General features: G+C 35.7%; 5 protein-coding genes and 1 pseudogene across 11 annotated transcripts; 3 read left to right on the top strand and 3 right to left on the bottom strand.

Annotated features, from left to right (window-relative positions):
- Positions 1-26,632: 26,632 nt before the first annotated feature.
- On the bottom strand, positions 26,633-36,586 carry LOC132190836 (zinc finger BED domain-containing protein RICESLEEPER 1-like; annotated as a pseudogene).
- Positions 36,587-39,968: 3,382 nt separating this feature from the next.
- LOC132190156 (SWAP (Suppressor-of-White-APricot)/surp RNA-binding domain-containing protein) lies at positions 39,969-47,360 on the top strand. Of its 3 annotated transcripts, none has more exons than XM_059605060.2 (5): positions 39,969-40,056; positions 40,478-41,095; positions 41,210-41,582; positions 45,691-45,959; positions 46,220-47,360. In XM_059605060.2, exons 2-5 carry the CDS (start codon positions 40,546-40,548, stop codon positions 46,972-46,974), a joined length of 1,947 nt encoding a protein of 648 aa, XP_059461043.2. In that variant the 5' UTR covers positions 39,969-40,056; positions 40,478-40,545; the 3' UTR covers positions 46,975-47,360. The 3 variants fall into 3 exon arrangements, with proteins under 3 accessions (XP_059461043.2, XP_059461042.2, XP_059461041.2); XM_059605059.2 differs by having other exon boundaries at positions 41,204-41,582; XM_059605058.2 differs by having other exon boundaries at positions 40,478-41,582.
- A 2,561-nt stretch (positions 47,361-49,921) lies between these two features.
- UTR7 (UDP-N-acetylglucosamine (UAA) transporter family) lies at positions 49,922-58,719 on the top strand. Of its 3 annotated transcripts, none has more exons than XM_059604659.2 (8): positions 49,922-50,267; positions 50,371-50,557; positions 52,008-52,113; positions 52,217-52,462; positions 53,506-53,616; positions 55,067-55,225; positions 58,009-58,152; positions 58,408-58,719. In XM_059604659.2, exons 2-8 carry the CDS (start codon positions 50,517-50,519, stop codon positions 58,570-58,572), a joined length of 972 nt encoding a protein of 323 aa, XP_059460642.1. In that variant the 5' UTR covers positions 49,922-50,267; positions 50,371-50,516; the 3' UTR covers positions 58,573-58,719. The 3 variants fall into 3 exon arrangements, with proteins under 3 accessions (XP_059460642.1, XP_059460641.1, XP_059460639.1); XM_059604658.2 differs by having other exon boundaries at positions 49,922-50,290; positions 50,385-50,557; XM_059604656.2 differs by having other exon boundaries at positions 49,922-50,290.
- Positions 58,720-70,522: 11,803 nt separating this feature from the next.
- Positions 70,523-74,878, top strand: CSLC5 (Cellulose-synthase-like C5). Of its 2 annotated transcripts, none has more exons than XM_088510567.1 (6): positions 70,523-70,907; positions 71,169-71,935; positions 72,565-72,873; positions 72,965-73,255; positions 73,371-73,484; positions 73,620-74,878. In XM_088510567.1, the coding sequence occupies exons 2-6, from the start codon at positions 71,213-71,215 to the stop codon at positions 74,262-74,264; spliced, it is 2,082 nt and encodes a 693-aa protein (XP_088366693.1). In that variant the 5' UTR covers positions 70,523-70,907; positions 71,169-71,212; the 3' UTR covers positions 74,265-74,878. The 2 variants fall into 2 exon arrangements, with proteins under 2 accessions (XP_088366693.1, XP_088366694.1); XM_088510568.1 differs by lacking the exon at positions 70,523-70,907 and adding an exon at positions 70,919-70,940.
- A 28,203-nt stretch (positions 74,879-103,081) lies between these two features.
- On the bottom strand, positions 103,082-108,954 carry LOC132189636 (putative cyclic nucleotide-gated ion channel 14). Its single transcript, XM_059604386.2, has 8 exons — positions 108,846-108,954; positions 108,562-108,725; positions 107,886-108,462; positions 106,589-106,801; positions 106,196-106,497; positions 105,345-105,456; positions 104,498-104,734; positions 103,082-104,051 (listed from the first exon to the last, which is right to left on the bottom strand). The coding sequence occupies exons 2-8, from the start codon at positions 108,579-108,581 to the stop codon at positions 103,314-103,316; spliced, it is 2,199 nt and encodes a 732-aa protein (XP_059460369.2). The 5' UTR covers positions 108,582-108,725; positions 108,846-108,954; the 3' UTR covers positions 103,082-103,313.
- A 9,301-nt stretch (positions 108,955-118,255) lies between these two features.
- On the bottom strand, positions 118,256-125,204 carry RSZ22 (serine/arginine-rich 22). 2 transcript variants are annotated; one of them, XM_059604017.2, is made up of 7 exons: positions 125,072-125,204; positions 124,064-124,162; positions 122,569-122,657; positions 120,766-120,988; positions 120,466-120,579; positions 119,280-119,844; positions 118,256-118,779 (listed from the first exon to the last, which is right to left on the bottom strand). In XM_059604017.2, the coding sequence occupies exons 2-6, from the start codon at positions 124,150-124,152 to the stop codon at positions 119,808-119,810; spliced, it is 552 nt and encodes a 183-aa protein (XP_059460000.1). In that variant the 5' UTR covers positions 124,153-124,162; positions 125,072-125,204; the 3' UTR covers positions 118,256-118,779; positions 119,280-119,807. The 2 variants fall into 2 exon arrangements, with proteins under 2 accessions (XP_059460000.1, XP_059460002.1); XM_059604019.2 differs by having other exon boundaries at positions 120,466-120,570; positions 125,072-125,198.
- Between the last annotated feature and the right edge of the window lie 18,975 nt (positions 125,205-144,179).

Here is a 144,179-nt window from a genome sequence, read left to right as displayed (position 1 = left end):
TCACATGTGGACGAGTATACAATATTTACCACTTATAGGAGTTTGTGCATAATATGAAGGCTTCATCCAATGGTCAATGACCAGTTAGATGTGCATCCAAGGGCTAGATTAGCTTAATGAGGTACGGTTTATTTGACAATGCCCACACGGTATGAAAATAACCCACCGCTTCACATTCAAATTTCAAAAGATGGATAGCATTTCCGTGGTTTCAGGAAAAAACTTTCTCGAAAGTTGAGTTATCATTTACCAAAAAAGCCCGGCTTGACAATGAAGACAGTGTTGCGGTTTCCAATGTAGCTCATGGTATCGTGCATGGTAATCCAACGGACAAGAGTAATTGTTTTTTTTTTTTTTGGCTAACAGTCAATGAACCTGGTCAGGTGATCCAAGGGTCACTAAAATGGAGTGGAACCAGATCAACGGTTAATACTTTCAAATATTATAAAACACAATTTTAATAAAAAAAAAAATCAGTCGTTCAACTGTTAACTCTAATATTTTCATAAAAATAGTATAAAACATAATAATAATTATTTATTACACTAAATAAAATAGTTTAAAACACATATTTTATTGTCATAATATTAAAATTGAATGATGATATCTATAAGAATAATGATAAAGTCATAACATACACCCAACAAAGACCCAACTTCTTTCCTACGTGTCACTTTTTTTTTTTTTTTTTTTTTTTTTTTTTTTTTTTAAATTGAAACATTTAAAACATAGAAGCCTCATTTTCTAAAAACCAAAAACCACTAACCCTCTCCCTCCCTTGCTTACTCTCTCTCATTCCGGCCACCGACCACCGGCGTCACTTACCCTCTCTCTCACCCCGACGCAAGGGTTCCAGCCACGCTCTCTCTCACTCCACCCGTGAGTAGTCTCTCTCTCTCTCCTCCACCGGCCACCGACGAAGGTCTCTCTCTCCTCCACCAGCGGTAAGTAGTCCCTCTCTCTCCTCTACCAGTTTCTTTTTAGGTTAATTTGGAGAACAATATAAAAACACATGCAAACCTGCAAAATCTAGGGTTTTCGAACGATTTGGGTATTTCTTTGTTTAATTTATGAATACTATTGAGGTTCTTTAAAGAATGTTAAAAGATTTGGGTATTCTAGATGGCTGATATAATAGACCCGAAACACTGAAGGAGATGGAAAAAATAAAAATAAATAACAAACCGGAGGGGGGAACTACCTGATGACCCTCTTTGACACAAAAACACACCAATAAATCTGGTGCCTCCCATAATGAGAATTTTCTTGGTGCTTGATGCTGAGACATGTAATGCTCTTTTCTTTTCAACTGTCACCAAAATTAGAAGATTGAGAGGGGTTAATTAGTTTGAAACATATGAGAAACAACAATACTAATATTTTCCAACCTTTTTTGTTAGTTTTTGGATGAATATATATTTTCCTACTCATTAAGGTCGATATGAACTAAGAAAGCATACAATTGGTTCAAGCAAATTGTGGTGAAGCAAGTGACCTGTTTTGCATGTGTTGCTAGTGTTTTGGGCTATATTTATGGGGTGTTTAGAGATAGTAAGCCCAACAGATATTTGCCCTCTAAGTTTTCTAGTTTACAAACTGAGTACCAACAATACCTGACCAAACTCAAAACTAAAAACAACCCCGCAATGTCTATATGCCATCCATTTCTCTCCACACTTTGGACAACAACTTATTGAGAAAGTTGAGAGCATAGCCAGCATACCAACTTGGGTGGGCTTTGTTTTTTTCTACACTACTGCCTTATGTTAAAAGAAAACGAAATCTCTTAACATTTCCTTAGCAATGCAATATTATTTATTCTTGATGATTGCTGATGCATTATTTCTGTTTAGTATTTATGAGCTACTTCTTTAATATATATGATGTGGTATTTTTGTGACCAAAAATATCAATTATAAAAATTACCATTCGCAATAGAACGAATCCCGTAGGATAGGGCTATATTGAGGGTGTCGAACCTCAAGGACTGCAGGGGTTTTATTATCAAAATTTAAAAGATCAAAATTAACTTAATTAAAAAACAGAATTGATTTGATTTTCTTTAAAACTAAAGTGTATGAAAATAAAAGAGATTTAAAATAAGAGAGAGTGTAGGGTATTGACTTCACCTCTATCCGCACAACAATGGTTAATCATAATTAATCCTAGAAATTCATTCTATGCATGTTATAAATAAACAAGAAACTACCATATTAAAGAATAAGCATAATTTATCTTCGGTTGGCACAGATCGTCCACCTAACCACTAAGATGCGGTACGACCCGTCTTCCCTAGGTATAAATTATCAAATTCTTTAACAGGATACATATAATCAATGAATAAGTATAACCCATCTTCGGTTGCCACAGATTGTCTACCTAAATTACACTAAACTAGGGTGTAATACAATCCGTCTTCCCTAGGCATGGCCTATCAAATCCTATTGATCATATGTCAATTAAACCCATTGTATAACCATTATTCTCATAATCACAGAAAATAAGAATGATTTGAGATCAATAAAAGTAAAATACTTTCTAAGACAAGAGAAGAATTTCACAAATATTGATTTTGGAATTTAAGAACAATTGCATTTAATATGAGGAACATAAATCAATTGTAGCAATCCTCATAGTTATACAATCAACATACATAAATTGAAAATCTAAAAATTAAATACAATTAAACCATTGTGCTTGGATAGGGTTACATCAACATCCCACGAAGGGGTTTAGCCACTCATGATCTTCTAAGCTCCAAAGACAAATTTCTGATTTCTAGCTTTAGGAAGCGGTGTGTCCTTTTTTCTCAATGCATAAAGGCCAATTTATAGGGCTTAGGAGAGTCCTAGAAGCCCTAGTAATCCTAGAAATTTCGGAGATTTAAGTCCAAGTCCAATTAGGATAAAGAAAACCTAAGTCCAAATCGGAATAGGATTCGACCAGAATTGCGTTCCTATCTTGCGGGGCGATTTTGGCATTGCAACGCTCTGAATTAGGAAAATGCTATTTCACAATGATTTGTAGCAATTTGAGTTAGCTTTCCAGTACCGTATGAATCACCTCAATCGGATATTTGAGCTGAAAGTGATGGCTAAAATACCGATATGTATGCAGAATCCAAATTTGAATCCAATCCGATTTTGATTCCTATTTGAGAAATTCCGAATTAATCCCTTCCTTTATTTGATTAAACTTAATCACAACATATAGGTCATATGTTATGATTGGCTAAGCTTGATCATCTCAAAGTGTGCTTTTAAGCCCAAAATCAATGAAATTAATTGCATCTTTATTTATAACCTAAAAACACAAAAACAAAACAAAATCAAACAAATAACAACGCTAAGAAATTAACATATGCAAATTAAGGGGCTTGAATGTGCAACATTCGACGCTTATCAATATATTCCCTTTTGCTTCAAAAAAATTTGGGATGTTTTTTGGATTCTTCTGTGAATCTAGAGCTTGTATACGATGAATCTGACATAGTTTGTTGTAGAGTGGTCTTATTTGTAGCTTCTATGCAGAACTTGTCCTAATGTTCTACTAATGATGCTTGCTGGGTTGTTTGGACTTGTGTTTATTGTTCAACATGGAGCAATTATAGGCCCTTCGATAACTACAGTTATGATCGCTCTTAAAGATTTGTATGCAAAATTTGTTCCGAACATTTTTTGACCATTGGCCATTTGGTTTAGGGTATATTTTTGACTTTTCTTCCAAATTTTGTATGTCGTAACAAGTTGGTGATTGTGGCTTCTTTCTTTGGGCTGACAACGAGATGACAGCTTACGAAAAAAAATCATGCAACGCTTGAAGGAGATAAAAGAGCAAACCCGGGCAGACATTGGTAGACTTGAAAAATTGTTGCCTACCGAACAGGCACTGTATAGAGCACATCTAGAAAACATGTTTCAGTCTAGGGATGAGATGTGAAAATCTATGGTAGCGAATAACCAGTCTAGAGAGGTCAAGTTTAAGTTAAAACAAATGACGTATCAGGTAGTGTTGGCTTTGCTTTTCTTGCTGGTGTTCCTTTATGTTGGCGGTTACAACACAGCTAGTAGTAACAAGTTGATGTTAAAATGAACTATGTCCCTCTAAATTGTAGATACTTAACCGTTGTAATTTATATCAGCTTGTGTTTTGTATTAATTGTGCTACTCTTTTTACGCAATCATTGCAATTTACTAGCCACTTGTTCTTCATATACAACGTATGGACATTATTTGTGCAGAGTTGGGACATATACTCTTTTTTCAGTGAAACTCCAATATTAACATAAAACATTTTTTAATTTTAATTTAGATTATTTATAGTTTATTTAATTTATAAATTATTAATTTTTATATATAAGTATAAGAAATATAAGTATAAGCAGTTGTTAATGCACGTATGAGCCGATGCTTATCGATTTGGATTAAATTAGCGAGTTCGGTTAAGATTCCGATTAGATGATCCTAACTCCAAAAAATTTATATATGGCAATTATTACATTCCTTGTTTTTTCTTGAAATTAACAATAGAGAAGCCACACAATAAACATAAATTACTCTTCATTCGCGGTTGTCCACATGTGAGATGTCATTGCCTCTTGGACTATAATCATCATTTCCTTGCTTTCGCGGGTTCGGTTTGGTGGTTGTCCATGCGCGACGTATGAAACGGGTGTCATGGTAGGCAATTGCGCGACATTGATCCAATCTTGCCCGTGATGTTTCATTAGGGCCGTACGAAATAGTGGATCATCAACACCGCAGTCTTTACGAATGAAGTTGTGCACCGCGCAGCATGTGACCACAAATAGTCGTTGATTCTTAATCGGGTATGGATGCATATTGTCAAAGATAGGGAATCGGGCTTTCCATACTCCAAAAGTTCTTTCCACAGCTGATCGTAATGAGGAATGCCTATAATTAAACAATTCTACTGCATTCTTCGGACGAGGTTGACCTTGGCGGAAATCTTCCAAATGGTATCGCTCGTTGCAATGTGGGGGTAAAAATCCCTTGTAGCATCCGTAGGCTGAGTCAACCAAGTAAAAGTAATCTGCAGATAATCAAGTACAACATTATATCACATAGGGTTCCAATGTAGATAAGGAATTGTAAACGTATTACAAATCAATAGAACCAGACACAAAGACATGCCTCCGTATAGTACCTTCGACTGGCATGGAGAAAAGAGCAGTGGGATCCTCGATACACTCCTGGAAAATTCACGAGTCATGAATGCTGCCCTCCCATCCAGCATAAACGTATGTGAAGCAAAGGTCAAAGTCAACGACGCACATGACATTCTGTGTTATTGTGGACTTCCTGCTTCTGTAGGGCAGAATGTTCTCACCTTGAACACACGCTTTAACGTGAGTGCCGTCAATCTCTCCAATGCATTTCTGGTTACAACAGTATTACCGAGTGTAAATCAGATATAAGACACAAAAGACAATAGATATATGACATTGGTGATTGTAAAGTAATGCGATATGTTATACTGTGGCGTACCGCGAACCATGGATAGTAACGGCCATTTCGGGCAACGTATGGATGAGTCAACTCCATCATAGCTGGAGGTATAATAGTTTTCTCAAGCCTGCACAACGTTTTAGCTGTCCGATTAACGTAAACGCTTATCGTGTGCAATGATCGCTGTAGCTTATCCGCTACCACCCGTTGCGTGTGGCATTGTGCCATCACTAGGCAAAATGCTGCAACTTGTTCTGTGATCTTAACATACCGACTGCTTTGTAAAAATTCATTGCGTTTCAGTGTGTTGCACAATTTTAAGAACGTCTTGGGCAACATACGAAATTGCTCATAGCATGTAGTTGGGTTCGGATTGGTAAGCACCCAATGTACCCACATCGCCCCAGTTAGCTTGGAAGTCTGCTGTGGAATGCAAACCCTTGTGCATGGGTGCATAAAATGGTAGTAACATTCTTCCACGATCATTGCCATGCGCACTAGTAAATTCTCTAACTCGAATCGTATACCCTCAAAATTACACTCATCCTCGTCGTCAGTGTCGGATGCATCCAAGTCGGGCAATTCATCGATATTGTCCGCCCAATGACGTCTATTACCAATGTTACCATTAGACGGGCCAGCTGCATACATATCAACATGCCTACATTTAAATGAGATGAATAATATCACATTCTAGTCATAACATTCGTAAACGTCATCATGCTATATTCAATCTATAAATATTAATAACAAGCAACCGGATACGACATATTGGAAAATAATAGTAGGTTAATAACATTAATCATTAGTGTTAAAAATGTTCCCCTACTCCATAATAAGCATCCATAATATAGCATAACGTTGTGTCTCTAATATTGCAATCAAACTGATTTAAGCGGTTAGAATAGAAAATAGTCAATAGACACATAAAAAACTGCAACAGAAAATATTAGCCTAAAACATAAGCTTCAATTGTCGCTGTCTGGATTAATTGCGTTTAACCAATGACGTATACCGTCGTCATTCATTTTCAACAGTATCCTTGCCCAAGTCTGATTGCGAACCTTCTCACATGCTTTGACATATTTTTCCGTGGGCAATAACATTTCAGCTGCCAACACATTGATACGGACCATGATGTCTTCCTCAGGATACTGGTTGGGAGGGGGCTTATAAGAACCACAATTGCCGGGTGAATGGCCATCGCTAAGCTTGCACCTCTGTAAATAGTCCGATCTCAAGACATCGTACTCACTTCGCAGCTCCGAGATAATTTGCTCACTCTTGGATGAACGCTTGCTAGAGTTCGATCCATGCAAGTGAGAACCTTCCCTCTTCAACTTCCCTTTTCCTTTTCCTCTTGCCTTGTGAGATGATGCACAATGGGGCTCCGTGAGGTCTATGATCGCCGCAGGGTTGTTGAGATCGATGTCATTCTCTTCACAATCGCTGCCCGGGGGTGATTGTGTGCTGGCATACCTCCACTTTTCAGTGGATGTTGAGCCGTCAAAGATGTAGCATAGGTACTTGAAGTTCGTCAGGGGGCCATTTCGGAATCTGTAGTACTTCTTGAGGCTCGTTGTCTGCGAAGAAAGAGCAAATAAACAAAAAAACACAAGATAAAACACAAATATAACAAATAAGTACGTCAACTCGCGTAATTAAGGAAATATTAAACATAATATTAGTGGCGTACCAGTCGGATGTGTTCCCATTGTTCCGGAGTTCACGTGACAGTCCCCAAATCATCATTCCACCCACAGCCGGTGCCTGCCTTACCTCGGACAAATTCCGAGAAGTACACCCAAAGCTCCCTAAGATGCTTAATTTTGTCGCCAACCTGTTTTTGTGTGTAGGCGGTGGCATCCTTCAGCCGTTTGTTTAATTTTTTTGTGATGTTCGGCATATGCTTCCCAAAGGGATGGCGAATTCCCGTCATCTTTGTAGTTGCAAAGAATATGTACCAAGATATCCTCATGCTCTTGTTCCCATTTCACATTTGCTAGCGGGATGGGATCTTCTGGTGGGGATGGGGTTTGCATCCCATGCTTTAGAGGAGACTTACGGGGAGTGGTAAAAAACGACATCTACGAATATGTATAGAAAACAGCATAACGACGTGCATAAATGATGTATGATACTTATCTACCAACCACAGTCAACACAAAACTAATATTTTACTTAGACACTCGAACTAATATATACGATTACGTGAACTGTGATATGACATATTTACAATAAGTAGGAAAATAGGTTAGGCACGACCAATTTATAAATGAAGCAAGCTTTGGTATAAAATAAGAAGTCTACCTTGAACTTGTTGGAATGTCGTTGTCGCAAGTTATACCCGCCGAATTAAAAATTCAACGAGGCCAACATTAATGCCGAGTAAGCAGAAAGTGGTGGCATATTAATCATTATTGACATCTACACCCTAATACCATAGACAACATACAGATACACATATTTATCATACTTATGGCCAATTTTTTCATGGCCAACAAACAAAGTGTCATTTATCCATTTGCTGAAAAAGTATATGAATTTATAACATCTCGAGAAGCTACATATTATGATTACAGGTATAAAATAAGCCCAAGCAGATAAAGTGATAAAATCTTCTTATAAATCAAATCCAACATACATGCATACATGCAAAACCGAAGCTACATATTTTGAGTATATAACTCTGTATCTTTATACACTTCTCCAATAAGAAGACAATTGAATCAAACAAAATTGCATATACACTTGGAAAACAGCAAACCGGCCCAGGACAGAAGCAAACAAAGTCTGCAATCCTTCATTTCTCAAAAGATTCTCAGCCTCTTCTGTACCAAGCAATAAATGGCTGGAGCTAAAGGGAAGTCCATGCTTCAAGAGGTGGATATATATATATATATACCGACTTGTGATACCCACTATGTTGTCATTGAAACATATGTCATGCAATAGTTCATTTTTTTAAAGATAATAATGTCAAAAACTAACAAGATTCAAAGCAGCTCTGACCTCACAGCCAAGTGGCATGGACCATTGAGCTAAGATTGGTGGTTAAATAAGTTAGAATATTGGTGACCTTGAAACTGAAGGAGACCCTCAATCAGTATCATAAAGCATTGGACTTAGAAAAGATAAGCAAAGAAATAATTAAATTGGGTACCTTCTGATCAATAATTAAATAAATGCCTCATTTCATTTTGACGTGAATATGGTTGCTTGACCACCAATGGTAATTAAAATTTCCTTAATTTTGTTTAATTGTGCAATTGAATTGGGTGTTTTCTGCATAGCATTTATTTAAGGTTGTGTTCCACATTGTTTATTTAATTTAATCAGAAACATTATGTGCAAAGATACAAAAAAGAAAAAGATTGTGTTTATGTTGCGTAAGAAGCTGCACCATATTATTTTAGTGTGAATTTTTTTTGGAGGATGGATTTAGCCTTTAAATGTCCAGGGAAGCAAAATGATGTGATTTGTCATATTGTGGTAGCAGGACATTTCCTTTCTATATCCCTGTAAATTGATAGCAAGTGTTACCATATCTAACATATTGGTTGCATTACCCAGGCAAAGACTAGATGTACAAATTTGAAAGATGCTGTACCTTCTTATGATTGCCACTGTACTTGCTCAAGCATTTATCAATCTATTTGTACTGTGTTTTGCTTTTGCTTCAATTCACAAAATACAGAGATTTGTGTATCCATTGAGTGCATCACACTGAGTAAATTTTTTTTTGTGGCATCTTGAATGTTTTCATAGATAAAATCGTCTTATGAAACCAATGGCCAGCTATGATTGGGCTAAAGGAAAAGTTGGAATATATCAGATAAGAAACTTCATAATCCTTCTTAAAGAAACGGCAAGTCTTCCTAATGCACCAAAAGTTAGAACCACCCTATTCAAAAGCTCTACTTAGAAATATCAGCAAAATCTCATTTGTGCATACTTAATTAAGTTTGATAACTTTTCAATTGAGAAGCTTGGTAGTACTACTCTTCAAAACATAGCATATATATATATATATATATATATATATATATATTAATTATACCATGATACACAATAATTCCCCCTTCAAATTCTCTGAGAAACCCCACATATTGGTAAAACTTAAATATAATTGAGAATGATACAATTAATTAATCTTACATACTTCCAAACCAACAAAATTAAATTCTACAGAACCATAACAAAAAGCTATATGCAATACCTTAGATCGTGATCGTGTGGGTGGAGCCGTGGCTAGAGCTCTTCTCCACCGAGACTTGCGGCTGGCTTCACAGGCAGTGTAATTTCTAGATGGGTGCTCTGGATTTTTGGGAGGCAAAGCCTCTAATATACCCGAGGAATACAGCTGGCCAGGTCCAGGCATTGTGGGGGGACCTGATACGCATGGGCTGGACGCGTGTTGGGGGGGAGAACTTCTGCAAACTAGGCGCAGGGGGGTGGGGGGCGAGAGAAATCTCTGGGCTTTCCCTCGCCTGCTTCGGACGCGTGGTAGGGGGGGAGAACTTCTGCAAACAAAGCCCAAAATCGCAGGGGGGCAAGAACTCAGAAATGGGTTTCCCTCGGCTGAATCGGACGCATGTGAGGGGGGGGGGGGGGAGAAATTTTGCAAACAAAATCGCAGGGGGTGGGGGGGGGGGGGGGGCACGAAATCAGAACTGGTTTTCCTTAGGCAGCTTCAGACGCGTGTGGGGGTGGGGGGGGAGAAATCGGAAATGGGTTTCCCTTCTTCGCAGCTTCGAACGCGTGTTTCGGGGCACTGTGTTCCAATGACGGTGGGTTTTTTCCCTTCTTCAGCGTGGGAAGCACACAAAGCGCAGGGGGTGGGGGGGCCTTCTTCAGCGTGGAAAAATCCAGCATAAACGGTCGTGTTTCAAGCAGGAGGAAGTAGGGGCGAAATAAGAAAAAAGTGGTAAATTTTTACACCAAAAGCAGAGCCTTGACCCAGACACTGAACAGTGTTTGGGTCAAGGCTGTTGCCAAACAAACCCTAAAAATTATTAAGAAAGTTCTTACATTAGATCACAAAATTCGATCTTCTAGTCACTTACCTTTTCACATTAAAACATGTTGGATTATTGACACCAGAAAACAACAATGATTTTTAACCAGCTAGCAAATAACATCCTCACAACCATGTTATACATGGTTAGTTCATGGGATCCAACAAGCAGAGCCCAAACATATCTTAGACTTTCAATATCATAATGGGACATCAATAGAGAATAAAGAAACCTCTGAGACTCACCATTCGTAGCTTCTCCTCAACTCTTTCCTTCCTTATTTGCTCAAGCTCAAGTATCAGAGCTGCTTCGTCATTCTCATCATCATCGCTTTCATCACTAACACATATAAAACACATTAAAAAATAGTGATGAATCCGAAGGGTATATCTTATATCGTCATGCAGCTATTATTTATTTATGACAAGCTAGAAATAGCTATTGATCTGCCAAAAAGACAAAGTTACATGACAAAAAGACAACTATTGGAAGACATTGCATAAAGAAGGAAAATTACATGACAATTTCTCAAAAAGACAAAATTACGTGTCAATTTCTCAAAAAATATGCCAACATCAAATGCATAAATTATATTAAATTTTACATGCTCTTAGACGTAATGACATGTATCAGATAACAGATACTTAAAAGCTCATCACAAGTAATCGTAGACAAGTGTTGTCGATGGATGAGAACGGTATAAACTTCATTGAAGATGGGCTGCACAAGCATTTCAATCATTGAGTCTTTTGGGATTACAGCATTGGCGACACCTATCATCCAACCAAATGTATGGGGCATGTTGATATTGATACCATAGGTTAGATGCCGCAAAAGGTAAAGCAATACTACTTGGCTCAAAGGTAGAGGATATAGAGACAAGATGTACTGTAGATCAACCTAAATAAGAAAATTAAAAAAAAATTAAGGCAACTTGTTTTAAATATGTAACATTAATAACTAAGATAACATGTTGATGAATTTATAGATCTAAGAGCATAGCTAGTATACAATAGACACATTAGAGATTCGGAAGGCTGCAGTGAAGGATTCTTCATATTTAGGTTGGCTGATCAATTTTGACAACTCAAATGTTGGATCAACCATTGTTGCTGCCATATTGATGGAGCCCTACATAATAAATTAATCACATGAAAAATCATATTTGAGCAAATGATATGTGCACCCAAAATCAAGTAAATCATCATATTAATCACCTGAGTTGTATTTGGCAATGAAGTTTGAGAAGTGTTGAGGTCATCTTGCATTGCGTTGGAATTCTACAGTTAATAAATATTTGTGAAAAGTTTACAATTAACAAAATGATTGATTTTCAATTAAAAAAGATAAGGTTATGTACCTTCTTTTTCCCCTTCTTGTTGACAGTGTTGTCACTTTGTTGCTTATTTCGTCCTTGGAATTTCTTACCTTGCGACTTTTTGATCACTTTTTCTATATTGGGGCATTACCTTGCGACTTTTTGAGAACTTTTTCTATAGCTGTGACCATTCGTAGTGAGGGTGGCCTTCCTTTGATTCTAGCCTTAACAGGAGTAAGCACCGTTTCACCTTGCACTGTGGTGCCCTCATTACTTGGAATGACCTCATCACAAGTTGGAATGACTTCATCACATTGATAGGGCGCAGCATGTGTTAAGGCATAGTATTTCTCCTTTAACATATTAGCACTTTTCATCGCTTCCATGAAATATTCCTCATTTTTGGATGTGAGCGATGCTAATTCTTCACAATTCTTGCAAACTTTGTCATATCTCCGGGCAGTAGAGTTAGTAATCAACACATCACCCCTACTCTTAATCATCAAATGTTTTTGATTTATATCCTTCCTCCTTCTATCAAGAATATATCTTGGTGGCAACATTGTAACTCCGCTCGTAAGTAGAACAGAAATGGAATGCCTGCATATGATTCCTCTTAACTTAAATAATGTACAAGTACACTTCACTTCAAATTCATCGTTGTTGAAGAAAACACTAAATGTTTTGTCGATCATGCGGTTTCCATTAGGTTCAATCACTCGATAGGTAGAAACTGCACCTTCACTTTTAAGAAAACAATTATTAACATTCGAACGTGGCTTAAATTCTGCTTAAACATCTTTGAATTTTGAATCTGTGTAAGCATCTTGAAATTGCGTCTCTAAAGCAAAGTCTGTTACACAAGGACTTGTGCAATTATAACAATCGAAATCAGCACGTGCCTTCTTCTCAACCATTTTCTTCAAAGCATTATCAAATTGATCAACAAATTCCTTTAGTGTGGTTTGTGCATGCATGTAACCATCAAAGAATGAATTCATGCTTTCACTCCAATGCGTTGTAGTCATTACAGCCCAAAATGTATCTTCATATATGCTGGCACCGAAAAAGTTTGCTCAAAATATAACAGATTCAACCGTGGGTGATTTTGAAGGTCATAACTCTCAATTAATTTTTTTCCAATTTTCCTCAAATTCATCAACATTGGGAGAGTCATACAAACATGTATTTAGGGCAATCTTAATGTCATTGTAATGCTCATGTCTTGAAAATTTCTCAGGGACTTTTCTCATAATGTGCTATAGACAATAGCTATGCCGAGTTTTTGGGAAAACTCTCGCAATTGCATTTTTCATTGCCCTATCCTGATCTGTTATAATTGTACTTGGAGCTCGATAGTTCATGCACTTCAACCACACCTCAAACAACCAAACAAATGTGTCTGTATCTTCATATGATAGTAGTCATGCCCCAAAAAATATGGATTGACTCCTACAAAAGGAGCAAATGGCATATCATACCTATTAGTCAAGTATGTGGTGTCAAATGTAATGACATCTCCAAAATATTCATATGATGCCCTACTTCATACATCAACCCAAAACACATTTCGCAACCTACTATCATCATCCATGTTTATCACATAATAGAATCGATCATTCAGTTCTTGCATTCTTACAAAATAATCACAAAGGGCCTGACCACCTTCTTTGCCAAGCCAAAGCTCTCTTTACTTGTTAATAAAATTCCGACAATCCCCCCCCCCCCCCCCATTTCAACAACCAATAAGTTTAAATTCTTATTTCAAACGTATTCCAGCCCTATCATTAAGATCAAACATTTTTTTCACATTATCATTTATATTCTTATAACACCTATGAAACCTTACTTCTCTTGGACTTACAGGATGGTTATGCTCAAGCACCACTTTCTTCATATGCCACGTTCCATCATCCCAAAAATTGGCACAAATGTTAGCATTATACCCTGTTTTCTCAGTTGATAATTTGGTCTTTACACCCTTACTTCTGCTGTTTTTTACTTGGTCATCATGCATGCATGTCAGGACCATGTAATATCGATTACCATCTGGTCTCTTCTTTATAACTCTTTTTAACACACCAAAACCAACTTGCCTAGCATACGCCTTATAATATGAAATAACTTCTTCATGTGAATTAAAAGTCATTTACTCAACTAGTTCTTCCACTTTTTCATTCCCACCAATCATCCTTGGTTCTTCAACTTTTTCATCCACATCCAACTCTTCATCCGAAGAAGTGATCATTAATTCATTTGGTTCTTGTTGTGCAAATTTTAATACTCGCAAGTGCGAAGTTGAATCCACAGATAATTGTATTTTTGAAAGAGCAATTTAAATCTAAATTAATTAAATCCTAACCTAGTTCCAAAAGGGTTTTGAATTTTGGTTTTAAAAATTAAAAGACAAACATAAACTAATTAAAATAAACTAAGAGATAAAATACTAAGGTTTGAGAATTCACACTCACCGAATCATAACAACATATTTCCATGTTTATCAATATTAATCTGAAGTTCTCACAATTAAAATCTTAGATATATTTTACTATGCTTCAAGCAATTAATCAAAACCATCCCATGTATCCATTCATTGCACAAATCACAAGAAGAATCCAATATCAATTAAATCATTAGATGTATCCATAAATCACAAAAGATATCCAATTTTAATTGAAATACCAAATGTATCCGTAGAACAAATCACAAGAGATATCCAATTATTTAGGCAAATAAAATCAAGCAATCAATTATGTGAAATTATCTTAAATCATCAAGTGTATCCTCGAATCACAAAAGATATTTAAGAATCACTCCACACATTGAAAAGAAGTAAAACAATTGAAATATTAAACCCAATAAAATCAGATAAATAAAGACTTACATGAAAGTATTGATGTTCTTCATCGGTGTAGCTTCATCCCCAACCTTAGTTCGGAATTTAGCTCCACATAAAAATAAACCCTAAATCTAAAGAAAACCTAAACTAAAGGAGAAAAACTGTAGAATTTTGCTCTCTAGAATTCTCTCTATTTTTTCTTGAATGCAAAGAGGTCTATTTATAGGCTTAGAGAAGTCCTAGAAGCCCTATTAAACATAGATAATTCGGAGATCTGTCTCCCAGTCAAAATAGAAGTTTGAAATTGGAATAGAATTCATCCAAATTTGTGTCCTTTTATTTCAGGGAGATTTTGGCATAATAACCATTCGAATTAGGAAAATTCTATTTATAATAAACTGTAGTATTTTGAGTTAGCTTTCTAATGCCAATTGAATCACTTCAATCTGACATTTAAGCGGAAAGTTATGGTCAAATACTAAGACATGTGTAGAATCTAAATTTGAATTCAATCTGACATCTTATCAAATCTGAAATTTAATCCAATTTGATCTGATTTAACATTTTTCTTAGATTTGGTTAAACTTAAACACATCATCTAGGTTTTCTCAAAGTATGCTTTCTTCCAAACTTTGCATTTTTTCCTTTAAAGTTGTAGTTTTTCTTCAACAATCTACAAAACACTAAAAACACAAAATTAACACAAAACATTAAATAACGACACAACTAAAGGATTAACTAATGTAAATAAAGGGGTCCAAATATGGAATATTTGGCACTTATCAAATACCCCCAAACTTACATTTTGCTAGTCCCTTAGTAAAACAAAACGAAAAATAAAATGAAAACAAGAAACATAAATCCTCTTTCATGGGAGAGACTATTGCATTTAGCATATGCAACAAGCCTTTTAAACCCCTAGGCATCCCTAGTGGATGAGTGAAGTCTTGTGAGGACTTAACAGGAATGATACCCACAAACATTGTGCACTATGTTGTTAACAAGAAAGAATTTTCACATAAACCATGGTTCTTATTCATGAGCAAGCTTAAAAAGACAAACACCTATATCACAGTCAATAGGAAATCCAAAATCAAATCACTCATATATGAACAATTGAGACCTCATATGTTCTGAAAAGTGTAAAGTGTAATTAGCATACAATCATGGAACTTTCAGTTTAAACTCAAGACAAGTTCCATAAAATTTGTAAGAATCTCTAACATATGAAACATCCAAGGCAAGATATGCATTTTTTTTTTCTAATAGGCTTTGCAATGTCTAACTCCCTTAAGCTTTCTAATTGACCCATGTAACAAGTGTTAGGCCAATGACTCCTAAGTCAGGTGGCTTTAAGGCACTAGATGTAGAACATCCCTAAAGGCCTATTAACTTATGTCAAAAAGGCTACGAAGCCAGACTAGCCATATCATAAATCAACACTGAACTTCACACCTTTTGACACAAACACTCAATGCTTAATGAGGCAAGAGGTCCAGTTACTCAGCGGAAAACTCAACATAATCTTTCTTTTCTTTTTCCTTCTCTTTTTTATTTTTTTATATCTTTCAAGCCAATGGTTATTCATCAATAGGTCATCCAACAAATCTCAAAGAGAACAAGCTTAAGCTCAAACATCATACCTCACAGAAAACATGCTAATGTGCTCATAAAAATTTATCTCAAAACAAGTGAAATCTCTTTTACCCAAAAATAAGTTAAAGGACTTAGACTCCTAATGACATAATGATGTGTTCAACCCTTTAAGCAAGCTAATGAAATGCAAATCACAGTTACAGTTTAACTCAAACTTGACAATAACATAGCACAATTGAAAAGAAGTAAAACAATTGAAATATTAAACCCAATAAAATCAGATAAATAAAGACTTACATGAAAGTATTGGTGTTCTTCATCGGTGAGGCTTCATCTTCAACCTTAGTTGGAAATTTAGCTCCACATAAAAAATAAAACCTAAATCTAAAGAAAACCTAAACTAAAAAGAGAAAAACTGTAAAATTTTGCTCTCTGGAATTCTCTTTATTTTTTCTTGAATGCAAAGAGGTCTATTTATAGGCTTAGGGAAGTCCTAGAAGCCCTATTAAACCTAGATAATTCGGAGATCTGTCTCCCAGTCAAAATAGAATCGGAATAGGATTCATCCAGATTTGTGTCCTTTTATTGCAGGGCGATTTTGGCATAGTAACCGTCCGAATTAGGAAAATCCTATTTCACAATAAACTATAGTATTTTGAGTTAGCTTTCTAATGCCGCTAATCACTTCAATCCGATATTTGATCGGAAAGTTATGGTCAAAATACTGAGACGTGTACAGAATCTGAATTTGAATCCAATCCGACATCTTATCCAATTTGAAATTTAATCCAATCTAATTTGATTTAACATTTTTCTTGGATTTTTTTAAATTTAACCACATCATCTAAGTCTTCTCGAAGTATGCTTTCTTCTAAACTTTGCATTTTTCCCTTTAAAGCCGTAGTTTTTCTTCAACGACCTACAAAACACTAAAAACACAAAATTAACACAAAACATTAAATAACGACACAACTAAAGGATTAACTAATGTAAATAAAGAGGTCCAAATATGGAATATTTGGCATTTATCAGTTCTTCAACTTCTTCATCCACATCTATCAAAAAGGGATACAAAGTTAAAAGCCATCTTCGTGTGTCAAAGCAAAATGATAACTCAAACAAAAGATGAAAAGTCTAACCTATTTGAGGGCAATCTTGCTTGAATAAAGCTTCATCAGTTGGAATACGTGTATACAAAGATTCAACTTCGCCCTCATTGTCCATTTAGGCAGCCATAATGAGTAACTTTTCCACTTACCTAATGCATAATTCAAAATAACTTTTAAAACTCATCTTCACTCATTTAATAAATATTTTAACATGATTGAATCAGTGCTTGCCATTAAACTTGACAAACCATAAACAAGAATAAATTAAGCAAAGAAAACAGAAAATTAAACTAGTGGAATAATCCTATTGTATATGTCATCTCCTTGACTTAATTTAGGTGGAGATGGTGAAATTGATGATGGTGAAATTGTTCTAAAACCTCACTAAACAATATCTTCTACTACCTTAAGCTTAGACATAATAAGATAATGCTATATTTGAAAACTTTAAAGAGACAATTTACAAAGCTCCTAATGCAAATAATTAATCACTACACTTGGAGCCTCAAGAAATGTTGATGCAGAGAATTTAGAAAATAGATCATAGAAAATAGAGAAGTACTTGTGTAACGTCCAAGAAATTTATTAACTGGTAATTAACTTCACTGTTCGTTTTCCAGCCTTATCCTTCGCAGAACAAGACTTAGGAACCTCTACTCCCTAAAAGAGAGGATACTAAACATCGGAAAGTATTAAAGTTCTATAAACATTAATCATTACAACTAGAGCATCTACCAAGGAACATCAAAGTAGTTGAAATACTATACATATCATCTTTACAAGGGATTCATACTATACCTTAATATGCAGACACGCATAAAAGTTCTAAGTCTACAACATAACGTGACGTACTAATTACCATGAGCACCTGCCCAAGCTCATAAAAAGAGAAATAATATAAGGGTAAGTCCGACGACTTAGTAAGTATAAATGCACATGACGTACTCGTCATTAAATAGTGAACTCAGTTGTTTATAAAGCACATACAATATTATGAGATGACAGTTTATCATGGATGTGATATAGATATAATATATGCTTAGAATCATGAGTAACAGTAATTGTTCAACCGTATAGTCTACCCGAGATATTACCTCCTCTCAGCATGGTTGGCGCTGTCCCGAGGTATCTGTAATACAACACCGGTGTCCTAAATATTGTACGCTACAGTACATAACAACTGTGGCACGACCGAGTCCGACCTCGGGTGGCCCACACCACTAATGATGTCCGTCCTATAGTGACCATCAATTAGGGAATGGTTGCACCTGGTCACGAAACCATTGAATCCAAAGCCCACACACACACACATTTGACCAGAAAGTTAACCTATATAGTAAGCCCATGGCTGTTATCCCGCACGTATCAGTGTACCATGTCATACGATGCAATTAATTTTATTAGTCTTTTACATGCATAGTTTTACAAGCCTCATTGTTATCTTATTAATCAATACACGTTTTCACAAAAGAGAGTTCATAGCAGTTTCAAAATGTATTTCATGAGAGTTACAAAATAGGCATGTTTGATATATGTAAAATAGATGTGCAATGCGGGAAAAGTAACAACAAACATCCATGTGAGTTTGTACTGACCTGGGTCATAAAGCTCCTCCATAAAATTTCTTTGAGGCTCCATAATCTCGAATACTGAGAAAATCCCTATTATTAGTTTTAAATCCAACTAAAACGAATGTAAAACATGAAAACAGAGGTTATCGGATGACTGGCTAAAGTGGCATTCCCTGGAACACTTCTGACCGTACGTCCGGGTATGTGGCCGTATGTCTGCCCAAAAGGTTCAGGTAGAACCTCATTTGGTTCAACCGTCCTCTTATTCTCCCAAACTGGTTCTAAAGCTACCAAAATGATTCCTCGGACCTCCTATCTCAAAACAACACCTCCATGCAAAAGGAAATATGCTCAACAGGAATTAAACGCTAACCCATGCTTAAACCAAGATTAAGGGCAACAACATAACTAAAAGCTACAAACTACCAACTAAGTTAACTATGAAAAACACTTAAACAACATAACAACTAAAGAACAAAATAAGCTTAGAAGATTACCTCCTTGAAGCCAAAAACCTTCAAGAATCACATTTCCTTCTCCAAGACTCACAAAACTCACAAAGGCACTCACACAGGGTTTCTGGGAGCCTGGGGGCGAAAATGAGGCTTAAATGTTGAAGGTATAGGGTATTTATAGGTGAGAAAAAGCAGAGGGCGCTACCAACTATTTTGAAAAATAGCAAACGTCCGGTACTATTTACCCAGCGGTCCAAAGGCTGTAGCATACGTCCATGTATTAGTCAGGAGTAAACCCAAAAGTAGAGTACGTCCAGTACTATAGGGGTATACGTTCGTGTACTATTTGCATAGTACGGTGAACTATTGGCAGAGTACGTCTGGTGGTCCCCTAGCGTACGTCCTCACTTAAAGACAAGAGAGTAGATACAGTGGTCCTCTGGCGTACGTCCGATCAGATTCCATTACTATAATCACATTCCACATTAAATATTTCCATTACTATAATCACATTCCACCATCATGTATCTTCATCAATAAGTTTTTTTTTTTTACTTGTGCCTCTCTCCTCAATCTCTGACCTGGTGATTGCACTGCAAAAGAAGACTAATTTAGTAGCCATTTATCTTCACAAATTTTTATTCGGGATCCATCACCCATACACTACACCAATCCTGCCTTTAAAAGATCATTTGCCTGCAAAATACTTTTCCAAGCATCAGATGACCTATTACCCAACTTCAACTCCAAAAAATGCTATTGTAGGTAATAGCTCACTTTAAAAACCGATGCTACTAATGAATTTAGTTGTTGAATCAACTACCGCCCTTGCTTAGCCAATTGAGCTTTATTAAAGCACTCAAGTTCTTTGAATCCCATGCCACCCATAAATTTAGACTTCCCCAACTTTGCCCAACTCATCTAGGAAATTTTTCAAACATTTTCCTTATGTCCACACCAAAATAGATGTATCAAATAATTAATGTCTCAACATAGCTTTGGGCAGCATAAAAACACTCATGCTATACGTTGGGATAGCTTGAATTATAGCCTTGATGAGAATTTCTTTTTTAGCTTGTGATATGAATTTCTCCTTCTACCCATTAATTTGTTCTCATATTCTCCCTTTTATCCCCTTGAAGGTGTGATTTTTTGACTTTCCCACAATTGCCGGTAGGCCCAAATATTTTTTGAAATTAATAGATACTTGTACACCTGCTTGAAAAAGAATAAATTCTTTAACTTTCCTTTTGAAATGCTAATTGAAGAAAATAGACGTATTCTCCTTATTCAGTTTCTACCTCGACACTTTTCATATGTTGCTAGCAACTTGTTAATACGGTTCCATTCCACATCATTTGATTTGCAAAACAACAGATTATCATCCACAACAAATAGGTGGCTTAATATTATTCCCCTCTCATTATAGGGATCCTAGACAACAATCTCCCTTTTTTTGCCTTATGGATTAAAGAGTTCAAACCTTAACGGCCATGGACTTACTGAATCTTAAGATAAGACTGTAGTGGTGATCGTGCCACGCTAGGGTCTTAGTGACAAGCTTTGTAAAAGGGGTAATAACAACTTAAGTCTAAAGACTTAGTAAGTAACCTTACGATTAGGCATAACATGAGCTTTATATTATTAGGCGGAAATAAACATGCAGTTTTAGCAAACATTTAGAAAAAGAGGTATTGTCTTCATTAATACACCATAAAAGTATGGTTTAGTGAAGGGTGGTGACCGAATGTTAAGGCTGTACGGGGCACGAAACAACCATTAGATCCAAGGCTCGTATAACAACACACACATTTGACCATAGAATCAAGTATATATAGTAAGCTCATGGCCGTTATACTGCACATACCAGTGTACCACGTCATACAATGCATCTTATCAACATGTTATTAAAGCAATTACCAAGTTATTAAAGCAATTACCAAGTTATTACAAAAAGTAGACATGCTCATATCATGGGCGTGGTCAGTCAACTGACATATCTCACGTTTTTAAAGAAAGTGTTTGTAAGTGATTACTTACCTAGTATGCTCGTTTAATCCCTCAGACATCACAAATTCCAGCTATAACGAAACATGACCTATCGTTACAAGCAGTACTTAGAAAATTCTACGAGGTTCCATTTAACTAAAAAGAGCTACCAAGACCTTTGAACATTTAAGGGCTAATGAGCACAAGAGCCGGCCTCTGGTCGAGCGCTCGTACCCAAGGACGAGCGTTTGTCCAGGGGCTAGGGTTTTGGCCAGAAGTCCCAAAAATGCTTATAGGCTCCTTTTTAAGGCTATGGGTTGGTATTTCTCTTCCTATACTCAAAATAAACACGAGTACCACAAGTAAACACAACACAAGGAATGAAAGAGGTGTTTAAAGGCCTTTTGAAAACATTTCTCTTTATTTTTTAAGAATTAGGCACACCCAAGTGCAAAACATATCACCAATCAACTTTAAAAGGAAACAAAGGTGGTTTGAAAGCTTTCTCTTTTGAAAACATTCTAAGAAAAAGGGTATTATAACATCTTTAAAAATCATAATATTAAGAGAGTAAAAACGACACTTGTGTTATGCCAAATACCTACCTAAATTAATAGGCAAATACTTAGTACATTTTACTCGCAAGTGCATAAGATCAACCGATAGTATAGCAGACAAATACGAGATCATTCCCACAAGGATTGGTAAATTATGCTTATAAGTAAATTCCTATTTAATTGAACAAATAAAATTCAATTGTCATGATTGAATTTAATATAAAGAAATAAAATAAAAGAATAACTAAAACTAAAAAGAATTAGGGTTTTGATATCCACTACTAATCAGACTAATTAAAATAACAATATGCCAATGCGCCAATTATACCGGTATATCTAATGTTTGCCAACCTAAGGGCATAGGTGTCTACTCCTTAAACTATTGATTTCCTTAAGCAACGAATTAGGCATGGATGTCTACTCTAATTCTTTTCTTTCTTAAAGGATTTAGCATGGGTGTCTACTAAGTGGTTCTTTAAGAAAGCATAAATCTATGGAAATCGACAAACACACGAGGCCTACGGCATGGTTGTCTACTCCCGGTTCCCCATGTTGATTAACCCAAGAATCCGGCGTGGATATCTTTTGTTACTCTTATTAAACCCAGGACTCGGTCATCCAAATTGATTTAACTAATTAGTCCATACCACATGTATATGTTGGCCGGACAAACACATATGAGGAATACAAGATAACATGTATTAATCAAGTTAAATACACCAAAATATAATTGTAGCAAAGGCGCCAATATTGCAATCATAAATAGACATGATTAGGGCTTCAATCTAGCCCTAATTAAAAATATAAACTACATAATGAAAATAAAAGGTAGAAGAGAAGAAAAGCCCAAACTCCTCTTGATTTAGCCTTTAGTTCCTTTCCAAAGCTTGTGCCTCTTTTCTCCACACCTATTCCTAGAGGCTAAGAGGTCTATTTATAGGCTTTAGAAATCCTTGTTACGTAAGTAAACTTAGGAAATTCGTAGGGTTTTACTCCTATTACAAATGGGAGTTGGAAAACCCTAATATGAAATACTAACAGTCTGGCCACACTCTTGATGTGTCACCTGCGCATAGGTGCGATCGATTGCAACCCGTGTGCGCTCAATCGCATGTGGCCGCTTCATGCTTTGTCTTCTCTGGTAGTGCGCTGGATCACAGTTGATCGCACTGGCAGGACCTCCAATTTTTCTCAAATTCTCTCTTTAAGCCCAAATCTTCTAGATTTACTTCCTTTTATTCCAAAAGCCTACAAAAGCATGGAAAACACATAAAATAACTAAAATACACAATTTAACAACACTTAAGGAGTTAACACACATAAGTTTAAGGGCTAAAATATGAATATTTTGGCACTTAACAACTTGAAAATCTTAAAACTTCAAGATATTAACAAGTAAGCTACTAAAATCAAAAGGCTAGTAACACATAATAAGAGGGCGTAGGGGTTACCTTAACAAGCTAGTTTTCCAAGAACGCTCCTTTCTCCAAGGTTTCCCATAAGGCTCACTCACACTTCAAGGGACAAAGTGATAGAGTTTCTCTAGGGCGGAGGGGGCAGAATGAAGGCTGGGCACGAATGGGTGTGGCTATTTATAGGAGAAGGAAGCTGAGGGCAAAATGTGCATTCTGTCAAAAAGGAACGAGCGCTCGTGTGTTCCCCAGTGACGAGCGCTCGTGTATTGTTACAATGAGCCCAAAATCCTTTTTCAGGCGTGTGTTTGTTTTTGGTAATTAACTGGGGGTCTAAAAATGGTCAACGAGCGCTTGTGTGTACTATTCACGTGAGCATTCGCGTACTATTCGCAAAAAGCCAAAAGGGTTCAGAATACGATCTTCACGAGGGTGGCGTGAGATTCAGACGAGCGCTCAGTGTGGTCCCGAGCGAGCGCTTGTCTAGAGAAGGTGGACTTGGGCTTTTGCTTGCAAAAAGGCTCCAAAGGCTTAAAGAGGGTCTTAGGGTTTTTGTGTTGGCCCTGTTTTTCTATAAATATTTGGTTCAAAGGATTTTAACATTTTCATAAATAGGTGATAATTTATCGGGGTATTACAAGACCATACTATTGAACTATCATTGTTACTCATGATTATAAGCATGTACTATATCTATATCGCACCTATGGAAAACTGTCATGACTAAACTTTTGCATTCTTTATCAAATGGAGTTCATCACTAAACTGGCATGGGTATTACGTGCATTAATCTTCACTAAGTCTTTAGACTTATACCCCTTATTTTTATGTTTTCCCCCAACACTATGAATAATTGCGTGGTTTAGCTAGCCTAGAGGAGGATGCCTACGGACCTGACTTGGGTGATTGCTCAGGACCTAATCCGAGCTGTTTTTTAAGACATGGACCCTGTTTGGTTGATATCCATGTGGGAGGACGGAGGAACCACACGGGAGGCAATGATCAAGATTGCCATCTCTTTGGCAGTGCTTAAACTTAGGATTTGATCTTTATCTTATTTTAAGGAAATGATTTGGGTTGTAACTTATTTTGTGATGATCGGTCTTTGACCAGTACATTGATGACCTATTTATATCATGATGCTTTATCGTTACTCTGGTGAATGCATGTGTGGAATGTAGCTGTTACTTTCTGTTCCTATAGTTTAAAAGTCTTCCGTTGTATTCTCTCACTTACAAGAGGTTAAGATCCCTAAGTCTTGTCCCGAGAGGGATAGGACTGGGCGACGAACCGTGGAGTCAATTACCAGTTAATTGACTTTTCATCGGGGTCATTACAAATTCAATGACCATTCTTGTAATGTCTTCGTTTTTAAAACTTTGAGTATTTGTGTGTAAAACCTTAAGGGTTGTTTGAGTGGTGTTCCCAGTGTTTTAATGTCTTCTGAGAAATTTCCTGGTTTTTCGTCAGAACGAGATATGTAACAAGACGGGTTTGAAATCACCTGCTTGACTCAACTTGCCAAGAATAATTCCTTGTGCAAGACCGAGCTCGAGCTCGACTCTTAGGCGAGCCGAGCTCCTTATCGGGTACCCGGCTCGCCCAGCTCGCAATGTACAAAATATTTTAAAAAAAATTGTTAATAAATTAAAATTAACAAAAAGAATGGATTACAAAAATTTAAAAATATATTCATATAACTTATTTTAATCAAATTCTCTAAAACCACATAACAACTTACAACTAACAAGACAAACATTTACAATTACAACTCCAAAATTTTCCAAAAACAATTACATATCATGATATCAAATATGAAATATTATTACAAAAAAAAACCTAATGAATATTTGCAATATCATTATGATATATTGATATGCAATTACAAATCAAATAAAATAAAAAAACCTACAATCACTTTACATTTTGAAAATGAAATACAAACAAGAGTCTTTACTAAACAAGTGAGTACAACAAATAAAAAGTTCAATTTGCAAATGAAATCTTGAAATCCATAAGACACGCAGGGGTTGAACAACAGACATTAGCACTGGCGCAGAGCTGCATAATGCAATGCTTCCAAGTTCCAAATTCTAGCAAAATGTTGCACCATCTTTTTCTGAATATTGAGATACAAAAGTAAAATTAAATAAATTAAATATGATTGACAAAAGATTTGAGTCATTTGACTATTCAAAAGCTTACTTAGCTGTTAAAATTCCAACAAGGCAGCAAATTCATTTAGGGGTGAAATTTAAAACCGCCTAACCGCTATAACTGTTAACCACTAACCGGCTAACCGCTTAACCGCTTTGAAAGCGGTTAGCGGTTAGTGAGTTTTGGAAATACGCTAACAACTAACCGCTACCCACAAACCGCTTTTTTTTTAAATATAATATATATTTATATTATATATACATAGATTTCATATAATAAATAACAATAAGTTGTGAATTTATGAACTTTTTTTTGTTGATTGAAATGGGCCTCAAGCATCAAGTTCAACTATGTTGGATTTTTTGGTTACTTGTGAGTTTATGAACTTGCTTGTGAGTTTATGAACTTGTTTGAGTTTATGTATAAGACTACAAGTGAAGTAATGATTTTGTTATAATTTTATTTGTATATTATATGATGTGTAGATTTGTAGAAGGTGACCAACATGATTTTGGTATATAGCAATTTTTAATGCTAAAATGGCCATGAAAAGGGGGAAAAAAACATTTAAAATGATCAAAAAAAATGTTTAAAATGAGCCCAAAACCGGTCCAAAAAAAAAGCCCAAAAAGGGCCCAAAAAAGCGGTTAGAAAAAAGCGGTTAGAAAAAACCGGTTATCCCAAAGCGATTAACCGCTAACCGGGCGGTTAACCGCTACCCGGTTAGCGGAGGCAGTTAGTAAAAATTACTAACCGCTTAGGCGGTTGCGGTTAGCGGTTGTAGCCACTAACCACTAACCACAACCACTATTTCACCCCTAAATTCATTAATTACCAAAGTTTGGAAAAAAGGGATTTTTGAAATATCATATTTAGTGTCCAGCTAATTAATGTAAAGAATGATTTATAACTACTATATAGCCCTTGAATTAGTTCACTGGAAACCTTCGCAAAATCATGTCATGCTCTATTTATCTAAAATATATATATACCAAAGTAAATATATTTCTTAAAGGCACTTGCATAAATTCCCACCTGAAAACAAAGTATTATGACTTGACTAGGACGATGAGGAACAATTCCAAACAAGTATATGACTTGACCCATCCATCATATCATTTTGGGTATATCTTGTGAGCCAATTTAATAGTTCAATCCAAGCCTTATAAGGTCAACCAGGATATATGCTGCGGAGATAAATCCTCCACAAGGGAAAAAGGTAGCAGCATCATACCTAAGAAAAGAAAATAAAAAATTTAGAGTAATTACTAGCAAGTCATTTACCATAGAATAAGATCATTATCAGAAATAATACAGAAAGCATCAAGAAATACATCTTCCTATTAATGAAAGACAAGAAACACTAACTATGCAAGGCAGCAACTAGCAAGGCAGGAACTTTAGCAACTTCAGCATTTTCTCAATAACCTGAATGCACACTAAAAAAATGTTTGATATATTTTTACTCCCTTGCATTAATTAGTCAATGTGAAGAAACTTCATTTGATTAAAATGTCAATGGAGGTATGATTTAATTACAAAATTTAATTTTCCATATCATTAAAAATGAATTAACCTCAAGGCAGCAACTAATTGAGCAAGGCAGCAACCTGAATAAAACTATTACTACAAATTTTCTAAAAAACCCGAATACACACTTAAACTGAATAACACATGATTAATATTACATAACAATAACCATCAAAAGTGCAATAACAAATGAAATCCACAAAATATGCAGTTCAAGTTGTTCAAGAGACAATGGTCATATTAAAATATGCAGTTTAGTAATCAGCACAACAGTCCTATTACTTCAAACCAGCAATTTTCACTTCATAGTCCTCCTAATTTTAGACAAATATAGAATTAAAAATAGTTAGTACTTTGTAAATGCAAAAGAAAGCAATAATCATTAATTAGGAAGTCATACATTATCTTAGACAACAAAAAAACCTTTGGACCTTTAGTCTTCATGTCTTCAAGACTTCAAGAAAATGATATTCTCCAACAAAAGTCTCCAAACAAAATATACATTACAGAAGTTCTACAAGTTAAATCAAAATTAAAATGATAGTTCGCTGGCTACGGTATCGTTGGTAGGTTGATCTCCAATTCAGGTTCCTACTAAGGATATAATAAAATAAAATAAAATAAAAACAACATTTAGAACTTTGTAAATGCAAAGGGTCATAAAAATTACTCAATTGCAGCTAATTGCTAAAAAAAAGTACTTACTTTGCACTTCCTTTTCATCCCATATAGTGCTCTAACCCAATCACCCCCACATAGTAACATTTCAACAGTTTCTGCAAACAACGAAGCTCTATGAGGATCAATAACCCTTCCACTAACACTGAATGTGGACTCAGAAGTTATAGTAGTAATTGGTGTTGAAAATATATCCTTAGCCATTATAGACAAAAATGAGATACTTAAGGGTATTTGCCTTCCACCAATCCAAGGCATTAAATTCCACACCCTTGTCAATAATCAATAAATTTTCCTCCAAATATGCTTGCAAATCTGATTTGGTTGGCTGGCTGCTGCAATGTGTCAACAGTTCTAATGAATGAGTCAAATATTTCCCTACCAGTTTGAATGTTCTTCCTAGGTGCATTGATTGAGCTGCTTGAAGAGCATTCGCGTGTATTACTTTGCACATTATGTTCAATAATAGTTGCATTATATTCTTCAAGATACTCATTATATAACTCTTTTAGAACATCAAGGATAAGATCAATCTTGTTCTTCGCATCTCCCTCTTGATATATTAAAGGGAAACAAAATCGTATCATTGTCATTTTATTCCTTGGGTCCAACACAGCAGCAATTGACATCAATAAGTTGCACTCCCCCCAATATTTCAAAAACTTGACATGCATTTTACGAGCCATTGTTTTAATATACTCATTTTCATCTCCACACTTCGTAGCCAATACATATTTCATCCTCCACACTGATAAGCGCCGAATGTTGCACATTCAAGCCCCTTAATTTGCATATGTTAATTCTTTAGTATTGTTATTTGTTTGATTTTGTTTTGTTTTTATTGTTTTCAGGTTATAAATAAAGATGCAATTAATTCCATTGATTTTGGGCTTAAAAGCACACTTTGATAAGACCTAGAAGATATGATTAAGCTTAGCCAATCATAACAGATGACCTATATGTTGTAGTTAAGTTTAATCAAATAAAGAAAATGATTAATTCGGAATTTCTCAAATTTGAGTCAAAATCGGATTGGATTCAAATTTGGATTCTGCATATGTCTCGGTATTTTGGCTATAACTTTCAGCTAAAATATCCGATTGAGGTGATTCAAGTGGTATTGGAAAGATAGCTCAAATTTCTACAAATCATTGTGAAATAGCATTTTCCTAATTCGAAGCTCCACACTGCCAAAATCGCCCCACAAGATAGGAACGTAATTTTGGGCGAATCCTATTCCGATTTTGGACTTAGGTTTTCTTTACCCTAATTGGACATGGACTTAAATCTCCAAAATTTATAGGATTACTAGGGCTTCTAGGACACTCCTAAGCCCTATAAATAGGCCTCTAAGCGTTGAGAAAAAGGAGACACCGCTTCCTAGAGCTAGAAATCAGAAATTTGTCTTTGGAGTTTAGAAGATCATGAGCGGCTAAACCCCTTCGTGGGGTGTTGATGTAACCCTATTCCAGTACAATGGTTTGATTGTATTTAATTTCTAGTTTTTCAATTTATGCATGTTGGTTGTATAACTATGAGGATTGCTACAATTGATTTATGTTCTTCATATTAAATGCAATTGTTCTTACATTCCAAAATCAATATTGTGAAATTCTTCTCGTCTTAAAAAGTATTTTACTTTTATTGATCTCAAATCATTTTCGTTTTCTGTGATTGTGAGAATGATGGTTATACAATGGGTTTAATTGACATATGCTCAATAGGATTTGATAGGCCATGCCTAGGGAAGACGGATTGTACTACACCCTAGTTTGGTGTAATTTAGGTAGACAGTTCGTGCTAACCGAAGATGGGTTATACTTATTCATTGATTGTATGTATCATGTTAAAGAATTTGATAATTTATATCTAAGGAAGACGGGTCATACCACATCTTAGTGGTTAGGTGGACGATCCGTGCTAACCGAAGATAGCTTATGCTTATTCTTTAATAAGGTAGTTTATTGTTTATTTATAACATGCATAGAATGAATTTCTGTGATTAATTATGATTAGCCATTGTTGTGCGGATAGAGGTGAAGTCAATACCCTACACTCTCTCTCTTATGTTAAATCTTTTTTATTTTCATGCACTTTAAGTTTTAAAGAAAATCAAATCAATTCTCTTTTTAATTAAGTTAATTTTAATCTTTCGAATTTTGATAATAAAACCCCTGCAGTCCTTGAGGTTCAACACCCTCAATATAACCCTATCCTACGGGATTCGTCCTATTACAAGTGGTAATTTTATAATTGATATTTTTTGTCACAAAAATACCACATCAATTTTTGGCGCCGTTGCTGGGGATTGCTTAACAGTTTTATTGTCAAATTTTAAGGATTAATTTTAGCTTAATAATCTAATTTCCTGTTTTCCGTTGCTAACTTTAATTCTGTTTATGTGTTTTATTTTTATTTTTATTTTTTTTAGAATTCTCAAACAGGTCTGTAGCTGCCCATCTTTGTGACTGCGATCGAGCACAGCCCGCGTGCGATCGAGCGCACGTACGCACTCCACCTTCTGCGCTCAATCCCTCCATGCCTACACTCGCACCCATCGACGGCAGTACGCTCAAGCGTACCTTGCCATGTGATCGAGCGCATCAACAGTAGTCGGCATCCAAATTTCCAGCGCACCTAAGGGCCGTTTGTGAGTTTTTATTTTTATTTATTTTTATTTTTCTGTTGTTATTTTATGTTAATTCTATTAGTTAGTTCATGTGAGGAGGCATTCCAACACCCCATGAACCATGTTCATATTGCTATAGTTCTTATCATCATGTTAGAAATTGTCCTACAGCATGACAGCTTTCTAATTATTCTTATGAGCATATGAACAGACCGTTCTCTAGACCGGGGAATGACCTTTATTCTGATCCCTATAACCCGGCATGGAGCAACAAATCTAATCTCTCGTGGCAAGCTCAAGCTCCAGGAAATTATGCTTCACAATTTCATAAACTGTACCATCAACCATATCTACAGTTCAATGATCAATCATATTCCCCTCAATATCAAGCAACTCCACTGCAAAAATACCAAACCGAACCACCTCCTCCGATGGGTCCTGACTGTCAAGAAAAAATGTCAGCTTCTCAGGAAATTTTTTTAGAAAAGATGTCGAAACTTGTGAGCGAGGTGAGTCAGGTTGTTCAGGAGATGGTGAACTCTCAATCCATTGCCAAGATAGAAGCTTATGAAGAGGAGCCATCTCCCATCTATTGGCCTCCACAACAGCAATACAAAAAGGAGCCATCTTCAATCTACTCGCCTCCACAACAGCAATACCAAGAGGAGCCACCTCCTCTCTCAAATGTTGACTTTCAAAATAAAGTGATGAAGGCTATTAGTGAAATGAAGGAAGCTAATCAGATTATGGAGTCACAACAGGTGCACTATACCCCTCAATTCTTTGCCGAGATAGACACCAAGATGGAAGCTCATGTTGAACAAATCATCAACCACCTCAATAGGATGGAAGAAGAAGAGTTTCAAAGTCAGTCGGTGGCCAATCCTGATGGACACTACATGGAGAAAGAAAGTACTTCTTGTCATGAGCAAGCAATCACCACACTGAGGAGTGGAGAGGTGGTTGAAAACCACGTGGAAGAAAGGAAGGAGGAGCAAATTGAGGTCCTACAAGATCTACATCGGGAAAAAAGCAAGGAAGCGAGCACTAAGGCTTCTTCACCATCACCTTCTATTCCCGAGATGCCAGATGAGCCCCAAGCCCTTGTTCCAGGTAATCTGAAATCTTCATTTTTAGGGATAGATGACACTATCCCAGTCATTATTTCTTATGACTTACCAAGAGGCCAGGAGGGTAGTCTGTTAGGGCTGTTAGATGAGCAAAAAGAGACCATCGAGGTAAAAAAAACTCCCTAAGTATTCTCTCCATTTTATTCCAATTCATGATTCATTTTCGGATGAGAAATTGTTTGGGAATACTCAGAGGGATCTACCTCGATATGCTGACATTTGGAATTACCTATTTGTGGGTAAAATTTTTCTTTGGTTCAAGAGAAGAAAAGATTGGTACTTCAAATTTAAACTTAAGGGTCAGAGAACATTGCGCGCGTCAAGGATGTGGATTCCGTTGACTTGGCGGATTCCATATATTTTGACTAGATGAGTTAGTTTCATAGGATCGAGTGCAGGCCCTGTGCCCTTGAACCTCACTCCACCAGGGTACATGATCTCCATCCAGGTTTATTTTATCCATTGTTGCTTCATTATTTGATTACATTTTTACAACAATATATGCATTTGATTGGTATTTGGTTGGAGTATCACATTTTTTTTTAGGACAAGTGTGCTTCAATTCAAGTTTGGGGGTGTGCAATGAACCATGCTATTTCAAACAGTTCGTCCATCTCCCGGGTAAATTATTTCCATATTATACACACATTGGGGACAATGTGTAATTTAAGTTTGGGGGTATGGAGACACTTTACACACACTTTGTCCCAATTTTATTTTATTTTTATTTGTGAAAAATCAAAAAGAAAAAAATATATGCATGTTCATGTTTGTCTTAAAATTTTGGTTGATCTTAAAAATTGGGGGAAACTTCACCAAGGACCCCCAAACTTCCACCCGTTTTGAAATACCCCCCCTGAACTTCAAAATCTCTCAATTTAGTCCCCTGAACTTTCAATTGCTCTCAATTTGGACCCTTTCGTTAATTTTAGCCGTTAAAAATTAAAAAAAAAAGACCAAAATATCCCTGATTTTTGTTTTTTCAAAAAAAAAAAAAAACGTTTTAGAAGTTGGAATTTTATACAAAAGTTAGGGGTATAAACGTCATGTGACGTTTAACATCTGACGGAAGGGTCCAAATTGAAAGCAATTGAAAGTTCAGAGAACTAAATTGAGAGATTTTGAAGTTCATGGGGGGTATTTCAAAACGGGTGGAAGTTTGGGGGTCCTTAGTAAAGTTTCCCCTAAAAATTGTGATTTGATTTCATTGGTGAGCTTAAAATTTTGAACACATGATCTGATAATTGAGTTTTTCAGTTTGGTTACTTGCTTAGGACAATTGAGAATTCACATATTTGATCTAATCTTATACAAGCAAATTAGCACATAATTTGTGTGGTATGACATGAAGTCTGATGTGTGTGTTTCTATGTCTTGGGTGAAACTGGATGATTTATTAGATTGATACTTTGGCATATACATATGTGATATAAAAAATAAAATAAAAAATAAAAAATAAAAAGAAATCATTGATAAACTTTTTACTAAGTAACTGGCCATCTTGCCTTAAAGCATTGAGTGTTCACGTCAAAAGGTGAAAATTTTTGATTTGATTGATGTCATGGTTAGTTCGGTTTCATAGTCTTTTTGACTCGAGTTAGTAAGTCCTAGGGGTGTCTCTACACCTAATGCCCTAAAACCATTTAGTTTGGGAGTCATTGACTTAACACTCATTACATGGGTTAATTAGAAAGCTTAAGGGAACCAAACATTGCACAACCTAACGAAAAAGAAAAAGAAAAAGAAAAATATGCCATTGTTGTTCTTTCTAATAGGGATTTCAGTGAACTTTGAGATATGGAGACATTACACATTGGAAATACTTGGAAGCTTCATATTTATGTGCTAGTCCACCTTACATTGTTTCAAACTTGTGACACCTTAGCATGTCTTTTGTAAGTAATTAAATTTTAAAATTCCAATTCATTGTGAAGATGGAGTTTATCTTTTTAAGCTTGCTAATGAATGAAAAATCATGGTTTTAAGTGATACCTTAAGTTTTGGATAACATGAACTCTTGCATGATGTTTGTGGGTAACATTTCTGGAAAACCCTCATGAGACTTCACTCGTCCTCTAGGGAATGCCTATGGGTTTAAAAGGCTTGTTGCATACGCTAAATGCAATCGTACATCTCACGAAAGATAGACTTATCTTTTTGTTTTTCAGTTTATTTTTTGTTTTGTATTGCTAAGGGACTAGCAATATGTAAGTTTGGGGTGTGATAAGCGCTGAATGTTGCACATTCAAGCCCCTTAATTTGCATCTGTTAATTCTTTAGCGTTGTTATTTGTTTGATTTTGTTTTGTTTTTATTGTTTTCAGGTTATAAATAAAGATGCAATTAATTCTATTGATTTTGGGCTTAAAAGCACACTTTGATAAGACCTAGAAGATATGATTAAGCTTAGCCAATCATAACAGATGACCTATATGTTGTAGTTAAGTTTAATCAAATAAAGAAAATGATTAATTCGGAATTTCTCAAATTTGAGTCAAAATCGGATTGGATTCAAATTTGGATTCTGCATATGGCTCGGTATTTTCGCCATAACTTTCAGCTAAAATATCCGATTGAGGGGATTCAAGTGGCATTGGAAAGCTAGCTCAAATTTCTACAAATCATTGTGAAATAGAATTTTCCTAATTCGAAGCGTCGCAATGCCAAAATCGCCCCACAAGATAGGAACGTAATTTTGGGCGAATCCTATTCCGATTTTGGACTTAGGTTTTATCCTAATTGGAATTGGACTTAAATCTCCGAAATTTCTAGGATTACTAGGGCTTCTAGGAATCTCCTAAGCCCTATAAATAGGCCTCTAAGCATTGAGAAAAATGAGACACCGCTTCCTAGAGCTAGAAATCAGAAATTTGTCTTTGGAGCTTAGAAGATCAATGAGCGGCTAAACCCCTTCGTTGGGTGTTGATGTAACCCTATTCCAGCACAATGGTTTGATTGTATTTAATTTCTAGTTTTTCAATTTATACATGTTGATTGTATAACTATGAGGATTGCTATAATTGATTTTTGTTCTTGATATTAAATGCAATTGTTCTTAAATTCTAAAATCAATATTGTGAAATTCTTCTCTTGTCTTAGAAAGTATTTTACTTTTATTGATCTCAAATCATTCTTGTTTTCTGTGATTATGAGAATGATGATTATATAATGGGCTTAATTGATATATGATCAATAGGATTTGATAGGTCATGCCTAGGGAAGACGGATTGTACTACACCCTAGTTTAGTGTAATTTAGGTAGACAGTTCGTGCTAACCGAAGATGGGTTACACTTATTCATTGATTGCATGTATCTTGTTAAAGAATTTGATAATTTATACCTAGGGAAAACAGGTCATACCACATCTTAGTGGTTAGGTGGACGATCCGTGCTAACCGAAGATAGCTTATGCTTATTCTTTAATAAGGTAGTTTCTTGTTTATTTATAACATACATAGAATGAATTTCTGGGATTAATTATGATTAGCCATTGTTGTGCGGATAGATGTGAAGTCAATACCCTACACTCTCTCTTATTTTAAATCTCTTTTATTTTCATGGACTTTAAGTTTTAAAGAAAATCAAATCAATTATCTTTTTAATTAATTTAATTTTAATCTTTCGAATTTTGATAATAAAACTCCTGCAGTCCTTGAGGTTCGACACCCTCAATATAGCCCTATCCTATGAGATTCGTCCTATTGCGAGTGGTAATTTTATAATTGATATTTTTGGTCACAAAAATACCACATCACACACCTTAGGTAGGAATAAATTAGAAGTAGGGTAATCACTACCCGCGACAATATTGGTTACATCATTGAAGGCCGCCAATAATTGACACACATTTTCAACTTTCTCCCAATCCTCATCAAATGGCGACGAAAGAAAACCATTATCCATGTATGAATACATCGAAAAGACCCCTTTGAACTTAATTGATGTTGAGAGCATCTTATTTATACTATTCCACCTAGTTGGGACATCCAAAATTAATTTCTTATAGGCCAATTGCAATTGCTTTGCAATTTCACTAAACTTAATCAACCTACTCTCCGATGCCACCAAGCATTTAATTCCATCTCTAACACAGTCAACAATTAGAGAAATCTCATCAAGACCATCTTGAACTAGTAAATTGGTTATGTGGGCATAACAACGAACATGAAACAATTTTCCACCAATAAGCAAAGCTTTTCTTCTGTTAAAAACATCTTTCAATACTCTAATGGATGTATCATTTGCCTTTGCATTATCAACTGTGATGGAAGAAATTTTGTTCTCAATCTCCCATTCTTGAAAACTTTTTTGTAGTGCATCAGCAATGAGAAAACCAGTGTCTGGTGGTGGCACATTACAAAAGTTAAGCACACGCCTATTTAGACGCCAATTAGAATCAATGAAATGACATGTGACAACCATATAATACAATCTTTGGCACGAAGTCCACATGTCAGTTATAATGTTAACTTTAAGAACACCTCTCAACAAATTCCTCAATTTCCTCTTCTCTATCTCAAAAGTGGCAAAACAATCATTCTTTGCTACATCCCGACTCAGTTTTGCCCATTGCAGCTCTAAAGACTTTGCAAACCTATTAAATAATGCATGCTCTACAATATTAAATGGGTATTCATGATAGAGAATCATATGAGAACAAAGTTCTCTTGATTTTCTTTCATCATAGGTAAAGTTTCTTATGCTGCCCACAACATCACCATCCATAGTACCATCAATAGACAAAACATTTTGCTTCTTCTTATCTTTAGCACCAAGGAAAGTGTTAGATTTTTTTAAGTGCCTACCCAAAATACTTGTACAGCTTGAACTCGACACACTAAATGCCCTCTTACACCATTTGCATTGATGCTTTGCCTTACCTTTTATTTTCACCTCAATATAATGCTCCTAAACATGAAAGGTCTTCTTCCTCTACTGCCTCTAATAAGCAATCTTTTCTAGATTTTCTTGGTTTGGAACCTCATTAGAGACCATATCTTGAGCCACTTCATTTTCTGGGGAACTATCAGTACCAACATTACTGATACCAATAAAATCCTCATTTTCATACTCCTCCACATCCCCCTCAACATCCACCATCGGATGAAGTTGGTTCGAATCACCCTCCATGCCTTTTAAAATATTACAATAGCCTTAGTATGCAATAACTAATATGTCTTATAATAAAAGAGCATGATGTATGATCATTAATTTATAGTGACAATGGCATACAAATTAAAGAGCATAAACCATAAGGCAGAAAATATAATTTATACATAGCATATTAGCATAGCATAATACTAACTACTGTATATTGAGCAAGAGTATAATCATCATAATTAAAAATACATAGCATAATCATAATTCATTAATCATATTTAGAAATTTACATTACACTTAGAAAACCATAAAGTAAGGGAAGGTATCTTGGGTTTTATAATCACTAATCAGAGCAACAACTAAATAGCGAAAAAACCACTAAATTATTGTAATTTGCAAGCAAATAAATAAGTAATGATTAATCAGAAGTTACAGAATTTGCAAGCAAATGAGTAATGATTAAGCAAATGAGCAAGAACATAAACTATGAACCACAAAAGTTACTGAACCAATTTGAAAGCACTTAAACGAAAATAATAATAACACTTAACTAACATATGTTACATATCATCATATATCAATGTTACTATAAATTAACTAAATTATTAATTGCATAAGCGTATGATATAATATCATACATAGTAGCCGAAACCCTTTATAGAATTGTGACATGTGACGTGAACCCATACTTTTAAATAATAAACTGGTTTTTTTACTTGTAATTTTTAATAATTGAACCGTGCAACTGCAAGTCTGCAAACTGCAAAGACTTAACCAGTTTTTAATAATTTCCTTCTTCTATTTTTATTAATGAATTAAGTTTCTTAATGCCTTGACCTTTTGATCTCTCTCTTTATTAACTCATGGTCTCATGCAGTCACCCTAAATCAAAACACGTTTGTCTCTCTCTCTCACCACCAAAGTCACCCTATATGAGATTGAGATTTCATTAAGTTCACAAATTAATGGTTTTGTCATGATTTTAAAAATTTTATTGTGCTTAATGAAATGATATTTTTAGCATTAAGTGACGAAATTTCACTAATTTTCCTTATATGGATTTCATTAACTTAAAAAATTTATTGTAGGATATTATGGTTTCACAAATTACTACTCTCCAAAATTATATGCGTTTGATTTGTATTGAACTATTATAGATATCACACATTCACATTAACAATATTAAAGATTCATGCTAAGTGTTTAGTGAAATATTTTGTTATATTTTGTATTCATAAAAAAATAGTTTCTATTCATAAACCTGATGTGATGATTGATCATATGATTCATATTAACAATATCCTCTCTCTTTTTTTCTTAAGTTATCATTAACTTATCAACAATAACATCACATGCTATCAATTCCAAATTTCAAATGACAATGTCAATACTTAATTTGTGACTATAGCACATTACATGCATTGTTAATTTGCTCGTCAATTTTAAATTTCTAATTCTAATAATTTCATCTGGGATTATTCTAATCACATTGTCATTGTATATGACATGAATTATATGAATCGATATGATTCCATGAATAATATGATTAAGTATCATGATTTTCATTAAAATTATATGATTAATAATTCAAATTGTTGATTCAAATTTGAACTATCATCTCCAAGAGGTAGCTCAATCGGCTAGGACCACACTTAATGAAGTGGAGGTCACTAGTTCGAATCCCCCTCCCCCCTCTTGTGTGGACATGTCAAAAATTTGAACTATCATTAATTGTTAGGTCGTTTAAGATATAATCATATGATTAACTTTGTTCATTCAATTATATATTATATAGATACTTATAATAATTAGATATATTTATATACCAATTAATTATTGTTATTTAATTTTTTTTTGAGAAATACTTAATAATTAATATACATTGACTATTGTTAATTTGTTACTTAATACATAATAAGTAATATACTATATAAGTTATTTTTATTCAATTAATATATATATACATATATTTATTAATTAATTTGTATATATAATAAATATATACGAGCCGTACTATTAAGCAAGTCGAGTTTTATACGGGTTTGTATTGTTTAATAATCGAGTCTGATTTCGTGTCCACGAACGGCTTATTTAATAATCGAATCGCGCACGAGCCGAGCTTTATCGAGCCAATCTCGGGCGAACTCACGGGTAGCTTTGTTCACTTACAACCCTACTAATAACAAAGCCCTAAAATATATTATTTTTTAGATTTTATTTTAAATTTCACTTTTGACCTACAAAATTACATTACCAAAATTTCACTTTTGACTCTTGAAGGCTTTGCACCTTGTTTTGCACATTCTTGAGGTTTTTTCATTGTGGTATGATTACTTTATATTGCTTATTTTTCATATCTCAGCAGGCAACATAAAATAATGAAGAGAAAAAAAATTGCCTCAAACGAATGATTCTATATATGGCCATGTGAATGCGTTAGGTGAGAGAACATTCACATCTGGCTCAACAAAATAGCTTTTTGCTAAGCACTATAGCTCAACAATCTATAAATTTATTAATAAAAAAAATCATTTCTTTATCTCTCCTCTAATTAAAAATCATTTAAACTTCTTTCTCCTACTTCGTAGAACTATATAAAGAAAAAAATAATAAATTTTAAATAAAATATTAAAAGTTGATAGTTAAGTTGAGTCGGATGTAGGTACTTTAAAAAAGCTAATAGCTAAAATAGGAAAAAAAAAAGAAAAAAAAAAAAGGGTGATATTTTGGATAAATTTAGCTAAAATTTTGCTGAGCCCGATGTAAATGCTATGATAAGATTTTGTTTAGACCTTTTTTTTAATGAAATTTATTTAGACTTAATACCTGGTTATCGTCCCCTCATGAGTTTTTTTTTTTTTTTTTGACAAATTAATTTAGACCACCACTTCAGCCATACAAGATATTTATATAATAAAAATGTGACATATACTTAGGGCTTGTTTAAGATTACGTTTGAAGGATTTAAAAGTGTTTTTAACACTCAAAAAGTCTGTTTGAATAAAAAAAGTACTCGTTTGGTAAAAAAATTGAAAGTACTTTTAATGGTCAAAAAAACTTAAAAATAACCAAAAAGTACTTTTGGCGAAAGCTTAAAATTAAAACTTTTGCCCAAAAGTTATTTTTGACTTAAAAGCTCTATTTCTCAAATACAATCCCAAATAAGCTCTTAGACAGTAATGCTAAAACATATTTTTTGTGTTTCTGAATTAATGTAATTTAAAATTTATAAGAAATTATTATTAAATTTTGATATAATAGTGAGCATGACGCATGGGCTAAAAAAAGGATTTAGCAGACCAAACAATGCCTTAATATTTTATTTATGGGTCTGAGGTGAATAATAAAATAATTGTGGGTCTTTCAATAAATTTATAAAGTTTAGTTAAGTAGAGTACAATTCCAGTTTCTGGTTATTTCAAACGAAGCCCTAAAACCCCCAAAATCTACCAGACGGAGCAACAGAGTAGAAAGCTCGAACGATTGATAAAGCCCCAAAGGTATGTATGTGGCTGCTGAGAATTAAAAGCTTAGAACTTGGTTTTCTTGCTTTGCTAGGTACAAAAAATTTCGCAATTCTAAGCTGTTTCTGTCTGTGCGTTTTGTTTGTTGGGACTCCACACCTAATCACATACTCTCTGCGTGTTGAAAGTATTTAGGGGTTCAAAACTTGACCTAATGGCTAATGGGGGTTTGGAGATGAATTATAGATATATAAAATGGATATATAAAATGGGTTTTTGATGCAGTAATGGAGTTACGAATTCTCAAGTTAGCTTCACATAGAAAACTATCAAAAAATTGGCCATTTGTTTCAATGAGAGAATGTTGTAGCATTTTCTGGGTTTTTCCTTCAAGACAATGCACATAGCTCTTTGCTAGATGTTTTTTGAAGTTCTCTTGGTTTGTTTGTGTGTTTAGTGAAGGTAAAGTTGGTGATCTTCACAAGGGCTGCTGAGTTTTTCTCCTGCTTGTTCTTGGAAAGGGTGATGGATCGACAGCCTCATGATTATGCATCAGCTTCTGCTATGGCATATGCCCAACAGCAGCGGCAACCCCCTAACATACAGCAGCAGCAGCAGTTTGGGTTTCCTCCACAGCATCAACAATTTCCGCCGTCGGTGCACGGTCCTCCTTTCATGCCCCCACATCCTTCTCTCCAACAATTCCCTTATCACCCCCACCTGCAACAGCAGCCACAACAGCTCCATTCGCATCCTCCACCCCATCCTCACCTTCTTCATCTTCAGCAGCAACAGCAGCCACCGGCAGCTTTCCCTCCACATTTACCCCCTCCCCTTGTTCCTCCACCTTTTCATGGTACGTATGATGCACCTCCACCCCCAGCTGCTCCCCCTTCTGATCCTGAGCTCCACAAGCGCATTGACAAACTTGTTGAGTATGCTGCAAAGAATGGCCCTGAATTCGAAGCTATGATTCGTGAAAAGCAGCAAGATAATCCAGACTATGGTTTTCTCTTTGGTGGGGATGGGCATGGTTACTACCGTTACCGGCTTTGGTTAGCTACACATCCTCCAGGTGGCCCTTTCAATTCTCCTTTTCCATCGTCTTCTATACCTATGATGCATCCCCCTAATCCTATGATGAATCCATCTCCTTTAAATGCTCCTCCAATTAATGCCGCAGCTGCAGCTGCTGGGGTTTCAGCTTCAATGATGGGTGCTCCTCAAATGCACCAACCTCCTTTTGCGCCATTCTACGACCAGCAGCAAATGCATCCTCAGCCTTTTGGGATTCACGGTCGACCGGATTATGACCAGGCATCCAAGTCTTTTAGAGGTCTTTCTGGACCACTTCCATCTGATGTTGCAATGGAGCTCAATAATGTGCTTAATAGTCTTAATGGTACGAAAGAGTCGATTAAGGGGGCCAAAAATTGGTTCATGCAGAGATCTCCTTTTGCGCCGGCTCTGGCCGAGGCACTGAGAGAGAGGATTTTTGTCTTAGATGATTCTGAGAGGCAACTGCATATAATATATCTTGCCAATGATATTCTTTTTGACAGGTACCATTATATATCTGTACAAATCATGTTGTCTGAAAGTTTTGTGACTACTACTCATGCAGTTTTATCCTGTCACTTTGTTTTTTCCTTATTGTCACTCTATGTGCAAGATCTCTTTCTCACTGAGTTTATTATTTTGTTTTTATGTTTTACTGTTTGTGGGTATTTTGGGTGTGACCAATGCAGTTAACACGGGCAGGAATTTATAATTTGAATGACAGATGCACACACAAAACTTTACTCAAATGTTCTTTTTTTTTTCGCCCCCTATTCTTTTCTTGTCTTTCACTCAGTGAACTTTACTTTTTTTCATTGCTTGTTCTAAAAATGAATAACAAAGTCTTTGGACCTTAGTTTCTAGAACTAGGAAGTTTATGTTTATTTGTTCCCGTTGTCCATCAACTCAATTGTCTTCCATGAAGGTGGCTTTCAGATTCTGTAAATATCTTCCTAGAAACCACAATATCTTAATGTCAGAAGCTCTTTTTAGCTAAAGCTAAGGAGTTTCATCAAAGTGGCTGAAGCTTGGATTTCTAGCTTCCAAAGCGTCCTAAGTTTGAATCCTATTGCTGCCAACTTTGGGTGGCCACCCCTAGGGAGATATTCTGGTAGTTCCCAAAAAACTGGGTTTATGTGGGATTTGAGATTGCCTGTGGCAGGAAATGATTGGGTGCTGAAAGAACTCTAGACGCCTCAATAACCCTCCAAAAAACCAAAAAAAGAGTGAAAAGGCTCCCTCAAAATTAATGTAGTTTAGCTACCAAATTATTTTGAACTTGTGGTTCCACCTCCAAAAAAGTGCACAGCTTCTTCCATCTCATCTTGTTTAAATTTTAATGGTGAAATGTGGTTGGTTATTTAATGGTGAAAGCTCTTGGTTACCTGGTAACTGGTTCTGGTGGGTGGGGTTAGTTACTCGTAGGAGTTTAATTAACGGTGAGGATTGTTGTACAGTATGCGTTTGCGATGTGCAATTAATCTGAGTAAAGTTCTCCTATGTTATCAAAAAAAAAAAAAAAGTGGTTGGTTATTTAATCATATGTTAGGAGGGGTCCTTGCAGTTTTAATATTGCTCAAAAGATAAGAAAAAGTTGGGATGAATATATTGCTCTTTGCAGGTTAATCAATGTCAGAAGTTGTGTGTGTATGTTTTTTGGGGGTTGGGGTTTATGGATTGTTCACAATCCTAAACATGATTGCGTGGAGGAATGGACTTTTTCTGTTAGGTGAGTTACTTGTTTAATGTCCTTAGGACTGCCAATTCGTTTGAAAATATTGTCATATATAACCTCTTTTCACTTTGTACCAATAATCAAAAACTTATATACAAGGTTCTTGTATCTCTTGTTTGGTTTCTAAATTTTTAGCTTATTATAGCCCATTGAATATTTACCGGTATTTAAATCTCTCCTGGGGTAAAAGTTCTTGTGGTTTGTGATACAAGTCCTTGAGATTTCTTCATTATTTAAAGAAAGAATTCTTGGCTATGTTTGCTAACCTACTCTCTTCTTGTTTTCTATTTTCAGTTTGAATTTCCCACTCTTCTCAAATACATTAACAAACAATTCAAAATACAAAACACTTTTCAAAGCATAAAACACTTTTTATAAAAAAAATTTCATGTTAGGAATATTTTGACAAAACAAGTGCTTAACTTTTGCAGGGGTAGGAGATAGCTAATTATTTTTTTTAAAAAATAGAGTGGCCGTATGACCACCCTTAGTGGAGGAGTGGGATGGTTGCACGGAGGGTTGTATTTGAGTCGAGTCGAGTCGAGTATTGAATGTTCAAGCTTGGCTCATTTATTTTATTTCGAACATGAGTTGAGCTCAAGTTTATCACTGAGCTATATATTTTGTTTGAACTTGGCTCATTTAATTTTATTTCGAATACGAGTTGAGCTCGAACTTATTACAAGTTGTTCAATTGACTTATACATTTATTATATAAAGTAAATATCATGATTGTTTATCTTTTCATAAATCCATATTAATCATTAGTTAATTAAATACCATTAAAATTTTATCATTTGAGTTAATTAAATAAAGTAACTTGAATCTTAGATAATCTAATCTCAAGTTTATATGTATGTATATAAATTCGTTATGCACATACACAAACACACTCGCACGGGCACACACATATATCCATACATACTCACAAACACACTCATGTACACATAAATTTCTAACACTAAACTTACAACAACAATAATTCAAGTTATATCTATTATATTAGGAAGAGAATTCCCTTTTTTTTTTTTTTTTTTTTTTGATAAGAGGAAGAGAATTCCCTTTTACTTAAGATGTTCTTATTACAAAATTAAAATAATACTAAAATATTTGTAAAAATGATGTTATACGAGTTTATACAAGCTTATCCGAGCCGAGCCGAGCCGCGCCGAGTTTATACAAGTATGTCTCGTTTAATATTCGAGCATATTATTGTGTTCACGAGCGGTTCATTTATTTTTCGAACTTAGACTTAATCGAGTTTAACCGAGCTGAGCCGAGTTGAGTTCACGAGCGGCTAGGCACATCTGACACCCCATGGCCGCCCCCACATGACCACTCCATTTTTTTAAAAAAGTAAGAAGTCAATACTATGCCTGCTTTTTTTAAGTAAGAAGTCAACATAAGCAGATGTAATCCATAGACAACATTTTCTCAAATGTAGATCCCACCAGCTTGCTCTACATATTTTTTGTCCCGTTTCCCTATCCCCATTGGAGTTGCTATCCGTCTGGAGAATCTTAGCTTGATTTCTTGTGGGGCGGAGTCAGCGATGAGTTTAAATTCCATTTAGTTAGTTGATAAAAAAATTGTACTTTGTTTTCCTCAGGTGGCTTGGGGGTTAGAAACTTACTTTTGTGTAATCGAGCTCTCTTGGGAAAATGGTTATGGTGCTACGCCATAGAGAGAGAGGTTTTGTGGAGATCAGTTGTGGAGGTTAAATATGACAACATGTGGGGAGGGTGGTTTTTCAAATTGATTTTTAGGTCCTATGAGGTAGGGGTGTGGAAAAACAATAACAGGGGGTGGGGGGATTTTTCAAGATTTGTAAGATTTGAGGTGGGAGACCAGACCTTGAAGGCAGCTTTCTTGGTGCTGCTTAGTATTGCTCGGTATAAGGAGGCCTCAGTGGAGATGCGTATTTTGTTCTTTAATCTTTTGTATACTATCAAGGTGAGTCGAGGTGGTGAGGATAGCAAATGTTGGATCCCTTCCAAAAGACAGACGTTCAAGATCTGATCATTTTATCATGCGCATAGCCCTCATTCTGTCTTTTCTTTTCCTTGGAAGAGTATTTAGAGAAACAAGACCCCTCTTGAGAGTGGTATTCTTTGTTTGGACAGTAGCCTTGGGGAAGATTTTGACTTTGAATAACCTTATAAAGTTGCAAGTCATAGTGATGGATTGGTGCTGTTTGTGCAAGAAGAGTGTAGAATCCATCGATCATCTTTTGCTCCACCGTGAAGTAGCTAGAGATTTGTGGGTTTTGGTTTTTTGTCTTTTTAGGATTGAATGGGTCATGCCCTAACTGGTAGTGGAGTTGTTGGTTAGTTGGAAATGCCAGTATAGTAGCCGCCATAATATCGAAGTCTGGATAATGGTTCCTCTTTGCTTGGTGTATTTAGAGAAAATGAAATGCGCGAAATTTTGAAGATTGTGAGAGAACATTGATAGAGTTAAAAGCTATTTTGTTCAAAACTTTATATAGGTGGATTGGCTGCTGCAAACAGTTCTCCTTTTTCTAATTTTTTTTTTTTTTTTTTAATTTTTGGATTTGTGTTTTTTTTCTTCTTCCTAATTGGGGCCATCTCTTGTATACTTCATGTGTAATTGGGTTGCGCCCTTTTGTGTTTTCTAATAAGATTGAATTAATTTTATAAAAAAGAAAACGCTTTTTCAAACCAAAAACACAAAATACTTGCCGAAGTACACTAACAAACATAATCCTTAATATGCAATGTGTTGGACTATTATGTTACTTTGTAAGTTTTTCACTTTTTTGCTTAGTTGCATTTTGTTTTGTGGTTTACATATATTAAATTTCCTGATGCTAATTTCTTTGGTTCTTATTGACCTCTGCTGTACAAAATTTACAGCTTGCAACGGAGGACAAGCCCTGACTTTGATAATGAAGCCCTTGCATTCAAACCTGTTTTAGGTTCCATGCTTGGGAGGATTTATCACAACCCTCAAAATAAGGAGGAAAATCAGACAAGGTTACAGAAAATTTTAGAGTTGTGGGCTTCCAAAGATATTTATGATCCGAGTGCTATTGATGTTCTTAAGGGTGAGATGATTGGTGGAGCACCAGCTAATTCCTTTCCGGGGCCTCCAGCCACCAGTGGTTCAGCAGATCCAGCAGCTGGTAAGCTAGGCCTCTCTCTCTCTCTCTCTTGCTTGCAGTTCTCACATTGTCCAAAGCATGCCAAAGCTGGTACCCTTTATTGCCATGTTATAAGGCTGGGATTGAGGAGACAATTTGGTGGTTGCAATAGGACATGCCAAAACCCTTTGTATGTTTCAGTTAGGGCAGGGGGAATTGGGTTGTGTTTGGTTCAACACATTGGCCTAGATGTTGTTGTGTATTTGCTAGAAATATAGCACTTAATTTTTTATTTCATGCAGGATTTCCACAGCAAACGTCAAACCTTAATATCCAACAATGGCAACCTGACAGGATTTTACCAGATCAAGACCATCCTGATAAACATGCGGCCTCTGCCCAAGCCATGCCACCATCTGTGCTAACCCAGCAATTTCTCCCAAATTCAGTCCCTGGTGGTGCTTTTGTGGGATCCATGCCCATAATACAATCTTCTGTTCAACCAGGGAACCAACAACCTGCACCCCATTTATTGCCGGGTCCGACTGCTACCAGCGGTGAAAAATTGCCACCATATCCATTGTTTCCACCCGGTCTCATTCCTGGAATGGTCAGAAAGATGCAGATTGGTAGCGGGGTGCCCTACTCTCCCATGAGCCCTTTAGACATACCTACTGTAATACCTCCATCTAATGTACCTCAATCTGAAGTTCTTGAGAGTGTGTCAAAATTCTTCAAAGATATTGGAGAGGTGAACCCTTCTGAAGGACCCATTACTTCCGATTCAAGGGATGAAGATGATGAATATGAGAGAGAACCTCCAGTACGAAAGGGTGGAGCGTGCATCCCTCCTCCCCCAAACCTGCAGGTGGACCAAGAGACAGGAGCTTATGCTGATGGAAGTGTAGATCGGAAAACAGGATCAGGAAGGCTGGGACTTGGGGCCACAGCTAACCCAAATGAATCAAGTCAATATGATGATGTTTATTCTTCTTACAGGAAACAAAGAAGCACCACGTATCACTCATCCATGAGTGCGAGAGCTGCAGCGAGGTAAAACCCATGCAATTATTAATCATCAAAGATTGGAAGAAAAGGGGAGCCGATGACTTTTTCGTCGATCACTTTCCTTTACCAGCAGGCCAAGTTCAAATGGCAATTTGGTATGGAGCAACAAACTTGGTCAATCTATGTTGCCATTTAGATTTCTTCATTTTGAGAAATGTTGATGCTGGCATGTACCAGTCTAGTGTGCCATCTAGAATTTTGATTCTGAGAAATCTTAATGCTTGCTTGTACTAACCATGTTGTGTTGTAAACATGCTGACATGTTGGGAAGCTTTCTTTATATCATACAAACTTTCTTTTCATCTTATAGACATTTTGGACTTGATCTAAGATGGATGATGAATGATTAAATAATACCATTCTTGGCTTAGACCAGATAGCTGAATTGTGCCAGGAGGCCCAGGACTTGCAGGCTTGCAGCCTAGCTGTCGTTAAGTACTTCCAATTTGGAATTTATTGTTTTCTTTTCGAGGCTCACTTACTTTTGAGAAATATCCAGTTCAACTTTGATAAATTTGAAAGAGCTTTGTTCTAACTAACATATTCTTTTTTGTAACTTTTATCCCCTCTTAAGTGACTGTATTTCAATAGTTGAATGTACTTCCCTTTGGTGATGATGATAGGATTGAGCCTGTTAAGTAGTTGCATATACAACACATTGACACTAATATCCATACTATCAAAAACTATAGATATATTTACTCTTATGTACATGCTATGGTTTTAACGATTACGAATTAGAATGAGTATCGTTAGAAACCGTATTTTTATCTCATAACTATCTTACAATATTGATGTGGCAGTTCTAACTAACCCTTGGATTACTCATTGGTAAAAAAAGACAAAAAAAAAAAATTCTAAGAGTTGGCTGAGACACATCTAAAAGTTTGATTAAGCTCCTAGGAGTTATGAAAGGACATTAACATTATTATAGAATAATTATGAGATAAAAATGCGATTTTTAATATTATTCAATTTGAATAATACTATTATCAACCGATGGATCACTGACAAAGAAACAAATTGAAATTGAAGTCAAACAATGATAATTGATATAATTAGACATTAATATTTACAATCCGAGAACAAACTAAGCTAAAAAAAAAAAAATACAAACATGTTAAGCTCTACTTTAATCCTCTAGAAAACATGTTAAATATTGACATTAAAACTAAATGATCAATTCAACGTAGAAGGATTTTTTTTTTTTTGGTTCTGTGCAAATACAACTTAATATCACAGTAGAGAACATCAGCAAACCCTATACCAATCAATGGGATTTGGATAATTATTAAATTGATCTTCTCCTCCAAATTTAACAAATGTAATATAAATAAGCACAATCATAGCTTCAATAGGGCTCTTCTAAGGAGATAATTATGGCGCTACACTTATGAGAGATGTGGTAGGGGATTTTTAAGTATGGTAGACAGTGGGTGGGTGGTGCCCTAATGAGGGTGGGTGGTGCTCTAATGAAGTTAATGGATCACACGAATTTGACATTCTAGAAATTTAGTAGAAGGGGTTAGGAGGAGTTTTCGAAATATACAAGATTTGATGGGTGACGGTTCAAATATTAATTTTTGGAATGATGTGTGGTGTGGGGAACATTTTCTTAAAGTAGCATTCTCGGATTTTTTTAGCATTGCTTGCTCGAAGGTTGTTTTCTTTGCTTGATTGACTGCTTTAAATAAGATCTTCACTTCAGACAACTTGAGAAAGAAGCAGATCATTTTAGTAGATTTGTGTTGTATGGGCAAGAAGAGTGGAGAAACGGTTGACCACTTTTTACTTCATTGCGAGATAGTTAGTGTCCTATAGAACTCTATCTTTGTTTGCTTTGGTTTAGCGTGGATTATGCCCTATTGAGTGATAGATCTCTTCGCTTATTAGAGAGTGCAATTTGGTAGTCCTCAAAGTGAAGTTGTCTAAAGATTTGCTTGATGTATGTATCTAGAGAGAGAAATGATCGAAAGCTTTGAAAACAATGATGGAATTAAAGACTTCTTTCTTCAATACCCTTTACCAATGGATGGCCCATGTGTATTTTCATATTTCTAGTTTTCATGTTTTTTCTTTCTTCTCTTTTTTATTTTTTATCTTTATTTTTATGGTCATGTTTCTCTTGTGTACTTGGATGTCCCCTTCGTATTTTTAATAAAAAAAGAAAAAGTGACTTAAGTTTCCCTTCCATTTCTACGACAAATATAAAAGATGAATGTTATATGTTATATTTTTATCTTACAATTATCTTATAATGCTAGTATGTCAGTCCTAACTAGCCATTGGAGTTTTTTGAGTAATCCTATATACCATAGTTTTATCTCATAATTATCACACAATACTCATGTTGCAGTCTCAATCCACCCTTAAATTATTCAAATTTTCTTTTTATATATATATAAAAAAAAAAAAATCAAGGATGGGGACTGTGACTATCATGTCAGCATTGTTAAGTAGTTATAGGATAAAAATATGTTTTCTAGTATTATCTTTTTTTAAACAAAGACTAATGAAGTGTTGGTTAGGATTGTCGCATCAACATTGTGAGATAATTGTAATATAAAAATACAATTTTTAGCATTATATAGAGTATAGAGTATAGAATATCCAGCAAACTCGTAGTTTTCTTCTTTTCTTTTTTTTTTTTTTTTTTTTTTTTTTTAAATAAGGATTAATCCAATAATTGATTAAAATTATCATTATAAAATAGACAGAATAAAAATGCAGTTACTGTGCCTTTGCTGTGTTTCTTTCTGCTAAAGCCTAAAGGCCAAGGCTCATAGTCCTAGCCAAGGCTCTTATCACATTAGAATAAAGTTACAAATAATTAATCACATACATTAGAGTATAGCTTTGGCAATAATTAATTGATCACATTAGAATAAAGTAACGTTAGGAAGGTGTAACACTGTCCTACGCATAGTCAACCTTGCTGGCTTGCTCCGGGTTTCGGCAACAGTATGGCGCCCATCCCATATCCGATGGCGATGGCTTTCGCGTCATTCCACTTCCCATGTGACTGCGAGCCCTCTCGCTTTCCCCTTTCGTCGTCCCCCCTCTCCTTTTTTTATTTATTTTTTCTTCTTCGTCTTCTTCTTCTTCTTCCCTTTCACTTTGCAATTACTATATTGTATTTTTCCTCACGCTCCGCACCCTACTCCACGCGATTCCACACTTCCCTATCCTCACACAAACCCTCCCTTCCCCCTCTTGAATCTCGATCCAGTAATCCAATCATCAAGAGAATTTATTCCTTTCGATTCTTTACTGTTCGAGCATGTAATTGTATTATACCATTTCAGGTTATTTTTTTAATTTTTTGGTTTAATCTTTGCGCATTTCGTATTTGATTATTTTCTTAATTCTTGCATGGTTATTTCAGTGGTTGATTCGCAGGATTTCTGTACGAATTGGCAGTGAGTGAGTTTTTTGGGGTCTAATTGGAGCTTCGTTTGATTGGATGACTTCACTGAAGTGACGGAGAGACTGTTTTCTATATCTCGGCCTCATCACCGTCGTCCTCCAGCCATGGAAAATCGTAGTGATTCAGAAACAAATTCAATTTTCAGGTTCTCATATTTGTAGTTATAGCATTTCTTAGGTTGCTTCGTTTGCTGTCACTGAATTTCAATTCAAGCAATTCCTGGATAAAATGCTATGGTAATGGGCCCATAACTTTGTCGCTAAGTGATGGAATGGAATGTCTAACTGCCATAGCATCATTATGAGGAATATGACTTATTTTCAAGGATTAGAGCCCATAATAAATTGACTTGCAGTGTCTCAAATCTACAATTTTGATTTGGAAGTTGGAACCTACAAATAAAGGTTAAGAATTAAATTCGATTGCATGTATCATACAACTAACCGACAATTTATAATTAAATTAAACACTCCATATGTTATGTAAGTCCGGATAATCTTCTTAATGACGGAACCTAGCTCATGGTTAAAATTATATACAACCATCTAGTTAATCATTCTGGTTAATTAAATTCACTTGCACACAAAATTACATGCAACCAGCTACTGATTATTTTGATAATAACTATTGTTGATTAACTTATAAATTTGTGTAATTGAATTTGATTAAGTATTACATGAGTACATGTAATTTTGATTAACTATTTGCTTGAATTGTCCTAATTGGGGTCTCTTTTGTATACTTCTTGTATACTTGGGTTGCGCCCCCTATGCTCTTTATAAAAAAAAAAAAAAAAAAAAAATTACAGATTGCTTGAAACATATTTAATTAATAAAGATTTATTTGTAGATGCTATGCGAATATTGTGGCTGGGAGAGTAAGTTTTAGACACTCTACACCATATGCATGTTAAAGAAAGAAAAAAGAAAGTCTAGTTTTGGTTGACTCAAACTTCTTTAAACTATTTTCTACTTGGTGCCCCGAAATTGTAAACAGCACTGGATGCTTTGTTCTGGATTATATTTAACATTATGGCTCTGATCTCAACCCCAAAGGGTGATGTCCATTACGTCAAAGGGGTAGCTCAATTGGTTGAGGGCCATGCTTTATGACATGGAGGTCACTAGCTTGAATATCCCATTTTCCATCCCCTTGGAGCCTATTTTATATAAACAACATGGCTCTGATCTCTACAAATGTAATAGTGATAGTGGTTAGTCATTCCACTCATATAATTCTAAAAGTTGTTATTCTACTTTATTTAGTTTAAACTGGGGATGACTCATGGGCGGCACCTAGGAGGGAGGTCTGGTGTTGGTAATGTTTCAATAATTAGTCAATTGCAGGAAAAGATTATGGGTCTCTTGCCTATTTGAGATATGTCATTGCTGTAGTACTTTATTCAAATTTTGCTTGAGTTCATCTCTTGCTACCTAGGGTTTAACATAGTTAAATAAAAAAAATTTTGCTGTAAAATTTTACTATCTATCATTATTGATTTGAGGAAAATGTTCATCACTTTTTATTCAGCCATAACTAAGATATCTTAATTCGTGTTTGGCTGGTTATAACTCGGCACTATTGTATCAATATAGTTTATCTGCAGCCTTGTCATATGGGATTGCTTCTATGGCGATGGTTTTTATCAATAAGGCGATACTTATGCAGTATACAAACTCAATGACCCTGCTCACTTTGCAGGTATGACTTCGTAAAAGTAAAAATAGAACCGTCACTCTTTCGCTAGGTTTGCATTGATTGACTATTGATAGTGGATTTTGTTTGTTGTCATTCATTATCTTAGCAATTGGTGACCACCTTGCTTATACACTTTGGTCGAAGAATGGGATACACAAAAGCCAAAGCAGTAGATATGTCAACAGCTATTAAGCTTCTCCCAATTTCACTATTTTACAATGCTAATGTGGCATTTGCATTGGCAAGTCTAAAAGGAGTTAATATTCCGATGTACATTGCGATAAAGAGACTCACACCCCTTGCTGTACTGATCGCTGGATTCTTTTCAGGAAAGGGGAGACCTACAACACAGGTCTGTGTTGCTCTTATTTGAATTACCAATTGCATCGATCAGCCTGTTTGATTTTATGTTTGTGAAATTGCTTTTCATGTGAGTTTTTCTTTTTTTAATTGTTTCTGACTTCATGAAAGTCTTTTCAATTGGTCTTCTCAATGGAACATTTATGATATTGGCCCAATTTGATGTTATTGAAAGGTGGGTGTTTTTGATTTATTCTCTGTATCATTGGTTTCTAAGAATGCTACTACTTATTTAAAGCTGTAACTGCCATCTACTGCTCGAGTGGACAGTACAAAAGTACAGATTTCATGATGTGGTGAATAGTGCACCACAAAAGTACTTACATTTCAATAAGCATAACTTTAGATGACACTCGAACACTACTAATATCGAGATATGTAGTATAGTGCTCCACAGAAGTACTTATGTTTTTACTTATCAAAAAAAAGAAGTACTTATGTTTTAAAAAGTGAGTCTAATTACTTTTAATGAGCATGTAAATCTGTGATGCAGGTATCTATCCTGTAAATTTTTTTTTACCAATGCAAGTAGTATGGTTCTATGTCATATCCTAAATAAGGCTCTTCAGAATCACTTATATAGTCTAATCAACATGGTACAAACTCAATGTGGATTCCAAACATGCCCGCGCAACAGCTTCACACTTTAAATCAATACAATCTAGGGTACCATTATATCGCTTACATTGCCATGAGAAAAACATATCTATAGTGCCTTACCCTACTAGTTGTCATTTGGAAAAGTTTAATAATTCTAGTTTGAGTCTTCCAAAAGTTACTTACTTTCAAAGTTTTTTTGACCTAGCCCAACCCAGCTTTCAACTAGTTTGTTAGTGTTCTGTTGTGCTGCCTGTCCTGATCCCAAGTACAGGAGCTTGTATGTTAGATTTATAAGCATTAATTGATATTTGTTATAAGTGCAATTGTTGTTTGGAATCTCTAATAAGTATTATGTTAAACCGTGCGGAAGCATCTTCATGACTGGTGATTTTTAATTTTTAGTTCTAATTCAGTTTCCTTTTTATCAAATTTCAGGTGACTCTTTCAGTGATATTGACTGCTGCTGGAGTTATCATAGCTGCTCTAGGAGATTTTTCCTTTGACCTTTTTGGATACAGCATGGCCCTCACTTCTGTTTTTTTCCAGGTTGGACCTTTTGTTTTTAACTATTAATGAATAGGTTAAACTATATAATCAACCATGAAAAGTCATCCAAAATTTCAAGTTGGTCCCTTGAGATATCGTGTGTCAAATTAATGTCTGTGTTATAAACAAGAAGCTTCATTTTGGTCTTTTTTCCTACAACTTCAAACTCAAGTGATAGAATCAGCTAATATTTCCCTTTTTTATGATGCCCTTTAATCAAGTTAAAAAGAAAAGTCTAGTCAAATTAACGCCCTCCACACACACCCCCCCCCCCCCCCCCCCCCCCCCCCCCCCCCACACACACACACACACACACACACACAAAACACCAAAAAAAAAAAGAAAAAGACTGATTTAGATTCAAACCCACAGTACGACGCTTGCCCTTCTTGCCATCCCAAAAGGTGACCTCTCCTCTGAGCTTCTCATGTGTCACCTCTCTCGCACATCAAACAACAACATTACCAACATCAATAAATCGACATCCGTTGCTAAGTCCTCGGAACTACATACATCTTTCAAAAATACCACAAATTCGAATATGTGGAGCTCTGAAACTTTGCCATATTTTTTGCACCTGCCATAGCAAATCCCTCTACCCTTCGGGATCCACCATGGGACATAAGACTGACCCAAGTCTGAGTCCCACTATCCCTCTTCCCCTTCATCGCCATTGTAGGCCTCAAATCCCCCACTTGGTCTCTATCACCGATTGATAAATTGAAGCAGAATAACCCCCGGTTCTTAAACAAGACATTGAGCCAAACATTCAGCAACTTGGTTGTGACTTTAGTGATCGTTCTTCTTGCTTTATGCCTTGCGAGATTGCTTGCGCTCGAAGGGGTTGAGACTGTAATCCTTAGCCTTGCTGTGTGGAGGGTGAGTGAAGCGAGTAGTGACAGTACAAAGACAAATAAGTACAAGGGGTTGGTTTGGAACAATAACGAATTGGGGGCATGTGAAGTGGGAATTAGGGATTTGGGAAGGCTGTTTTGGGATTTTGAAATTTCTAATGTCTTTCAGAAGAGAAGAAGATGAGAGGTACAGTGACAGCAACAGATTTTTGACGGTTCTTTGCCTCCCATTATATTTGGTCTTCGACAGTGACAGATTTTATTTATTTTTTTGTTTGGTATTTGGATTTATTTTCCCTTTCTTTCTTCTAACTGGCTTTTTTTGGGTTTATTTTTAATAGTTGCTGTACTACTAGTAAGCCAATTTCGTTATTCAAATGATAGCGTAGAGGGAAAAGACCAAGCTAAAGCTTTTTCTGAAACCACATGGACTAATTTGACATGCAATATTTTCAAGGGGTCAACTTGAAATTTAGGCAAATTTTCAGTGATGAATATATGCTTTAACCTAATGTCTTATCTTCAAAATTGAGGATTGATATAGAGCTTGTAATTACGTATGCTTTACTAATGAAATTGCTCATATTCAAATGCAGACCATGTACTTAGTTTTGGTAGAGAAGTCTGGTGCAGAGGATGGGCTTTCATCAGTTGAGATCATGCTCTATAACAGTCTTTTGTCCATTCCTTTTTTGTTATTTGTCATCATAGCTACAGGAGAGTTTCCAAATTCTTTATCACTATTATTTGCAAAGGTCAGAATCTGAACCAGTTTTCTATATGTTAGCGTTAATCCTAGATTGTTTTGGAAATCAAGCTTTAGCATGAAATAATAGACTACATGAAGAATTCTCATGTGCACCCTTTCTCATAGTCGTTAAATCAAATACATGCTAGACTGCTCCTTCTCGAATGTTATCTGCATTTTTGTTTTTGGTGGAGATTGTAGGATATCGATAGGTGCTTGAACTCGGTCTTGTGTTATGCCACAATGTAGTCTTAAGAGATTATATTTAGCGGCCATTACTTCTAATTCATAACTTACGCAGGGACATGTTAAAAGTGTCTCATACACTAGGTTCATGTTGGATCTTGGATTTAGAGCCTCACCATTTTCCCTTCATTCCTTTTCCTTTTTTTCCCCATTCAGTCACCCGTCATCCTTTACATTTCAATCAGTTCCAATTTTTATACTCAAGTTTTAGAACAGGATTTAAGTTGTCATTTTACTCTTTCATTTTTACTTTTTAGATATGAGAGCATCTTCTATACGGTTGTGGCAGAAAAGTGTGGTTTTCTGCTACCAATTAGAAGTTGCCGTGTAATCCTATCATCCCAAGCTTACACTTATGAAAAAAATACAACCACACCTAATTAAACCAAATTTAAGTTAAAAAATGAATTAATTTTTTTTTAAAAAAAAAACAAAATTAAAAAGCTACAGTGAAGAGGAGCTAGGGTGGCCAGCGAGCCACCCTAGATGGGCTGGGGTGGCCACGCGGTCCACCCCAGGCCATCCGTGGTGACCGCGCCGGCCACCCCTAGGCCACCGGCCAACCCTAGCGGGGGAGGGGGTGGCCAATGAGCCACCCCTTCAATTTTTTTTTTTTCTAATATTTGGTATTATTTGGTATATCAGTTTATGCCATGACTGTATTGAAGATATTCTCTTTAGATATACATGAGTACACCCAAAAAAAATAAATGCTCGTAAATAAATTTTAAAGTTTGCCTGTACAAGTCACATATCATTACAAAACATGTAAAGATTTATGATTAAGGTCAGTAAAATTATATTGATTTGTCCATCTATGAAACATTTTCCCCACAATTTAGACTTGGATCTTTACTCAACTTTAGAAAATCCATTTTCGTTCTTATTCTCTATAGACCAATTTGAATTACGCTTAAATGGTAGCAAGCTGCATTTTGCGATGTTATCAAACGGTATCACTTCTTAATAACGTGAAAGACTAGTGGAGCTTCGTAATATTTAATTCTCTTGCTACCTGTTTGAAAAATTCCTCACCTTTTTTAGCCTGGTAGAATCCTTGAGCATTGTCTGGTAAACTGTAAGATAGACTAATGAATACTACCAATGTAGACAGTTATAAAATCAAGGTATTTGCCTAATGGACCTTTTGTTGAAAATAGATGTTGGCTCTCCCAGGAAGATACCCTAGGAAGAGTTCATAATGGCTCTTTTAAGTGTTGCTGAAGTGAGAATGTTGGAAATGGGAAGTGGAAGCTTTTGATAGTGGTGAGGAGGGCAGTGAAGAAGGGATTAAGTGAGAGACTGGAGAAGCTTATAGAAGTGTATAAGGAATTATTAGATTATGAGTGGGACTGGAGAAGCTTATAAGAAGTGTATAATGAATTGTTAGATTAAAGCGCCATAGATAGTAGTATGCTTTGTGGGAAGAAGCTTGTCTGAAGCATTCACAATCACTGTGAAGTGGTTACTAAAAGGGTGGAAAAATCACTGTGTATAAAGTGTGCAGCTCATAGGAAATTGAAGTTCAATATCTAAAATTAGAAACATCAAAGGATAAAAAAAAGAAAAGGAATGTGCATTTCTGAGGCATAAGACGCATGCTTCCAACTTTCTCTGGCACTTACGGTAATTGTGGTTGTTTCTCAGCATAAGATGATATCTCAGCTAATTGAATTTCTTTTAACATATAAATGTTAGAGAATAAGCAACACTTTATAGCAGAGAATATTTTCCAGTCAATAAGATGATTTAGTTGGGTAGGTTGGGGCATTCAGTGGAGAATACTGTTATGTAGATAATTTTCCTCTGACTATTCTCAAGTTTGTTCCTATGATGGTATTGTTATTTGTTTCCAGTTTCTGCCCACTTCAAAAAAAATACAAAATAGATTTTCAAGTCCACTATTTAACCAGTTCTGAGAAGGAGCCTACAAGAAGTGCAGATTCTTTTAGATAAGATAAAATTGATTTGGCAGTGGCTATTGAACTGTCCCTGAAACCCCTGCCCCTCCCCACCCAAAAAACAAAAAAACTCCCTTTCTAGCTTCGTCAGAACTTTTTGGGTTAATAATAAATGCAGTTAAAAAAAAAAAAAAAAAAAAAAGCCAGTTTATTGGTTATGATTGGGAAAACCTTCTAATAGCTTGAAGTTTAATAACTTAATCTCATCAACCGCTCCATGTTACTAGGAATCACAACTTTGTAGTCATTGCTCGTATTGCATCAATGCTACTTTTTTTTTTGATAAGTATATTGCATCAATACTACTAAGAAATGCATGTTCATAGTTTGTATATATAGTCTGCCTGATTGGTCCAGAAATATGCATGCGTTGCCTGGACCTGTTGAAAGAGCCTAGCTTGCAATAAAAATGCAGAAAAAGAAGAAAATGAAAATAGGTGGGGTCCATTTGGGTTCTTCATAATGCTTTCATTAGAGCATTAGCTTGCCATTTTTTATTTCCTTTGACATTGTTCACATATGAATTTATGTTGTGTATTTTCACACAAAATTAATATCTAACATGAATTGTCTTTATATGCAGAGTAGTTCCCTATATTTTTTGGTGATTCTTATTCTTTCGTTGGTGATGGGCATTGTCCTCAACTTCACCATGTTCTTATGTACAATAGTCAACTCTGCTCTAACAACAACAATAGTTGGTGTTCTTAAAGGGGTTGGATCCACGGTATGTATGGAGTATCCTTAGGCTCTGTTTGTGATGCAGAAGTTGGATATAGGGAGTTAAAATTTGGAATTTTTGAACAGCCGTCCCATTACAAAATCCTTGAAGGCGTTAAATTTTCCTTCCAATTTTCTGGCTTGATATTTGAAATCGCGTTTTCCTTGAAAGCGAAAATTAATATGAAGTGTTCAAGTGCACACATCTTATATATGCTTTCATTAATTTTTTTTTGACCATCTATTTATTTATTTGCCTCAGACCCTTGGTTTTGTGTTACTGGGTGGCGTTCAAGTTCATGCATTAAATGTGATGGGATTGGTCATCAACACGGCTGGTGGTGTGTGGTATTCATATGCCAAATATCATCAAAAGAAGAACAGGCCACCAAAGCCAGTACCAGATGTCGAGGCTCATAATAAATAAAAGCAATTTAGAAGGATTGCAGGTGACTAAAGGTTGCTTTCTGTGACATTCTTTTAATTGTGATCACTCATCACAAATTTAGTAGTTAGTAATGCTTAAGCATGTTTAATTTAACAAGTCCTTTATATATATGGAGCTGTTCCAACATGAACCAGAATTTATTATTTGTTTTGGTTATAATATGATCAAGGAGTTTGAGAATTAGAAAAGAGTACTGTTGGTTATCATGGGAGATGATGGGAATTGTGGTTCACTACCGTTTTAGTGGATTTCAATGTTTTTCTAGCCATAAACAATGTTAAGAGTTCTGACCATATAAGGGCTTTGATCTTGATCTTTCGGCCTCCAACTGTTGGGTGAAATAGCGGTTAGTGGCTAAAACCGCTAACCGCAACCGCTTAGGCGGTTAGTAATTTTTACTAACCGCCTCCGCTAACCGGGTAGCGGTTAACCGCTTTGGGATAACCGCTTTTTTCTAACCGCTTTTGTTTTGGCCTTTTTTGGGCTTTTTTCTTTGGACCGATTTTGGGCCAGTTTTGGACCGGGTTTGGGCTGGTTTTGGGCTCACTTTAAACTGTTTTTTTGCTCATTTTAAACTTTTTTTTTTCCTGGCCATTTTAGCATTAAAAATTGCTATATACCAAAATCTTGTTGGCCACCTTCTACAAATCTACACATCATATAATATACAAATAAAATTACACCAAAATCATCACTTCACTTGTAGTCTTATACATAAACTCAAACAAGTTCATAAATTCACACATAGAAATAAAATAAAACACAAAAAAGTTCATAAACTCACAAGCAACAAAAAAAAACCAACATAGTTAAACTTGAAGCTTGAGGCCCATTTCAATCAACCAAAAAAAGTTCATAAACTCATGACTTATTGTTATTTATTATATATATATATATATATATATATATATATATATAAAAGAAAAAGCGGTTAGCGGATTTCTAAAACCCACTAACCGCAACCGCCTAGGCGGTTAGCGGTTTTTACTAACCGCTTTCAAAGCGGTTAGGCGATTAAGCGGTTAACGGTTATATAAGAAAAAGCGGTTAGCGGGTAGCGGTTAGCAGTTAGCGGATTTCTAAAACCCACTAACCACTAACCGCAACCGCCTAGGCAGTTAGCGGTTTTTACTAACCGCTTTCAAAGCGGTTAGGCGATTAGGCGGTTAACGGTTATAGCGGTTAGCTGTTGCGGTTAGACGGTTTTAAATTTCATCCCTACAGTCTAACATTTCCTTTCCCATGTTGATGGAAAATCAGTCTTTTTTTTTTTTTTGGGCTCCACTTTTCATTGGGTAAATTATACTTTATTCACAAGGGGTATTGGATGAGTTTGGTTTACCAACACAATGTTTTCAAAGTGGCACTATATCCGCATGAGGAATGCTAGGCTTACAAATCAATTTTACAGAAAAATTTTTACAAACTGATGTGATACAGCATGATTAGATTAAGATAAGTTCAAATTTTGAAAAACCTAATCATGTTGTGCCACATCAGTTTGTAAAAGTTTTTATGTAAAATTTATTTGTAAACCTAGCACTCTCCTATCCACATTAGATCTGCTTTATTAGCATTTGTTAATATATATATATATTTTTTTGTTTTTTTCCCTTTTGTACGCAATACATAAGGGAATTGGTTGAAATGAGAGGTTTTTCAATTTTATTTTAAAAAATTTAGTTTTCAAATGATGTGTTCTCATCTCATCACCTTATGCCTTTATTTACTTGAGCAATGGATCACATGAGATGGTGACACATTATTTAGAAACTAAATTTTTGGAAATTTTTTGAGAAACCTAGCATTTCTTAATTGCGTAAGAAGAGAAATGACATTTGAGCTGAATAAGAGAGAATGGCTTATAAGTGGCTCCTATAAAGATACTCCATCCAGACAATTGGAAAAAAGGTGGAAGTAGGGAAACTTGGAAAGCGTCATTTTTCTAGATCATAGGTGCGTAACTGTATATATAATTTGTTATGGTATATTTTAAGCCAATTCTAGAGTAGTAGATTTCAAATGGGTGAAGTTTCAATTTTTGAACTGCATGCCATACCCTAGGTGAGCAAAGTCCTAACTTTTATTTTTTGGCCCACTTTTGGGGGTCTGAAATTACAGCCATGTAAATTAAAACTTATGATATTACATCCTTATCCTTTTTACCCTTTTAATTTTTCATTCATTGCTTGGATAACAAATTGGCAGTAGGGTCATGTTGGATAGGTTATGGCAGTTAGCAAATAGTCATAGTGGTGGTTTCCTGTGTCTTGCTTGGTTTGTGTACGAACAGAAATTATAGTTGATGTTGGATATAATCAATCCCTTGAAATCTTCAAACAGTACAGAGCTGACCTTCCCCACCGTCATTATAATCATAAATTAAGACCAGAGAGAGAGAGAGAGAGAGAGAGAGAGAGAGCTTCTCCTTGAACGTGCATGTGCACACACATGGGGTGCTCAAGGATTGAGACTGCCATGAGAGAGAGACTCTTGAGGTTGGCGCAGTCGGTTACCCTGTTGGGTCAGTGGGTATACAAGGTGACATTTCTTTGAGTTAACCCATGTTCTTTGTAAACCTGATGTGGCAGTCTCAGATGAGATGAGAACAAGAAGTGAACAGGCCTTATCACTAAAAAATGTCTCTGGCTTAGGGCAATATTTCTCATTAGTATGGACGTGGGATTCTTAAAAAACGCTTCCATTTTTATAACCCCCATAAAAAAAGAACAATGTTATTTAGTAAACTATTATACGTTAATATACTATGATGACGTGATAGTGAAAATTAACTTTTAGATTAATAAAGGTTTGTAAAAAAAAAAAAAAATTAATGGTTAATATTTGCAATCGAATGAGAGCTTATTAAATATCATTTCTAAAATAAATAAAGAATTACTTTTCAAAAACTCATCCAAACACACGCGAAAGATTTTGTTGAAATGAGGTTGAAAAGGAATATATATTTGGGTTAAATACTAAATACCCCCATGGGGTTTCACAACTTTATTTTTTCCTCCTTTGGGTTTGATTTTTATCACAGAAGGTCTCTGTAGTTTTGATAATAGACCAAATTAGTTCTCAGTCAGTTAACTGTTAGTTGACTTAACGAAATTTCACGTGGACCAATCAGACGTTGACACGTGGCACTTACTTAATTTTTTTTAAATTAAAAAGAAAAAAGAAAAAAATTAGGAGTGGCTCTTGGCCATTTGAGGGTGACTCGGCCACCCCCCTTTGACCATGGGGGTGGCCAGGCCACCCCCATCTGGCAGGATGAGCCACCTCCTGGGTGCCCAAGGGGGTGGCCGAAACCACCCTCAGTGGGTACTAGGGATGGCTCAGCCACCCCCATGGGGCCTAGAGGCCACCCCCAGTGGTGGTTGGTGGTGGTTTCGGCCACCCCCAGTGGGTACTGGAGGTGGCCGAAACCACCCCCATCTGGCAGGATGGGGGTGGCCAGGCCAAGGGTGGCTCGGCCACCTCCAATTTTTTTTCCTTTTTTTTTTTAGAAAAAAAAAATTTAAAATTAAAAAAAATTAAGTAGGTGTCACATGTCAATATTTGATTGTTTCACGTGGAATTCCGTTAAGTCAACTAACGGTCAACTAACAGAATGACTAATTTAGTCTATTATCAAAACCACAGGGATCTCTTATGATAAAAATCAAGTCCTAAAGAAGAAAAAATAAAGTTGTAAAACCCCAATAAGGGTATTTAGTATTTAACCCTATATATTTTGTTTTCCTGATTTCTGGAAATCTTGGTGAAAAATGAGTGGGACATAGCCCATAAAAAAGCCGAGCGACAGAATTGGCTTTACCTAAACCAATCCTGGCAAGCCTGTGTTTGTTTGTTGTATACTTGTATTTATGGAAAACGAAAAGCTGGCTACCCTCCGGCCCCGGCATAAATGTGAAAATGTCTGTTAGTAAGTGGGCCTTTTGTTCGTGCTTGGACCTTACTGCTATAATTTCAAACATCATCCTAACATGTCTTTTCCAAAACCTACCCAGAATGTCTCCGCAATTTGCATTTTCTTTTTTTTTTTTTTTTTTTCTTTTTTAGGCGCTGTGTACGTTGAATGCCTTTTTCGAAAACGTACCCAAAATCAGCTGCAGATTTGATTCTCATCCAAAACAGGACAAAAACCCATGGATTTTATCATTTTAATGCAGTGTCTAATCATAGGCCTGTGCCAAAATTGTCGGTCACCAGATTTGGGCTTGGGCTCGGCAAATGAGGCCTTTTCTGGGCTTGTTTGGCTACAGTAATAGCTTCTGTTGTTATTATTATTTTTTTAAAAAAGTTTACGTACTCCTCTCAAACTACTATCCAATTAATAATGTTTCATCCAAGCTTTTAATTAGGATAATGTCTTCTCAAGGTCAAAAAAAGACAAAAATGACCATAAATTTTTGTCAATAAGACAAAAATTATTCTATAAATTAAAAAATAATAATAATAATAATGTTTTTCTTTAACAAAAACAAATTTACTCCCTTTTTTTGAATTCCTTTTAGAATTTTAATTTTATTAAGTTTATTTTCGTCACTAGAAGGGATATTGATAATTTTTGGTAGTTTGAAAGGACATTGTCATAATTAAAAATTTTAATTGGGTGATAATTTAAAAGGAATGTAATTTTTTTTTTTTTTTTGGTTCTATTTCATGACATCAGCAATGAAAATTTGTTCGTCACCCAGACGTAGGTTATGGAGATGTTAGGTGTGGACTTGTGGGTACTATTTTTGGTGTCATTAAGTTTCACTTTATCTTGATGTACTACGAAGAAGAACATGTAAAATGTGTCATATTGACGAATTCTACAATGCCAAGAAGATGGTTCATGACATCATGTTTAGCATGCCGCTGATAGGGCCAATGTTGTAATTATATTTTCTCCAAGCATAGCACACACAATTTTTATCTTCTGAGAAAACTTTACTTATCCCTTAAATTGATGGTTAAATCCGCTCTCTATCAGGAATGGATACGACTGGATTAAGGCTGAAATCCACCCGTATCGGGCAGCGATCAGTCCTACGTGTAAGTGTGGGTTTATATTTGAATTTGGTTAATTAGTGGAAAATGAGGGTGGGTAAGGAATAGGATATAGTTTAAATAAATAGAAAGGAGGTCCAAAAGATAGAATGGTCCACATTCACAACCACAATCCACGTTTATTTGGGTTATGTAAGTAAGTAGAGCAACGTATTAATTTTAGCCGACACAGAATTGGGGGGTTAGGGGGCATTTGTGGTGTGCTTTAATATGTAGTTGGATCTTGCTTGTGTGGTTGTCTTCTAGGGTACCTTTTTCTCTCTGGGTACGAAATAACACCTTTTAGCCTTAGGATATCTACTAGACTACTAACTAAGACCCCCCTTTTTTTTTAAGCCAACCCTAATATGTAATACCTTAATCCATTCCTAAAGGAATCCTATAGTCTTTTTTTATTTTAAGAGCTCTTTTGGCCTACTGATTTTGTAGGTTAAATATACGTTTTTAAACAAAATTGCAAAAACTATTATGTTTTCCAACTATTGACAATGGGATGCTTTTTTTTTTAAATGATTTTAATGGCGAACTACAATTTTACTAAATCCTTAAAACGTAAGTTTAACGCATTTTTTTTTTTTGGATAAAATTGTAAATTGGACAAAATAACATTGAAATACAAGCTAACAGCAGTATGCCACTCTTTTCTTTTCCTTTTTTTGTTTATCTTTTAAACATTTTAGGGTATGCTTAGAATTATGATTCTAAATCGTAAAAAATGAATTTATCTGGGATTGCGTTTTTTAAAAATTGTAATTTAAAATGTAAAAATTTAATTTTTCAAATTGCAGGTAAATAGGTATTTTTTTTGAAAACAAACTGCAATTTTAAAAATCAAATACTTGACTATGTTTTTAAAAATTAACATTTTAAATTATTATTATTATTTTTTTAAACGTAAACCCGAACATACTCTTTAAAAAAGAGTTAAAAAAAATTCAAAATATATAGTGGTTTATTGAGAGCAACTCTAGTGACTAGTGGGGTTGATTTGATACATTTTTACTATACAATCATATATCTGCCTCTATCAGGGAATTATTTTCAATAATTGGGAAGAAATCAGCACAACTTAATTACCTTTTTGTCGCGTGGAAGACAGGATTTTGGAGGGAGAAGGGTGTCTTTTTCCATTGCATAGTCGGTGTTTCTGTTTGATTGAAAAGAAAAAAAAACACACGTGTCGTTTCATGTTTTGTAATGTCATAGAAGCTCTTGTGCTAGCGTCACGGTGCACATGTTTTGTTATAAATATGAAAGCGATGAGGCAGGGATATCTTTTTCATGAGTGGGCACTGACATTGTAGATTGTCCTTTCTAATTAAACAAATAGAATACTCCATTGCCCAACTTGTATTTCCAACATTTAAACCCTAAACCAGAAGATTTTGGTCCCCTTTTTTTTTTTTTTTTTTTTTTTTAATTTTTAATTTTTATTTTAATTTCAAATATTGCATGTAACCACAATCCTACCCTTCAGCATTACGGCATTTCTATTTTATTATAATATTTTTTTTATTAAATTGATGTGAAATGTTACTTTTTACACTTATTTATAGTTTTTTTTTTGTTTTTTTTTAAGTAATGGACATGTGAAGCCGTTTAATAAAACACGCAATGTTAGTTGGTGTGAAATGAGTATAATAAACGAGTGTGAAGAGTAGCATTATTCTTAAATTTAATTGTTTAGTAATTAACGTGATAGATGCCATTAGACTTACAAACTGACGTGGCACTTCAAGTGGCACAACTATGCCATCTACAATTAAATTTAAACCTATATTTGAATTGAAGATGAGATACTCCTAAAATTCTTCCTAATCAGATATATTTCATATCTAAAAGAGATTTACAATAAGTTCTTTCAAAATTTATTATTTGTCCATTTAGTGTCAGATATAATAAGTGTCATATAGATTGCCACCCCAATTTATAATAAAGAGTGGTGTTAGCCTATTAGGGACACTACAATTTTTTTTTTTAGGGGAATCTTTCATATTCATTAATTGAAAAAAGATTAAGAGCATAAAACCCTTACATTAGAGAGCATAAAGCTTTGATAAATCATAACCAAAGCTATGAAGTTACAATATCATAGGTAGACAAACATAAAATTTTACAATTAAGTCCTATCTATGATTTCAACATTCGCTAACCCATATCCAAACTTCAGTTATAGAACATATCTGCTCTAAGCAGACTCAATTTAATACATAGGTAGCCCATATTTTCAACTTTTCTTTTCCCGGCCATAAGAGCAAAACCCTCACACCAAAATTAGTCCTCCTCGACCCAAAGGCCAGGGCAAAATTCTTCATCCCAAAGATCGTTCATAAAAGCAGATCTAAGGAGAAGTCAAACCTTTATTAAAATAATAATAATAATAATAATAAATCAGCAAACATCTACAACAACCAAGGAAAGGGAGGCGAAAAGCCTAATTGATTATGGGGAGGCGAAGAGCGGCGCAGCACAGTGGAGGGTGGACAGAGGCAATGCACCATAAGTAAAGGGATGACCGAAACAACTGAATTAGTCGAAAAAACCAAAAAAAAAAAAAAAAAAAAAGAACTGAAAAAAGAAAGAAAAAAACAAGAATGTAAGGGGGAGGAAAGAAGAGGGGGGAGGGGAAGAGGAAGAGGAGGGGAGCAAGGTCTGGTTTTCTCTCTCTAGGTTTACTTAAGGTTTGTTATTGGCGACACTACAAGGTTATTTACAAATTTATGTCGTAGACTATAATTGATTAAATAATTAAGCAAAAAATATAACTCATTAATTTCTCTTAGTTATTTCATAAATTATAAATTGCCACATCGTTTTTTTATTTTTTATTTTTTATTTATAATAAAAATCATAATAACCCTAACAAAACTTTGTTAAAACTTTTTTTTTTCAAAGAATCCAAGGGGGAGGAGGGGACAGAAGAGAACAAGAACAAGGAAAAGCAAAGAAGATTCATTCTTAAAACTAACTTTCAATTTATGTTTTATCTTTTTATATTCATGCATGGGTCAAACCCGAATCAATTCCAAGTGGGCTGGCTGGCTCCCACTCACAGTTTTGGAATAGGATTAAGATCTCTGCATAATCTTCTATTTTATTTTTTATGCCAATATTACAAACTAATCTCTGTGCAAATCACTCTCATTATATAAATGTGTACAGTAATCTTTTATATTTATTTTCCTCTGAAGAAATAATAAGATTATTATAACCAATTAAGTATTGAGATAGAAAGAGAGGTCCAACAATATATCTCCAGCTCAGGCAAATGATTAATTATAGGGTAAATTAGGTCACTGTGGAACATTTTTTGGACAGTCCAATATCACCTTCAGGCTTCAGGGAAGACAGATATGAAAATAATTGACAAGACCCATGCATGAACAACTGGAAAAACGACCAATACAGACATTTATAGTCTTCCTGCACCATTATTGTTTAATCTTTTATATGGCAAAAGGTCACTCACCTCCGGGGTGTCACTTCGTAGATTACTTATCACTTGAAGACAAACTTTAGACCCGTGCAAGATATTCTTAACATAAATCGAGTATAACTCGACTTTGCTATACGCGTGATTCTAAAGAATTATTTGCAGGGTAAAAAATTTAAATTCTGTACAACTCTATATTGTGAGAGTTGCTGTAAAGAAAAGCACTATTATTTTTTTTTTTTATCTTTTATATGGCGAAAGGTCACTCACCCAGATAGTATCACTTCGTCGACTACTTATCTTTGCAAGACAAACTTCAAACCCATGCAAGATACCCCCTACATAGGTCGATTAAAACTCAACATCACTATGAATATGATCTCATAGAATTATTTGCATTCAAAAAAATTTTGATTCCACACAACTTTTTACTATGAGAGTAGCCGTAAAGAAAAGAACCATTATTCTTTAATCTTTTATATGGCAAAAGGTCACTTACTCAGACAATGTCACTTCGTCGACTACTTATATCTACAAGACAAACTTCGAACCCGTGCAAGATACCCCCTACATAGATCGAGTAAAACTCGACTTCACCACGACCGTGATTCCAAAGAATTATTTGCACTCAAAGAAATTCCAATTCCATACAATTTTGCCTTGAAAGAAAAGCAAAGGTGGGTTTTTAGGGGGAAGGGGGATTCTACCAATATATAGGGATACTTTCTTTCCTTCCCCCTGTCCCAAGTTATTTCCAGAAAACAAAAAAAAAAAGAAAAAAAAAAAAAGAAAAAAACTTTTTAAATGGCAGTGGTATATAATATTGTTTAGGGCCTGAATTTAAATACCATGAAAGGCAAACTATAGGAACTATATATTATATTTGTGCATGTCTTATTGTTGGCTTGTAGCATTATAAATGATGGGGCTGTATCAAAAGATGCGTACAAGATTAAGATTAAAATACCATCTTATTTAACAACCTAAGAAAAATACCAACTATTTTAAAAATATTAGTCAAACTATAATTAGGGCTTCTTAAAATTACTTATAAATTTTAAGAAATTAAAGCAAGATTTAACCCTTTATAATTTACCTACTCAATGTATGAGTTGTTACCATTTAATTCTTTTGGAAATACAATATTTTGTCTTATTTTGAAATGTCCAAATAAGGAGAGAATTTTTTTTTTGATCCAAGAGAAGTGGAGCCAATGAGGACAAATAGAAGGGTAAGAGCAAAAGAAACCAAGTGTCAATCTAATTTCTACTTAAGCCACCAAATAATAATCCATTCAGAAAGTATTAAATTGTTATTATGATGAGCAATTTGGATGGATTACATATAATATTATCTAGTAATGCTAGGTACCATATTTTTATCCTTCTAAAATTCCATAAAGTTGATGTGGCTTTTAAAATCACCATTAAATTTTAGATGAATCATATTTAAATTTTGATCTAATGGTGATTTTGAACACATCAGCTTTAGAAGGATTTTAGAAAGATAAAAGATGGTACCTAGCATTACTTAATATTGCCACCCCCTTTTAACTATATAAAAATAATAATAATAATAAATTGAGAAAGTTGCCAGAGACCCAAATATTAGTAATGATTAATTACTGATAGTAAATGGGACCAACCCTTATAGGTGTAATTTAAATATATGCTTAAAAATAAAGAAATAAATCTATGCTGCTAAAGCCATCAAGATCCTCTTGACGACCAATCACAACATCATATTCCATATGGCTTGTAATAATTACCCCTCCAATACTTTCTTTATAAAGTACTCATCTTTCTTTTTTAAGGTACCCATCTTCACTTTTCTTCTTTCACTTGGGGTCAGCACCTTTCCAACGCATTTATGTTCTTAACCACCATGACCTAATTTCGTTTATTTAAAATTAACGGTTCAAAATAGAGAAATGGTAGGGATTAATAAGTTTTATTATATTTGAATATTTGATTCATATTTTACTACAAGTTTAATAAATCAATTATTAGATTTGTAGAGTTTACTATTGACTTATGTGAAGTTTATATAAGTTCACAAATATAATGTTTGATTTATAAGATGAAATGAGCACAAATATAGAGAATTATATTGACCCTTGACATTTTTTTTTCAAAATATACAGTACACACAAAAATAAATAAAGATGTGGCAATTGTCAAACAAGTCACAATAGTAGCGGTTACAGTAGCCGAACCAATTCTTTGATTATTGGGTTGGGTCGACCACCCCTTTTGGCTATTCTTAGAGTCTGTTTGGGTGTACGTTTAAGGTGCCTAAAAGTGCATTTAACACTCAAAAAGTTCGTTTGAAGAAAAATTCCCTCATTTATACTTTAGCCCCTCATGATGGGAATTTCTGATTCCATCCTTGTTATGTTGGCCTGAATAGGTAGAATATTCAAAGTAAGAGCATCTCGTGTAGTTGTTCTAAAGGCCTGTTTGAGTGTGTTCGAGGGGCCTAAAAATGTGTTTAACACTCAAAAAGTTCGTTTGAAAAAAAATATATCCGTTAGGTAAAAAAAAAAAAAAATTGAAACATCTTTTAAGAATTCAAAAAGCTAAAAAATAGCCAAAGCACGCTTTTGGCAAAAACTTTATTTTAAAGCTTATGCCAAAAAATGACTTTTTAATTTAAAAGCTCTATTTCTCAAACATTCCCTCAGTCCCATGGTGCAAGCCGCCTTTCCTTTCTCTTAGATCTTTGGTGTTTTGGGGTCCAAATTATAATTATTAGGAATTACCATGTGAATTTCCTTGAAAGACCCTGGATCACAATTTATTTATTTATTTTTTTGACATGGGATCACAATGTAATATGTATGCACTTTGTATGGGCAAAACTGTCATGTCCCAACATTTATTTGTGCCCAAATATACTTGTTACCAAATTTGTTGTTTTCCTACTGAAAAGTTACTGTGGTTTCTTTACCAAAGGGAAAAAAAAAAAAAAAAAGTTAGTCGACAATATATGAAAGCGAAAGACATTTGTACCCTTATCTGACTTACTTTTTTTGCCTAAAAAAAAAGCGTTAGTATGGGCCACTTGGCAAAAAGAGGGTATAATGGGGCATTGATGTGGGGCCCTGAAAGCGCTGTCTCTTTAACTTTTATTTATTTTTATTTAATATTTTTGGGCAAGGGTATTCTTTATTTAAACCTTAGAATTGGAATTATGCCTTCTCTCTGTCTCTCTCTGAGCTCCCGACAGAGTAAATGCCCAAAGAATATTCTCAATTCTATACGAGTTATTTACACCACTCTGTAAAAAAAGTACTTATACTGTTATTTACAACTAAATTAAAATTTTTTTGTTGGTTCTATCCCAGAAAAAGAAAAGGAAAATGTATGGTTATGGGGGGTTTTATTATAGTAATCAGCCACCATTTTCTTCCATTCCTGGCAAAGAATTGGGTCAACACTAAGCTGCTGAAACACTTGCCTAGATTTTCAGTAAAAGCATGTAGAAGCGTTTACTTAAGAGTCAACAAAAGGCTCCACTCTATACCATCTTACTTGCTCAGGTCAAGGTAGCATTTGTTTGTTAATGGAAGTAGCAGAAAAAGGTGGCATGAATATATGTTAGTGAAGTTTTTACTTAATTCCTTGGTAAAAGCAGATTTGAGATTTCTTAAGAACAAAGGGAAAAATATATAATCTGAAATGGTAAAACTTTGTGGGGGGAGTTAAATGGAGTGGCCGTGCTTGTCTGGATTGCTTGACAAATACCCCCACATGGTGTTGGGGGTCTTACAGCCGCAGATACTTTCCCTCATAATGTGGCTTTCCCATGTTTAAGAGTGAGCACCTCTGAAACCTTGTGACTTGTGCGAGTACGAAGAATCGCTTGCGCTTGCCTAACTCCTCCCCTGTTGGGTTTTCTTTCTTTCTTTTATCTTGCCACATTGTGGGTGGAATGGGAGAGCGTTGAAGTGAATTCCTTCAGCTTTTTTCTTGGTTTTCTTGGTTGTTTCTGAACTGGGTTTTGCTCAGTTCTTGATTTTGAGATCTGGGTTATGGGAGTTTCTTAAAGATTTTGTGGGTTTTGTGTTTGTGTGTAGTTTTCAGCTTGTGAGGTTGTTCAAAGCCTCTTTGGATACTGGAAATGGCTCCAAGATTGGATTTTTCCAACTGGTGGGCAAAAGATACCCGGACGGGAAACCCGGTGGTAGTGACAATGGAGAACCCCAACTTCTCCGTCGTGGAGATTGACGGTCCAGATGCTGCGTTCCGGCCGGTGGAGAAAAGCCGCGGCAGGAATGCCAGGCAGGTCACCTGGGTCTTGCTTCTCAAGGCCAATCGTGCTGTCGGTTGCGTCGCCTGGCTCGCCACCGCCCTCTGGGCATTGCTCGGAGCCATCAAGAAGAGGCTGATTCACAGGCAAGGTGTGAAGATGGCGAGTGAGAAGTTGGGGAAGGGGAAATTGATTTTCAGAGTCATTAGAGCGTTCCTATTCACTGCCTTGGCCATCCTGTTCTTTGAGGTTGCTGCCTACTTGCAAGGCTGGCATTATTTTGAGAATCCCAGTTTGCACATTCCTCGGACTTCTGATTTGCAAGGCTTCCTCCACACTGTTTATGTTGCTTGGTTGACATTCCGGGCTGATTACATTGCTCCCCCAATTCAAGCACTCTCTAACTTCTGTGTTGTTCTCTTTCTTATCCAATCCGTGGACCGTATGGTACTTTGCTTAGGTTGCTTCTGGATAAAATACAAGAAGATTAAGCCCAGGATTGAGGGGGATCCCTTCAAGTCGGATGATGTGGAGGGTGCGGGCTATGAGCATCCCATGGTTCTTGTTCAAATTCCAATGTGTAATGAGAGGGAGGTACGACACTGAACTTTTTTTCTTCTCTACTTTCTTATTTTCATGTTACCTTTTTGTGCAATTCTCTAGATTGGTTTGTAAGGGCTTCTAACTAGTGGAAAATTCGGGATATTGAACTTATTTTGTTTTAGTGTCTAGGAATTATATTCTATTCAGGAACAGATTGCAAAATTTGCGGAGCCTGTATGACATTACCAAATTTGAAAACTTTTGAGAATAAGAATTGGAAAAGAATAAAAAAAAGATGGCAAAAGTTTTATCCTTATTGATTTAGATAGAATTAAGGGATTTATAATGTTCGGGGGTAGTTTGCATGTTACAGGTACATGCTCTTAGAAGTACGTACTTATACCAAAAAAAAAAAATAAAAAAAAATAAAAAAAAAAGGAGAAAAAAAGACTATCAGAAAAAATTCAGCACTACCTGCAGCATTTGAAGTATTATGTCACAATGTTCAGATCTGTTATTTTTTAGTTAGTGGAATTGAAGAAGTTACCCTTATAGGTGATATATCAAATGAGGACATTTGAAATTAGTTCAAATCAGTGAATTAAATGCAACGAATCTGTACATTCTTTTGGTGGATTTTTCTTGATGTTGATAAGGTTTTCTGTACTGGCCTCACACAGGTCTATGAGCAGTCTATCTCTGCAGTGTGCCAACTTGATTGGCCAAAGGACCGTTTTCTGATTCAAGTTCTTGACGATTCTGATGATGAGAGTATTCAATGTTTAATTAAGGCAGAGGTTTCAAAATGGAATCAAAAAGGCATCAACATAATCTATCGGCATCGCTTGGTTAGAACTGGTTACAAAGCTGGGAATCTCAAGTCTGCAATGGGCTGTGATTATGTTAAGAGTTACGAGTTTGTTGCGATTTTTGACGCAGATTTCCAGCCTAATCCAGATTTTCTTAACCAAACTGTGCTGCATTTCAAGGTGGGAAAATAATTATACACTTTAGGTGAAATTCATGGTCAAAGTACTCTTCAGGAATTTAATCTGTATGTCTCTCTTGCCTTGTTTACAGGACAATCCTGAACTAGCTTTGGTTCAGGCTAGATGGGCTTTTGTGAACAAGGATGAGAACTTGTTGACTCGTCTCCAAAACATTAATCTGTGTTTCCACTTTGAGGTGGAACAGCAGGTTAATGGGGTATTCCTTAATTTCTTTGGTTTCAATGGAACTGCTGGTGTCTGGAGAATTAAAGCCCTGGAGGAGTCTGGAGGCTGGCTTGAAAGGACAACTGTAGAGGATATGGATATAGCTGTCCGAGCCCATCTCAATGGTTGGAAGTTCATCTTCCTTAATGACGTAAAGGTAGTAATATGTTAAGATTGTAGATTTAGGTGAAGAGGCGCATGAAATTGAACCTTTTTCCCCCTTTTTTTATCCTGAGAACTTGTGTCCAGCTTGAATGTATGTACATTTCCAGGTCCTTTGTGAAGTTCCCGAGTCATATGAAGCGTACAGGAAGCAGCAGCATCGCTGGCATTCTGGTCCAATGCAACTTTTTAGATTGTGTCTTCCAGCAATTATAACTTCTAAGGTACCTCTAATAATGCTCAACCTCAAATATCACCGCATGCTAATTCCTTGTAATACGTAGTAAAAGGCCTTGAATTGCAGCTATTAATTACTTATAATGTGAACTAAAATACTAAAAAACTGTTTGATACTGCAGATATCGGCATGCAAGAAAGCAAACATGATACTGCTATTCTTTCTGTTGAGGAAACTTATCCTTCCCTTTTATTCCTTCACATTGTTCTGCGTAATTCTTCCTTTAACCATGTTTGTCCCAGAGGCTGAGCTTCCTGTGTGGGTCATTTGTTATGTGCCTGTTTTTATGTCGTTCCTCAACATTCTTCCAGCCCCTAAATCCTTCCCCTTCATTGTTCCTTACCTACTATTTGAGAACACCATGTCTGTTACAAAATTCAATGCAATGGTATCTGGACTGTTCCAGTTGGGTAGCTCTTATGAGTGGGTTGTCACCAAGAAGGCCGGTAGGTCATCAGAATCCGATTTACTGGCTGCTGCTGAAAGGGAATCGAAAACAATGACTCAACCACAGATCTATAGAGGAGCTTCTGAGAGCGAGCTTTCTGAGTTGAACCAAATTAAGGAACAGAAAGAAGCGGTTCGAGTTCCTCTTAAGAAAGTTAACAAGATATATAGGAAGGAGCTTGCTCTGGCATTCCTTTTGCTCACGGCTTCTGTGAGAAGCCTGTTATCTGCACAAGGAGTCCACTTCTACTTCCTGCTTTTCCAAGGGGTGACCTTCCTTCTTGTGGGTCTTGATCTAATTGGGGAGCAGATGAGCTAATAATGAAGGGGACCAAGACAAAGGAGGAGAAATAAAAACCATTCTTCTGATTCGATACAGTCAATTTGCATTTTAGCAGCACTGATCCGTGTGGGCAGCGCAGGCGAGGAAGTTTGATCCTTTGGCATCTGGGGATTAAGGGGTAACCCTTAATTCAATAAAATGAATTTGTTGTATTCCTCATTCGATTCAAGTAATCGATAGGGGGATTTCTCTGTTTTACCGATCACTCTCCATACGATATTCATGATTTTCAGTTTTCCTCATTCCATAGGGCATTGGTCATTGTAATCTTCCATAGTTATTGAATTGTTGTTTGTTATGGGTAGGAATAGTATTAGAATACTCTATTTTCTTTAATTTTATTATAGTTGACATCAACTCTTGCTTGTGCGTGATTTGGCATCTCCTAATCAAGCCATAGTGTATTTGTACTTTGTAGAATGCAAGAGGTTGAGTAGAGTCTAAGGATGAGATTGCTCCATGCTTTCTGGTTTATACTTGCATAGATTTTTTTTTTTCTTCTTCAATGAGTGAACCTTGTAAAACATCATCTTTCTGTACATTTATTATGGTTTATTTAAAGTAATGAATAATTTCTCCTTGCCTCTCTCTCTCTCTCTCACACACACACACGCACCTCCTTTTTTGCTTTTCTATTACTGTTTTGTTTCTTCTGCAGTTTGCTTATGTTGCCGCTTGTATGCATGCACGTGCGGCAGTTTGTAGGTGCAATCTAGATGAAAAAAGTGTCGGCAGGCAAAATGGGTGTGAAAAACAGGCTTGGCTTTATGGTATCTAGGGGTGGCTGAAGTTTTTGGTGCATATCTTTACATTTGTTCAATTATAGGGTTTGCATAATTACTAGGCCCAAGATCTTTTGTAGGGCATATGTTGATTCTGGCTTTTGTAGATGGTGCTTCTGGTTGGCAATGTGATCAAGTACCAGTGTACTCATTTCCTTGACCATCCATTTATGGGTCCACTCCAATTTGTCATGGACTTGCCAATCAACAAAAACTTTGATTTGACAATCCCACTGTTATACCCCCTGGCATCTCATATTCACTTTGGAAATACCTAAGCTGCACCAAGCTTGGTGCAAGTGGGTTAGGGTAGGGTTATATTAATTCAGGTAGGTTGAAGATTACCCAATTACTGTCACATGTAAAGCTATCTAAGAAAATTTTGAGAAAATTATACTCTTAACATTAAACCCTAAATTGATGTCATTTTGTAGAGATACTTTCAAATTTAGGATATTTCAAGTCAATTTTGCATGTGAGTCCCAACTTTTTGTCTATTTTTAATGCCAGAATCAAACAAATGATATATATATTGCAATGAAGCGATAGTTTGAACGGATCAAATATTAGAAATTGACGTTTGGAGATTTTTTACAAAAGAAAAAGAAAGTGTCAAATTAGGAGATTAAGTTTAATTCTCCAGAAAGTTTCAATGAATCTTTACATATCTTGGGTGAATTCATGATGGGCGTGTATGTTACATCTATGTAAATGGATGATAACGTTGTGATTGAAATAAAAGTTTATTTCGAAAAAGACACTTCAATTCACATTTTGCCTTGATAAAACATCTAAATTCTAAAATGAGGCAACATCAAACTACTTTTCTTCTACAAAAGCAACTTCGAAGGGGTTCACATACTTGAGTATTTGAGTATTGATGCAGTGTAAGATCATGATAGGCTAGAAACACAGCAAGTAGAAGGGATAAATATTCCTAAGATCATGAGACTATCAACAAATCAAAGAAATCTTTTCCAAACAATAGATACTATCTAGGATTTGAAGGAAAATAAAGGAAAAAACTTAACTCTGAGTACTTTTATTGAAGAAAACCAAATAATAATCAAAAGTTACGTTCTTAGGGTTATAAGCATGTATTTATAGCCCTAACACATCTAAACCTAATAGAAAGCATAATTAAAGTCGGTTTTGTGAATCTACGCTGGCCGTTTGGATAGGATATAATTCTTATTGAAGAAAACCAAATAATAATCAAAAGCTACGTTCTCAGGGTTATAAGCATGTATTTATAGCCCTAACACATTTAAACCTAATAGAAAGCATAATTAAAGTTGGTTTTGTGAATCTACGGTGGCCGCCCGGATGGGACATAACTCCGTTTGGACGGTCAAAGGAAAAAAGCAGTAAATAACAATAACATAACATAGGCGTCCGGATGGGCTCCAGACGAGGGCTTCAAACAAGGCTCTCAAGTTTGGCTTTGTTTGGACGTGCGTCAGACGAGGTTCTCGGGTTGGGCCTCGTTAGAATGTGTGTTAGACGAGCTTCAAACGAAGCTCTCGGGTTCACTCTTGTCCCGACGGATGCTCTCCTCATCCGGACGGGCTTCAGCCTCTGTGCGCGTTTGTGATTTTGTCTTGATCTTCCTTGGCATGACTCCTCTCGGCATCTCCACACTTGCATCTGCTTGGGTCTTCCTCATGTAAACCCAAGCACTCTGATCTACATCAAATATCCACGTGTCCTAGCAATCGACCAAGCCTTATTTTCCATTCAAACATAGCGACGCCACAACCCCTGTTGCTCCACCGAATGCCACCTTTGAACCTATTCTTCCGTCAAAAGCAAACTAAGGTAAAAGGGTTGTAATACCCAAAGTATTTACTTATAGTGACCCAAATAATTAACTAAGCTTAGGTAGCTTAGTTAGAGGGTTAATTTGGGTTTTGGGTCACTAGGTACAATTGTAGGGCAATTTTGAGCATTTCAAACTTTTTGACTGTACGTACTCCCAATAGTATCGTATGTACGCTTTTGTCTTTAGTGAAGACGTACGTAGGGGGACCATTGTACATACGCCTGCAAATAGTACGAGGACGTACGTAGGGGGACCACCTAGACGTACGCTGACTCTTGCATAACCCCAGGATAATGCCCGAACGTACGACGCATCCTTTAATCCACTGGGGAAATAGTACTGTACGTACGTTGCAGTAGTACCGTACGTACGCTACTTTTCAGAATCACCTGTAGCGCCCTCAGCTTTTTCTTACATATAAATACCCCTTACCCCTCGCCCTCTCATGCTCATTTTCGCCCCAGGCTCTCTGAAATCCCCTATGTGAGTGTTCTCGTGAGTTTGAGAGTTTTGTGAAAAATGAGAAGTGGTTTCTTGAAGGCCTTACCTCTAGGAGGTAACCTTCTACGCTTAAGTTTCTCTCTAGTTGTTATACTACTTTTCTAGACTAGCTTAGTTGTTGGTTTGAGTTTCTAACTAGGTTAAGCTTTAATCTTGATTGGGGTTGAGTTAGTGTTTCATCCTTGTTAAATGTTTTTCCTTGTGCATGGAGGCTTTATTTTGAGGTAGGGAGTCTTAAAAATCCTTTCGGGTAGTTTTAGAACATGTTGGGAGGATAGGAGGACGTTGGGAACAAATGAGGTTCTACCTGAACCTTATGAGCGGACGTACGGCCACGAGACCGGACGTACGAGCCTTTTGGGCGGACGTATGGCCACGGACCTGGACGTACGGTCAGAAGCTTTCCAGTAAATGCCATTTTTACCAATCGTCCAATAGCTCCTGTTTTCACGTTCTAGGTTTATCTTAGTTGGACTTAGGACTAATAGAAGGTTTTCCACAGATTGGGAGAACCTAGAACGTGTGGAGGGATACTCAGAGACTTTCTTCAACCCAGGTGAGTTTTAACTCACATTATGCTCGCCATTTATTTTCCCGCATTTCACGATTATTTTGTGTACCAAAACATGCATATTTACAACTCTCACGATATACTCCTTGTTGCACATGAACTGTACCTTTTTATGAAAATGTTCTACTTAACAAAGATAACGACATTGAGATTTGTAAAAGCATGCATGTAAAATACGGATAAGACTAATTGCATCGTATGACATGGTATACCGGTACGTACATGATAACGGCCATGAGCTTACTATACATGTTAACTTTAAGGTCAAATGTGTGTGTGATATATGGGCCTTGGATCCAATGCTTGTTTCGTGACTGGCACATATTTATATTATGAGGTATTGTGTTTACTCGGTTATATGAATGTGTGGTTGTTTTAGTTACTACTCTCTATTCCTATAGTTTAAAAGTCTTTCGCCGAGGTCTTTCGTATATGAGAGGTTATGATCCCTGAGTCTTGTCCCGTTGAGGGATGGGGCTGGGAGATGAATCATGGGGTCGATTACCAATTAATTGATTTTTCCATCAAGGTCGTTATAGTTGGTATCAGAGCCTTATGCTCTAAAGGACTATAGGATAAAAGAAATGAAAGCTTATGCAATGATTACACTAGAGTATAAGCTAGATAGTTGCTAGGACTTAGTTTCTAGGTTGGTTGCTCGGTTCTAATCGAGTTGGTTCTAACTTTGCTCTTCGTTGTAGAGAATGCTACCACGAAGGAACCCAACAACCAGGCCTAATACCCTAGAAATTGGGAATGCTGAAGACGATGTTTATCTAAAACCAGTGGACATTCCAATCTATGAAGCAGCGCCCCCGAAAATGGATCAATTGATGGATGCGATTGGCCGGTTGGTGTTGGCTTTAGATCATGGTAGGGTCGCAAGGCAACTAGCTGCAGGACCCGGTTGTTCTCTAAAGGACTTCTGTAGTCATCATTCGGACAATTTTGATGGAAGGGGTGATCATATCAATGCGGAGAGCCGGCTGAATGATATAGAGGAACTGTTGACTACTAGTGGGTGCACCAATGAGCAGAAGGTGGCTTACACTACTTATAAGCTAACTATGGAAGCTAAACTCTAGTGGTAAGACATGAAGATCGTGCTTGTCGCTGATTTAGGTTTAGAGACTGCCATTACTTGGGACATCTTTAAGCACGAGTTCAATCGACACTTATTTCCTAGAGTCGTGCAGGAGGCGAAGGCACTAGAATTCTTGGACTTGGCCCAGGGAAGTATGTAGGTGATTGAGTACGCAGCTAAGTTTCTTCAGCTGTCAAGGTTCGGCGTGTACCTCATTTCGAATGAGAAGAAGAAGGAAAAGAAGTTTGAATGGGGTCTAAAGACCCGTATTCAAACCATGATGACCTGCTTTGATATCTGTGATTTCTCCCAGTTGGTGGATCAGGCTTTGATCTATGAACAGAGTTTGAAGGAGAATGCATTGGAATATGTGGATCAGAAGAGGAAGGCTCAAGGACCTAGTACTTTGGCAGGAGGAGTTGGGCTAGCTAAGAGGATGGAAGTGGGGAGTTAGCCACCTCAGAGGCCACAATGACGTGCCTCGAATACCCTTCAGGCTCAGTAGCAGAAGAGTCAGATGCCTGAACTATCCAGAAGGGTAATAGGGTTCATTGGGGCCTTGTAAGATGGCAACCGGGACTTGTTATTAGTGCAGCCAATTTGGTCACTCCAGCAAGGACTGTGTAGGCAAAGGGAATGCCCAGAAGCCTTTGGCTCCAACATAGGTCAACTCACTGATTCCGGGAGAGACAGAAGGAGGATCAAAAGTAGTGATAAGTATCGTCTCTATACTTGGATTTGAGGCTTCAGTTTTGTTTGATTCAGGGGCTACCCACTCTTTCGTATCTATCTTGTTTGTAAAATTGTCTAGACTCGTAGTACGAACTTTGGAAACTGATCTTGCTATAACTACCCCCGTAGGCAAAACTGTAATTTGTAAGCATGCAATTTGTGGATGCTCTGTAAGCATCTGCAGAAGAATACTTCCCGCAAACTTAGTTGTTCTCCATATGAATAATTATGATGTTATTCTCGAGATGGATTGGCTGGCAAAGCATTTGGCGGTTATCAACTGTGCTTGGAAGCAAGTTACGCTCAGGCCATGGGGAGAAGGAGAAGTTACGTACGTTGGATTGCGGTTGAGGTCTTTACCTCCCATTAATTCGGCCGTTTGGGCCAGGAAGCTCATTCTTAGAGGAGGGCAAGCGTTTTTGGAGTTCGTGATTACCCCTATGAAGGAAGGGAAGGACCTGTAGGATATCGTTGTAGTGCGGGATTATCCAGATGTCTTTTCAACAAACTATTTTGAATTTTCGCCATACAGGGAGTGGAATTTGGAATTGAGTGCGTGCCAGGCACTAATCCTATATCGAAGGCACCATCTTGGATGACACCATCAGAGTTGAAGGAGTTAAAGGAACTACTTCAGGAGTTGTTGGATAAAGGGTTCATTCGCCCTAGCTCATCACCATGGGGAGTGCCAATGTTGTTCGTGAAAAAGAAGGACGGGTCGATGAGGATGTACATCGACTACCATGAATTGAACAAGGTGACGATTAAGAACAAGTATCATTTGCCAAGGATTGACGACCTGTTGGATCAACTGCAAGGAGTGCGTGTGTTCTCTAAGATTGACCTGGGTTCAGGCTATCTTCAAGTGAGAGTGAAGGAAGAAGACATTTCTAAGACAGCCTTCAAAACTCGTTATGGACATTTTGAGTTTTTAGTTGTCTTTTGGACTAAATAAGGTGCCAGCTATCTTCATGGATACAATGAATAGAGTATTTCATGATTATCTGGATCAGTTCACCGTGGTTTCATTGATGATATCCTGATCTACTCCAAGATGTCGGAGGAGCACGAGGAGCATCTACGGAAGGCATCATAGAGGCTTCAAAGAGAGTAGCTCTATGCTAAACTCGAGAAGTGCGAGTTTTGGCTGGAGAACGTGTCTTTCCATGGACACGAGATTTCTGGTGATGGTGTAGCAGTGGACCCGGAGAAGGGCAATGTGGTAGTGGAATGGACCAAGCCGACCAACGTGTTTGAGATTTAAAGTTTCTTAGGACTTGCTAGTTATTACTAACGTTTCATTGAGGGTTTCTCAAAGCTGTCGGGACCAGTTACTGCGTTGAATACAAAGAAAGCCCGCTATCTTTGGACGGATGAGTTCGAGAAGAGTTTTCAAGAGTTGAAGAAGTGCTTGATAATTGCTCCTATCTTGGCATTATCCACGGGATTTGGCAATTTCGTGGTGTATAGTGGCGCCTCTAAGAAAGGATTAGGGTGCATACTGATGTAGGATGACAAGGTTATTGCTTATGTATCACGACAACTAAAGGAGTACGAGCAGAATTATCCTATGCACGGCTTGGAGCTGGCAGCGGTCGTGTTTGCTTTGCAGACTTGGAGGCACTACTTGTATGGTGAGAAGTGCGAGATCTACAAGGACCACAAAAGCTTGAAGTACTTCTTTACTCAGAAGGATTTTAACATGAGGTAGAGGAGGTGGCTGGAGGTGATCAAGGATTATGATTGTAAATTAACTATCATCCTGGCAAGGCTAACGTAATAGCAGACGCGTTGAGTAGGAAATCAACGGTGGAGCTTGCCGCCCTTGAGATTTCCTAACCCTAGCTAGTTTTGGAGCTCGCTAGGATGGGATTAGAAGTGGTATGAGAGGGTGCGCCTGAACACTTGTTTAACTTGATGGTTCAATCGGAGTTGCTTGCAAGGATTAAAACTGCTCAACTGGAGGACCCTGAGTGTGCTAAGATCAAGCAATTGCTAGGAGAAGGAAAGGCACAGGAGTTTTGCCATAGGGACAATGGGTTGCTCATCCCCATTTCAAGCAAGTGTGTGTTCTAGAAGGTGGAGGACAAAGGAAGGAGATAATGAGCGAGGCTCATTGTTCTCCATACATTGTGTATCCTGGAAGTACGAAGATGTACAAGAACGTGAAGGAGTCGCATTGGTGGAACAATATGAAGCGGGACATTGCGAAGTTTGTGGAAAAATGTCCAACTTGTCAACAAGTGAATGCGGAGCATTAGAGGCCGGCAGGAACGGTTGCTTGTACCAAAGTGGAAGTGGGACAAGATGCCATGGACTTTATACTGGGGCTACCCAAGGCACCCATTGGAGAAGATTCCATTTGGGTGGTAGTCGATCGTCTCACGAAGAGTGCTCACTTCATTCCCATGAAGGTTAAGGATTCGATGGACAAGTTGGCCAGACTATATGTTTAGAAATAGTCCATTTACATAGAGTACCATCGGCAATCATTTCTGACAGGGACTCTCGTTTTACTTCAAGGTTCTGGTAGAGCTTGCAGAAGGAGATGGGGACTGAATTGAAGTTTAGTACTGCTTTCACCCTCAGACAGATGGTCAGTCAGAGCGACCTAACCAAATCTTGGAGGATATGTTACGGGCTTATGTATTGGACTTCAAGGGTAGCTGGATTCAATATCTACCTTTGATCAAGTTTGCCTACAATAACAGCTATCAGGCGACTATTAGAATGCCTTCGTATGAAGCACTTTACGGACGTAAGTGTCAGTCGCCCTTATATTGGGAAAACGTTGGTGAGAGACAGAAGTTGGGGCTGGAAATGATTCAAGATACGCAAGACAAAGTGCTTATCATCATACAGAAGATGAGTGCAGCCCAAAGTCGACAAAAGAGTTATGCCGATAATTGGAGACGCCCGTTGGAGTTTGATGCAGGGGATCGTCTATTCCTTAAAATATCGTCCATGATTGGAGTGATGCAATTTGGGAAGAACCCCGCTTAGGCCCCGATTTATTGGACCTTTCGATATCACTCAGAGAGTGGGGAGATTGGCGTACAGAGTTGCCTTACCCCCAAATTTGGTAGGGACACATGATGTTTTCCATGTTTCGATGTTAAGGAAGTACATCGCTAACCCCGACATCATTGTGGACTACAAGCCATTGGGAATTCAAGAAGGGTTGACTCACGTTGAGGAGCCAGTGAAGATCACGGATCGAAAGGATCAAGTGCTATGTACCAAGATGATCCTTATCGTTAAGGTATTGTGGCGTAACCATGGTGTCGAGGAAGCCGTAGGGGGCAGAGCAAGACATGCAGAATTGTTATCTGCATTTGTTTGCAACTTGATTTTGTATGACTCTTTTCTTAAAAGATTATACTTGGATAGTATACCTATTTCTATTTTGGGTAATGGAATAGTCGACTAAGAAAGAATTTGCTTTTTTCTACAGGGTTATGGTGCCAATACCAGTTGACCCAGATTGCATGTGAAACTACGCATTCTGTGAGCTGATGGATTTAGGAGTTGAGATTGATGATGATTGGTATATCGTGGGTAATATTGAGTACGATGCGCTAGACGACTTACGAGGTGACTTTCCACAACTATTTGAGGACGAAGTGGTGCCAGTTGGTGGGTGGGAGGAGATAGCCTAGGAATCTATTGAGCACGATACCGACGATACTACGGACGAAAGGTAACATTCTACTTCCTTTTTAAGTGCTGTCCTTTTGGTATTTTTATCATGAAATTTCGATGACATAATTTTTGTAAGGAGGGGAAAATGTAGTGATGCAAATAATTAACTAAGCTTATGTAGCATAGTTAGAGGGTTAATTTGGGTTTTGGGTCATTAGGTACAGCTGTAGCCATTTTGGAAATTTCAAACTTTCTAACCATACGTACGCCCAATAGTACCATACGTATGCTTTTGTCTTTAGTGATGACGTACGCAGGGGGACCACCTTATGTACGCCTGCAAATAGTACGAGGATGTACATGGGGGGACCACCCAAACGTACGCTGACTTTTGGATAACCCCTGGATAATGCCTAAACGTATGATACAGCTTTTGGTCCGTTGGGAAAATAGTACCGTACATACTCTACTTTTTAGAGTCACCTGCAGTGCCCTCAGCTTTTCCTCACCTGTAAATAGCCCTTACCCTTTGCCCTCTCATGCTCATTTTTGCCCCCAGGCTCTTTGAAATCCCTTGTGTGAGTGTTCTTGTGAGTTTGAGAGTTTTGTGAAGAAGGAGAAATGGTTTCTAGAAGGCCTTGCTTGTAGGAGGTAATCTTCTACGTTTAAGTTTCTCTTTAGTTGTTATACTGTTTTTCTAGACTAGCTTAGTTATTGGTTTGAGTTTCGAGCTAGGTTAAGATTTAATCTTGATTTGGGTTGAGTTAGCATTTCATCCTTGTTAAACGTGTTTTCTTGTGCATGAAGGCTTTATTTTGAGGTAGGGAGTCTTAGAAATCCTTTTGGGTAGTTTTAGAACATGTCGGGAGGATAGGAGGACGTTGGGAACAAATGAGGTTCTACCTGAACTTTTTGAGCGGACTTATGGACACGAGACTGGACATATGGCCACAGACCTGGACGTATGGTCAGAAGCGTTCCAATAAACACCATTTTACCAATCGTCCGATAGTTCCTATTTTCACGTTCTAGGTTTGTTTTAGTTGGACTTAGGACTAATAGAAGGTTTTCCATAGATTTGTAGAACCCGGAAAGTGTTGAAGGATACTCAGAGACTTTGTTCGATCTAGGTGAGTTTTAGCTTACATAATGCTGGCCATTTAATTTTTCGCATTGCACGATTATTTTGTGTACCAAAATATGCATATTTACAACTTTCACGATATACTCCTTGTTGCACATTAACTCTAGCTTTTAGTGAAAATGTGATACTTAAAAAGATAACAACATTGAGACTTGTAAAAGCATGCCTGCAAAATACGGATAAGACTAATTGCATCGTATGACATGGTACATTGGTACGTACAGGATAATGGCCATGGGCTTACTATACATGTTAACTTTATGGTCAAATTTGTGTGTGATATATGGGTCTTGGATCTAATGATTGTTTCGTGACCGGCACAACCTTAATGGGCGGTCATTACAGAATGGACATCATTAGTAGTGTGGGCCCACCCGAGGTCGGACTCGATCAGGCTGCTGATGTTATGTATGGTAGCATACAATGGTTGGGGCACTGGCATTGTATTACATGTCCCTCGGGATAGTGCCAACCCTACTGAGAACGGGTAATATCTCGGGTAGACCAACTGTTGAACTATCACTGTTACTCATGATTATAAGCATGTACTATATCTATATTGCATCCTTGTATAACTGTCATGATTAAACTGTTGCATTCTTTACCAAACGGAGTTCATCACAAAATAATGGCATGGGTATTATGTGCATTAATTTTCACTAAGTCTTTGAACTTACACCAATTTTTATGTTTCTCCCTCCACTATAAATAATTGTGAGGTTTAGCTAGCATAGAAGATGCCTACGGACCTGATTTGGGTGATTGCTCAAGACCTGATCCGAGTTGTTTTTGAAGACATCGACCCTGTTTGGCTAACTTCCGTGTGGGATGGAGGAACCATACGGGAGGCAATGATCGAGATTGTCATCTCTTTGGCATTGCTTAGACTTAGGCTTTGATCTTTTTATCTTTTGTAAGACAATTATCTAGTGGTTTGTAATATGTTATGATGGTCTGCGGACTAATATTTTTGGTGACATATTTATATTATGAGGTATTGTGTTTACTCTGGTGTATGAATATGTGGTTGTTTTAGTTACTGCTCTCTATTCTTATAGTTTAAAAGTTTTTCGCTGAGGTCTCTCGCATAGGAGATGTTATGATTCCTGAGTCTTGTCCCGTTGAGCAATAGGGTTGGGAGATGAACCATTGGGTCAATTACCAGTTAATTGATTTTCCCATCAGGGTCATTACATTACTAGGTTGTGTTTAGCTTAAGAAGAGGTTAATGAGTTTATTAAGTTCAATAGGATTTATTGGAAATAAGAATTTTGAATTTTGGCTATTGACCTTACGTTCGAGGCCTTATGATCAAATGTTCAGTCAAAGCTCTAGTGAAGAACGATCATGCGTGGACCACCGCACGTTCGAGCTTAACCCTATCCTCAAATGTTTGACCATGGACCACCGAACGTTTGTTTGCAACCCTAAAATCGTTGGGTAATAGTACATTGAACGTTTAATTGTACGCAGATCAGAGAAAAAGTAGCTCAAATCTTATCCTTAGCTTTCCATATCTATAAATATCCCACCCCATTCGCTCATAAGCTCATTTCTGCTCCTTTTGCTCATTGAAACCCTTGTGAGTGTGCGTGAGAGTGTTTTGAAGAAGAATAAGAGTTTATTGGTGGTTTTGCTCTCAAGGAAGTAATCTTTTTAGCTTAACTTGTTCCTTATCTTGTTGTTATAATGTTTAGGTGTTTTTCGTGGCTTAATTTATAGGTTTTAAGCTTGTAGTTGTGTTTTTTTTTTTTAATAACACCTTAATCCTAGTTTAATGATAGTTTAATATTTTGATAATATTGGACTTCGTTTCTTTTGCATTTAGGTATTATTTTGGGTTAGGACTTTATTAGGGATCGTGTTAAGACCTTAGAACTTACTTAGAAGTGGTTTGGTGGCTTTTTGGTTCGAAATGTGTTTTCTTCCCAGCACCAAATGTTTGACCTTCTCTATCCAAACGTTCGATGTTGTGATCGAACGTTTGATTCCTTTTGTCAGAACGTTTGATGGTCAGGCAAAAATTCTATTTCAAGCATATATAGGTCTATGACTTGTTTTAGCTTGAGTTTAGAATTGATGATATGTATTTTCTCAAATTTCGAGGGTGTGGAACGTCTGGAGGATTTTGTGAACGGATGGTATGTATAGTATCCAGGGCACCTGTATTGTATTATAGGTTCATTAGGATAGCGCCAACCCTGTTAAGAAAGGGTTAAGGGCTTGGATAGACTATATGGAATTAATGGCCAAAGGAGCCACCACCATTTTTATTTATTTTTATATACTTTGGTTTGACTTGGGGGTATTTTTGAAATTTGTTAAAATATATGGGACAATTTTGGAAATTTAAGAAAAAAATACACGTGCTTGGCACATGACAATTTTCGGTTAAATTGGATGGAAATTGTTTACGGATGGGCCATATTGAAGAATTTTAAAACTTTGATGGGGTGCATTGTAAAAATTGAAACATTGGAGGTCAAATTGAAAATCAGCTCAAACTTTGGGGGGTGAAGTGTAAATAACCCTAATATTTGAGTTATAAATATAAAGTATCGGACTTATGTTTAGAAAGATGGCTGCTTTTTTAGGACCTTTCTGAAGCAAAGTATAGTTGGGGTGTGTACCACCGATGAGCCCACCATATGACAACAAAAATCAGAAATCTTAAACAAATGATTTTCTTTTAAACAAAAACAAAACTTTGGAAGATAACTCTTCAACTGATTAAAGTGTATCATGGGTAGTGGCAGAGTTAGAAAATCACTATTGTAAGGGCCGAGCTTTTTTTTTTTTTTTTTTTTTTGGAAGAATGAGTCTATAATTTTTACTTTGACATATTTCATGAACTTATAGTTTTCAAGTGAAATTAAGAGACAATCATAGTTTTTAAACAACAAAATAAACAATCATATATGTATACAATAGTCTGAATAGAGATAATCATACAATAAATCATATATGGCTGAAATGCTCAATTTTTTGCTTTATATATAAACACTTTATTGTTTGTCATAGAAAAGACAGGGTCACAAAGGAATTAGGAAGGACAAAGTTGGAATAATTTTTATTAAAAAATCATGTGCATCTCCATGTTATTAAAAAAAAGGGACATATGCCATTTTTATAAACTAGGTTGAAGGAAATTCTTCAAACTCAGTTTAGAGGAAAACTTTATCCAATTAGGAATAACTAAATACTATGAAGTAGATAAACAATTCCAGTAAAAGTGCCACCTAGTAATCCTATGTATGAAGCTCTATCCAAATCTTAAAAAGAAGATGAACTAAAAGGCAATGGGTGCAAAGACAACCACTATACCTCCAACCATATTTTAATTTTCTAATTTTTTTTTTAGAGAAAAACATTTTCAAAACGGACAATCTAGCTAGTTTATGTTGAAATAGTTTAGTAACTCAAAAAAATTTTAAAAGAATTTTTTTTTAAAAAAAACTAGAAAATTATCTTATAATACAAATAATAGAACATACTCATTAAACAAAATTACAGTTTGGAAGTCATGATGCAATTAGGAAGAAAAAACTAAAAAAAAAAAAAAACTAACTTTTGGAAGAGAAGCAAAAAAGTCGGTATATTAGAGAAAACTATATATATAAAAAAAGAAAAGAAGAAAGTAAGTAATTTGGAAGAGAAGTTCATACTTACTTTTCAATTTGAGTCTTTCTATTCGGCTGCTGTGCTAGAGTCGGAGTTTTGCCCAACTCCTTGTATTCTATAATTTCTATTATAACCTAGAAACCTAATATAACAAAACCGAATATATATATATATAAAAGGTACATGACTACACTACTTTTTAATATAACAAAACCCTAAGACTACATACCGTATGTAGCTACCTTGAAATCTACTCTTTGTATTCTAGTATAACCTATCCTACGTGGCTAACATAAAAAAACAAATAAGGAACTTCTTTCCTTATGAAATCTAACCCCGTGTAAGGGCCGTGAATCTTATTTTTTTCTTGATTGGTGGGCTATACATCAATTAGTTGAAAAATATTCTTATAGAGTAAACATTTTTAAACCCATTGTAGGGGCATGGCCCATACTGAGCTTAACGTGGCTGAGCCACTGATCATGGGGGCAAGTTTAAACAAGAATCTAGTTGCATGTACTTGGGATGAGACAATCATGTATATCCTGATGCATATGACTTGGATGAGTTGTCTTATTTGAAAATTGAAAACATATTGAAGATATATGGGTACAACCATGGTGACCTAATGTACTACCAAAAAACTGACAAAAGCCTTGTTGATGGGTTAAGGCTCTTGTCATCACCATGACATACTGGAAATGGTTCAACACCATATAGGCCACCAGGTAGTTGTGTTATATTTATTATCTTTTGAAAATGAAGATGAGTTGAATGATGATGGTGGCATGCAACATTCTGATAGGAATAATCCTTTTTGGTCTTAGGTACTTAGTAGTGATGATTATGCTTTTGAAGTCGATGACGAGGAGGAGTTAGAAGCTGATGATAATGATTAGGTAGAAATTGATGTGGAGAGGGGTGAGGATGAAAGTGATGGATGCCATGAGGTAGAAGTCGATGCAATGGGGGTGATAGAAGCAATGTGGGTGATGGGTCACAAATGGTTGTGTACAACAACTCAAATGTTGATGACACCTCAAATGCGAGCACATCTAGGGGTAAGGAGGTTCACTCATTTTCATCATCATCATCATCATCATCTGATGATGATAAGCCATATGATTATCCGAGTGATATCTTTGAGTACCCTCGTGGTAGTGATGAAGATGTGTCATCCCTACCTAAATGTTTGACTAGGTATTGCACATTCCAAACAATTGACTTGATTAATCCAAAAGTGGAGAATGGACAGAGATTTCCAAATGTGTATACGTTCAGAGAAGCTATTAGACAATATAATGTATCAAGAGGGAAGGATATCGTTTTCAAGAAAAATGATAAGGATAAGGTGTGTATAGTGCGGAAAGATAGTCGTTGTGAGTATAGAGTATATGGGCATCAAGTGAAGGGCGAAAAGACATTCCAAGTAAGGTCTTTGAAGCCGAAGCATTCATGCTAGAGGTGGTACAAGAATAATATCATAACTTCTACTTGGATAATTGATAAATTAATGGGTGAGTTTAAAACCCAACCCGGTTTGCCAATAAACGCCCTCCAAGAAAAGGGGAAAGATAAGTGGAATGTTGATGTGAATGATAGAAAGCTTTTTAAGGCTAGAAGAAAGGCAAAGTCAAAAATATTTGGGAAGTTAGATGAACGATCCTATCGATTGCGGGACTATGCTGCAACTATTAGGAAAACACATGTTCGTAGCTGTGTAGTGTTGAGGGTTGAAAGACCAATGTTTGAAAGACCAATCTCCTTAGCAGCCATGAAAGAAGGGTTCAAAGTAGGTTGTGGGTATGTAATTGGGGTGGATGCTTGTTTCCTCAAGGGCCCTCATAAGGGACAACTCATGAGTGCAGTTAGTAGGGATGCCAATAACAACATGTACCCCATAGCAATGACATTTGTAGAAACTAAGATGATAGACAACTGGTCATGGTTCTTGGAGACACTTGTGGGTGATCTTGGTCAATGTGACTCGACACATGGGTAGACTTTCATCTCAGATAGCCAAAAGGTCAGTTGGTTGTAATTTGTTGCCATTTTTTTTTATGCTTTTGTATTGATGTGTTTAATGTCTATTATATAACTATTTTTTGCTTGATGTGTTTAGGGACGTGTTCCAAGCTTCACATAAGTATTGCCTATGTCTAACCATTGAACATGTGTCTAGCATTTGTACGATAATTTTAAAAGCGATGGTAATCGGGGAATATTACTAAAGGATAAACTTTGGAAGATAGTCACGACATATACAGAGGCTGAATGTCTTGCACATATGGAAGAATTGAAGCACATGAGTCAAAGGTGTATGATTACCTTACAAAGTGGATCCACATACATGGTGTAGGGCATACTTTCATACGTACTCAAAGTGCGACCTGTTGGTCAACAACCTTTGTGAAAGTTAGAATGCCTACATTTTAAAAATCGGGGATAAGCCAATCTTACATAAGTTCGAGGGGATTAGGAAGAAATTAATGAGGAGGTATCAAGTGAAGAAGGATGGCATTAAAGCTATGAAATGAAAACTTGGCCCAAGGATAGTGAAGAAGATTGGGGCTGAGGGGGATAAAGCAGTTTATTGTACATCAACCTATGCTAGGAATGGATTGTTTGAGGTAGATTACAAGGGTAAAAGTTTTGTGGTTGACTTGGGGAAGAAAACGTGTGGTTGTAGGAAGTGGGAGATGGTTGGTAATCAATGCGCTCAAACTTTTCAGCTATGTCATATGACGGTGGGAATCCTGGGGATTATGTTGACCACTATTATAGCAATGAAATGTATTTAAAAGCATATGAGCCAATAATGTGTCTTGTGCCTAGTGAATAATGGGTTAAGACTGGCATGAAGAAGATAGAACCACCTAAGTATAGAGTAGCACCTGGTAGGCATAAGAAAGTAAGGAGGAGGGGGCCTGATGAGCCAAAGAATCCAAATAGGATTAGAAAAGGTGGTATTACTATGCAATGTTCAAGGTGTAGAAAGGTGGGTCACAACACAAGAACATGTCCTGTTAAGAAGAGGCAAGATGCAATAAGGAAAGCTAAGAGAAATTGGTTTGCAGAACATGCTAGGGCACCGATATTGTATTACAGATCATTGAGGACAGCGCCAACCTTATCGAGCATGAATTAATACACAAAAAAAAAATAATAAAAAAAGAAAAGAAAAGTAAAAAAAAAAAAAAGTCATTATTCAAGTAGTAACGCTTGTCAAACATAAAAAAATAAAAATATAAAAGGTTGAGATTTTCGGAATAGTGACATTTGCCGTTGAAACATCACTAATTGAAGTTGGTTTTTTTTTTTTTTTTTCCTCAAATGACACATCTTTAAAGGTGACTTCATTTGAATGGTGAAGTGTCACTTTTTAAAAGGTGACATTTCACTAGTCAAACGTCACCTATTAAAAGGTGACATTTTACTATTCAAACGTCACCTTAAAAGTGAACGTCACTAAACTGTTTCCTGGGTAAATTTGTTTTTATTTTTCATATATTATTAGAAAAAAATTTCTGATTATTATTATTATTTTTTTGTTACAAAACCTGATATAAAAATTCCTCAAAACCTAATATAATTATTCCTCAAAGCCTCATAATATTGTAACATTACAATTCCTAATATAACAAAACCTGATATAACATTACAAATTAGAATTCATAATATCACATTACAAAACCTCAAAGAAAACATAACATTACAATTCGTCATTACTTTCACTCCAATATATTTAATACTTTCACTCCAAATAAACCTCATAATAACATTCAAAACATTCACTTCAAATTAAAAACTCAACTCTATACAATCTCAATTTCCACCGAAGTCCAAAACTCATAATCTCAAAATCAAAACTCAAGTCCAAACATTTACATAGAAACAAATTGTACCATATGAACATGAATTATATATGATTAATGTATATATATATATATATATATATATATATATATATATATATATATATATATATATATTTGGGATGAGTCCAAAATATATTGCTTTGCGATCTACTGCTACTTGTTTATCTTCTCTTCCATCTGCTATTGTTTGATCTTTCTATTCTGTGTTCTTCTTTTAGTTTCAAACCTACCACCCCATCGGTCTAGCCTCGGTTGACCTCTTAAGACGCTTGTCTTGCCTAGGTTTGGCATTTTTGGGCATAGGTGAAGGGTTAATTTTGGCCCAAGGTATATGTACTCAGGTTCTTAAAAGAAAGCACAAGTTTAGAGAGTGATAATTTTAGCTTTTGAGAGTTTAGTTTACAAAGATGTGGAGATCCTAAAAAATTTGAGGATCTTAAGAACCTGATGTTGTTAATATTGAACATTTCTCTATTGAAGATGATAGGTCTTTTAATTTTGATAAATGGGAATATCCCTAAACTTTCTACAAAGGAAGTTTACATCACTTCTTGGTTAAAATCTACTTTTAATGCTGAATACTCTAATAAAATTGTTGAACAAACATTTGTTATTTCTAGCAATAATGAAATATACCAATTGTTTAATAAAAAATTTGTTAATGATTCTCTTAGTAAAAGATTTCAATTTTTACATATTGGATCTGTTCAAGTTGCTGTTAAGCCTTTGACTTGATTATGAATTAATGCCTCTGTTTTATTATATCTTCGTGATGCTAGATTTGTTAATTTTCAGACTAGTATTCTTGGTATGATACAACCTTCTTTGTTTAATGGTCCTATTCATTTTGATACCTTTCCTAATTTAACTCTTGCTTTAAATGACATTCATATTGTTAAAGCTTTAACTTAAAATGTACTAACCTTTGGTTATGATATGGAAGAAGGTAGTAGACCTCTAGCTATCATCTACCGTATTTATTACAAATTGTTGAAAACCAATCTAAATCCTCAAGTTATCAAGAATTCGGGTAGTTCTACTATGTTAATCCAAAGTTCTACTCAAGATGCTAATATACGAACTCCTAAAATGATTCGATGGGAAGAAATTGATCTTCCTAAAGAATGGCTTTAAGGGAATGTATCTAAGCCTGTCAGAGTAGTAAATGATACCAGTAATCTTGATTACATCCAGTAGTATTTAGATGGATCTGTTAAAATAAGTTTTTCAAATTTAAATCTTTCAAATAGAATTGAAAGACCTCTGATGATTAATGAAAGAAGAAATTCTTTTGCTAGTTCAACCACCACATAAGGATTTCAAAGAAGGGACAAAGATATTGAGAAATTCCTTACTAATCCTGATTTAAAGTTAAAAAGGTATTGCAACTGATTCACAAGTTTCCTCTGCTTTTTATGCTACTAAACAGACTCCCCCTCCATCCCAAGCTGATAATGAAAGGGGATCCCTTTCCCCTTCTGCTTCTGATTTTAATGAGCCACTTCCACCCCCTGCATCAGTGCAATGTTATACATACTCCAATTAAAAACTTCTTTTCACAAGTTGATTGGCTTGCTTTGTAAAAAGATTTTCTTCAAAAGAAAATCAATTTTTAAGACAAACTTATCGTACTAACTTTTCTGAACAAGAAAAGTCCCTCATAAAAATCTAATGGACCAAAAAAATGGTTGAATTACAAAAGCATATCCTATTTTTTTTATTTTCTCCAAAACCACTATTCCTCTGTTAATTTCCTGAATGTTGTTAAAGAATCTTTCGTTAAAGAAGACAAAATCAATGTTAAAGCTTCTCGTCCACCTCTTGAAATCTTCTTATTCAATGCAAAGGCCTTACCATTAAAGCTTCTCCTTTTAAAACTACTGACTAGGCTTTTTTTGAAACTAGAAAAATTATTGAACAAAACAATTTTGTTAACCAGTCTCTCCATACTATTGGTCAACAGTTGGATCGTATTGAAGCAAAATTTGATAGTACTCCCGTTACCCCTGTTTTAAAACCTAAAAAACTCATACTTTCTCTGTCTGAAGAAAGAAAATACCTTGGATTGAAGACTAGTAACCAAAAAAATTGTTGAAAAATTGAGAAAATGCTTTATGAATTAAAAGCTAGTCAAGCTGGAACTTCTGGAAAAGCTTGTACTATCAAAAGAAATGTTGAGCCCTTGTTAATTCTGATTTCGAAAATACTGATGCTCCCAATACTTTATTGATTCTGATATTAAAATTCTTGAAATTTTTTTAGGAGAAATTGATTTGGAACCAAAATTCCAAAGAATTTTTGATAAAACCAAACTTGTTAATATTACAAAGAATCGGTATCCAAAACCTACCCCCCCTGATTTGCAATTTGAAGAAAGGTTTTTTCAATCCCAATTTTCTGTTTTTGCTGATAAAATGTATGAATGGAATATTGATGGCCTGTCTGAACAAGAACTTTTGAATAAAATGAATCACATGTCTATGGATGCTAACGCTTATGTCACTAATCGTAACTTGAGTCATCCTGAAATTGTTGATTTGCTTACTACTGGTTTCTCTGATCCTCTTCGGGATTGGTGGGATAAACACCTTACTGAAGATTCCCAAGAAAGGTTAGAAAAGCTGTCAAAAAAGATGATGATGGCTTACCTATTTTTGATGAATGTCTGGGTGTTGGTATTCCTGATGGTGTTAGTACTTTGATTTATGCTACTATTAAACATTTTATTGGTACTCCTAATATCACTTCTCTAATTTATGATTTTTTGAATAATCTTCAAAGCCCAACTATGTCTGATCATAGATGGTATCAAGATGTTTTTCTCTCTCGTGTTATGGTCAGATCTGATAGTCAAAAACCTTATTGGAAAGAAAAGTTTATTGATGGATTACCTTCATTATTTGCTCACAAAGTAAAAGATGAACTTATCAATTGTTAGACTAGTTTAATTGATTATGAAAATCTAACTTATGTTGATTTATTTTGTACTGTTAAAAAACTTGGTATAAAAATGTGCATTGATCAAAAAAAGACAAGACAACAATTGAAAAATGCTAAAAAAGCTAAATATTAAATGAGTAATTTCTGTGAACAATTTGGTTTACCTCCTATTGCTCCATCTAGGAGAATTAGGAAGAAATCTGATAGAACTCTCAGAAAAAGTCTTGCTCCATATTACAATAGTTACAAGAAAAGAAAATTTAATAAACCTGTTAAGAAACATTTTGCTAAAAAACCTAAAAAGAACCCTTCTTATTTCTCTAATTACTTTTCCAAAGGAAAACGTTTTAATTCTGGAAAATCTGGGCATTTTGCTGATAAGTGTCCTGCACTTCCTAGAAAATTGAAAAAAGAAATTAATGCCTTGAAAATTGATGATAGTGAAAAAGAAAATATTTTTAGAATTTTACAATCCAAAGATTCTTCTTCTGATTCCTCTGATAATGATTTCTTGACTTCTGATGATTCTGATTACCACTCTACTAGTGAAATCTCTGATAACAATGTTTTCAAAATTAGTTGTAATGATTCTTGCTGCAAAAATAGTAAAACCTGTTATGTTCTTACGAAAGCTAAAGAACTAGAAGACATATTAATCACTTTAATTTCAAAAATTGAAAATCCTGAGTTGAAAGAAGAATATCTTAAAAAACTCAGGAAAACAATGATAAAAGGCACTGATAAACCTATTAATTCAAAATTTCTCTCCATGAAACTTTGGAAAGATTTTCTAAACAAAAATACAAACTAATTACTATCTCAGAGTTGCAGCATGAGATTAGTAATATCAAGAAAGAAATTGTTGGCTTAAAAAATGATTTGCATACTATTAAAACTGATAATAAGGATTAAAAACAACAACTTTTACTTTTGAATCTTCGAAACTGTTTTCATGATAAGAATACTGACAATGAAGAAGATAAAAAATCTGAGCAATCTGATGAAGCAAAATCCAGCAATAAAGTGATTTTTGATGCTGTTCAGATTGTTAGTCTCATTGACAAAGTTATTCCTCCCAAATTGTATTCTAAGGTCAATATTATTGTTTCTAAAGACTATACTCTTGATCTTATTGCTTTGATTGATTCTGTTTTGATTTGAATTGCATCCAAGGACTTATCCCTAGTAAATATTTGGAAAAGTCTACTGAAAGATTAAACTCTGCCAGTGGTAACCGTTTACATATTAAGTATGAATTAAATAATGTTCATGTTTGCCAAAACGATGTCTGTTTTCACATACCTGCTGTTCTTGTCAAAAATATGTCTGATAAAGTTATTCTTGGACTTTCCTTTATTGCCATGCTTTACCCTTTCTCTGTTGATGAATCTGGAGTTTCAACTGTTAGAATGGGCGTTGAAGTTAATTTCCCTTTTGCTTCAAAATTTGAAATTGATGTTAATAGGTTGAAAATTATCTTTAAGAAGACTAAACATTTGAACTTCTTAAAACAAGAAGTCAAATACAAAAAAATTGTTGAACAACTTTCGGATAAATTGTTATAATCAAAGATTGCTACTTTTAATACTTTGATTATTGATACTGTTTGTTCTGAACTTCCTAATGCTTTTTGGCATAGGAAAAAACATATTATCTCTCTCCCTTACGTTAAGAATTTTTCTGAAAATAAAATTCCCACTAAAGTCAGACCTATTCAAATGACTATTGAAACTTTGGAGTTTTGCCAAAAATAAATTATTGATTTACTTTCTAAAGGAATTATACGCAAGAGCAAATCTCCATGGTCTTGTGTTGTTTTTATGTTATGAAAAATGCTGAACTTGAAAGAGGAACCGCTAGATTGGTCATAAATTACAAGCCACTCAATGATGTGTTAGAATGGATTAGATACCCCATCCCTAATAGGAAGGACCTTGTTAATCGTCTCAGTGAAGTGTTAGTTTTCTCTAAGTTCGATATGACGTCAGGATTTTGGCAGATCCAAATAAATGGAATGTTATGCCCGTTGGTCTAAAGAATGCTCCAAGTGAATTCCAGAATATTATGAATGATATCCTCAATCCTTTTAGCCATTTCACTATTGTTTATATTAATGATGTTTTAGTATACTCCAAATCTATTGATGAACACTGGAAACATTTGAACTTGTTTCTAGATATTGTTAAACATAATGGACTTGTAGGCCCCGTTTGGTTTGCGAAATAGACCCTTAGATTGGACTAGCTAACACTAGGTATAGTTAGTCTTTTGTTTGGTAACACTCTATTCCTGGAAATAGTCTATTCCTGGGAATAGTCTATTCCCATGGGACTACTCATCCCAAACACACATGGTTAGCTAAGCTACTAAAAAATGAGTGGCTTAGCTAATCATTTCCTGTGGGATTAAATTTCGTTCTCTCTCTGACTCTTCTATCTCTCTCTCTCTCTCTCTCTCTCTCTCTATATATATATATCTGTTTCTCTTTTCTCTGTCTCTATATTTCGTTCTATCTTTTTCTATCTCTCTTTCTATTTTCTCTTTGATTCTTCTGGTACAATTTTTCTGCAAGTGCAAACGATTTTTTTTTTCTCTATGTCATCTCCCTTCTCTGTACCATTTCTTTCTTTCTTTCTTGTTTTTTTTTTTTTTTTGATTTCTTTTGATTCTCTGTACCATTTCTCTCTGATTTTCTTCTCTCCGTTTCTCTGTTTTATTATTATTATTATTATTATTATTATTATTATTATTATTTATTTACTTTTTTTTTTTTTTTTTTTAATTCTGTTTCTCTATATCTCTTTTTTCTCAGTTTTTTTTTTCTTTGACGGAGAAACAGAATCTACAAGGTTTTTATAAAATACAAATATATAATCTGTTTTTTGATTTCTTTTGATTCTCTGTACATTCTCCAACTATATTTTTTGATATCAAGATTGAGTTTGATTCTGTTTTCTCCAACTATATTTTTTTTTATATAAATAATTTTGTAGCATAATTGCAAAAAAAAAAAAAAAAAAAAAGAAATTATTGTAAAGTTGTTTATGTTTTTTTTTTTTTTTTTTTTTTAAAAAAAAAGAATGAAAGTCCTTAATAATATAAATTGTATTTGTATTATAAGGGTATTTTGGAAAATTTGATCACAATATGATTCCATTCACCAACATATTGCATTATACCAAATGAAGGAATAAGATTACCTATTTTATTCCAGCGTTACAACTAAACAAAGGAATAGGAATAGCTAATCTATTCCACACTCTTCTATTCCCAATAGTAACTAATCATTTTTCAATGGATTAGACATTCCGCGAACCAAACGAGGCCGTAGTCTTTGCTAAAAAGATTAAGCTTTTCCAAACCAAGATTAGATTCCTTGGTTTTTATATTTCTGAAGGACAAATACGTCCCATTGATAGAGCTATTCAATTTGCTGATAAATTCCCTAATGTTATCACTGATAAAACCCAGCTCCAGAGATTTTTGGGTTCATTGAATTACATTGCTAACTTTTACAAAGATTTGAGAAAACATTGCAAGCCTTTGTTTGATAGATTACAAAACAATCCTCCTCCCTGGACTAATATTCATAGTTCACTTGTTAGAGAAATTAAGAGTCACGTTAAAACTCTACCTTGCTTAGGTATTCCTTCTGATAATACTTTCAAAATTGTTGAAACTGATGCCTCTGAAATTGGCTTTGGAGGTATTCTGAAACAGGTTATTTCCCCCAGATCTCTTGAACAAATTGTTCAATTCCATTCTAGATCCTAGAATAATGCGCAATCAAATTATAGTACTATTAAAAAAGAAATTATTTTTGTTGTTTTATGCATTACTAAATTTCAATCTGATTTATTAAACCAAAAATTTCTATTACGTATTGATTGTAAATCTGCTAAGTATATTTTGAAAAAAAGATGTTGAAAATATTGCGTCAAAACAAATTTTTGCTAGATGGCGAGCTATTTTGAGTGTTTTCGATTTTGATATTGAATATATTAAAGGTGTCAATAATTCTATTCTAGACTTTCTCACTTGTGAATTTTTGCAGTGCCACCATGGCAAGCAAAAAAACAAGGAGAAGATTGACTTTAAGGCTTTGGCCTTGAAACCAGAATCTCCCCCCATTGCCTCAACAATTGCTATTACTAACAGGTTTTCGGCTTTCTGCCCTGAATCGCCTAAATGCTTATGATCCTATTGTTGTTTCTTCCTAGAAACCCAGAGTTACTTTTATTAAATATGATAAACCATCTGCTTATGTTATTGTTCCTTTTTTCCAACATCTATTTCATATTGAAATGAATCGTGCTCATGTTAAATTTCCAGCTCAACTTGCTCTCTCTTACTTCCCCCATCTTTTTCTCTGGATCCTTGAGCATCCTCAGAAAAATCTTTCATTTTACACTAATATTTTGTTACAAACAAAATCTACCAATTTCAAGCCTATTTATTGCAAGACTGAACCCGCAAAATTACTTTTTCATAGTATTTACTTTGACAAAATCATTTCTGAACAAGATTGGGGAGATCATCCCACTAAGCCACGAAATCTAGCCGGTTTTGATAATATTTCCTATTGCTATTATGATTACATAGAGGCTTAGTCTAAATTTATGCTTTTCCAGAATCCCAAATTTGACCATTCTTGGTTCATTAATTTTGATAAAGAATTCGGAGGTGTTCTCCCTCTCTGGTTCTCCAAATGGTGGATGAATTTTGGACTCATCCCAGATATCCTCCCCCTCAAACTTGTTAAAGCTTTTAGTACTTTCAAGAATCACTACAGAACTGATGATCATGGTGCAAAGTTTCCTCACATTTTACAGTTTGTCAGAAAATACAAGATCCCTTGCACCCTGAAATGGCAATATGTCATTAATGGTGACAAGCTTGAACGTCATTGGTATGTTAAACGGTGGGACAAATTTCCACAGACTGATATTATTGTTGATACCATTTCAAAATTGGCCCAAATGCCAAAAATTCAAGTTTCACCTTCCAAGATTGTTTCTAAACTTGTAACTCCCAGTGTTTTCTTATCTTCTCCTACTCCCAAGGAGACCACTGCTACGGTTTCCCCTACTGCTGCTACTTCCTTTGGTTCTTTGAAGAAAAAATCTTCTAAGAAAAAGAAGGAAATATTGAAAGCCTTTTTGAAATCTTTGGATGACAACTCAGACAAAGATGATGAAGAAGAATCTTAAGCATCTTCTGAAGCTACTATTAATCCAAAAAGAGAATGGTTTGGGAATTCCAGTTATAGCCCTGACGATTATTTCCCTGGACTTGAAGATTTGTAATATTATTGATGCTGTTGTTTTTGCCTTCACTATTGAAGCTACTGCTGTCTTTATTTTCCTGGATTGATGTTGTTGAATTCACCAATTGATTTACTTTTCAGAACTGATGCTGCTGTTCACTATTGAAGTCTCTGATTAATTTACCTTTCACCGACTACCGATTGAAGCCTTTATCTTTGCTACTTTCATTGTTGACTATTTTGTTTGCCGACACTACAGTGCTGCCATTATTGCCTTACTCTGCTGCTACTACTACTAAAGCCATTATTATTTTTACTTTCACTATTGACTATTTTGTCTGCCGACATTACAGTACTGCGAAGAATTTACTTTTGCCATTAAATTTTACTGATGTAATTTTATTTTACCAATTGGAATTCGCCTATAAAAGGACGAACTCCCTTATTGTTGAGGTAGAAGCTTTCACCCATTTTTGAAATACTCTAAGCCTCTCAGCCACTCTACTTGTATCCTGCTTTGCTTCTTCACTCCTACTACTTTTCCTTGTATTCTGCCCTGTTATTACTTCTGTAAGTAATATCTGTTGCAGTAATAATAAGTTTGCAATTATTAAAATTTTAGATTATTACTCCTTTATTCGCTCCAATTTCGCGCTTATTCTTAATTACTTTTATATTGCACTACATTCCTGCAAGGTGGATTACCACCTGATTGCCCTATCCCTTTCATATTTACTTATTATCATTAAGACATTTTTCATTTTATTAATTATCATTAATCTTAATTACTGCATACCATTAATGGCAGGTGCTTATACCACCTAATCATCCTATCCCCATATCCCTGCATAATATTTTCAATCATTTTATTTATTGTGCTTCCACCCCCTCCTTGGTGTGTGTGTATATATATATATCAGTGTGTGTGTGTGAGATAGATAGAGAGAGAGAGAGAGAGAGAGAGAGAGAGAGATACCTGTAGGCAGACGTAGTTGAGGAGGATGGCGCACCAAAGTAGCTGAGAAGGTCGAAGTGGCGGCCACGGCACTCAATGAGGAGGTCGGAGAGAGAGAGATAGTGAAATTGGGTCACTATGGGTAAGTCATTTCACTATTCAAACGACTCCTCTAAAAAAAGAGGTGTTGTTTGAACAGTAATGACACCAAAAAAAGGTGTCGTTGCACTGTTCAAACAACACCTCTTTTTGGGAGATGTCGTTTGAACACCTAACCAACGCCTAATAATGTCGTTTTGACAAAACGACACTATTTAAGGCGTCATTAATTGCCCTACTTTTTGTAGTGATATCTCAGGTAGATCATATAGAGTTGAACTATGACATGATTATTATGTTACAACATGTACTATATCTATATTGCACTCATTATCATATGATGAATTGTGGCCCCCATATTGTTGTATGTAATTTATAAACAACTGAGTTCATCATATAATGACATGTACATCATGTGCATTATACTCAGTAAGTCATTGAACTTACTCTTATATCTTTTTCCAAGCGGAAGATTGGAGCCCACTTATACATCCACAACTAATTAGTATGTTTTCAAATGACTCCAAAGATTATGATGTTTACTTTATTGGCTATACCTATGTAGTTGTTATTGTAAACTTACATAGTAGTAGGAGGCTGGCTCATTGGAAAAGTCGGTAATATTTGTAGTTATTGAGACCGTTGACTCATATATCCGTTGCGTGGTCATGGCTTGTTCCATGAATATGTAGATGACAATGTTGATGTAGGTTCAGAGGCAATTAATGAGGATGTAGCCATGTATTTGGGCTACTATGATGACTAAGGACGAGATGCACTTGTTGTCTTTTGGTAGGACTAGTTGTTAGTCCATTATTTTGTAGAGCATTTATATATATGCTTAGACAGATGATATTTTGTATATGACTCGTGTTATATGTGACACTTTTGTATAGCCATTATTTTGTATGTAAACTTTATTCACCTAGATTTACATGTTAGCTTTGATGTAATATATTATGTCTAATGTTATTTAGTTTTCACCGTAATGATATGGACTTTGATGAATCATAGTTATGATGCATATATTACTATAAGATTTGTATATTATGTCAATTAGGTTAATGCATGGGTTCATGGCATAATGAGGTATCGCCATGCCACTGTGACAATTCGCTTCACTCAGAATATGTTTTCTAAAACAAAAAAAAAAAATAGTCATGTTTAATTAAGCGAGTCGTCACAACTATGGCTGGAACAGGCCAACTGTTGGCCTTAAATGGGCTACATGGCCAAACATATGCCTTGTTCAGCATTTTTTTATTTTTTTCAACCAATTCTCTCTGTGTTTTTTTTTTTTTTTTTTTTTTCAATTTCCTTTTTTTAGTGTGTTTTTATCGACGGAAATTTTTTTCTTCTTCTTCTTCTTTTTTTTCTCTCTCTCTCTCTCTCTCTTGTCCACAAAGTCAAATTGAGGAGACTTTGAGAACATTTCGATGCATATTTAGTTGAATGCGGCAACAGGCAAAAGGCTCGGCAACAATTGGTGCATTGGGGATTCTAGAACATGGGCTAAGTAGAGAAATGACAGAAATAGAGAAGCAAAACAGAAAAATAAGGAAATTCATGGGAACATTTGGATCGAACACAAATAGAGAAGCAAATCAGAAAAATAAGGAAATTCACGGGACCATTTGGATCCAACACTAACGTTAGCCAAATGGCTTTGATATAATATAGAATCTCACTTTTCTTAAAAGTTAAAGTTAATAAGAATATGTAAATTTAATCATTTAATCAATACTTTAATGGATATCAATATTCAGCCAACAACTCAATGCAAGTTTTACACCACCACAAATAGATGCCTTTGGCTGTAAATTGAGCTAAACTAAGGGAAGATCCTACTTTCAACAAGACATGCTGAACATAAGTACAGGCTAATGGTATCATACATTTTTGAAACAGCTAATGATGTTTTTGAATTTTTGGTATCCTTTTTCACCATTGGAAATGACATATGATGTAATTTTGGAAGAGTTGAAGAACTATTCATCTTCTGGCTCCATTGAGAAGTCTGGTTCTTCAGGCTTCTGCAATTTAGGCAATTGAACATCCTTGACTTTCTGAGCTCCTCTCCTTGTGTTTGCAGCAAACCTTGAAGCCAGCATTGTGACACCCAAGTTCTGTTTTGCTTGCGAGGCGGCGTATGAAGATGCAGCAGGATGCTCCTCCTCATCTTGTTCAGTTTCATCAGCTACATGCCCATCAACACTATATGAGAATGACTCTCTCATGCCAAGGTTCTTTGCCAGAGTCCTCTTCTTGTATCGACGCCAAGCAACCTGAATGAAGCAGGCAGCCCATGTCCTCCAATGGTAAGAGTAAAAGCGGAAAGTGTGCTGTAGCTTTTTACTATGGAGACGTCTAAACTGATTGGCAACAAATTTGAGATCTTCTGCTCGCAGTGCAAAGGCTTCCACTTCAACAAGGGCCTTAACTGTTCTTGTAGATGAAGGCAAGTTAAGAGAAGATTTTGGAAGCAAGGCCCATGCAAGCAGCTCTTCCCCACAAAAATCACCAGGGCTCAAAGTAATTGAATTGAAGAAACCTGTCCGGCCTCCATTTGTAGTTGAGCTCTCTAACCTCCCTCGGATGATAAAAAGCATTTCTGTCACGGGGTCTCCTTCACGAACAATGTAGGTGCCCTGAGTGCTTAAGGATGACACCAACCGCTCACAAATGGCATCAAGTAGCTGACTGTCCATCTGTGAGAAAAAGGGTACCTGCAATTGGGGAAAAGAGAAAATTTGAGACTACTGCTTCAATTTGATTGATGGCTTTTGATGCTAAGCAATAGCCTTTCTACTCAAGATGTGAATGCGTTATTTTGGAAGGGAAAGATATGCCAATAATGCAAGGGAATTAGCAACATATCAGCAGGAAAAAACAGGCATGCTAACTAGACCAACTGCTCAAATGCAATATAAATAACTCCATTGCTTATTCTTGTCAGTGTAAGCAGTTAAAAAGTCCAGTGCATGGAAGTTTATATTACAACTAGGCCATATTAGGAGTAACAACATATATATATATATATATATATATATATATATATATATATATATATATATATATCTGTGTGTGTGTGTGTGTGTGTTGTCAAATATGGAACATGTCTTGACAAATCATGTAGCACGAATAAGATCGTCCAGAGAGATCTAGAACTTACACGTAGAAGAAGGTCCAAGCATAGGTGGCGTTGGATATCTCTACGGAGATCTGTAGGTAAAGCTCTTAAGATTGACTCTTCGGCAACACCTCGAGTTGCAAGCCACTTGTACTGAACAAATCGTCGGACACGTTCTCGAAGATCTTGAGGAAGTTGGCGATGTTTCATCCACTCCTCAGTGTCTCGTCGCTTGAGCCTCCACTCCTCTAGTCTCACAGTGAGAGATTGCAGATAGGTCTACACCAAATAGAATGTCTGGAAGATTGGCTATGGAATAAACATTTCCCAATGCATATCATATGACATCTACAAGGATTGATGTTGATTTATTGCAACACAAGGGACCTAATGACTGTCACTTTTAATAGGCAAAACTAATATGCATAGTGAGATGTTCAAGACTAGCAATCAAATGGATTTCCAACACCCGCACCCTATATGATTACATATGAAAATGGTCTCATGCACTTGTCATTGTCTCCAACCTCTATGAATATCCCAAGACATCTCCAAGAATTGCTTTGCACAGAGGTGCTGAAAAGGCTCATGCAGATGTGTACTTGTCAAGAAACTTAAACAGATATCTTTCCTTCTATAAAGATATCCAGCCAATGTAAGCAGAAGACATAAGAAGGAAAAGGTTCTGAAACTTCAAAGAATCAATCAGAATGAAAATAAAGGCATTGGCAAAATAAAAATCTTGTTCTTTAGGATCTATTCAATCATTTTCAAGTTCAACCGCTAGAACAACAGAATTTAATTGCATCATGGAATAATTAATTTGGATTATAAATATAGCCATGTTCTGTAATGAAGTTAAATGCAGAAAATAACGGTGTAATAGTACCTGCATGTTTCCAATCAAATGGGCAAACAAAACTAGACCCAATATAGAAATGAGGATGGCAAAAGAAGTTTCCCCAATAAACGTGCTTGTGGTTAAATTCTGGCCGTAGCTACTGAAAGGGAAAGAAAAGAGATACATCAAAATCTGAATAAACAAGCCATTTAAAGGACCTATTTTGATTAGCCATTCGAATAAAGCAGGGAAAATTTCCACAACACATGATAAGCTGGTAATATTATGCGCCAATGTAGATTTTTCAAGCATTTAATTATGACAAAATGCAATATTCTGTTCTAGATACAGTACACTTTTAGAAAAAGTCCACGAGTTGTTCAAACAAAGCCATGAATCAGAATATTTGATGCAGGAATCTTTTAGTTTACTGAAGACTTGTGACAAATCAATTGGAAAGGAAGAAGAAAGATGAAATTAAAAGAAGGGTAGAAAAGAAACAGAAATCTTTAGGTGGGTTTCCGAGTCTGTAATAGAATTTGGATTTGTACAAAGTTCCAAATCAGGATTTCACCTCCATTGAAGATATCTAGTTCTGTCATCATTAAGAATGGCATTATTGTTTGATGATTTCCTTTTGTTTTGGGAGGTCTCCTCGGAGCCAATTAGTCTAGCAGGTTACCTAAAATTCTGCTGAAGCAATCTGTTTTTTCATACCTCCAATACAATAAGTTCAGAATGTTGTGACAAGAGAAATTTATATCATTATGTACCTATAATTTGATTTTTGGGTGTAGGACACTATAATATAAGATGAAATGAAGACCATATACTTAAATGTAAGGAATCATAGATATACACTACAACTGCAAACACAGATGATGAGAAAACACTAATACCTCAAGTTCTGTAAACCAAACCATAGACAATAGAGATACTTCTCTATAAATTCAGAGGAGACAACATTATTTGTCACTGCATTTTGAAATATGCCATAATTGAAGCTGATAGTGTTATCTGGATTGCAGTTATTAAACACAATAGTAGTGTTTGCCCATTTCACACGATCGCTTTTGTTCAAAGAATCACAACCCAAGTAAGTAAGGACACATTTTACAGGGCTAGTTTCATTTCTGCATTCTGATCTCAAGCATGTCGCGTGTCGTTCAATGGACAACAGATACCATGAGGCTCCTAAGACCTGCAAAAACAGAAGTCAAACAGTTGCAGAAATACTCTAAAAAGAAATAGGAAGCTAGGTTGTGAAATATAGGTGAAGAAAAGTTGCATACATGACTAGCTAACATGTATAGTAGGAGATTATATGCAGCCCCAGCCCAAGCTGTTTGTGTGACTACACCAGTGGCTTTGATAATCTGAGAACTTAGTGGGAAAATGAGATATAGTCTGGGAAAATATTGGAGGAGAACTATCAGTACAAGAGCATTGTCAGTATGATCAGCCTGTGAGTTTTTAATTGCTGGGAGAATAAACCATATCACCATCTGCCAAGAGCAAGACATAAGCTGAAGTTAGTTTTGCTTCAGTTTCAGGACTTATAAATTTGCAGGAATTAGGGATATCTCTCTATGATACATGGTTATTGTGTAAACTTCATTCCTTATAGGATTGCCACTATGCATCTGGCATTAAGACTCCATGGCAAACCTTGAGCAGTGAATAAAATGATTAGCACCCCCTCCCCACTTCTTTTATTCTAAAATAGGCTAATGTTGAGAAATAGTAGGAAAAGGGAAGAAAAACTGGAATCTTAAAACAGCTACTTCAACCCCAATCATTTGCATAATGCTGAAAGTTTTGATTTCTATTAGTAGAGAGATGTCATAATTCGCTCTTACAAATACTATTTGGAAGGCCCAGAAACCGACTAGTCCAAGTCATTCAAGGAAATTGGGGAACTACTGAGAGCCTAACTACCAACGAGCTCTTGAAAGGTCGCCTTTCTTAGGACGGCCGACGGTCCACAGTCGAAGGGAAGGGCCTAAGGGGCTGCTGACCCACAATTGAAGCTTAGGAGGCCCGATGGCCTGCCAACCAAATAGCTAGCAAGGATCCGAGTGCATTCTCACCAAAGTATAACTCTCGACAGTTAATTTCCTACTCCGTCAGCTCAGCCAACGACCTGCTCACGTTATGCACTCCCCTATCAAACTCGGGGAAGAAATCTCCACGTCTACTAGTGGGAATTTCTAAAATCCTAGGAAGAAAGGCGAGCAACGAAGACCTCTAAAGAGAGCAGGAGGGTATTCATTCAGGTATGCCTAATCAACCCTACTATTGCTCCGCCAAATTTTCCTCATACCTCACTAGACTGACTTGAGCGTCAGAGTAGTCTCACCGGATCTACCCCCGGCGAACCTTCTAACCTCCTTCTTTTCTTGAAGATCCCCCTTCTAGTGAGCAGCCTGCTGTCACTCTACTAACACTATCTGTAGGTCAGTAACCAAATTCTAAATAAAAAATGAATAACAGATCGGTTTTTTTTTTTTTTCATCTATTATCTTTGAACCACTACAAAACCATAGAACCCAATTGCACATAAATCAAAGTCAAACCAATAGGCAGTACCTGAGGAAGGGGCAGTGCAGCCATGAGATCTATGAAGAATTCTGATCTTAAATACCTCCTTGTAATCATCTTCGGATCCATGACAAGCTCACCCCTCCCAAAAACTCTTGAACTTGGCGACACATAAGCTGTACGGAACTTTATGACCATATTCAACATATAAAACATATCGGCAATTGTCCGAAAACATGTTATCACGATTCCCAGATTCAAATCAGTTGTCATACACGAGGAACCATCACTGATGTTTAACACCTCCGGTAGGTAGAAAAAAAGTGGATCAACAAAGAGCGCGACCAAGCAAAAGAACATGAAAATCCTGTTCCACTGAAGGAAAATGTCACTTCCAGGATCAAGAATTCCCTTCTGCCATAGCTTATGATTCTCTGGGAAAGCCTTCAATCTCCCAAACGTGGAAGTTTTACTAGTACTCTGTTTTCCATCACCAATACCACCGCCTTCTGGTTTCAACAAAGGCGCGGCTACCTTGTATGCCGGCAAAGGCTTTTCTACGTGTTTCTGGGTGTCGTTTCTCTCCCAGGGAAATTTCGGATTTTGTTTTTCATCATTGTAAAACCTATGAATTTGAAATCCCACCAAGCAAATCACAACAAGAGCGAAAACGGGAATAAAAAGTACAAAAAAAAAACAGAGTATATTGTAGAGATCGAATTACCTCACTTTCTTAAACTCCATGCTTGTAGCCTGTTTGGTCACATACGTAAACTAAAACGGAAAGCTTACGAAGACCTGAGTTTTACTGGAACAACATGTTCTGAGTATCCCATTTCTTCTTCGAACAAACAGATCTCAATTGAATCTTCGGAAACAGAGGCCGAACTGCACAAAAAAAAAAGATTTCTTTTTTCGAAAATATATACAAATCCAATGAAAAGTTGTAGAGAGAGAGAGAGAGAGAGCAGAGTTGATCTCAAACTAGGCGTTAACGATATGGCCTACATTTGTATGTGGATCAAAGGTTGACTTTCATGAAAGCCCACAAAGAAAACCAACAGTAAAAGCATGGAAACACAGCTCAGACAGTCAGATACTGTTATTTTATTGCGTATAATCCATTAAGAAAAGCATTGGATTTTGAGAGAGAAGACGTGGACGCATGAATAAATGTGTACGAGTTGAAGAGTGTCCCAAGCGAAAGAGAAGGGGAGGGAGCGGAAACCCATGTAAGAGATTTTGCTTTTTATAGCAGATTTTATGGCTTTTCCTTAACAATTTCATGTGGGAATCCTCTGTTTTTTCTCTCTTTCCGGAGATTCCTTAAGAAGGCACGATCCCTTTCTTGCAACAGACTCCGGATCACACTTTGAAGGACCCACTCCTACAGCGTAGGTGACATGGTTTACGGGTTCTGACTTTTTTTTTTTTGTTGTTTTCTTTTGGGATGTTCTTGCCGGCAGGGGAGAAAAGGATTGGAATCGTTGACGGTTTCCATGAGTTTGTCCACAAATTTATTTTATTGTCATATTCGCCACAGTAAAAGAATTTTATTCTAATATACACCCCCAATTAGATCTCTTCTCTTGTCATGTCTCTCCCCTCGTGCAACATTTCCACCCTTTTTCGCATAAAGACTTCTTACAAAAAATTGCATGTCACGGTGAAATTATTTTTACTTGGACTTCAAAGAGGGAAAATTAGTAAGAAAAAAATAATTGTAGAGATCGATTTATTAAATTACTCCATTTAAGGTTTAAAATGGATGAAATCACTTCTTAATGTATACTTTGTTATCATATCGCTTCTTTGTACACTTGTCCTTCGTCTTCCTTTTACTACTAGTAGGAGTGTAGTCGCGTGCGTAGGTGCGTTGCGATCCACGCCCTCCGCCAATGCATAGAAAAGGTGGTGGGATGACCCCACCCCCTCCTCTATCGGCAGGTGGGCCGACCCACCTATCCACGAAGAGGGCATAGGTGCTCCACCCATGCACATTGGTGGGTGGCCATCCTACCACCTCACTATCAATGGGAGGCAACCCTGCCACCCCGCTTATATATATATATATATATATATATATATATATATATATATTATTTTTTCAATTTTTTCATTTTGTTTTTGTTTTTTGTTTTTAGCTACGTGTCAAATTAAAGCAGCATTTTTGTATACTTGAAACTATTATTATTATTTTTCCAAGCAATACAAAGGGAAATGAGTTAGCGTGTAGGATCTTTGCTGCTACTAATTCATATGGAAAATACAGGCAATGTGCTAGCACAGAAGTTTTCAAACAAGTGTACTATGGAATTTGCACATCTATGTACTTTATAAGGAGTCCAAATTGGGAAGGAGATGAGCTATTGTTGAATGTCAAAAACGACGGGAGAAACATGTCATTCCAAGATGAGGTTTGAATGACTCATAGTAAGAATAACAACTAAGGAGTCAATAGTATAACGCTCCCAAAACTAGCCTTGGCCAGTCTAGTAGGGTTCTTAGCAATTACTCTAGCTTAACCAACTGGTGGCTAAATAGGAAACCGCCCATCTAAGCATCATCAGAGTTAATGCATAAAAATGTGAAATAAATCCAAGAAGTCTATTAATCCTTACAAGGACAAGTATAATCCTCAATACAAAGACACAAAGCAAATAACAATAACTTAAGCCAACATGATAAGTGTGAAGATCTTTCTTAAGTAAAGTCTGTAGTGACAATCGTGCCACCCTTAGGTCCTAGAAACAGACTTTCCACAAGAGTAATAACCGTGTAAGTCTGGCAACTTAGTAAGTAAACCTCACAATTGGGTATGACATGAGCCCGTTATCATTAAATAGAAATAAACGTGCAATTTTGTTAAACATTTGAAAGAGGTGTAGTCTTTGTTAATACATCGTAAAAGTATTCTTTGGTTAATAAAAGGTGGTGTACTTCCGGCGATAATTGCCTAAGTGTTTTAATGCAGAAAACTAATGTTTTATAGGTCATAACTATCATATATGGTCTACTTGAGATATTACCTATTCTCAGCAGGGTCGGCTCTGTCTCGAGGGACCTATAATACAATATCGTTGCCCCGACCATTGTACACTATCGTCCATAACATTAGCAGCCCAATCGAGTCTGACCTTGGGTGGCCCAAACTACAAATGATGTACGTTATATAGTGATCTATCCGTTAAGGCTGTGCCGGTCACGAAATTACCATTGAAAAGTGGTGTACTTCCGGCAATAATTGCCTAAGTGTTTTAATGCAGAAAACTAATGTTTTATAGGTCATGACTATCATATATGGTCTACCTGAGATATTACTCATTCTCAGCAGGGTCGGCGCTGTCTCGAGAGACCTATAATACAATATCGTTGCCCCGACCATTGTACACTATCGTCCATAAGATTAGCAGCCCAATCGAGTCTGACCTTGGGTGGCCCACACTACTAATGATGTACGTTATGTAGTGATATACCCGTTAAGGCTATGCCGGTCACGAAATTACCGTTGAATCCAAGGCCCATATATTACATCCACAAACAGTTGACCATAGAATTAAGTTTATATATTAAGCCCATGGCCATTATACCGCACGTACCGGTGTACCATATCATACTGTAATACCCCGATAAAAACCCATGTTTTAAAATATTAATGACTCACTACGAAAATGGTTAATGATTTCAAAAAACATAGTTTTAAAACAAAAAAGACCTAAAACCCTTATGAGTAGCCCATCTTCTAGAAGTTCCAAGCCAAATCTAGAAAACTCCACTCTCTGACCGAACATTCGCTAGGGACCACACGAACATTCGCCCTTAACTTAAGTACGAATGTTCGCTAGGGGACCACTCGAACGTTCGTTGACCAATCTTTGATCTAGTGGGCAATAACCCTGAACATACGTCTGAACCCTTTTATTCAACATGTAATAGTACTCGAACGTTTGCCCAATAGTACCCGAACGTTCGCTGATACCATGAAAAGTAGTTTTAACCCATTCCCCACTTTTTCTGAGCAAGGTACGCCCCAAGCTCCTATATAAACCATGCCTTCGACCCTCAGCCTCCCATAACCTCAAAGAAATCCTAATCCTAGTGTGAGAAGTGACTTGGAGAGAGAGAAGGAAGAAATCTTAATGTTCTTGCCACCTTCTAAGGTAATCTCCTTACCCATTCCATGGTCTTTTTATTGTCGTTACTAATATTTCATGTTTAAAGAAGTTTTGACAAGCCTTCACGCCTATTTCTTTACAAGAGCCAAGTACGTTTTGAAAGAGTTCTTAAACCCTTCTTTCATTGCTTTGAGTTGCATGATAACATAATATGTACTTTGCATGTGTCTACTTAGTAGCCTAGGATGAGATATATAAACCATTAGATTGGATAGAAGCCTCAAAACACAATTTGGAGCTTTAGGCCTAGACACCTAACTCACTGGCCGAACATTTGCTCTCGAGGCTGAGCGTTCGACCGGGAGGCAAGGCATCCACCCCTTGGCTCCAAATCTACAATATTAGGGTCTAGCAACCCTTTTTGTTCGATAGGACTTAGTACCATACTCGTAGGATTACTCTAGTACTACGCATAACGAAGTGTCGTATTTTGTTATAGCAAAGATTTGTGATGTCGGAGGATTCAAACGAGTGCGCGAGGTAAGTAAACACTTACGAAAACTTTCCTTAAAAACGTGCAATAGTTCAGCTAACTGAGTACGCATATGATATGAGCATGTCTATATTTTTGTAATAACTTGGTAACTATTTTAATAACTGATTGATAAGATACATTGTATGACATGGTATACTGATACGTGTGGTATAATAGCCTTGGGTTTACTATATAGACTTGATTCTATGGTCAAATGTGTGTGTGGTTATATGGGCCTTTGATCCAATGTTTGTTTCGTGACTAGCGCAACCTTAACGGGCGATCACTACAGGATGTACATCATTAGTAGTGTGGGCCACCTGGCCCACCTAAGGTCAAACTCAATCTGGCTACTAGTGCTATAGATGGCAGCGTACAATATCCGAGGCACCGATATTGTATTACAAGTCCCTCGGGACAGCGCCAACCCTACTAAGAAGGGGTAATATTTCGGGTAGATCATATGATAGTTATGAACTGTAAAGGATTAGCTTTCTACATTAAAATACTTAGGCGATTACCGTAAGGAGTGCACCATCTTTTATCAACCAAACAATATTTCTAAGATGTATTAACGAATACAACATCTCTTTTAAATGTTTACCAAAACTGCACGTTCATTTCTACTTAATAATAATGGGCTCAGGTCATACTCTATCGTGGGGTTTACTTACTAAGTCGTTAGACTTACGCGGTTATTACTCTTATAGGAAGCCTGTTTATAGAACACAAGAGTGGTACGGTTGCCACTACATACTTTGCTTAAGAAAGATCTTCATGATGTTATCAGGTTTGCTTATATTATTGTTAATTGCTCTGTGTCTTTAATTTGAGGATTATACTTGTAGCCATAATGATTAATAGACTTCTCAAATTTATTTCACCTTCCTATGCATTAATTTTGATGATGCTTAGAGGAGCGGTTCCCCAATTAGCCACCAGTTGATTAAACATGCATACATTTGTATGTTATTGAAACAAATAGGTTTGAACATGTTGAAAACTAAAATTATTTATCTCTATTAGTTACATAGATTGAGAGTTTTCAATTACCTTAGGAAGAGAATGAGGGTGGTGGTAGAGGAGCATAGGTGTCAAACGACTATGAAATGAAGTGACAACATAAACAACATATACACTAATATCTAATATAAATTATGGAATGACTCATCTCCCTTTCAAGTGAAATGAGAAGGGTTAGGGTGGTTTGGGATTCAGTTGAGAGAGAGCATGGATTGATGTTATAGGTAGGTGAGTGTAATTGAAATAGAAAAGAATTTGATTGAAAATGAATGAAAGTGGGAGGAAAAGGGTCAATTTAAAATATATAGGTACCTCAAGGGTGTCAACAGATGAATTGGAAACTGTAAAATAGTAATAAAATTTGCCTTAAATACACATGAAATGTATGACATAATTTACCTTCAAAATGTCAAAACTCATAAAGAAAATTAAAGGACAAGGAAAACGATCGATATACATATAAAGAAGATACTTGCTTCTTTCTAGGAAAGAAAAGCAAACTTTAATCGCATGTATATTCTACTAAAGATTCTCTCATCATCGGATGGGAAGCAACATCAAACATTAAATGCTACCTCTAAATTCTGGTCTTTATTTTATATATATAATGTTCACCCACTTATTGCAAATGCGACGGATTCAAGGATGTTAGAAAATTACACCAGGTCCATTGTACCAACCTTCCAATATATATATATATATATATATATATGGTTTAGAAATGAGAAGTAGAAATGGAGACCCAGTCGTCCCCAAAAAATTATAGAAATGAGAATAAAAACATTATATTTTTCATCATTACAAACACACAGAAACAAAATAACTGTCCCTAAGAGATAGCTCAATCAGTTAAGAATCACGCTGTATGAAGCGGAAATCAGTACTTCCAATCCTCTCTTCCCCTCTTATGTAAACATGTCAAAAAAAATATAAAATAAAATAAAATATACAAAATAACTCTCACTATTCCAAAAAAAAAAAAACAAAAAAATAAAAAAATAAAAACAAAAACAAAAAAAGGCAAGACAATAGAAGTGACCTCTTTTTATGTTATTAATGGAAATTGACTTTTATGAAGACAGACTTTTTTCATGTAAATTTCAAGAGGGCAACATAATGGCATAGGTGGTGATGATCTATTGAACACACAAAAAATGGGTGCTGACGCAGAGCCAACATATAGATTGCTCACTATTTTTCATATTGTCACTCAAAGCATAATAGAGAGATTTTATTAAAGATTGCACTCCAATTTGACTAAGACCACCTTCCTTCACAAACACACTATACATACATATTACATAGATTTTGACTTCTTTGGCTTCATATATATGGCAGAGAGATATTGAAAGTCCTTGCAACAATATCAGAGGATACTACCAAGAAAGTTAATGTTTGGCAAAAAACGAATTAGGAATCCTTTAAGAGAACTGCTATTTGTCATTCTGCTATCCTTCTTTCATTTACATATTTACTAATGTGAATCCCACGAATCCAATGATTTATTTTTAAAAATCACTTCTAAATCCCTAGAGGTCGTCCTATGTACATAGCGGCAAGCAAATTAAATGTTAGAATTTTGACAAACAATTCGTCCTCAAATACATAAATTTTAGTTAAAAGAATAGAGGAAGAAGCTAATGAAGAGAGACCATATCTTGATTTAAAGAATCTTAAAAGAATCTATTGGAGTGGAATTTGTGGCTCTTGATAGTTATACTTTAAAGAATATGGTGTTTTAGAGAATCTGATGCTCTTATGTCCTAGTATTGCAAAAGTTAATATCATGAAAAATTAATTTGAATATTCTTTTAATGCCAAGGTTTCTCTCATTCTAAAGGTTAAGGCTGGAAAGACGGGGGGTTAATAACCTCCCACTAACTGCTAAGTCCCCTAACTGCTAACCGCCTTAAAAAGTGGTTAGGAAAAATCGCTAACCGCTTAAGCAGTTAACGGTTAGTGAGTTTTTAAAAACGGTTAACCGTCTTTTATATATATATGAAACGACGTCATTTTGGTGTTTTAATATACAAAAATGTATAAACTCTATAAACGACGTCATATGTAGTAGCGTATTACCCTAAAAATGATGTCGTCTTTTTTTTAAAAAAAAAATATATATATATATATATATATATATATATTTTTTTTTTTTCCATTAAAAAGCGGTTAGCGGTTAACCACTAACTGCCTAGGCAATTAGTGGATGCGGTTAATGAAATCCACTAACCGCCTATGCTGTTAGTGTTAGCAGTTTTAGCTAATAACCACTAACCGTAACCGCTTTTTCTCCTACAAAACGTGATTCATTGCCATCCCCCTTATATGAAATGGGCATAGTGTAACAATGTCTTTTGTTATGTTTCTCTAAGGGTCCGTTTGAAAAAAAAAAAAAAAAACCTTTCAATTTTAAGCTGTTTTAAAAGTGCATCTTGACATTTAAAATGTTTGAAAAAAAAATATATATATAAGGAACACTTTTTAGACTTTTTTGCTCTAAAAAAAATCCAAAACTGTGTTTTAAGAAAGCTTGAAAATGAGATTTTTTTTAAAAAAGGTCTCTCAAGCTTTTTCTAAAGACAAAAACTCTGTTTCTCAATGCAATTTCAAACACACTCTTAAGTCTCTCATTGCCATCTCAACCCTATATAACATGGTTCTTCATAGCATTTGGTGCATGAAAATTGATTTTTTTTAGTTAAGAAACCACACCACAAAGGCTTTAGAATAACGATAAGAGAATGAGGGATGATGTATAGCATCACTCTAAATACTTACATATAATTACATACAATTCTTTTGCGATTCACAATTCAAATCCCTCAATTCTTTGAGTTTTCTTTCTTTGCAACCCTCTATATCTACTTGTATCTTTGCGTCGATAAATGGGTTGATATTGACATATTGTTCTCTTCTTGAACCCAATTTGTGCACCATGTTTGCAATCCACTCACCAGGCAACTGTTTGTAATTGAACGGCAATTTAAGAAAACAATTTAAAAAAAAAAAAGGATTGAAAAATAATATTTTAAAAATAGAATGAAGAGAAACAACATCGTTCAATGCATATGGTTTTTTATTTTTTATTTTTTTTTGGGTTAAATGTTATTAATGAGAATGGAAGGGTAACATATCTTTATGGTAAAAATACCCTTCTATTTTTTTTAACAAAATATATATAAATTTTTTTTTTGTTTTTTTTCCTAAATTGTTTCTTTTTCCTTTTTATTTATTTATAAATTGTAATTTTTTTTTTTCGTTTTCTGAAACAAAAAAAAAAATAAATACCGTTTTTTAGCTTTGCTTTTCAGAAAATTTTCATTTTTTTCTTAAATTTTAGCTTCCTTTTTTTTTTCCTGAATTTTGTCCCTTTTTTTTTTTTTTTTTCTCGAAGTTTTTACTTGTTTCATTTTTTTAAAGAGTTAATGTTTTATACCGCATACTTTTGTCATTGAAAAATGCTGGATTTCATTATCTTACGTCATCTCTATACAAGAGATGCAAATTCAGCATTGAATGAATAAGACATACATATATAAGTCACAAAAATTCAATAGTAAATTTACAGAAGACATAAATAAGAGATGTGTACATCAGTCACTTTTGTCATGAAAGAGGAACACTGAGGTCCAATTGATTGAGAGAAACATGGCAACCAAGAAGGAAATAAATTGAGTTTCCCAACTATGTTTAGTTAGTTCATGTTTGGTTTTTTGTAATTAGGTCATGTTTGGTTGGAGTCTTATCCAAAACCCTCAATCCAAGGCCTACTGATTTCAATATTTGAATATAAGCTCGTCCTATTAGGATTGAAACGGGTCCATCCAACACCCTTCCAACTATGAGATTCTTAATTAAGCTTTATTTTAAAAGAGGGCTTTGTGTTTGGGTTTTTATAATGCTATATGTACACAATATATATTAAATAAGTCTTCATTGACTTTTAATTAAATGGTGGCTCTAAAAGCAACCTATAATTGTGAGAAAATAAATGTAAAGTGGAAGAGTAGCATTTTGCATACAAGGCACAAAAAACAACGTACTCTTCTAAAATCGACCACTTAGAGCATTCTCAATGGGAGAGCCAAATGTTACTTTTATCTAAAATAGCTCTTCAAATGTTTAAAAAATCTCCTACATTAGATTAGCCAAAAGAAAATATAAAATAGATATTTGATTAAAAAAAGCTAAAAAAAAAAAAAAAAAACAGCTGAATGTAACAATACTTTTCAAGAAAGCTATGTTATTTTTCATTGTTTCTCACCTGTTGTTTTTTTTTTTTTTTTCCCTCATATGTTCTCTTTTTTCCAAAATTTTTTTTACTTATAATAATATATATTTTAATAGAATAAATAAAAATATAGCTAATTAGATGCAGAGACATTTAAAAATGACTTAACTAAACTAAATAAAAATGAGTTTTAAAGAGCCATGTTACATAAAAATATAACTCCTCCATTGAGAATACTCTTAGGTTTATAGGTTATTAACACACGAAATCATCAAAGATTAGTCTAAATTCAAATTAATTCCTTCAAAATTCTCAACAAATTACAACTATCGTAGGAATTTCATGGGTAACGTCCGTTCTTGGTGCCTCTATTAGGATTTCTATATTACTATCAAAATAGAAAGAAGCAAGAAATAATTCAATATTAAAGAATTAACTTCTGTTGACGGTGGTTTTTTAACATTAAACTTTCTCGTATAACATCTAAGACATGCAAACATAAAATAATTCGATAGACTTCAAATAACTACGCATCACATTAAGATGAAATTTCCAGTAAATTTGGTACAGGCGACGAATTGTTGGAATGTCCCCAATTCTCTCGTGCCTCTAAAGCATCGAATCAAAAAACAATCAAATATTCAAAAAAACGAAAACCACTATCAATAGAAAGAAGGCTGGTAGCAGAGGGTGACAAATCTCCCCCAAAAATCTACAATTTCGGCGTCGTAGGAAAAAAATAATGTCTGGCGGTGGGAGGCTAAACAAAATACCTTCCTATGACGGAGTGCTTCACTGCTTATAGTCGTAATGCATGAAGAGCAATAATCCCATTATACGAGAACTTACTTGTTAACAATGCAGTGAGAAGCAGAAAAATCAATCCAGTGCCGAAGGAAGATTAACCAGACCAACTACAGAAGCCACTTTAGCACTAAAAGCCAAACCAAAAGAGGCCAAATTGCCACAGATCCTCTCAAATTGGAGGAGTTCTTGATTTTCTAGCAACATCATAGAAGTAGCTGAGGCCACCACAAACTTTAGCCAAGGTCACCAAACCACAGCACGACGAACAACCAATGACCCAATAGATATTAAGGAGAGAAAAACAAAGACGAGAGAAGGAAATTAAAGCAGGCACATAATAGAATAGTATAAAAGAAACTTTGAACACTAATGTCAAAGCAATTCCCGCACCCAAATGAAGGTAAAAGTAAGATTCTTTTTGCTAGAGGTGTATGCTACTCCATTGGAATGCCATGCCAAGAGTAAGATTGTTCCCAACTTTTAATCACCATTTGCAACCCAATGTGATTGCAAGATTCGAAATTAATTACCCTCGCAAAATTAAAATCTTACATCCAAGACCACTTTTTAAACAAATCATAAAGATGCCTTCCCATGGATCATCATACACCTAGAAGTTTTTGTGAAATCCAACTTTTTTTTTTTTCAAAAAAAAAAAAAAAAAAAAAAACCTCTTCTTGTTCAAAGATAAACCCCAAAAGCCCCAACTTCTGTAGAACAGATACCAATACCTGCCAGAAGTGTTTGACGCAGCTCCTCAATCCTCTTAAGTTAAATAAAAGAAATCCACAAGAGAAGGGAGGCGCATCACAACTGGAGAGATTCAATCAAATAGAAGCATCTATAGAAGTAGAAGTAGCAGGCTGGGACCCACAACCATTCAAAATTGAAGATCCCAAAGCCGGGCAATGAACTACGAAATCCAGGGGAGTGCAGAAGCACATCAACAATGAAGCAGGACCAGATGACACCTCAACACCAAAAAAGAAGAAAAAAGCATAGATTTTTAGCAACACTCTCATTGAATGGTCTTTAATAGATTCATAATGCTCAAGATATTCTCCTATAACGAAACAACATATTCTGCATAGAAAGAAAAAAATCCAACTCTAAATTAAAGAAAGAAAGGAACTTATCCAAACCCAAGAGTAGAAGCTGAGGGCGTCGCCCGATTTAAACAGTCATATTGAAGTCCAAGCACACTAATTAACAACCATTCCCAGTATCCTCGTAACACCGCAAGGTGACCAAGTCTGCATTCAGCTCCTGCTTCGGCGTCGATCCCTTAGACCATTTCTGCATAAAAATTGAGCAAAAACGAAGGTTCAATATAATTAATGAAACAAATTGAACTTTAAATTGACAAAACGTGCACTTTTCTGGGTGTGATAGTAAGCATGCATGTGAGAGTGGTCCAACTATTTAGTAGTTGAATAATCCATAGCTATTGCCAAAAGAGCAATAGTGCATGGGGTCAAGTTAAGCTCAGGAGGTCGAGTTTGATGCTCCTGTCCAGCAACCAAATTGAAGACAATGAACTGTTACAATTGTGTGAATAAGGAAATAAGGAATAAGGGAAAGAGTGAGCTCCTAAGTTTTACAAATTGACAGGAAAAAGTAGCAAAAACACAAATTCAGGGATGCTAACTGTCTATAGACACAAACACACATCGAAAGCAAATAAATAGTTAAGGGATGTGAACTGTCTAAACACACTGGTGCACACACACATATGCACTCACCACAAGACAAGACAACATATGCAAATAGTGAAGAGGGACTATCCAGTATGGTGACATCATGTCCAGCCATTTATTCCTAGGCTGTTAAACAAGGGCTAGCAACCTTCCCACAAGAGGGCTCCTCCTATCATTTAACTAAAGAAAAGCTTTTTAAGACCTGGCAAAGCAACCTCACCCATTAGCATATGGCAATTCCTCACGTGCACGATATGGTGGTGACCTACTGTAGCTGCGTCCACGAGGTGTCAAACTACGGCGTCTAGGGGAACGTCCACGGGGACTGTAACTCCTACACAGGAACAGATTGTGTCAAAAGGCATCGGACTGATAGCACATTTATACAAACCTAAATTGGAAAAGACCCTCATATCCGCCCATTTGCAGTTAAAGCAATCATATCAAATATTGATGCTAATAACAAACTTAAATCGCAACCATTATATTCTAAAAAGAAGACTATCCGACATTAGCTTACCTTCGACCATAACTTGGGCTCCTCCGATATCGAGGGGGAGTGCGACTGCGACGTCTTCCTGAACCGACACGCAGACGGCATTCACGAGCAAAATGACCAGGCTCACCACACTCATAACACTTCAAATCAGAGCCTCCAGAGCGACCACGACCCCCTCCTCCACGACCACCACCCCCACCACCTCTAGAGTTGTGAGAAAGCTCAACTCTCCAGCCATTCTTGCCTGTTCAAAACAAAAAATTAATAATGGCAGAAGATCTGTAAACTAGGTATAGTGCTTCTATGAATAGTAAAGAATACTTTGAACAAAATGCAAATAATTTGAACTCCCTGAAAAGAGGCAGCACCAAACACAAGTAGAAAAAGCAAAGTAAATTGAAGCAAACTCAGACATGCGTAGCGAAAAGCATTTTACAGAAAGGGATAGAATCATCCCCTGTCAATCAACATTCTCAGACTTCTGCCAAATTCAGCGTTCAATAAATACTGAACTGGTGAGCCTGCCCAACAATAAATTCAAAGTATATATATGTATATAGTGAAATGAGAAATGCATCAGGAATAGAAAGCACTTCTAATAACGCATGAAAACTTAAAATGTGGTGACATTCCTTCTACAAAATTAGTCATAATAAAGTTAGCATTAAATTGGTTCACAAATTTCTATTTTCAGTAGATTAAATAATTTGGGTAAGAGGCAAATACTTCCAAATGATCTTTTCACAAGGTTTATAGAGCATACTTCAGTTTACTAGGGCACAGATTAGTCTACCAACGAGAAACCACACTTCCCATAAGTTGAACTTAGTTGCAAACTCTCACACAAGAAAAGTGCCTTTGCAACAGATGTTTAACTTGGTCACCAACACTCTCCAAGCGCTGTTGAATTCCTCTGCCGCATAATTATCACTCTTTACAACCAAGAGAATCATCAATTTGATAACAAGTTAAAGAAGGCCAATACAGCATGCCGTCTCGCACATAAAATTTGTAGTGGCATATTAGAAGAAAAAGAGCATCTTCACACTCAGAGCTCCAATCACAAATATAAAATTTGTGGCAGAGAATTAGAAGAAAAAGAGCATCTTCACACTCAGAGCCTCCAATCACAAATAACAAAATTAAACGTGTTGGGACAAATAAAGACCAAACAAACAAAAATATATCAGCCAAAAAGCAGGCAAGTAATTCACCATCACTTTTAAACAATTTTTTTCCAGACAAACAGTTTGTCACAGATATGGACAGGTATAGTTAAGAAAGTTGAAAGTCTCCATGTCTGACAAGTATTGGACACAGATATGGCTCAAACATGGCCAATACATGTTCACGAATTTAAACATTAAATTTTAACATCAGATATCTTGAGACATGGCTGAGATACTGCTAGAATATGGCTGTGACACAGCCATATACATAATTTATACTATACTGCATGAGTATTAGTTTTAGATGATATTTTAGAACCTTTTGGCATTGTTATTATCGACTAAATAAAAACATAATATGATATCTACTAAAAAGGATATTTATTGATAATTAGCATCTAAAAAGAGGAAAAAAGGGATCTTCTATCTGAAGAAATGCCTTGAGAAAGGGGAGATGTTTTAACAAAAATGGATATTTATTAATGATTAACATCAACCAACATTATCATATCCTAATTATTTAAAAATCGCTGCATCGCCGTATCCATATCAAATTGCCTTGTCCGGTGTCAGTAAAAGTGCTTCTTAGGGAAGAAAGTTAAAAACAAATTCAGTACAAGTATTACAAAAACTAAACAAATCATTCCAGACATACCATCTAACTCACGGATGGCATCATCTGCATCCCTACGGTCCTCAAAGTCAATAAAGGCATAACCTGGTGGTCTCCGTGCAACCCATACACTGAACAGGAAATCAGTAATTAAAAAATAAAATTAGAACAATCAATGGTCATAAGAGTAACTTCATAAACAACTTAAAATTTTGATCAATTGTTAAAAACCTCCCAGAACTCAAAAGGCTCGCATGACACTACAGGTAACATGATTCCCAAAACATATAACCTCTTACTCATACAAGGCTGATTTTACACCCCATTAGACATTCTAGAACTTCTTTATGCTAGTAACACTCAAAATTGTTTAAAATTTAAGCATTTGTCTTACCATACTATGAAATTAGGTGAACAAGTCTAAAAATCAACCAAAATAAATTACAAATTGGCACCAGTATTATCCATGCCAAAAAGAAATGGCATGCATAAAACAAAAGGTTTCTGAAACTCAATTCAAGTGGTTATTGAAGTTCCTAACCAAGAAAAAGTAGCAATATATCGAACCAACCAATTGACAGAACAATGAAAGTTGCTAGAAATATTGTAAGTACATATTCTTTGAGGAAAGGCCATCCAATGGTGACTTGAGTGTTAACAAGCACACACAGCTGACAGTAAAATTTTCCAAAAGGCTTGGATTGGGAAAAGTTATCTTTCTAAAATTTACATTTACAACTTATGAGCACAAATACCTTTCTTTATTAAAATGGCTATCTTCTTTCTTGAATCACTGTCACATTACATCTAAGCATAATGAAGGCAACAACAACAAACTATAATCTTAAGATTGATACTCAATATTCTAATTTGAAAAGAGAAATTATAGTATTAGAAAAAACAAGTTGATTACTTTAACTTTAGTAGCAAAGGCCATTTCATGGCTAAACATTAAAATGGGCCCGACAATAGCACAGCTAAATTAACTTACCTGATGATATTATCCCATAATATTTGATAAGAGTATTTCATTTTTAACTCGAGGTAAAAGCATGCACAAATAAGCACATAAATGAAAGAGAAATGCTAGGGTATCTTCCCCATATTTGGCTCATCTCATCTTACAAATCAACCATTAGATTTGTAGACTTATGTGAACTACACATAAGTCAATGATAAACCACACAAATCCAATAGTTGATCTATTGAATTTGAGGAGAATATGAGCCAAATACAGGGACCTTATTGACCCCCAGCATTTCTCTAAATGAAATGATTCCATCCATCAGCTTGCAAAGCTGTATGGAGAAATGAATTACAAAGTATGCAATAGACAAAAAAAACTTCCGAGAGATCAGCAGCATTAATAAAGAAATCTTCAAAAGTTAACAAGAGTAAGTAATCACTACTGAAATTTCCAATGTTTATAAAATAATAATAATAATAATAATAACAATAATTTTTTTTTTTTTTTTTGATAAGTATAATAATAATAACAATAATAAATAAAGTAAAAGTGACTTTGAAATTATACTACCTTTCTATAACTCCAAAAACACGAAATTCATCTTCAAGATCCCGCTCAGTAACTCGTGGATCCAAGTTTCCAACATATATGCGAGTCATTTTCCCAAAACTGCCACAAAGAAAGGGAGTTAATCATATTAATTTGTGATTTACCCACACAATGTAATCCAAAAGTAGATGTGTTAAAACAATTTCCACCAGCTAGAACGAAAAATCTAGCCTACAAAAGCCATCTTTAAAATTGGTGATTCATGTTTTACGCTGTAAAAAAGGGGATAAACACAGAAAGCATTAAGCTGCAAAATAAGACTGCATGAAACGGTGTAAGAACTTAAAATGCACCTACATACGCTACTCCATTGAGCCCAAATGAAGGAATAATAGCAAAGCACAACTAGCCTCAAATCTTTATTAAAATCATAAAAGAAAGCATATCCTATCACGGATACAGAAATTTGCTTCATAGACCCATGAAAAGTTGGGATACACAAAATGGTTTGAAAATCACAATTACATAACACCAATACACTAAAATTAAAATCTAGTTACACGAACACCACTTATACAAACACACACTTCGTAAATCTAACATGGTTAACCTACATTTTTCATACCCATAAAATAATACGGTAAATATTAAAGAGAACCCAATAAAAGCAATTGAAAAATTCTTACTTATCAAAAAACCCAACTTCTTTATGATTGTGCAATAAAATTAAAGAATGTTTCCATCAACGCAAAACGAGTGCGAGGTAAAAATTAAAGCTCTATCATTCATTGTATTTGGGGTTTCCAAAGGCAGCAATTTTTCCAATACTTTCTCTGGTTTGAAGGAAACTTGTTCCAAACCCTTCCTGAAATAATTTTTCTTCCCGAAACAAAAATTATCGTTCGAAATCAATCGTAAACGAAGACGAAAAACAAACAAGAAGCATAAATAGAGAAATAATTGTAACTAAACCAGAAGAAAATACGATGGAAATGGTGTAATTTAAGATTCACAGAGAGAGATCTGAACCTGAAGCAAATCCGCAGAAAAGAGAAACCCTAGCACCTCTCGTACAATTCCCCTTTTCTCGCTGCGCTTCAGTTCCAATTGGTGAACTGCTAGGTTTTTTGATTTTATAGTGGTGAAATTAGTATCCGAGCCCCTGTAAAGTTTAGAATTTGGTATTTGCCCCCGAAACGACCAACGACAGCTAGAATTGCGCAAATTGATCTTTAGGCCAGAAAAGATAAACAGCAAGACGTTTGTGACTGGACACCCAGGTGAGTTGTAAGGACTGTAAAAAGCTTTTGGGTGCGGCCCCCTTAAATGAATGGTTAAATTTACTATTCCTCTAAAGTTTTTAGTATTTTTCAATTTGATGAGATTATTAACAATATATCTCATAATATTTCAAAAAAAATTAATTCAAACTCTCCGTTACTAATTTTCATCTAATTTGACAGAAATCATCCCAAAATCACACGTGAGACGTACGTGGGATGATTTCCATTAAATTAGATAGAAATTAGTAACGGAACGTCTGAATTGAAAATTTTTGAAATATTATGGAGGTACATTGCCAATTTTTAAACATTATGATTCGAATTAAAAAACTCCTGAAATTTCATGAGAGTAAAGTGAATTTTTCCCTAAATAAATTGAGTGTAATTCTCTACTTTTACTTTTTTTTTTGAATATACAGTTTAATAATTTTTTATTTATTTTCTTGTTTATTTTTTAAAATTTTATTTTTCATTCTTTATCTAATATTTTCTTTACCATTAAAATCCTCTAAAAAATGGTGACAAGCAATTAAAAATTGTGAAAAATGGTTTTAAAAAAAGGAAGCGAACAAGGTATGCCGCTTGTCTAAAAATGGGCAAGCACTATTGCAAAATATAGTCCTTGTGTATTTATAATGTTGAGAATAAGGTTGTATATTGAATCACGAAGTATAATGTACAGAAAGGGTCTATATATAGGCTAATAACACAAACCTAGTAGAATAAGGAAAGATAAACCTAATAGACTTAGAATACTAAAGAAAGTAAATAACAATAATATAATATTATTAACAGCCCCCCACAAGCTCAAGGTGGAGTGCGAGAGACCAACTTGAGGTTGGACACAAGATCACGAAAACGCCCTGGAGGATGTGACTTTGTAAAAATGTTTGCGAGCTGATTACGGGACGTGACAGAATGAAGGTGTAGTGAGACCTGAAGAAGATGATGACGAACAAAATGACAATCAATTTCAATATGTTTTGTCTGTTCATGAAAAACATCATTATGAGCAATCTGAATAGCACGCTTGTTGTCACAGTATACAGGAGTAGCAGAAGAAAGAGAGACACTCATATCCTGTAACAGCCATCGCAACCAAAGAAGCTTTGCGGTAGTGTCAACTAGAGCATGATATTCTGCCTCGGTGCTAGATCGAGCAACAACAATCTGTTTCTTACTTCGCCAAGAGATAAGCGAGGTGTCAAGTAGGAAATATTAACCAGTGGTAGAGCGACGATCTGTCGGATCACCTGCCCAATCAGCATCTGTATAAGCATGCAGCTGTAGAGGAGACTGAGAGGAGAAATAAAGCCCATGAAATAATGTCCCCTTCAGGTACCGAAGAATGCGGAGGACAACTGAGAAATGAGTGGAGTGGGGAGCAGCCATAAATTGACTTACCTGATGGACAGCATACGAGATATCAGGTCAAGTGACAGTAAGATAGACAAGACTCCCAACTAAATGCTGATATAAGGTAAAATCGTGAAGAGGCTCGCCATCATGAGGAGTGAGACGAGTATTAAGCTCAGTCGGTGTGTCGACAACCTTACTGTCTGTGAGATTGGGCCGAGAAAGCAGATCAGATATATACTTGGCCTGTGTTAAATAATAACCATCAGAAAAAGAGGAGATCTCAAGACCAAGAAAATAGTTGAGAGGGCCAAGATCTTTCATCTCAAAGTGCTGCCTGAAAAACTGTTTAAGTTCCTGAATATCAGTGATATCATCTCCAATGATAATCATGTCATCAACATATAGTAGAAGAAATATGGTACCCCAGTCTGTGCGGCAAATAAACAAGGCTAAATCATAAGAACTGATGAAGTAGCCAAGACGAGAGATAGTGGCGCTAAACTTAGCAAACCATGCTCGAGGTGCTTGCTTAAGTCCATATAGAGCTCGACGAAGACGACAAACCTTATTTGTAGGATGAGATAATCCAGGAGGTGGCTGCATATAGACTTCTTCACTTAAATCACCATTAAGGAAGACATTTTTGACATCCATTTGACAAAGTGACCAATGTCGAGAGGCTACAACAGCCAACAGAGCACGCACAAAAGAGAGACGAGCAATTGGAGCAAAAGTCTCCTCATAATTCACACCATATTCTTGAGTAAAACATCTAGCCACAAGTCGAGCCTTGTACCTATCAACGGTACCATCAGAACAAGTCTTGATTTTGTAAACCTACTTACACCCAACCACATATTTTCCAAGAGGTAAGTCAACCAAATCCCATGTATTGTTCTTGTGTAAAGCATCAAGTTCCTCTTTCATCGCAGCCTGCCAAAGAGGGTTAGTGGAGGCCTCACGAAAGGAGTGAGGCTCATGCAAGGTAGCTAAGGCATGAAAGCAATGAAAATTCTGTAAATGGGATGAGAGAGATCTTACTTGGGTGGATTGACGAAGGTTAGGTGGTGGAGTGCAGACTGGATCCTCGAATGGAGCAGAACCTGGGGAGACAGGCGAAGAACTTGAGGACGCAGGCGAAGCGGCGTCGAGGGCATCAGAACCTGGTGACGCAGGCGAAGCAGCGTCTAGGGCATCAGATGACTGCAGTTCGAGCGAGAGAGATTCTGGCAAGACATTGGTGGTGGGAGTAGGAGAAAGAGGAAACTCAAGAAGAGTAGTAAAGGGAGGGAATGATGACATGCTGAATTTTCCGACTTTGTGGAATAGTCGATGCTCCCAAAAAACTACATGACGGGAGATGCGAAGACGACGAGACATAGGATCATAACACCGGTAGCCCTTTTGTTCCACTCCATATCCAAGAAAACAACACAACCAAGAACGAGGCTCGAGTTTGGTGCGCTCATGAGGCTAGAGTAAAACAAAACAGGCAGAACCAAAGACACGGAGATGGTGATATGAAGGGATAGAGCCAAATAACTGCTCGTAAGGAGTGCAATTATCAAGGATAGGGGTAGGCAACCTATTGATCGTGTAGACAGCCGTGAGAGTGGCTTCACCCCAAAACGAGGTAGGAATAGATGTGGAAATGAGAAGAGCATGAACAGTGTCTAATATGTGCCTAAGGCCTCGTTTGGTTCGCGGATTGTCTAGTCCATTGGAAAAGGATTAGCTACCACTGGGATTAGCTACCACTGGGAATAGATTAACTAGTCATATTCCTTTGTTTGGTTGTAACGCTGGAATAGACTACCTAATCCTATTCTTTCGTTTGGTACAATGCAATATGTTGATGAATAAAATCGTATTATGATCTTATTTCCTAAAATACCCTTATAATATAAATACAATTTATATTATTAAGGACTTTCATTCTTTTCTTTTTATTGAAAGATAAACAATCTTACTATAATTTTTTTTTTTTTTAGTTATGTCATGTATATATAATTTTATATATATATACACGCTTGAATAGGTATGAATAACCTGTGTTCAAGCGTGTGTGTGTATATATATATACACACTTGAACACAGGTTGTACGCTTGAACAACATGTGTTCAAGCGTGTATATATATATATACGCTTGAACACAGGTTGTACGCTTGAACACAGGTTATATATATATATAACTGAATTAAAAATCAAACTGAGAAAGTATAGAGAAAGAGAGATGGAGAAACAAAATAAAAAAAAAAAAAAAAACCCTAAACAGAATCAAAGAGAAACGATACAGAGAATCAAAAGAAATTAAAAATAAAAGTCAGAAACGTTTTGGGTATATATATATATATATATATACACGCTTGAACATAGGTTATATATATATATATATATATATATATATAACTGAATTAAAAAAAAAAAACTGAGAAAGTATAGAGAAAGAGAGATGCAGAAACAGAATTAAAAAAAAACCCTAAACAGAATCAAAGAGAAACGATACAGAGAATCAAAAGAAATAAAAAAACATAAGAAAAAAAAAACTGAGAAACGTTACATAGAAAAAAAAAAAATTCAAGAAACAAAGAGATAATGAAATAACCAAGAAACAAAGAAGAAAAATCGAAGAGAAGAGAGGGGGAGAGAGATACCTTGCGCAGAGAAGAGAGATCGTTGCTCTTTGAGAGATGGAGATCATTTTGCAGAGTCTCCTTGAGAGACGTGGGTGCTAGAAGGGTGGGGTTTTTGTGGACAATTTACACGATAATTTTAATCCCACAGGAAAGGATTAGCTAAGCCACTCGTTTTTGAGTGGCTTAGCTAACCCTGTGTGTATAGGATTAGTAATCCCATGGGAATAGATTATTCCCAGGAATAGAGTGTTACCAAACAAAGGACTAGCTATACCTAGTGTTAGCTAGTCCAATCCAAGGGTCTAATCCGCGAACCAAACGGGGCCTAAGTTTAAGTTCGGCTCGACCATTTGTTGTGAGGTGTCTGGACACGATAAGTGAGGAACAGTGCCATAATGTTTGAGAATAGCTTGAAAATCATGTTGAGTATATTCTACAGCATTATCAGAATGAAAGGCTTTGATGGGTTTTGAAAATTGGGTTTCAACCATTTTGGCAAAAGTACGATAAATGTCCAATAATTCATAATGAGATTTCATTAAAAACACCCAAGTGTAACGAGAGAAATCATCAACAAAAATAACAAAATAACGTGAGCCACTCATACTAGCAACAGGAGAAAGTCCCCAAACATCAGAATGAATTAAATCAAAAGAAGCAGTAGCATGAGACTCACTATTATTAAATGGCAAAGCCGGTTGTTTACCAAGTTGACATGAACTACAATCAAAAGAATTATTGGAAACTGAACCTAACAAACCCTTTGAAGCTAAAAATTGAACACCCGAGGCAAATGCTTGACCAAGACGCGAATGCCAAAGTGCAAGAGATGGTGAGGACGAAGAGGCAGCAACAGAGATGCCTGTGGCGGGGAGATGTAAGGATGAGAGTTCGAACATACGCCCAATTCTACGCCCAGTCTCAATGGTCTGACTCGTACGAGGATCCTGTACACGCACACCAGAAAAGTAAAAAACAAGTCTATATCCAAGTTCACACAGTTGGCCAACAGAAAGAAGATTGAAGGATAATTCAGGCACATGAAAAACTTCAGGAACAGAAAGGGAAGGTGTATTGATAGTGCCTATATTTTTAATAGTCATAATGGAGCCATCAGCTGTGCGAATCAATGAAGAATGAGGTGAAGGTATAGATGTGATAGAGGAAGTAGGGTGAGGTGTCATGTGATTGCAACAAGTAGAGTAAAAAAGCCAAGGGGAAAAGGTACCTAGCAAAACTGAGAGGACAGAGGAAGATGCATTACCAGAACGAAATAGGACGACCTGGTTGACTATTGTCTCGAAGTCAGCTACAGATAAGATGACACTGGATCCTGATGCGTGGACAGAGAGAGCAACTGAAGAGAGAGTAGCTGGAGATGAACCACTCTTAGTATGAGCAACTGCTACTGTGGGTGCATTAGATCTTCCCTTACGCCAACACTTGTCAATCGTGTGCCCTCGACGTCGACAATAGCGACAGTAATTGTTATCGCGAGACTTAGGAGGGAGTCGAGGAGTACTTGACCTATCATAATACTCTCGTTGGAATAACGAGGAGCCAGAGGATGGTGCAGCCAACACTGTATGACTAAGCTGAGAGCGCATAGTCTGCAATCTAGTCTCGGCACGGACAAGTTCGAAGATGGCAGTGTCCAAAGTGGGAAGAGGAGAACGATGTAAGAGTTGCACATGAACAGGCTTAAAATCATCACGTAAGGCCATAAAAAATTGGTGAAGGCGATGTTGATATCTATGGGTACATACATCTCAGCATCAGTGGGATCCCTTCAAATAGGATCAGAAACATCAATTTGGTTCCACAAGAATTGCATGCGGGCAAGAAAATCATTTATACTCTGACCAGATTCTTGCCTCAGATGGAAAAGCTCAAACAAAAGCTGATACTCGTGAGCACCGTCTACAGAAGAATAACGAGAAGCAAGCATATCCCAAGCATCTTTTGCTTCATCAAAGTTACCAAAGAGTGCAGAAATAGATGGGACAGTAGTATTACAGAACCATGTAAGAATCTGATGATGTTTGCTATCCCAATCAATAAGTTGAGTGGTAAAAGCCTCATCTTCCGCAGAAGCTTCTTTAACTGGCTTTTTGATCTCTCCAGTCACATAAAGCCAAAGCTTGCGGCCTTTAAGAAAACTACGCATAGATTGAGATCACACCATATAGTTTGTGCCATCCAATACAATTTGAACATGATGAAGAATCTCGTTTTGTGTCATCTAGAAGGCTCAAATGCAAAAATAGACTACAAATATGAAATCAGGACGAAAAAATAGGTAAGAAAGCACCTGGTCAACTCTGGAAGTCAACAAAAAGTCAACGATCAAAGTCAATGTTGACGTGGCACTGATGACATGGCAAGATCTGACTTGAAGTTGATGACGTGGCACAAGGTTGACGTGGCACACAGTGCTAACGTGTCTCTGAAGACGTGGCAAATGCTGACGTGGCACGTAAGTTGACATGGCAATGATGACGTGGCAGTCTGGTGCGACGGTGCGTGTGGTGCACGCGCGAATGGTGGCAGCGTGGTCTTGGCGCGTGGATCTGATGCGCGAAACTTCTATGGGCGCATGGGGGCGCGTGCAGCGTTGTATGGAGGAGCTGGAGCCTGTTCTGGAATCATTGAGAGTACATCTATCGGTCAGTGGCCTGGCAGAAGTGATCAGATCACCGTGGTGGCTGGTGGCGGAATTGTCGAAATTTTGGGAGGCGCGTGACGGCGCGTGAAACGTCAGATGAAGCTATGTGCGGCGGCTCTGGGACGGTTGTCTTCCAGGCTTTCAAACGGTATAGTGATCCACTGAAAACCTCAAGGAGAAGATAGAGAACCGTGAGGAACAGAGGGAACGATTCGCCGGATAACACTAGCGGCGCTCGAAAAAAAAAAAAAAAAAAATTGAAGTGATTCAGAACCTGTGCTCTGATACCATGTTGAGAATAAGGTTGTATATTGAATCACGAAGTGTAATGTACAGAAAGGGCCTATATATAGGCTAATAATACATACATAGTAGAATAAGGAAAGATAAACCTAATAGACTTATAATACTAAAGAAAATAAATAACAATAATATAATATTATTAACATATAAAAAAAATACGTTGAAGTGCTATTAAACCCTTTTAATTATAGATGTAAAATTGGGACAGTTATTAACCGCTAATCACTAACAATCATTAACCACTAACAACCGCTAACAATTGCCTACAACAGCATGGTGAATCGATCTAGTGAGAAGGCACTGTTTGAAGTTGTCTATGGAAGAACTCCGAGACTTGCAGTAAATCTCGCGGCCCTACCTAGGAGCTATTGTGGCAGCGGAACATTTAACTGAACAAGTGAAAGTCACCCAAGAGGGAGTTCATCAATGTCTAGAAGAATCTTATGCTAAGTACAAGATGACAGAAGATTTTTTGAGAATGAGATCTTGTGATGGTGCATTTATGCAAGGGGCGACTACCAACTGGTACTTCTGGAAAGCTGAGGAACAAGAAATATGGTCCATGTAGAGTACTTACAAAGATTAACGACAAAATGCATATGTCATTTGTAATGTCCGAGGAATTTATTAGGATGGCTAAAAATGCTTTAGTATAAATATTGATCTTAAGTTAAATCAAATATATTAGGAAAATATATTTGATGTCTAATTTAATATTCTTAGTTTGATAGTTAGAGCTAGTTTTGATTCACATTATAGATTTTTTGGCATTCAAAATTTGTGTAATTAGATTAACCGGATGCCTAAGAGTTAGTAGCAATGGTAATATTAGTGTGATAAACAATTTAATTGATTTAATTAGTTTAATGTAATAAGAAATATATATATATATATATATATATATATATATATATATATATATATATATTATTTAATGTAAAATCAGCCCTTCATAGATGAACATTCACTTGAATGTTCTAGTACAAATACACATGGACGTGACGTGAGCTCTAGAACATTCAAGTAAATGTTCATCTATGAAGGGCTGATTTTACATTATATATATATATATATATATATATATTTTGCAGGGACTTACGCCTACTGTCATCACAAACTCTAAAACATTCTAAAATGTTCTCAAATGCTCCACTTGCAGTTTATGATGTAAATATCACTTTCCCACTTGTTCATTCTTTGCCAATTATGTCATAAGCTTTCATAAAAATTCCAGCTCTGTCCCAAAATTGAAAATTCGGCCAATAAATAGGCCGGGCTGTACTTGTTCTCAATCACAAAATAAAATGCTCTCTCTCTCTCTCTGTGAGTTCAAGTAAGAAATACTTATAATATTTATGAGCTTCAAAATTTAAAAGCTTTGGAGCTAGTTAAAGGGGGAGTGCTAGTATAATTCTTTTATTCCTAATTTATGTCAATTCTAGTTATTAGAATTTAAATTATGTCGATGTTTAAATTGTTTGTGATTGAATATCTCAAGGAAGGATATTATATTCAACCATTCTCTTAAATATTACAAATGCGTTGTTGTGCTACTTAAATTTTATTAGGTATTTTATAATAGCGTTGTTGTGATGCCCAAGTAATATTAGAAGTTTTAGATAAATATTATATTAATGCCGTAGTGATGCCCATATAAATATATGTAGTAATGCTACATAGTCATTATGATGCTCGAGTGACATTATAATATTTTAGAGATATGTCGTTATGCTATCCAATTTTGGATTGAGCATAGAGATAAATTAAGAGGTTGTTATTTTAGCATTTTAAATATAATTTTAAACTAAAATATGGTCGCGCACGAGTGTACTAAGGGTGCGTTTGGGAGTGCGTTTTTTAAAAAATAATCTGTGATTTTAAACCAAATCGCAATTTTAGGGTGTTTGGGATTACGATTTTAAAAACATAAATTTTAAAATCGCAAAAAAATTTGTGATTTCCATAAGCTGATTAGAATGTGCTTATTTGAAAAAGTGCGAATTTAAAACAAAATCACGATTTCTATTAAAAAGATATTTGGCGCAATAATTACCTTTTTTGAGCGGGAATGAAAAAAATACCAATAATACCCACCTAAAATATATTAAAACCCTTCTTTTCTCTTTTTTTTTTTTTTTTCTTCATCCTCTCTGTCTGTCTCATTCATCCTTTCTCCGCCCTGCAGTAATGTGCGCCGCTGTTGTCTATCTCTCCGCCCCTCTACCAAGTAATAATCTCACCTTAATATTTTCTTTCTCTCCATATAACTCATTTGCTTTGTAAAACTTTCCACTGTTTGGTGTTCGGTGTTATTTTATATGGTTTGTATGTTTACTGTGCCTTTTTATACATGCGTTTATGTTCTTCGACCATTTTTATAGAGTAAAGTTGTGATTTTTTTTTTCTTTCAAAATTTTATTTAGATTACCGTGCATGCATAGTGATTTACAATCCATCATAGTATGTAGTGATAGATCACTGTACACGCACAGTAATGTGATAGTGCGTGTACAGTAACCGTACTGTACAGTGACCAAGATGATGATTTTTCTCAGGTTATTGTGCACTGCATAGTGATGTACACAGTGACAATTTTTATGGCTTTTTTTATTTTTTATTATTAAAGATACTGTACATTAATAATTTGTGATGGATTTTTATTTTTATTTTTTAATGGGTATTGCATTGTAACAGTTGGTATTATATATATATATATATATATATATATATATATATATATTTTAATGGGTAATAAACAGTTATCAAGTACTAATTTAAATTATTGATGAATTATGTAAACAGTTAAATTTGATAAACATTATTAGTTTAATTTGATAGATTCTTCTTGTATTTTTTATTATATGTCTGTTTGGAATATGTTTCAAGAAAAAAAAAATACAAAAACAAAAAAGCATATAGAAACAAGTAATATAGCAATATATAATTGTCTAAGTAGAAAACTCAAAGTTAATGTCAAATTATAAGTCATACTTTTGTTTGCATAGGTGTTAAAAATGGAGGCTTATAGACAATGTTAGTTATTTTACTGTTATAAAGAAATGTCCTTATTGGTAATTTGGTCATGAAACCGCAATTATATGCTAATGTTATCCAAACACTCAATTGATAAAAAAAGTAGATTTTAGCATGTTTTACCAAACGCCTATGTGATTTTAAAAAGTAGGAATTTTAAAAACGCAATTTTTAAAAACACAATTTTTAAAATTGCACTTATTGAAATCGCACTCCCAAACGGGCCATATTAGAATTTAGTGAATATTAGAATCGCACTCCCAAATTTAGTGAATATTAGAATAAAGGGTGAAAAGTAAGTATAACTACTTACTGAGCATGATACTATTTTAGTAAGTATAACTACTTAATGAGCATGATACTATTTTTATAAAGCTTTCAAACTATAATTATTACATGAGCCTGATTATTTTATGAGTAACATGAGTATATGCTTTCAATTATTTTTACATGTGTTGAAATAAGTTGCGAAATGAAAGGAGATGATTATGAGAAGAAAATAATGATTTTAAGAGACATGCTATTGTATACTGTTGAACATTGAGAATAAAAGATGAATTAAATATGAAGCAATAAGGTTTTTCTATGTTAACGGTGGGAGCCGAAGGAGCCTCTCAAGTTAAATAAGAAATTTTTTGTCTTCCTAGAGTTGATTGTAAAATTATAAGGTGTTCTTATGTTAACAGTGGAAGCCAAAAGAGCTTTCCATGTTAAAATAAGAAGCCAGGTGCTAATCGAGGAGCCGAAGGTGTCTCCTGATAGCCGTAAACAAAAGGTTCAAGTCCTTTAGAAAGCCGGAAAGGCCAGAGATTGCATTGCATACATTGAATAATGTGATTTATATGTTTTGGTGATTTATTGGTTTTACCTCTTTATATTTATATGGATATTCATTTTATGAGATGCAAGTACAATGCATATATGTATAAATATAAAGTCGTATGTCTAGAGAAGATAAATGGATTTTATTACAAAATTGCTCTACAATGCTTATCTTATCAGCTATGGATTATACAAAAAATGAATCTGTCTGGAAAACCTAACGTAGCTGTTATTATAATCACCACGTTAGAGATATTTTCGAAAAAGATGGCTCATATTGAAAATATTAGTAATTCTTATACTTATTGAGACCGTAGATTCATTAATCCGCCTATGTAAATGTGGTAACACCACAACATCTATGTAAATGTAGTAACACCACAATTACACCACATTTACATAGATGTTGACGCAGATGTAGAAGATGGTGAAGATGATCCATATGCCTGTCTAGGTTATTATGGATAAGGCTTTTTGGTGCCTTAGTTTGTTGTAGAATGTTGGGTGGTCTTGGGCCTATCTCAACCCCAAAATCTAGCTCAAGAGGTGAGGCTTTCCCTCACACTTATAAACGGACCACTAGCCCATTCCACAACCGATGTGGGATAACCCTAACAATCTCCCCCTCACACATCGGGCCCTAGGTCGGAGCAGCGACAACCCGTTTCTCTCGTGGACTGTTCGGCCGAGACGTGCTGGTAAACCTGGGCTTTGATACCAGTGTTGGGTGGTCTTGGGCCTATCTCAAGCCCAAAAGCTAGCTCAAAAGGTGAGGCTTTCCCTCACACTTATAAAGTGACCACCAGTCCCTTCCACAACCGATGTGAGATAATCCCAACATAGAATATCATGAAGATGTCTATCTTTTGAAATGTATCTATAGTTAGACATGTTCTAGGTACTTTTGGTGTATATTACCCTATGTGCCCTCTGTAGCACTTTTAACTAGTGTGTTTTTTTATTATGTAAAGTACAATGTATAAATCTGTTTAATATAGAAGTATTGTTATCAACTCTGATATGTTCTGTAAGGGTTACATAAGAAAAAATAAATAAATTTTTCTGCTGCGAGATTTATAATCTCTAATGATATTGAGGAAAAGATAGTAGTGGTTAGTGGGAATTGGAGATTTCTACTTTTGCCTTTCATTAAGTAAAGTCGAGCCACTATATTGTTGATCTTCCCGAGGACTTAGCAATACCTTCAACATTCAACGTGGTAGACATTTTTGAATATTTTCCACTAGATGAGTCGGAACTTAACTCGAGGATGAGTTCTTTTCAAGAACGGGAGACTAATGTAGGACATACAACATGCCAAGCAAGGCTAAAATAAAAAGAGTTTTTTTTTTTATTATTATTATTTTATTTTGTAATTCCTTTCCCTATTAGGATTATGTTTACTAGGGGTGAAAATGCGATTACGGTTAGCGATTATTGGCTAAAATAGCTAAGGCGCTAACCGTAACCGCCTAGACAATTAGTAAAATTAGGCTTGGGTATCGGTCAAAACGGTCCGGTTTTGACTCTTATCGGTTATTAACCGATAATTTTCGGTTAAACGGTTTATTAACCGATACCGAACCATTAAGAATTTTAACCGATAATTTCGGTTAAAATGGTACACGGTTAAACCGGTTAACCGATTAAACCGTGGACACACCCTGAGGGTTAGAGATGCCAAAATCTGCCAAGCCAAATAAGAAAGAAAACAACAAATTTTATAAAGATTGCAGCAATTGAATGGAATTAGGTGAATGTCAACAGTTTATTATTTTTATATTTTCCAAGGGAAAGAAACTGAATTGACTTTAAATCAGCATGTGGGTTTTTAAGAACAAATCAAAGTCAAACCTCAAATAGATAAACTTTAAAACTTTAAAAATTTCCTGAGAACTAAACAGAACTCTACTTGGAAAAAGTGCGAGCCGGTGAGAGAGACTGAGAAAGAACTCACATTGAAAACAAAAATGCGAAAGAAACAAATAAAATTCTCAAAAAACACAATTCCCCTCCATTTACCCTAGGATTTTCCCAAGAACCAAACAGAACTTCCCTTAGAAAAAGTACCTGAGCCGGTGAGAGAGTAAAACAGAACACATAACACACAAATCCGAAAGAACAAAAGCAAATTCCCAGAAAACACGCTTTCCCTCAGATTCTACTGAGAACTAAACAAAGCTTTACTCAGGAAAAAATGCACGAGCTAGTGAGCGAGAGAAAGAGAGACAGAAGCCACATCGAACTCAAAACACGAAAAACAAAATAAAATCCCCATAAACCATAGTTTCCCTCACATTTAACCTTATCAAGAAGTAAACCCATACCCAATCAATTGTATGTGCCAAAAACCCTTTTGAGGAAGAAAAATTAACAGAAGAATAATTCATTCAAAACCACAAGAAAATGCAGGTTAATCAAGACAGAACAAAAAAACCAGAAGCAAGAAAAGTTTACCTCTTCGCCAAAAGTATCCAGGTAAGGTGATGGCCAAGGATTACTGAGTTAGGCGACTCAGGCGAGAGAGAGAGCTCAGAGAGGCGAGAGACTAAAAGAGGCACGATTTTAGAGGCTTAGGGTTTGACAATTGTTGAGTTAGAGAGTTTTATATATCCTCTCCAAAACGGCGTCGTTTTGGACCATTACCCAACCGGTTCTTATCGATTAAACCGGTTAACCGATAACAATTCCTTAACTGGACTGGACCGGACCGATAAGGATTCCGGTACACATTTTTTAACCGATAAGGATATTGGCATATTGGTTACGGTTTATATCGGTTCGGTCGAAACCGGTAGAGGGCCGGTAATTGGTAACCGGTTAATCTGCTCAACCCTAAGTAAAATCCACTAACTGCCTCCGCGCCTAGGCGGTTAGCTGTTAGTAAAGTTACTAACCACTAACTGCTTTTTAAAAGAAAAAATTTATAAAACTTCAATTTCAAAAAAAAAAAAAAAAAAAAAAAAAAAACGATGTCGTTTCTATGGTAATACAATAATATCATACAACATACAACATCGTTTCTAGATTTTTATACATTTTTATATATATTTAAAATTGTAAACACAAAAACGACATTATTTCATGTGTGTGTGTGTGTGTGTATATATATATATATATGTATATGGGGCTAACGGTTAGCAGTTAGCTGTTTTGAAAAAACTGCTAACCATAACCGCTTTTAAAAGCGGTTAGCGGTTAGTGCGGTTATTAACCGCCGGCCTTTTCACCTCTAATGTTTACTGTCCCTACTATGAAAGTATATTTACTTTTCATAGTAAATATACTTTCACTATGAAAAGTATATTTACTTTATTGCAAGTATTTCTCTTCTATAAATAGGCTAACTTATAATATAAAACTAGTATTTATCTATGATGTAAAACTAACTCATTCACTACAAGAATTTAGGTCTTTAGGGGCGACATTATTTGGACGCTAAAAGTCCTAAAGTGGACGCTGTTTTTGGACGCTAATCATCCGACTCTAATGATCAATTGTGTGATCATTAGCGTCGACTTATAAGTGGACGCTATTGATCACTTTTAGCGTCCACTTTGTCGACGCGAAAAGTCATGTATTTTTGTCACTAAAGCTAGAGTCAACTGAAGGCAAAGTCGACGCTAGTGCTCTACTATTAGCGTCCACTTTAATGGTGAACTATTAGCGTCCACAAAAGTCGATGCTAGTGCTCCACTATCAGCGTCGACTTTGAGTGGACGCTAAAAGTTTGAACTATTAGCGTCCACTTTGAGTGGACGCTAATAATTCCAAAAAATACAAAATAAAACAACCATCAGCGTCCAAACGAAAGTGGACGCTGATGGTTGCGCCATTAGCATCCACTTTGATGGTCTCAAAAAATAAAAAATAAAACAACCATAAGCGTCCAAACAAAAGTGGACGTTGATAGTTGCATCATTAGCGTCCACTAAAGTGGACACTAAAAGTCTGACATTCTAAAAAAAATAAAACATTATTAGAGTCAATTTGACCCTAATAATGTTTTATTATTATTATTATTATTTTTTTAAAAAATAGCAATTTTAAAATATGATTCCATATTCAAAAGATATATAAATGATCCTAATAAAAAGTGAACACTATACTCAATTACTTTTACAAATATACAAATATATACATATTGGCATCCCATATATAAAGGTGAAGACTATACTCTATTGCTCTAAATTCAATAATAATATCAAAATACTTGATGCTTTGTTGTCGCAGCTTTGGTCTTGGGCAGTGTTGGAGATCGAGGTATTTGCGAAGTCCTACATCCAACCTGCAGAAAATCATAACAATAAAACTCTGCACAACAAATTGGCTTTATGCCTACATAAGACACACTTCTTGCAATAGGGAAACTGTATTAACAAGTCAAAGAAGCAAAAATTAACTACCCATTGATATACTTTCTCTTCTATTCGTTTTCCCCATCATTCTTTTCTCAAGCAAGATAACTCCCTCCCTATGGAATGGTTCTTTCCCAAGACGAGAAATAAATAAAAGCAAACTTTTTTTCCTTTTCCTTCTTAGAGATCGTTAAACTTCAAAACCAAAACATTAACAATGTAGGAAGAGAAGAGAGTTGAACAAAGTGTGTATTATGTAAGACAAGTAATAAGAAAAATACAATCAAGAATATGTGTATTAAAGTAATCTTAATCTCAAGGTTTACAATGCAATCAAGAATATGAAAATAGAAATTTGTTTTTCAGTTGACTGCAATATTGCCCTTCCCCATCAAATCAATCAGAATGGGAATGTTCTAGAAAGGGATATAGAGGTCAAGAACTTAAATAAACAACAAACTTCTTCAGCAGAACAAGACAAGACATTGACATACCATGAGTCAGCTCATACTAAACCATGTACATTGAATGACATATAAGCTTTACAAATAATTTGTTCATCTAGATGCTACCACAATCTCTCAGCAATTTTTTTTTTTTTTGAATGTAGATCTTAACGCAATCAAGCTTTTCTAAAACAATTAATTACTTAAAAAGCATATGGATTTTCAAATGATGTTTCAAAACTTTTACAAACCCACATTTATATATCATGATTATTTTATAATTAAAAATAATTCATACACAACGGACTCAAATCATCATCTTTTTATGAAGTTGAAGTTTGGTTAACATGAAATGTCTCATTATAAAGGGCTCTTTAGAGTGTTTTTTGCTTTTAGTCTGAAAAAAGTATCTTAATTGAATAAAAGTGATTTTTTTTTAGTGTTTGTTAACAGAAAACACAATTCTAAATAAACATAGTCTAGCAGCAATGCAGCATGAGTATATCCGCATAACATGTTTGTTATTCTAAAATTAAATCAACAGAGAAAGGGGGAAAAAAAAGTAGAGGAAAATGGTTTGGAAATTAAAAAAAATAAAATCACAACCAGTGATTAGGTAACAAGAAAGAAAAGGAAAGATGCTGCTAATTCCTTATCTCTTTTGTCAGCTCATTACCTGATCAATCTCAACATGCATCAAACACCAGATAATTAATAAAGATACTGAGAAAGGAATTCTTCAAGATTTATATATATAGAGAGAGCAAATGCTGCAGATAATTAATGATATCAGTAGTTTCAAAAAGAAGAGAGGAAAAAGGAATGAAGCCAAAGGCAAAGCCCAAGTGCACCTTGATAATGAAGCCATTAGTATAATATTGTGTGGGTGGGAGAGGAGCATGCACAGGCGGATCTGAGCTTAAAACTATACAAAACCTTGCATATATATATATCCTAAACAGATTAGATCCAAGCAGGGAAGCACAAAATTGATCAAGTAGGGAAAAAGAGTAAAAGACTTTAGTTAGGCCCCCTACAAACCAAGATCCATGGACAAAGACAAACAAACTTGCATCACAAGTGCATTTTAGGCACCTCCATACTTGTAGTACATATTTACATGCATAGATGGAGTTAGAAAGCAACTAAAGAACAAAAAGGCAAACCCTGCAACCAAATTTTTATGATCAAAGATAAATAAATAACTAACATATACTCCTTTCCTAGAAGCAGTCCATATGGGTTTATCAGAAGATCCCAAACTGATTTCAGCAAGTCGAGTTTGAATCTCCACCAAAGACATCAAAGAGAAATTACAAAGGAAAAAAAAAAAAACATATCAGAGAGAAATTACCAAATCAATGAAGGTTTTTTTTTTTTTTTTTTTTTTTAAGAGAATCAGATTTTGCTCCCAACGTCAAGGTTCTTTTTCCATCTCTAGGCAACAAATTTCGTTAACAGTTGAACTATTAGTTGAATTAGTTAAAAACAATAAATAAATAAAAGACCCATCATGACAGCTAAGAAAAAAAATAATCGTTTTGTCCCCGTATCCCATATTTTCCCGGTAACCAGTAGATCAAAGCAAACTTACCGGTTCCACCATCTCCGACAATCACAGACTTGATCCTCGTGTAATCAACAATCTGTTGGTTCGGCAACCCTACAATACAAAACCAATAAATCAGAACCAAAAAAGACTGGAATAATTCATAAAAAAATAAAATATAAAAATAAAAAATGTAAAATAAAAGAAAGGAAAGGAAAGAATAGATGGAAGAAAATAGGCTCTGTTTGCTGGCTTTCGGCAGTTGAAGGATCAAAACCCCCCACTTTTTCTAGATTTTTTCCAGCTGCAAGGTTCCCCACTTTTTCCTGTGCAACTAGGGTAGAGATTTCGCAGAGAGAGAGAGAGAGAACGGAAGAGGGGGTAGGAGGGATATGCTATTGATTTCACCCAAGAAAAGAAGAAAGAGTCCGTACGAAAACTACAAATAGTCACTCTGCAGGGTATGGGAGTCTGGAGAGAACCGCGGCTGTGAATGAAGGAGATGAGGGGGGGTGAATTTGCGAAAATTGGGGGAATTTTGAGAAGGGCAGGTGAATTAAATTTTCACCCATTTTGGCGGCTATCGCCAAAAATTTAGGTAAATATCTATTTTAACCTTTGTTATTATAAAAATATCCTTATATTTCAAGGGTAATTGAATAATATGTGCAATTTAATAACATCACAATATAGGAAATTATATATATATATATATATATATATATATATATATATATATATATTCACATTTGCTCCTATCTTCACATTTAAATAAGAATCAAAAATAGAAAATCTCAATAATGATATATAAATCGAACTAATTTACTGGGATCAATCGAATATTCGATCGAACATTTGATCATATCACGATCAATCAAACTAATTCATTAGGATCAATCAGATGTTCGATCGAACCATCAATTTTTTCAAGTTTGATTGGTCATTTTATCATATCACAATCAATCGAACCAATTCACTAGAATCGATTAGACCAGATCGATACTTCGATTTTATCACAATTGATTCGACTAATGCACTGCGATTGATCGCACATTCGATCAAACTTTCAATGTGTCAAGTTCAATTGATTATTTGATTCTAGCACGATATGTTAGACTAATGCACTATGATCAATTGGACGATTGGTCGAACCTACAATCGTATAAAGTTCGCTTGATCATTTGATTGTATCACTATCGATTAGACTAATCCACTTCGATCAATAGAACTAATTTACTAGGATCGATTGGATATTCGATCGAACCTTCAATTTCAATTGTGTCCAGTTTGATCGATAATTGATCCTATCACGATCAATCGACCTAATTCACTAGGATCGATCGAATGTTCGATCGAACCTTTAATTTGTTTGAAATTTGATTGATCATTTGATCCTATCACGATCGATCGAATATCCGATAATTTATATAAAATAAATAATGAAATATTATCGGAGGTAAATTTTTGGGAAATAACATTTTAACGCCAAATCCTAATGGAATGAGATATTGCATCAAATTATATGTTCAATGAGTCAAATATTAAATATGTTGTTATTATTAAAATATTAACTACAAATTTAAAGTTAATAAATTTTTAGTATAAAGGATCATTAATGTGATATTTATCTTATAATTAGTTATTAGATTAAATTTTTAAGATATATAGTAATTTAACATTTT

Source organism: Corylus avellana, chromosome 9 (genome assembly GCF_965113065.1).
Source record: "Corylus avellana chromosome 9, dhCorAvel1.hap1.2, whole genome shotgun sequence".
Classification (NCBI taxonomy): Eukaryota; Viridiplantae; Streptophyta; class Magnoliopsida; order Fagales; family Betulaceae; genus Corylus; species Corylus avellana.
Note: the sequence above shows the minus strand (reverse complement) of the source record. Positions and strands in the feature narration are given on the sequence as shown.

Excerpts from the sequence above, each read along its gene's own strand:
- LOC132190156 (XM_059605058.2), top strand. The coding sequence starts at position 40,546 with ATGGATCGACAGCCTCATGATTATGCATCAGCTTCTGCTATGGCATAT. Across the intron at positions 41,583-45,690 it reads AATGATATTCTTTTTGACAG|CTTGCAACGGAGGACAAGCC; the intron begins GTACCATTATAT and ends CAAAATTTACAG. Across the intron at positions 45,960-46,219 it reads TTCAGCAGATCCAGCAGCTG|GATTTCCACAGCAAACGTCA; the intron begins GTAAGCTAGGCC and ends TATTTCATGCAG.
- UTR7 (XM_059604659.2), top strand. The coding sequence starts at position 50,517 with ATGGAAAATCGTAGTGATTCAGAAACAAATTCAATTTTCAG. Across the intron at positions 53,617-55,066 it reads TCACTTCTGTTTTTTTCCAG|ACCATGTACTTAGTTTTGGT; the intron begins GTTGGACCTTTT and ends ATTCAAATGCAG. Across the intron at positions 58,153-58,407 it reads TTAAAGGGGTTGGATCCACG|ACCCTTGGTTTTGTGTTACT; the intron begins GTATGTATGGAG and ends TATTTGCCTCAG.
- CSLC5 (XM_088510567.1), top strand. The coding sequence starts at position 71,213 with ATGGCTCCAAGATTGGATTTTTCCAACTGGTGGGCAAAAGATACCCGG. Across the intron at positions 71,936-72,564 it reads CAATGTGTAATGAGAGGGAG|GTCTATGAGCAGTCTATCTC; the intron begins GTACGACACTGA and ends GGCCTCACACAG. Across the intron at positions 73,256-73,370 it reads TCTTCCTTAATGACGTAAAG|GTCCTTTGTGAAGTTCCCGA; the intron begins GTAGTAATATGT and ends GTACATTTCCAG.
- LOC132189636 (XM_059604386.2), bottom strand. The coding sequence starts at position 108,581 with ATGGAGTTTAAGAAAGTGAG. Across the intron at positions 105,457-106,195 it reads TTTGGTTTACAGAACTTGAG|TAGCTACGGCCAGAATTTAA; the intron begins GTATTAGTGTTT and ends TTTCCCTTTCAG. Across the intron at positions 104,735-105,344 it reads ATTTGATTGGAAACATGCAG|ACCTATCTGCAATCTCTCAC; the intron begins GTACTATTACAC and ends TATTTGGTGTAG.
- RSZ22 (XM_059604017.2), bottom strand. The coding sequence starts at position 124,152 with ATGACTCGCATATATGTTGGAAACTTGGATCCACGAGTTACTGAGCGG. Across the intron at positions 120,580-120,765 it reads AGCCCAAGTTATGGTCGAAG|GAGTTACAGTCCCCGTGGAC; the intron begins GTAAGCTAATGT and ends GTTCCTGTGTAG. Across the intron at positions 119,845-120,465 it reads GAATTGCCATATGCTAATGG|AAATGGTCTAAGGGATCGAC; the intron begins GTGAGGTTGCTT and ends ATTTTTATGCAG.